This window comes from Lepidochelys kempii, chromosome 12 (assembly GCF_965140285.1).
Source record: "Lepidochelys kempii isolate rLepKem1 chromosome 12, rLepKem1.hap1, whole genome shotgun sequence".
Taxonomy (NCBI): Eukaryota; Metazoa; Chordata; order Testudines; family Cheloniidae; genus Lepidochelys; species Lepidochelys kempii.
The window spans coordinates 33,089,365-33,201,310 of NC_136391.1; the positions used below are offsets into that span (position 1 = coordinate 33,089,365).

A 111,946-nucleotide genomic window follows, 5' to 3' on the forward strand; every position below is an offset into this window, starting at 1 on the left:
AGCATGCAAGGAATTGTATTAAAGATAGCCAAACAAGAGTTTGTTCATTTAGATTGACTGGGCAGCTCGTCAGAAAATCCTGGGACTTGGTGCTTTCTAATGGCTGGAGAACTTTCTTGGGAATGGTCGGGAACATTCCAGGGAACACTGCTGTACAGAACAGAAGCCAGATCTTGCTTCCATTGATGTAAATGGTTAATTCCTAGATTTCAACAGGAGCAGGATTATATCCTAGATCTAGCTTTAGACCCACTCTGTGATTAACCATTTTTTTCTAATGGTCCCATAACGCTCTGAGTAAAAATGACTGTTTTTTAGTAGGACACTCACAGATTTGGTGAAGCATTGAATGAAAATATATATAAAAAAATAATCCTTTTAAGGAATTAGACACTGTGAAAAAAATCAGTTTATGCTGACAGATCTAACACCAGTCATCTCTCCCCCTGCCTCCATTTTGGTCAAATCAGCGCTTTATGAAGCTTAATTCACTAAGACAAGCATACCTAAGTTTCTCAGAAAGATGGCATGGAGAAATCTGGCTTATTGGCTGTTGACTCAATTTCCAGACAAGCCCACAGAATCAGTCAGACCTGTATAAAGGTTACATATTCCAAGGCACAGCTTTCAACATGATACCTACAGTATTTCCGTGCTCTAATAGCATGATGTACTTGCACAATGACATGTCTAGTCTGTCCAGAAATAGGAATTTGAGCTAGTCTTCCAAAGGAAGTGTTGGGTTCTCTGAAATCATATAATAACCTAGACAAGGCAATGGACATATTGTATTGGCAGCAGGATAATCTGGACAGTTTAATGGGTCCTTCCCATCTCTAAATCTTATATAATACTAGACTTTAGTATCCTAATGTATCCTAAATAAATAAATACAAATAAATACAAAAACAAACAAATAAATCTGGACAATTTAATGGGTCCTTCCCATCTCTAAATCTTATATAATACTAGACTTTAGTATCCTAATGTATATACACTTTGGCTATAAACTGCTGTTAGTAATTTGTTTTTAGTGTTTTCTAAATGTAATAGACACCCCTATAACAGAACACTTGAGATGTCATATTCACAAAACATGGTAGTGTGTTTCTTCCCAATTATGGAAAGCGGGTAAGAGAAGGGAAACGTATCTCAGAATATATTCCCTTTGTGTTAGTAAATCCTGATTAGCCATATATTTCAGAATTACTTTATTCTGTCCTTCCTCTCTGCGCTCAATTTTTATGGAAGTTAAAGCCTTGTGTTAGAACAGTGTTTCCCAAACTTAGAAGGCCTCTTGTTCAGGGAAAGCCCCTGGTGGGCGGGCCGGTTTGTTTACTTGCCGCGTCCACAGGTTAGGCCGATCGCGGCTCCCACTGGCCGCGATTTGCAGCTCCAGGCTAATGGGGGCTGTGGGAAGTGGCGGCTGGTACCTCCCTCGGTCCACGCTGCTTCCTGCAGCAGCAAACCACAGCCAGTGGGAGGCACGATCAGCCAAACCTGCGGACGCAGCATGCAAACAAACCGGCCCAGCCCGCCAGGGGCTTTCCCTGAACAAGCGGTGTCCCAGGTTTGGGAAACACTACATTAGTACATGGGTTATGACTGTTGTGGATTTGGGTTAACAATGAGGTAGGCCTACTGAGACCCAGTTGTTATACTTTGTATTTGCATAATGGGTTTTTCATTTTTAAAGCACTCTGACAGCATTTGTTACTTATCCTCACAATACCCTTGTGTGTGTAGTTCCATTTTAGAAATGGTGAGACTGAAGCCTAAATATTAAATGAATTACACAAGGTGTCACAGTCAGCCAAGGAGCTAGGATTAAAATATAGACTGCTTTAGTCCCAGATAGGTGATCAAGCCACTAGATGACATCTCTGTGACTGCAGTTCATGCTGAAAGGAAAGTCAAGATGCTCTAAAAATCCCAGGTAAACAAAGATTGAACGATGAAATAATAGTTTGCCAGCTAGAACCTCTTTCATGAATAGTTACATGGAAGCAGGACACTGATTGTGTAATTTCCATATATTCCTGGAAATGACTCATTTCAGAGCAATTGGCTTTAGTGGCATTCTCTCTCACTTGTACTACTCAAAAGCTTAAAACAAATAGTTCCTAAAAAGTAGGTTTTAGGCAGTCCTAAGTTCATGTACATGTTGATAGTGTTGTCTATCACAGTGTTACTATTTCAAAGGCATGATTCTTGGACAGAATTTTCTATAAAGTCATTACAGATCTACAAGAAAGACAGCAACAGTCCTTATAAGATGCAGTTTGAGGTATGAAAACATACAGATTGGGGATTCTTTCTCTGGCTGTAATAGAATCCCTATTCTTGACAAACTTCTTGATTTTATACTAAGATGTACTGAAGATGATATAGTCAAGAATCAGGAAGTTTGCTTTTTGGTATCTGGATCACCTAAAAAGGTTTTAAGTACGGAATTTTAGATCCAGCCTCCTAGGACAGTCCTTATAATACAGGGCTAAAAGTTTGAGAGAGTCAGACACAAGACAATTGTCTAATGAAAGATGTCACTACCAGCGCCATCCATGAGGGAGCAATGAAGTATGAACAGAAAGACTGATTACATAGTGAAAGAATTTCCCTGCAGAACTCCAGGAACAAGAGCAGTAGTACACCCAAGCAAGACCCCTTCACAATAATACACCCAGGATATTCTGACATGGCAAATTAAAACTTGTAGGGAACATACTATGTTTCACAGCCTACTTATATTAGGCTCAGGCTGCACAACTCTTGTCATTCTCGGCCACCTTGCAGTACTGGCTATAACAAGTGGTACTCCTGCAGTTGAATACATTTTAAACTGTTACTAATTCCCTTTATGATGGCACTCCCTACCCACTTTCCAAAAGCTTGACATTTGTGTAGTGAAGAAAAGCCACTTGGATACAGAAGAGGATGTCACACATGATCCTGAACATTCACATATGATCACAGCAACCATTTCCCAATTGGGTCACATTCAAGAATGGGTAGAACCCGCTGTTTCCTAACCATCAGTTGATAGCATTTACTTCTATTAAAAATCATGTTAAAGTTCAGTTTCTTTCTGCACAAGGGTTAGAGAAAAAACAATGAAATCCTAACAGCTCTAGAACTCATATGAAGAGCGACATATACAGGTAATGTCCTTCAATCAAATTGTGCTTGTATCCTTTTCTCACCTCCCAGATTAAACGTTTCAACAGGAGACTACCATTCATTCCCATCACTTCCATTTATCCCATCCCCCTTGCAATCCTAAAGCAGGCTTTTTTTTTTTTTTTTTTTAAGTACATTGGACTTATCCTTCAGTTTGTATACATAATATACAGCTGGCCTCTCACTGAAACTTCAGGTCCTCTTCACCCATCAATGAACCGATCAAAGTTTTGCCTGAGAAGGGCATAAGATTGTGTTAAAGCATTAGAGAGGGCTGTCCTATCACGTATGTGTCACAATGAGATATTAGTCATTCTAGCACGCAAATGCATAGTTAGAATATACAGATCCAGAGCCTTTGAAGGGTTACATGTATTTTGAGTCCCAAGTTGTGCAAGTGGTAGGTTAATCTTGCAAGTTCCAAACGGGATAACCAACTTTATATAAAATATGTAAAACGGGTTATGGTACAAAACAACAGCAAACATAAATGGTAAAGTCATTTTTTTTTTTTAATTTTCTGTTATCTAGTCTTCTGCAAGGCTGTAGCCTTATCTGTAGAAAATCTTAACTAAAACTAAACTTTTTAAAGATTATATTGTTATGCACACTTGAAACCTGATGCAGCTTTTCTATCACAACACCCTGTTAGCCATGTAAATGTATTTGGACAGCTAACTACAGTGCTGAAAAAAGCAACACAGTTACCATGCTGCTGTTAAGACTGTTGCATATTGCAATGCTACGCTTTAAGTGTGTATTTTTACAAACTAAATTTATTTTACTCTAGATGACATTCCAAACTTTGAAAATTACATAATTAAGTTTAGTAGGCTAAAAAAAATCACTAGCAAAAGGGAGCAAATGTTAAGCATTTTCTTTTTCCTATCTGCAATCTCTTATTGTCACAGGATTGATCTTTAGTACAACACGATTCAGAGGCAGCATATTTGTCTTGAAATGTTATCCAAAATTCCTGGAATATGCAATTTTTTCAAGCTGCCCACTGTCAAACCTTCTGTACACCACTAATCTATGAAACTACGCTGAAGTGTTTTATAGTGGTTTATTTTAGTATTCCAGGTCAGTCCTCAATGGATTTTATAAATTTCTCATACGCGTCCTCATTCATCAGTTCATTAAGTTCTGAAGGGTTGTCCACAGTCATCTTGATAAGCCAACCTGTAAGAAAGAAATTAAATTACATTTTAAAAAAAATGAATTAGACCTATTAAAATAAAGGCATCTAAATCCAAACATTAAGGAAATAATTTTTTAAATTCACCCCCATGTACCTACAGCTCTTTAAAACTGTAGTGGACTCAAGGGCTTGGTCGTCTAGTATGGGCAAAACAATTTTCAGATGCTTTTAAGTTCTGTTAAATTTAGAGGAGGAAATATAACCACTCTAAATATGTTCTTCCTTCGCTATTTAAAAGGAGGTTTAAACTCAACCACAGTATATTTAGCTCTGAAGATTTCTGGAAGCTGTAAGCAACATGTCAATTTCCTAGTGAAGACAGGACTAAAATGTTTAACAATTTCATACTATGGGGTTTATTGAAACTGGAGATATTCAGAGACATGAGGCATGTCTATACTACAAACTTAAGTAGACCTATGTTAGGTGGACTTACAGCCACTGCAGTAGTTACTGCGATTGTTTATGTCCACACTACCCTCCTTCGGTCAGTGGTGTGCGTCCTCACCAGAAGCATTTCTGCTGACTTAAGAAGGGCAGTGTGGGGGGCTCAGAGCCCGGGATCTCAGCTCTGAGCAGAACTCTCCTCTGGGAGCCCAGCTACTGCCCAGGCTCTCAGCTCTGCTCCCTGCAGGGAGCCCAGGGCTCTCAACTCCCCACCCCCTGCCGGAAGCCAGGCTGCCACCCAGACTCTCAGCTCCGTGCGGGTAGTGGGCTCAGCTCAGGAGCCCGCTGCCCCCCTGGCTCACCACTCTCCTGGGGGGAGTCCTAGGTTGCTGCCCGGCTCGGAGCAGGGGGGAGGGGAGCCCAGGCTCTAGCTGGAGACCTCCACCCGCCCTGGGGCAACAGCCTAATCCGGGCATAGGGTTCACAGTAGGGAGCTTTCCAGCCTCTCTGGTCGATTTCACGACCCCAGCAGGAAGCTGTGAAATTGACAAGAATGATAGCCAACAACTGATGTAAGTAAGTACATAGACATTGTGTCGCCCTAACTACACCAACATAAGCCTCTCATGGAGGTGGAGTTATGTCAGTGTAGTAAGGCACTTACATCAAGCGGGAGCAAAGCATGAGAGTAGACACTGACATAATTAGGTCGACATAAGCTGCCTTATGTTGATTTAACTCTGTAGTGTGGACCAGGCCATGTTCCCTCCATGTCGTTTTTAGCTTCCAAATAATTAATTTGAGACATGGACAACAAAAGATCCGCTTGTGATAGAAACACCATCTGGATCTTAATCAGAGAAGTGCCATTTACTCCTTGAACGTGAAACAATAGCTTCTTACCATCTTCATAACAAGATTTATTGACAAGTCCTGGATTATCTGCAAGGGTGGTGTTAATTTCAGTCACTTCTCCCGTGAGAGGAGAATAGAGTTCACTAGCAGCCTTCACACTTTCCAGAGCACCAAACTCATCTGAAATACAGGATTGTGTTCATTTAAAAAAGAAAAAAAAAAAGACATTGATGATTTACTTTTGTAAATAAAGGTTTTAAAGATGACCCAGCCCCAATAAGTCTCTGGAAACGAAACAAGGAAGAAAGGATGAGACTTTCAGACAGGCTGAAGTTAAGGTCCTGGTTTCATTACAACGACTAGAGGCTTCAAGTTTGAAATTTCTTTTTGCACTATGTACTCTGGATGAAACAGCAGTCGAGGGATAACACTACCTGCTACTGCACAAAGGATGGGAATTTGTCACTTAGCTCATCCTGCGGGCTGGTGCCTTGCTTACAATTAGGCTTGGAAGAATTCAATTTTTATCAGTAAATGTCAGTAAATATTGATTTCATTGCACACAAACAAAAAATATTTTCGTCGATAACTGAAAGGTACAGATAGGCCAGGTAAGACCAATGCTGCTTGAGAGCTTATTAGAATTTGATTTAAGGATATCTACTGTCATTAAATAGCTACCTCTGACCCACCACCCATAATTTTCTGCAATTGTACATTTAAATTGATATAACATAAACCTTCAAACCCAGAATTTTGTGTAATTGTGCAAAACTGAATAGATCAAAATAAGAAAGTGTTTAAACATCAATATTATCTGTCAAATATAAAAAAAAAATTTGAATTCTGCCAAGCCTACTTCCAATGCTTTACAGCAAAACTTCTGACCAGCAAAGAGGGGCTAGGCACCAGGAGCCACATCTAGCCCTTTGCTGCAGAGTATATATATCCATTCTGAGTAGCTGCTAACTAGCCTTTACCTCAATAAATCTGCCTGTGAAACAGTCAAAGCACTAGTCTCCTGAACTCTGATTTCTCACCATGCTGAGGCCTTGTCTACACTACAAAGTTTGGTTGGCAAAAGCTGCCTTTTGCCAACAAAACAGGTGAGGTGTTCACACACACAGCTACTTTTGGTGGCAAAACTCTGCTGTTTTGCAGACAAAACCAAATCACCTCAATGAGAGGCATAAAGCTTTTTGCAGAAAAGTTAAAGTGACAAAGCCTCAGTGTAGACACTACTATTTGTTTTGTCCACAGAACCAGCTTCCACCAGTATCCCACAATGCTGTGACCGCTCTACTCACTGTGTCGATCTCTGCTGCCCTGCAGACAGGTGCCCCTCCCCTTTCAAAGCTCTGGGTATCTGACAGCTGAGCGTGCTGCTCTGGGAAGGGAGAGCAGATCATTGGAGAGCAGATCATTACCGTGGAATGCTCCTGTTCTGTCCTGCAGTAGGAACACAGGGGCCTGCTGTGGGGAGCAGGCAGGGGGACTGCTGTGCTGCTTTGACATTTCTCAGCACATTTCTCACAGAGTTGCTCAGGATGCTGCTCCCAGCAGCTGAAATGGCTGCGAGAAGGGAATCTCAGAACCATAGGCAGGCAGAGCGGGCTGCTTGGGGGGAAACTGCTGTGCCGAGCAGAGCCAGGTGCTGACGTGGGGGTCATCTCCTTCTCCCTGCCTCAGGATAAGTTGGTCAGTCTGCTGTCTCCCCATCCCAGACACACCACTCTCCTCAACACTTCAGTTGAAAAAGCAGCTGATAATCTACTAGGATGCCCCTGGAACCATGGGATTGAGAAACCTGCATCATGTGACACTGTCCCTGCCCCATGAGGCATTGCAAACCATTCCCAAAGCACCCTGCGGTCACTTGCAGAGTAAATAGCTACCACAGTGCACTGCTCTCTGTATCGATGCAAGAGCTGCTACGCTACTGTGGATGCATTCTGCCGACACAAGGAGTAGTGCTGATATGCAACAGCAGTTTTAATTAAGGCAGCATAACTTTTGCTGACAAAACTTGGTAGTGTAGACAAGGCCTAAGAGTGCACCTGGTGTTTTCAGAAACACCATCAGGAGCTAATGTACATGCATGGGAGAAGAACAAATGCCTTAGTATTCAGAATCAGGAAGTGGGACCATTGAATTGCTCACCCCCTTCTCCTTATTTTTTATACAGTTATTAAAATGGCAGATGGGACAATGCTATTGAAAGCAGCCATAAACTGTAATGAAATGAGAAACAGTCTGGAGAAACATGGAATTGTCAGAACAGCAGGTTGGTATGAGCACAGAATGAAATGGGTCCGGGAATTTGGAATTAGATGTGCACGGTGCAGAATCAGCATTAGAAGTGGTGAAGCAGATAGGAACTAGGAGGAATGAATTTTCTCACTATAAAGTAAAACAAAAATTTTGAGTTTGTTAATTAGAACCCAAAAGCAAAGGGCCTTTCTCCAACATTTACCATTCAAGCCTTGTGTAGACGATGTGGCTAAATAATCTGCTGGGGACATTTTACACTACAAGGATTTCAGAATAGAGGTCCTGCTGCTTTACATATTTTGTCATCTTGTTTTGCAATTTCCTGCATCTGTAGTCCAGGTGGATTATTTATGTCTCTAAGCAAGAATGATTTCTGGAACATGTACCAGAACATCAGCACTCCTCATGAAAACAAAGGAAAAGCCTCCTTCTGCTTGCTAACACTCACTCTTTTGTAGTGATTTACAAGTTATTACACTCTTAATAATTTAATACATAATTAAATTACTGACAAGTAGCATGAGCCAAGCATGGAACTGGAAGCTGGAAACTATCAAATTCTAATTCCAGCTCTGGTTACTTGCCATCGGGGTCAAGGTTTGTACAAAGCTTTGAATTTGTAAAGCACCACATCAGCTGCTGTGTAACTACACCGGAAACCTACTGACCGCTATTCTTACCTACATGCCTCCAGCTTCCATCCTACACACCACACGATCCATCGTCTACAGCCAAGCTCTAAGATACAACCGCATTTGCTCCAATTCCTCAGACAGAGACAAACACCTACAAGATCTCTATCAAGCATTCTTAAAACTACAATACCCTGCTGAAGTGAAAAAACAGATTGACAGAGCCAGAAGAGTACCCAGAAGTCACCTACTACAGGACAGGCCCAACAAAGAAAATAACAGAACGCCACTAGCTGTCACCTTCAGACCCCAACTAAAACCTCTCCAGCGCATCATCAAAGATCTACTACCTATCCTGAAAAATGATCCCTCGCTCTCACAGATCTTGGGAGACGGACCAGTCCTTGCTTACAGACAGCCCCCCAACCTGAAGCAAATACTCTCCAGCAACCACACACCACACAACAAAAACACTAACCCAGGAACCTATCCTTGCAACAAAGCCCAATGCCAACTCTGTCCACGTATTTATTCAAGTGACACCATCATAAGACCTAATCACATTAGCCACACCACCAAGGGCTCGTTCACCTGCACATCTACCAATGTGATATATGCCATCATGTGCCAGCAATGCCCCTCTGCCATGTACATTGGCCAAACCAGACAGTCGCTACACAAGAATAAATGGACACAAATCTGACATCAGGAATCATAACATTCAAAAACCGGTAGGAGAACACTTCATCCTCTCTGGTCACTCAGTAAAAGAATTAAGAGTGGCAATTCTGCAACACAAAAGTTTCAAAAACAGATTCCAACAAGAAACTGCTGAGCTTGAATTAATATGCAAACTAGATACCATTAACTTGGGTTTGAATAGAGACTGGGAGTGGCTGGGTCATTACACATATTGAATCTATTTCCCCATGTTAAGTATCCTCACACCTTGTCAACTGTCTAAATTGGCCGTCTTGATTATCACGATAAAAGTTTTTTTTCTCCTAGTGATAATAGCTCATCTTAATTAATTAGTTGCTTACAGTTTGTATGGCAACTTACACATACAGAGAAGGTGGATCTCTTCTTACTCTATGTTCCATTCTATGCATCCGATGAAGTGGGCTGTAGCCCACGAAAGCTTATGCTCTAATAAATTTGTTAGTCTCTGAGATGCCACAAGTACTCCTGTTCTTTTTGTGGATACAGACAAACGGCTGCTACTCTGAAACTTGCAAAACAGCAACAAATAAGCCATCTAGAAGTACTAGCAGGTTGTCAAATCAGAGTATGGAAAATTGTACAGTTTTAAAAGTTTATTGTAGCAATGCTATTTAAATTTGTATAATTAAAGATTTAAGCAAACATTTAAATTAAACAACTGGTTTTAAGGTTTCAGAGTAGCAGCCATGTTAGTCTGTATCCGCAAAAAGAACACAAGTACTCCTGTTCTTTTAACTGGTTTTAAGTGTCTCTTTACAATTTTAAAGGCAGGTTCTCCCATTAAGCAAGATCTGAGAACTATTTGCTCTGTTCTAACATTCAGAGTTTAGAAATAAGGCCTTTAGCCCTCTTAAAAATGTGAGCAATCCATATTTTACATCTAACAAGTATGCAACCATATAAATGAAATTAAATTTTACAGGATCCGAGGGTAACATCAAACAAACAATGTTCAACTATATGAAAAACAACAAGAATTGAGGAAGTGGCATAACGTTAGTTTATATTAAAACCTAAGACAATCGTTATAGCAATAGTTTAACAGCTTAAAATAAAAATACTTACCCTGTTTGTTCAACTTTGTCCCAATTTCCGGAAGACTACAATAAACGATGTCTCCTAATGCTTCCTAAAAACAAACCAAATGCATCAGGAATATATACTAGTAAAGGCTAAGTGAGCATGTGGGGGAGGGATTTAAGGTTGTAACTACACAACTGATTAGACTAAAATTATATTCCTCTGCTTAATGTTGGTGCCCATCCCACTCAAAGTCTGCACGCTTTTAACAGGAATCATGTTTTCTGATAAACAACTTGCAAACTACTTAGCTTCTCATGCCCTCTAAATTGCAAGATGTGTTCATATATTAGGGTTTAAATAAGCTTAAGGCTCTGTTGTGAGTCCATGAGAAAGAAATCATTCCTCCAGGCACAATGTGACAGAACTCTTACTGATCTTTATAGAACCAAAATGGGTCCTCACAGCAAAACTCCCAGTGATGTCAGGGAACTAAGGTTTGACCCTCAAAGCATGAAACATTTACTGTTTGTGTCATTTGAAAGACCATGCAATATCTGACTCCTAATCTTTCCAATGCAGAAAATTTACATATTGAGTACTATGTACTAGGCATCAGCTGTCTGGTTTTGGGCCATTTCAGTGACTGGGATTTATGCCATTAAGTTCAACAAGAGCAGGGTCAAGCCCTTTAAGGCCCAAATTTAACTCTACCCCACATAAACCTTGGGATCTTTTATTATAATAATATATGTTATTTACACATTCAGAAAGCTGAAATTACCAAAAGGCTATTTATCCTAAAGAACAATAATCCCACTACAGTCAAAGCTTCTGACATTGTCCTGTATATTGTACATCAATGTCCCATGTTTGGTTGTTAGCAGGTTTAGGCATGTGTCTTTGGATTTTTTGTTTCGTTTTTAATGCACATCTTTAACTAGCATCCTATTAGCCAGTCATAATAGGGACTGAAGTTAGAAAAATATCCTTGACCAAGGATTTGAAAGCTAATAGTCCAATCTCTTTGGTAAGCATCACAGATGAGGATGCTAATGACTATCACACACATTACAGATGCGCTCTGCACCAAATTCTATTCCTATTCACAACTCCACTTAAATCAAAGGGGTAAAAATCAGAGCAGAATTTGACCTAAACATGCACAATGCAATAGTTTCCTTATGCAGTCTAGTGTTCCTATAAAGAAAGTAAAAAACAAGATTAAAACAGTAAGAGTAATAAATCTGATTTGCTATTGTTCTGATTTAACAACTAAGAAGTTCATCAAGTCTAAGTCAATCCAATGGAGAACTAACATGATCAAAAAATTATCCACAAATGTTGATATGGCATAATGTGCTTTAGAAACAGTTTGAGATCTAAATCCATAATATGCTTCAGTGTACAGTATATGCAACAATAATAAAAGGACACAGTAACAACTCAAAGATCAAAGACAAGAGCAGGAATGTACAAGTAAATATTGAAGGACACCCCCCTCCCCCAAAATCAATACCTGTGCAAAATTGCTGATTCCTACTGTCCCAATACCATTTTCAACTGATATCCACTCGTGCTTGTCTGTGAATTTGCGGGCTAAAATGAAACAGACTTGATATTTCAGAAAAAATTGACATTTTACTTTTATAAATACTCTAATATACTGGAAGTCCTAAACACTTTTCTCTTGAGTTTGGCTTTGAACAGTATTGTTCAACTATGGTGTGGATGTGTGGGGCGCTTTTTGAAGGTACTGGTATTATGCTTTATATTAACACAGACCACATGTGAGGTGTTGAAATGTGCATCAGAATCCCATCATTTACCTGTAGATGCCAAAATATATAAATAGCAAGTGTGAATTGCTAAAGCATTAACATTTAGATCCATTTAAAGAAAAAAAAAAAGACTGCCTGATTTACACAGTAGGGGGCTGATAACAGATGGCAAAATCTGGCCCTGAATAATCTAAATATGCCATAGGAAACCACATTTAAAGCTACCAAATCAAAGCGTGCAGCATGAACCACCACCCGATGGGATTTAGTTGAAAAAAAGATTGATTGTATTATTAATTAAAATGACAGTTTAAGAATTTTATTGTTATGTGTGTCTAATACAACTTTTAAAAGGTTTTCCCCTCAAATTCAGAATTGTTTAATTAAGCCAATTCTCCACATTATTCCCACTAAAGCCAGCCCTAATGACATTTCTGTAACACTGGAACTTTCAGAGTGCCTCATGCAATGCACTATATTTTAACTTTCTTAGATGACATGGAGATGTCATGCTATCCCTTTGCAGAAAAACTATTTCAGCTTGCAGAAACTCAACCATAATGGTTTTTAAGTACATTTATTTTTCACTTATTCATTATTGCAATAATTCACACTTTGTTTTAAAAAATGGAAATAAGATCACTGAATCCCCAAAACTGTCCATATTTTACTGAATGCATTTTATTCTGCAAATCCAGATAAGAGGCCTGATTTTGCACCCTATGCTCATTACAGTTAATCAGACTACTCATGCAAGTACGGATTACCCACAGGAATAAAGGTTGCAGGATCAATTTCTGGGACATTTATATAATTGTTGTGCAACTACTGCCAGATCACCAGAGAATTGTATTCTTAAGAGACAATTATATATAAGACCCAGTTAAAGTTTGATCACTTCACAGCAATTCTCACTCATACTTCTGCACGTATTCTAGTCACATTTCTACAAATACTACTGTGATTCTCTCCAGAGTGCGCCATTTTCCATGCTGATGTTCCAGATGCCCTACCTCCTCATACTTAATTCTCCCTCTTTGAATCCCATTTGAAGACATCTCTTCTCCATGACCTTTAATCCCTAACCTCTTCTTAACAAACAGGTCCACAATCCTATTCCTTCAACTTCCAGTCTGCTCCTTTTCCCCTCTACTCCTCCGTTCCCAGCCAATAGGAGCTGTGGGGGGCGGTGCCTGGAGGCACAGCCAGGGCAACACACAGACCCCTGTGGCCGCCCCTACACCCGCCCGCCTGCCACCAGGTTCCGGCCGCTTCCTGGAGTGGCGCGGGGGCAGGGTAGGCAGGCGGGGAGCCTGCCCTGACCCTGGTGCGCGTCAGGCCGGAGCCCGCCTCCCAAACCTCTCCTGCAGCCCAACCCCCTGCCACACCCCACACCCGTCCTGCACCCTGACCCCCTGCCCTGAGGGGGGACAGCAGGGGAGGGGCCCGGGGCTAGCCTCCCTGGCTGGGAGCTCAAGGGCCGGGCAGGACATTTGCCCACCTCTGCCTTAAACTATAAGCCTGCTTCTGATTAAGAACTTCATGGGTAATATACGCTGTTTGCCAGAAATCTTTTTTAGCATGGTAAATCAAGTCAAAAGGAGAAACATATCCCACTGTTTTGTCTTACAGGATAAAGTACCTATCCTACATTAGGCACAAGTGGAGTAAGTCAGACTGCTGCAGGCCCAGTTTTGCACCAGTGCAGCACATCTATACGAGGCGTTCATATCAGTGTATAGCATAGCTACATCAGTATAGTTACATTGGTCCAAGTTCCCTAATGTAGACAGGGTTCAGGGTCCTGATCCTGCAAGTAGCTCTATGAAAGTGGACTCCTGTGCCCTTGTGAATGTGCCTGCATAAAGCTCATTCAGTCCTAAATTCATATAGTCCATTGAGAGGCAAGCTGAGTGATTCATTCACCTTAAACTTGTAATCACACTGGCTGGTGCGTCATCAAAACTTCACCTGTTGACACCTGCTAGATGACTAAGGATCTACACTGAATAAGAGTTGCAGGATCAGCACCTAATCTGTCATCTTTACCTATACGACGGCTATCAGTGAATATGTAACAATGTTCAATTCCTGTGTCTACAAAAAAGCCTGCCAATGCCTTCTTTTAGATCTGGTAAACATTTAAACTTCTATTGTATCACACTATGCATAGTGAAGTAAAACCACCTAAGGCACATTAGCAAACTTCTTACCCGCTAACGTCAACGGGAAGCACCACATGGTCACTTGGGTAGCAATGCTAACGAGTGGTCGGATTATGCCATAGTGATGAAAATGGCTGCACCACGTCTACCTAATGCTTACACCTGTAGTAGCCCCCCTGAAGCGTTACTTATTGATAAAAACAGGTGAGACGTTTGGTATTGCAGAGAAGGCATCTGTGACCAAAATAATGGGTCACTGTCCATTTTGCAAAAGGTGATGTGTTGTTTTTAAACCAGGCTATATACAGTGGAACATGATTTACTAACTTGACTCCAAGCCCACTTTGTGCGTCACTAAAAATTACGTCTTTAAAAATGTGTGATTTTTAGGCATAAATCCCCTTCTCCGCAGATTAATGACTCAGGCAGATTTATAGCTTTCAGAGGGTGGGAATGAGAGTCCGGCGTTCTGGATTAGACGGCCCGCTTTGCAAGTGATCTGCTATGCCATTTAGAACAAGACCCTTCCCCTTTCCTCGAAGCCACGGCTGTCAACCGGGGGTCCACGGACTATGCCGGAGACTTCCAAACGGGTCCGCACCTCCATCTGAAAACTTCCCAGGGGTTCACAAAGGAAAAAAGGTTGAAAACCACTGCGGTCACCGGGAAGCCTTGCTCTCCCGAGAGGTCAAACACTACTGTAGGACACAGCTTGCTGCCCACGCACTAACGGGTCCATGCACCCCACACTCCACGCAGCAGCCCCCACTCCCGCGTGCACCAAGCCCCGCGCCCCAACACCAGCCCCGCAACTCGCACGCACCAGCCCCGCCCAGGCACGCGGAGGCCCCCCCCCCGCGCCTGCCCCAACACGCACCCCCGACTAGCAGGCCCCCGTGCACTCGCCCCGGGGCCCCCCAGGCAGCCCGCGTGCACCGGGGCCCCGGCCCGGCCTCCCGCCCTGTGGGCCTGGCCGCAGCTCGCCCTCGCTGCTCCCAACCCCGGCTGCCCGTGGCCCGACTCACCCGAGCCCAGCAGCGCGCTGGTGCCCAGGCTCCGGGCAGGGGCTGCTTGCGGCCAGCCCGCCCGGGGCGCGATGACGGGGCCGGGGCAGCGCGGAGCCAGGCTGGCGCCAAGCCTCCGCAGCGCTCGCAACGCCGCCATTGCCGCCCGGAGCCGCGGCGCCCGCCAGCCCCGCAGAGTCCCGAGACGCGCTGAGCCTGACCCGGCGGGCGGAGCCGAGGCCGGGACTAACCGACGCGATCCGCCCTGGGGGTACGTCTGGGGAAGGGCGGGGCGTGTTGGAGGGAGGGGTGGGGCTGGGGGCGGGGGCGGGACAGAACTGGGCAGTGGGTGTGAGAGGGGTGGGGGGCTGTGATAGGAGAGGGCTGTGGGGGGCTCTGGGAGAAAGACAGAACTGGGGAGTGGGTGTGAGGGGGCTGTAGGAGAGGGCTGTGGGTGGGGGCCTCTGGGAGAAAGACAGAACTGGGGAGAGGGTGTGAGGGGGCTGTGAGAGGGGGGTTAGGGGAGGGGGCTGTGAGAGAGAGAGGAAGGGTGTGGGAGGAGGACAGAACTGGGGAGTGGGTGTGAGGGGGCTGTGAGGGGGGTTAGGGGAGGGGGCTGTGAGAGAGAGAGAGAGAGGAAGGGTGTGGGAGGAGGACAGAACTGGGGAGTGGGTGTGAGGGGGCTGTGAGGGGGGTTAGGGGAGGGGAGCTGTGAGAGAGAGAGGGAGGGTGTGGGGGGAGGACAGAACTGGGGAGTGGGTGTGAGGGGGGGTTAGGGGAGGGGGGCTGTGAGAGAGGGACGGTGTGGGGGGAGGACAGAACTGGGGAGTGGGTGTGAGGGGGGCAGGGGGCTGTGATGGGAGAAGGGTGTGGGGGGCTGTGGGAGAAGAACAGACTGGGGAGTGGGTGAGAGGGGGCTGTGGGAGGGTGGCTGTGGGAGAAGGACAGAACTGGGGAGTGGGTGTGAAAGGGGGCTAGGGGATGGGGGCTATGAGAGGGAGGGTGTGGGGGGGAAGGACAGAACTGGGGGGTGAGGATGGGGCTGGGAGGGGCCTGGGGGGAAGGGGAAGGTATGTAGGCAGGAGAGTGTGAGGCGGGGAGGTGTGTGGGGTAAGAGAAGCTGGGAGGGGAGGTTGCTTGTTGTTGTGGGAGGGTGTGTGAGATGGTGCTGAGGCTGCAGGGTGGAAGCAGGGTCACTGGGGGACCCTGCTGTCTACACACACTCAATTGGAGCAAACATTCTGTGCTCCTGCCCCCGTCCCCACCCAGTAGCTGGGCAGATAAGATGGCTCTGGGTTGCACAGACACATCAGGCACTACTCTACTTTAGGCACCAGTGCAGTCTTGGAGCGGAGACCTTGGGGGAGGGGGCTAAGGGCCCAGTGTTCTCCAGATTCCTTTTGGGAAGTGGTTTTCAACATTTTTTCATTTGCACGCCCCTAAATAATTTTGAATGGAGGTGTGGACCCCTTTGGAAATCTTAGACATAGTCTGCGGACCCCCAGGAGTTTGCGGACCACTGCTTTAGGGTCAGTGGGATTGAATGTAGAAAAATTCCCAAAAACTGATATGGGGGAGGTATGTGGAATCAAACCAAGTGTAACTTTGTGATATCTGACAGATTTGCAGCCCTTCTGGTGAGGGGCCTTGCAGGAGTGGGGGGAAAGGGCAGGGAGCCCTGCTCCTGTCTATGTTATGCCTTCTACATGGAAGTGTCTGTGTAACAGAGCCTAAATGTTATGATTATGGGTACTTTGGAATTACCTGTCAGAATAGTTGTAATGGCTTCAGTGTGGTACAAAACCAAACAAGATAACAGGTGAAAAATATAAATAGGGATGCTTGTCTCTTTTGAAATACAAAGACAAGGAGGGACAGAGTGGAAAGATAGTCTGTCCGTAACCAGAAACTGCATCTCCTAAATAGAGAGTTGGTTTCCTTAGAAAAATTGTTCCAATAGTTAATTACCCTCATTTATTTGTGCCTTATTTCTGGTCTGAATTTGTCTACTTTCAGCTTCCCTCCATTGGCTCTTATGTTTTTTTCTGCTGTCTGCTATCATAAATCTCTTCCCATATTTGTAGGCCGTGACCCAGTATGTGAAAAGATGTGTGAGGACAGCTGAGATCCCCAGTAGAGTCCAGCAGATAACATACTATCAGAGGAGATGTGCTCAGGCAGAAATTGTGCTCTATGTAGGTGCAGAGAACCATCTGCATGGTTCTCATTGTGGAACCTTAGAGAGCTAAATAATAACAACAAAAATTATGGGCATCACCAATACAGTAACGACTAGATATCCAGAGGGGCTGATCCCCTGCAGAACCTACTGGTCTCTAGTGGTTTTTTTTTCTCTGTTCTAGTGATATAATTTTCTGTTTTCTTCACCGTTTGAAGAAAGTGCTTGGCTAGAATCCCCCTCAGTAGTGCGGGAGGATCAGACGACTGGTATTTCCTCCCATGCACCTTCCAAGTCTGTCCCTCAGCAACTTGCACCAGTGGAGGCACTTGTCATAATTGTCTCTTCTCTTGTGGTCTCTCTCTCCCCCTTCCCCCCCCCCATCTCTTTGTTTTATTCATCTGTAATCTCTTGTTTTATACTTAGATTGCAAGGTCTCCGGGGCTGCTACTCTTATGTATATTTGTGTTCAGCACCTCATGCAGTTGGGCCATGATCTCTTAGTGGGGCCTCTGGACACTATCACAATGACATGCTAATAATGAGACGAGATTGCCACTTACTGAGTAGACAAACTTTTATTTAAAATCCTGTGTAACCACTTTAGCATGGCACTGAATATTTTCATTTCATTGGCTGTATGTTTTGGACTGTGAGTGTCCATTGTACTATGTTCAGAATCAACCTATAGAAGGAAAGCTGGTGGTAACTTCTTACTTGCTTAGTTTGTGAACAAAATCAATCAGAGAATATGACTCATATGCAATAACTGTATCAATAAAATAATGTAAGGTAGCTAGTAATGACTTTTTCAGAGTTTAAGAGATGCAAAGATGTGTATAAATTGGTTAGTCTCTAAGGTGCCACAAGTACTCCTTTTCTTTTTAAAGATGTGTATATCACACTAACAACACTGTGATTTTATTATTATAATAGAGAGCTAGAAAAGGGGCAGGACTGAGGAAGCAAGTGGATTAGGCAACTAAGGTTCCTGCCCACATAATTTATTTTTGTTATTCTGAAGACAACCTTTTCAAAGGGCCTATTTGGAAGCATGTCATTTGCACATGTGAATCAGGTAACTGTGTCCCTGTGGGTTGTTAGGTGTGCACTTATCTAAAACGGATTTGCTTGCAAATTTGGTGAGAATAATTCAGGAAGTTTTCTGGAAATTTGCCTCTAAAAGTTAGCTATACCATTTTTGGAGTGGACTAATTCACTAGAAGCTCAGGTGATGTAAACCAAAGGCTTGCCTACATTTAAAATGCTGCAGCTGTGCCGCTGTAGTGCTTCAGGGCATGGCTACACTGGAAACTTCAAAGCCCTGTCGTGGGAGCGCTCCAGCAGCAGTGCTTTGAAGTGCGAGTTTGGTCGTGTGCGAGCACTGGGAGAGAGCTCTCCCAGCGCTTCTGGTAATCCACCTCCTCGAGGGGATTAGCTCTGAGCGCTGGGAGCCTGTTTACACTAGCCCTTTAAAGCTGATTTGCTGCGCTCGGGGTGGGGGGGTGATTTTTCACAACCCTGAGCCAGCGAGTTAGAGCACTATAAAGCGTAAGTGTTGCCAAGCCCCCAGTGAAGACTCTTTCTATGCCAACGGGAGGGATTCTCCTGTTCGTGTAGGTAATCCACCTTCCCAAGAGGCAGTAGCTAGGTCGATGGGTGAATTCTCCCATCGACCTAGCATTGTCTACACCAGAAGTTAGGTTGGTTTAACTGCCTCGCTCAAGGCTGTGGATTTTTCACACCCCTGAGCAACAAAGTTATACTGACCTAATTTCCTAGTGTAAACCAGGCCTAACTGCTCTTCTCAGGAGCTGGCCTTTGTGCTTCCCTGTACACCTGAGGTGTGTGGTTAACTCATAGCAACTGTACCCCATGTCAAGTGCTATTCCTTACTTACCATACTTTTGCAGACTCTGATGTTACTTGTTACTCATAACATATAAGGGGGAGAGGGTGTGTTTCTGCGATGTGACGTGGGCAGAGCCGAGGGGTGGTAACTTTATCGCCGGGAGCGCAACTCCTGGCAATAAAGTGCTTTCTAAAGCGCGGCTCATGGCGCTTTTCAGTGCTAAAACTTTTGTCGCTCAGGGGTGTGTTTTTTCACAGTGGCAGTGTAAACATAGCCTTAGTCAGTGGGGATACAGTGATACTTGGTAAGATAATGACTCAGGCTGAAGCTATTGTCCACAAGTTGTAAGGCCGTTAAGTCTGATGATCCTTAAGTACACCACTTCCCAAGAAAAACAAAGATCTGTGTTGTATGCAGTGTTGTAGTAGTCCTGTTGGTCCCAGGATATTAGAGAGACAAGGTGGGAAGTTATATCTTTTACTGGATCAACAGATACTTATCCAATAAACGATATTACCTCACCCACCTTGTCTCTCGAAAGATCTCTTTTGGTCCCCAAGCTATAATGGCTCCAGGGAAGGAGACCTTAGTACTGCCCTGGATGACCTGGTTGTTGTGATGATATGGCCCATGTTGAATATGCAAAGAGAGATGCTGAATTTTAAATGCATATTCCTTCTAAGACATTTAAATCACAGACTGGAAAAGTGGGACACTATCACTTGGTGATTTTATGATCAAATAATTTAGATAAACTTTGCAGTGAACACTTAGCATTTATTAAATACATGACAGTAAATTTACAGAAATAATAAGACAATAAACATAATTGGACACATTATTTGTTTACTACTAGTTCACAGATAATATCCCATAACATAATACAACACAAGATTTTATTATTGAACATATTCCTGCTTATGTCACAGCTCTGCAGACGACACCACTTTACACATAGGAGCCATAATATCTAAGTCCAGCCACAGCAGCTGTAGTTTAAAATGGATAGAGAGAAAGACTTTACCCAAAGCAATTGGTCATTATAGTTGTCAGGTGCTAGCAGCTTCTTTCAGTTGCTCAACATTGGTCGGTTTCTCTTCCTTTTTGAATTTAATCCCAAGGAAACTGAAAATTTTCATCAGCATTAGATCAACAATCTCTTCCTCTTCTGAAGCCTAAAAAAATGACAAAAATGAAGCCCCATGCTGCTGCAGCTGTGCATGGATTGTTAGTTTAAACAAATGGAGTAAAGTCCTGGCTCCATTGATGTAAATGGCAAACTACCATTGGCTTCAACTGAGCCAAGATTACACATAGAGAATGTAAATATTGTAGGTAGAACAGACATGGATTCAGGTGGATGAGGCAGAATATCACCATCACTTCAGAAAAAAAAACAAAAAAACAATACCTCAGTGTGTTGCAACATGCTGGGTGAAAATCTGGCTCCACTCAAAGTCTATGGGAGTTTTGCCATTGACTTCAGTGGGGTCAGAAATGCATCAGCTAGCTGTGCACCAGACAGTTCCCACAGATACATGCCTATAACTCCTAGTAAAATGAGTGGATGTTGCATACTTGCATCTAGTGCTTACATTAACAATCTGTTCTGTTTTCCATTTCCTTGGTTTTATATACAATACAACAGATTCATCAAGGGCTTCATGTATAGTATCAAAGAGGATTTCATATCACAGTATCAATATCTTAATAGGAAGCTTTGCCATGGACTTCAGTGAATTTCAACCTTTATGCTGGATTTGGTGTGGGTGCATACGATAGAAATTACAGATAAAACTAAGATTAATGCACAAAAAGTAGGTAGTTAGATGCTTACCTGACTTGTGTGCACAAGTTGTTTTGAGAGTGTATATATTTCTATTAATAAAATTTAGGCTGACTTAGAAAATTTAGTTCTGTGAGTTGAAAAGAGCAGTGTAACTTTATAAAAGCTAAAATGTGTTTAATTGGAGTAGATTGTGAGCTCTTAAAAGCAGGGACTATGTCCTCATCAGTGTTTGTACAGGGCCTAGTACAGTAGGATATCCAAATCCAGATTAAGGCCTCTGTGTGCTACTGCAATGTAAATATTAAATAATAAAACAGTTTAGATGAACATACCTGATAATGTTTCTGTTCCTCACTAAAAGCAACCAGAATCACTGAAATGAACAGATTGAGCACCACAAATGTCATGAAAATGATACAGGATCCAATTAAAAAGGAGCCCAAAATTGGATTATAGTCCAAGACCTGGAGAATAAATAAAATAAGGCATTATGTTTTTTATTATAGCAGAAAAAGGTTGGAAGTAGGGTCAACTTAAAACCCTGAAGAGGGCATCCAAGTTGTTGATAGAGTATGCAATATGTATTTTCTCTCTCCAGGAGTGATTTTCATGCCATGATGCACTATACATCAGAGTTGATAGAACACACTTTTATGCATGTGATGCATCCATATGTATTATGGGTCATGCTTTCTTTTATTTTTTAAATGTTTGTGTGCGAATTTAGTGATCATGAAGGTGTCAGTTTGACAGACCTGGAGACCAAAGGCTTCTGCTTATCCCTAGAACAGTGGTTCCCAAACTTGTTCCGCCGCTTGTGCAGGGAAAGCCCCTGGTGGGCCGGGCCAGTTTGTTTACTGGCAGTGTCTGCAGGTTCGGCCGATTGTGGCTGCCAGTGGCCACGGTTCGCTGCTCCAGGCCAATGGGGGCTGCTGGAAGCGGCGGCCAGTATATCCCTCGGCCCGCACCGCTTCCGCAGCTCCCCTTGGCCTGGAGCAGCGAACTGCGGCCCCTGGGAGCCACAATCTGCCAAACCTGCGGACGCAGCAGGTAAACAAGCTGGGCCGGCCGGCCCGGCCCGGCAGGGACTTTCCCTGCACGAGCGGCGGAACAAGTTTGGGAAACACTGCCCTAGCACAAACTAGCAGAGGCAGTGCAATCTTCACCATGCATTCCTGAGTCTGCTCCTGCAGTGAAAGGACAGGTCAGCCCCCATATGTATTCAGTCATGGGCCTCTTTGCTGAGGTTAACTATGGTGATGTGGACACTTGCCAAACCGAGCTTGTAGCGAGAGCCACCAAACTCATTTAATCAGAACTACAAAATAGGAGTCAGCTAGCAACAATTTTTCATATGTAGCAACTTGGGTGGGATTTGAACCTAGGACCAAGATGTGAAACACCTTTCTAGCCCATTGCCAGTCCTCTGAACCATCCAGTCTCCTGCTGGACTAGTTTTTCAAATAGTCCACAAAAATGCACAAGAAAAGCATGGGCTTTTGCATGTATTGTTATAAATTACTGTATCCACAAGTTTAACTCCTTTTGAGAGTGTGCTTCCTTATGTGAAAGAGACTTGTTTTTTTCCTTTTAGGCTGAGGGACATCTGCAAACACTTACTACTGGGATTCATGCTTACAATTCTTCAATGAGATTTCTCACAGTGGCAAATAGAACACATGGTAGTAACTGTTTGCAGGCTTGCGCAAATATTTATTGATTGACAAATGTTTCATACAAGGACAGGATGGTGTGCACAAGATAACTATATCAAAGGTGAAGAGTCACAGAGATTAGCAGCACACAAACAAGTTTTAAAGCTATAATATGACTACAAGGTAACCTTCAGTACCCAATGAAGAGAAGCCCACGTGTGATGAAAGATGACAAAGAGGAACTAATTTAATCCACAAAAGAATTGGCTTAAAAAAACTGTAACATGGAAGAATTTTTCTTGGGAAGTCAGGAATAAATAAAACGTTATTAAAAATCCAGACATTACATTTGCCCCTTATTCTGCAAACACAACTCCCCTTGGAGAGCAGAAGGTGTATGTATGTAGCTTCCCCAAGAGGACGGTTGGTCTGTGTTTCAGGGGTGCATATAGACTATTGATAGTAATGTCTGTTGCATAGATGAACCATACAATAATTTTGTATTGGCTAGCAGGGAAGGTGGCTATTTAAAACCTGAGTACATTTCTTAGTGAAGGGTTCAAGAGGGTTTAAATGAAATGGAGAATAGGGTATGAAATATATTGCACCCTAGTCTCTCTTTCGTGGCTTGATGAGAAAATGCTCTCAGATATAAAGCAGGCAGTTGAGCTTTTAAAATCAGACTCATGTCTAACACTAATCTAAAGTCTCCCTGTTTGCTTAGAGCATTAAGCTCTTCTCCCTTTACAGCATCAAATATTAAATGTTTTCTTAAAAATGAAGAAGTGTTATCTATAATACTCGGATTTGAGTTCAGCAGGACAGAACTCGAGATTGTCATGAGCAATGTTCTTTCTTTGAGTTTCTTCTAGAAAGGGAAAACATTCAAATACAGCTGTGTTAATTTCTCAAAATAGTTTCATCGTGCCCCACTGAGTTATTTATCTGCTTTTCTGCAGTTGTGAATACATTTCAGAGCTGGCACTTTTTCTTCGCAAATGAGATCATCTGTTGTTTATAAGAAACCCCACTGCTGCTGAAATTTCTACAGGAAATTAGCTACATAAGACATTCACTTAGTCATTAAAAAATCATGAGTCCCACTCTCTTGAATCCACTCAACTGTGTACTGCTTTCACAGAGTAACTGTGTATTCTTATTGCTATTTCCCCATCCTGCTCCAGCTCCTCACTATTGTCTTGTTTTCTCCTTGTTTGGTCGTGCCTCAGCTATTTTGTAATCTCTGTTGGACAGGGATAAGCACCTACCACCACACATTTTGGTGGGGATAGAAATAATAGTAATCATGGGTGCTGCTCTAAGATTCTGATCTGGCTTTTTGTACCCTTACTTCCTCAAATTCTGGGACTGCTCAGGTCTGATTTGGGTTCAGATCTACTTTTATGAATTTGTATTAAAATTAATATTTAAAGTGTTTTTTTTTAAATACAACCTTTTAGGAGGTTAGGTTTTTCTGTTTTTACACCTGTACATTTCTAGAAGTCTGCTGTCTGCAGTGGCTGCTGTCATTTTGCGGAGCAGAGCAAATGTAGCATGTTACAGACAAAACACACACTGTGCTCTCCCTCCTGGAGCCTTTACTGTACTTTTTTTCTTTCATGTTTCATTTTCTTTAATTTAAAATAAATCACTCTGAAACCACATGGCTGCTCTTTATAGTCCTGATCCACCTCCCATTCAACTCAATGGAGAGACTCTCGTTGACTTGAATTGGAGCTGGATTGAGCCCTAAGTATAGAAAACCATAACGTGATTTTGTGGTTCGGTTTTTCATTTTATTTGTCTGCAAATAAAAACAACTTAGTTAGACTGACAGCTCTGTGGGACAGGAACTATATTTTTTTGTGCTGTGTTTGTACAAAAGATGGTCATCTCCTAGGTCAGTGATGGGCAACCTGCGGCCCACAGGCTGCATGTGGCCTGTCAGGATAATCCGCTGGCGGGCCGCCAGACAGTTTGTTTACATTTGCACAGCTACCCACAGCTCCCAGTGGGAGCCGCGGTAAGCAGCGCGGGCCACAGGAACGTGCAGGCCGCAGGTTGCCCACCACTGTCCTAGGTGCTACCACAATACAAGTAATTAATAATAAGTCTCTGAAGGGTAGATCTGGTACCTCCTCATAGTTGAAGATTCCCAGCTGAAGGCTGACCATTGTCTCTGCTGAATCAAAGAGGGTTTTGTAAGAGTTCAGCTTCCAGCCAAATATCAAATTTGTCTGCAAAGGAAAGAAGGCAGATCTTGCGTCATAATCACACCGGTTTGTTGTCCATTTAGTTCACAACTTTTATGTTCACAGAAAGTTGTCCTGGTCTGACATCAAAGTTACATGGAGCAAGCAAGAACCTAGGATCTGAGAGTTACTTCTCCTTCATGACAGGGACTTGGGTCATGATGCACATGCAAACTAATGGGCCCATCAGACAAGTCATCTTACTCAGTTCCTGACTTTCTCTATGTCAATAACAGGAGTGTTTGCAAGGGAGACGATGTGGGAACCAGCTGTTGGGGTTTAGTTCAGCAGCAAGGAAGCACGTGGTGGATGGCCATAACCGCAATAAAATATCTTGCATCCATACATAACCTGATTTATCAGTGATGCTGAGCACCTGCAGCTCCTGTTAGCTTCAAGTGGCCTTGTGAGTGCTCAGCACTTCTCAATATCAGATCAATGGTGCCTTTCTTCTTGGAAGATCTCAAAGTATTCTACAAACTATATACATAAATCACTTCACCTATCACTGAAATGCAGTCACCTCTGTGGTGTTTAATACAGAGCAATACTAAAGAGCACTGTAGGGAAGGAAGTGAATAATACTGTTTAGTTATGTCTCTCCGATTAATTTATTTGTTAATGAACAAAGATTGCAAACTCTTCAGGGATAAGGACCACATCTTCCTCTGCCTGTACAGTACCGAATGCATTTTGGATGCTACCTTAATATAAATAGAAAATAATGTAAGGGAAGATGCAAATAGTGGTTTGGGTTGCAGGAGATTTATTTATTTTACAATAGTACCCAACCAACACTGGGCCCTACCGCGCTGCGTGTTCACACACTTAGTAAAAGGGGGTCTCAGTTTGAAGAATTTACCGTGTAAGTAGACAAGAGTGAGAAACTGGACCTGTTATCTCTAGTCTACAGATGAGGAACTGAGGCACAGAGGGATTAGCTAACTTGGCCAAGGCCACACAGGAAGTCTGTGACAGAGCTGGGAATTGAACCCTGGTCCGAGTTCCAGTTCAGTGCTTTATCCTTCTTTGAGATTACTGTTTTGATCTGATTTATTGCTATTTTGGAAAAGTTCTAATTACTACCTAAACTTTTCAGTGACAGATTGAACATATTTGTTCTATATCCCACCTGCTCACTACATGGTAATGTAAATACAGTGTTTCAAATAAAACAATAAATACACATAAATAGTTACAGTGCTGTAATTAATTAACCTGACTGAATAAACTAGTATATTTACACAATAATGAACTTTATTCCTGTATAACCAGCAATGGGCAGAAACCCAAAAAATCTTCCCTATGTTTATTTTACATGTTCCAGACCATATCATATCTGGTGCTGTCAGTCAATCATTCTCCCCTGTTTGGTTGTCCTGTAAGATCTTTGCCCACTAAGTATATTTTTGTACTCTGCTCTTTGACACATATACACCATGCACAGGAAATCTCTATTTTTTTTATCATCTTGTTTGTTTATTGAACTTCATTTCAGTTTGCAAAAGGGCAGACAAGTGGATATTTTAACTTGCCACTCATATATGCTGGAGAGTGGATCCTTCTGCAGCATATTGCAGCCATCAAACTGCTCACCTAAGATCTAGGTGGACAGCTTTATTTCATTTTACATTTCAGAGCCACATTGTTTTCACTATTCAGAAATTATTCATTTTATCTGCAGCTAGCAGATTGCAAACAGGAACCACAAAGATACTCACAGCAATGGAATAGGCAAGGAACATGATTAAAATAACAGTGATGAATCCAGAGATGTCACCCCAAGCTCTCCTCAAGGTGGAGGTGATCATGTTTAGTTTAGGGTTGAGCCTCAAGAGATGCCACAATTTCACAGTAGAGAGAAGCACCAGGAAAGCAATTAGGTAGCCAAGAGCTGCATCAGCTGTTGCTGTTTCATTGAAACTTACACACCTATGAGAAAAGAAGATTAATAAACAATGCATGAAAAACTTTCAGAACATTTCTGTGCACTGTGATTAATGAGCATGCTGGTAGCACTGGTCGGTCAGGGTTTGTCTTCACTGCAAAGTTAATTCAGGTTCTTACTAACATGTTGCTCCTAACTCCCCTCCCATCCCATCCTCACACAAGAGTCTCTTGTGCATGGTGATGCTTTACATCTGAGTTGGCTGGCCTATCTGCAGTATAGACTAAAGCCTGAGTACTTCTAATACTCAGTCAGGCTAGATACTCACCAAATCCTGGAGTAACAGGCACCTAATGCAAATGCTTAGAGTTTACTGTTGGGTAGTGTAATGGGGTGCATAGACCCTTTCTGGAGATTGACTGGGATGGCATTTACTATCTTGCTCTGAAAAGGACCCCAGTTTCCTCCTAGGTCTGCAGGATAGCAGGGCTGGGCCAGCTGTGGAGAAATAACCAATGCCCTGTAAATTCTATAAGAAGAATGTGCTGCAGGAAGTTGGGTAATAAAAATCTAACAGTGAAAGGGGGAGGGGTTTCTAGCAATAGGGCTGGAGCAGGATGGGTGAGGGGGGCATTCTTGGCTGAAGTAAGCCATCCTTCAAAAGCTTGGCTTTGAGAGAAGCCACTTATGTTTGTGTTTTGCTGCTTAAAGGGGCTGCACATTCGTTATGTTTGTTACTCTGTTTTGCAACAGAGCATACCACAAAGGTGTCTAAAATCTGCATGGGCCTGTTGAATTCTTCTCTGTTGTGACTGGTTTGTTATTAATTTCTGTCCTAGGATATTGCTGAGTCTGGCTTTGCTCTGAGCTCTTAAACAGTAGCCATGTACCTACCCAGGGTGGCTGCAGTGAGATGAGGGAAAGGCAGATGATACTAATATACGGCCTGCACCAGCAAGGCCCATCAGTTCCATATACACCATGTTAGGGGAGGTGGTGCTAATGCCTGCTGTCCTTCAGCGTTTCCCCAGGTGAGGTAGCTTTAATTTCTGTCACTGACATAAATCCAAGTCCTAAAATCCTTACACGGATTACATAATACAGCCATACAGATTCACTTCATCTACCAGTGAAATGTAGCTACCTCTGGAGAGCATATATCTCAGGCAGCAGAGGTGCTGGGAACACAAGGGAGGTACAAGCTAAAGCAGAGAAAGGCAGAGTCATGGAACATTTACTCATCCTTGTGATGCTGATAGTAGCTGATATCGCGTGCTCCCAGGATTGTCCTCTTCACAAACACTGATAGGGTGCTCCAGCTAATCAGTATAATGGCCAGCTCTAGCAGGTTCCACTTGCTGTGGAAATACCTCCATTTCAGAGCCCTCATGAGCTTTCCCTGTGAAAACAGGAGTTTCAGTTCCAACAGCCCTTGGCTAGAATCTCGGCAATATGACTGTATAAGTGAGCAGAGTAAATCAAATATATCACTGCCATGTTACTCTAACAAACTTTGATTCCATTCATTTCTGCTAAGGCTGCTGATCCAGCCCCCAGCTCTGCCTGGAGCTACAGACAGTTCAGTCCAACATTTGGGATTCAGATGGTCCCCTCTGCACAAGAAGAGATCCCTGCACATCTGCTCAACCAGTTCTTGTGCTGTTCTCTAGTTACCACCTTCTCAGCATGCACTCCAGTCAAGTGAAATCCCCCCTTTCCTTTATTTATTAAAGGTACAGGATCTGATTCAGACCTCACATTGGCAGGGGTGCTGGAACAATTTGTATAGTGGGAGTGCTGAGAGCCATTCAGCCAAACTGTAAACCCTGTATATAATGGAAACCACGTCAAGCCAGGGGGTACTGCTGCACCCCCAGCATGCCTACTTCCAGCACCTATGTCAGGAGCAACACCAATGAAGTGGTTTGAATTACACTGATGTAAAACCCTTGTTGTTGAGATCAGAATCGGATCTAGTGACACATGGCAACTGAAGCTTCTGCTCGGTTTTACCTGTGCTACCATGTAGTAGATGACAAATAGGAAATAAATCACTTCTGCTGCAACAACAAAGATGTGCAGACCATCTGTGTAGGGGTAGAGCCGGATGCTCTGCAGTTCTGCATGCGTGAAGAAGGCCCCTGAAAAAATAAAGCTGTGTTCAGCTCTCAGCTCTTTTGAAAATTCCTCCCTGAGTCTGTTCCTTGTTGTATACTGCAGTGCAAGAGCTGAAAGTGCTAGAATTGAAAGTGGGCTCTTACCTAATGCGTTTGTTTCAAACATCAGGCTTATAATACAGAACAGGTTCACATTGGCATTGTAGACTGTAAATTCAACAAATACTGCTCTTGTGAAGGTGTCCAGCCAGACGTTGTTGAAGAGATATTGGAGAATTCTGCCAAAGAGTGCACAAAAGAGAGAGTGACTAATCACTTTTGACTCATATTAGAGGTGTGTGGTGTTACATGAGGAGTAGAAGTGTTTGGAAACTACATACAGAAAGTGGGAACAAGAGGCAGGGACTTTCAAAGGACACCTGAAGTGTAAGTCCAAACAGGGAGGAATTTCTCTGTCCCTCTATGGACTACACTACACAATTAGTCTAGTGCTTTTACTCTCCTATGAAGCTTCAGGTGTTGGCTAGTACTGAAGCCAAGATACAGGCTGGATCAGTCACCCAGCCTGGCAAGGCAAAAGCTAAGTTCCTATGCAGCTATCTCCAACAACATCTAATTTACCTGTAGGCAAATAGGTACACGTGGGTTTCCAACACTGGTGGACACTATTTCCTGTTGGTAATACACAGGGCCCTTATCTGCCAACTTGTCTCCAAGCCTTGGGTCCCAAGGCCTCCATTTTCTGTTATTTCATTCCTAGAAGCAATCTCTGTTGTTATTCACAAACACAGTACTGTAGATTGTTTCCTGTAATGGACAATTCACTCCATCTCTAACTATGGCTAGAGGGTGGATATAATGATTGTATAATGACGCAAGGAGCTTGGCTTGTTTAGCCTAACTTAAAGAAGGTTGAGGGGAGATATGATTGCTCTCTATAAAAATATCAGAGAGATAAATAGCGGAGAGGGAGAGGAATTATTTAAGCTCAGTACCAATGTGGACACAAGAACAAATGGATATAAACTGGCCACCAGGAAGTTTAGACTTGAAATTAGATGAAGGTTTCTAACCATCAGAGGAATGAAGTTTTGGAATAGCCTTCCAAGGGAAGCAGTGGGGGCAAAAGATCTATCTAGCTTTAAGATTAAACTCGATAAGTTTATGGAGGAGATGGTATGATGGGATAACATGATTTTGGTAATTAATTGATCTTTAAATATTCATGGTAAATAGGCCTAATGGCCTGTGATGGGATGTTAGATGGGGTGGGATCTGAGTTACCCAGGAAAGAATTTTCTGTAGTATCTGGCTGGTGAATCTTGCCCATATGCTCAGGGTTTAGCTGATCGCCATATTTGGGGTCGGGAAGGAATTTTCCTCCAGGGCAGATTGGAAGAGGCCCTGGAGTTTTTTGCCTTCCTTTGTTGCATGGGGCACAGGTCACTTGCTGGAGGATTCTCTGCTCCTTGAAGTCTTTAAACCACGATTTGAGGACTTCAATAGCTCAGACATAGGTGAGGTTTTTCGCAGGAGTGGGTGGGTGAGATTCTGTGGCCTGCGTTGTGCAGGAGGTCAGACTAGATGATCATAATGGTCCCTTCTGACCTTAGTATCTGTGACTCTATGAATCTATGAAGAGCATAAACACTGAGGAGGGAAATGAAAAGCATAGGGTTGACCAAGAAGATCTTACTAAGACGAACATGAGCAGGGGAAGATTAGGCTGAAAGATTAGGCTGAAATATTTCCTAACAATGGCATCCAGTTAAACTATGCAATGATCTGTCAACAGAAGAGGTAGAAAACCTATTGCTTTAAACATTGAAAAGTAGACTAAACCAAATGCTGGAGTGTGCGGAAGAGGGAGTAATGTTGCACTGAGTGGGAGGAAGTACTAGGTCTTTTCCAGCTCTAATTTTTTTGATTGTTTAGTAATTGCTTGTGTAAATCTGGAATCCATGTGCATGCACATAGTTCTAATCTTAGAAAATCAGGTTATAATCCTGAATTAGATTTTGGTTAATACATGATCTAACACATGGTGACAATAGACATAAAACATGAATCAAATCAAAATCACAACAGTAGCAAAACCCAAATACAATAAAAATGCTACCTGGTTGCATTCTTTGGATCAGTTCCCAAGTGAACCACATATCCTCCTCCCCTATAGATGGCAAGTTTGCCCCACACTGGATGCCCTCTAAGTTTGGACTGGCTCTGATATTTCCATGCAGAAGTCAAGGCAGAGGAGTTATCGAAGGCTGAGATATTCCAGTGTTCCCCATAGTCTGACGTGTCTTCCGCTTGGGGAGAATACGTAGCATGGCATTCTTGGACTGAGCCTTGCAGTTTGGGAGCTATCGGGCAGGTGTTCCCCTTCACTCTCACTTGACGAATTCGGGCACTGCCTACCAACTTGGAGTTGCCATCTGTAATGAAGCCTAAAAGAGTTATGTAGAAGAGTCAGTGTTGACATTATGGCAGGCTCAATAATCACCATAGTCTCAACTCCCATTTATTCCTCACTGAAAGATTGTTTTTTGTCTTGTTTATTATTTGATTCTGTTTCTTAAATAAAACAAAACCAATGTGAATTTAATCCTCAAGAAAACAAAGAAAACTTGGTTTGAGTCAGGCATAATGTAATAATAAGAGCTAATTCTTATTTAGAGCTTTTCATCCATAGATGTCAAAGTATTTCACAAGCAGTCAGTATCATTATCCCCATTATAGAGCTGAGGAAGCTGAGGGTCAGAGAGGGGAAGCAACTTGTCTAAGGTCACCACCTAGGCAAGAGCCAGGAATAGAACCTAGAACTCATGAGTCTTGGTCTATTGTATCAAAGTTACCCTACACACAACTCTGCCAACGCACTTCAATAGCACAGAGACACTTTGGAGCACCAAAAATGGGCTGAATGTATGTTCTGGGATTTGCCCTGATGGGGAGCAGGACGAGAACCCCAATACTTGTATTCATTGGTGACCTAAGCCACGAGCACAGATCTGGGGGAAAAGCTGGTAGTATCACTCCTGCCATCTAGCTCTTTGGCCTTGTTTTAAATGACAGAAGCTCATGGAAAAACCATCAGACATATATTTTAGTACAACACTAGACACAGATTATGTAACGTTACAATAAGACACAGATCTTGTACATTACATAAAAAAGTTAATTAAAGTATCAGGACAAAATCAACTTGAGGCCATTCTACTGACTTCCATGGAGTTACACCAGAGATGAATTTGGCCCATTGTGTTTAAATGCACAGTCTGAGTTGTATCCATTCAGCTATGCAGATATTGATCAGCTGATAGGGTAATGTACTGGATGACACTAACTTGTGTAAATTATCAGGACACCAGACTTGGACCCTAATGTCCCTCCCCAGAAGCCCAATACACATGGACAAGTTGGGGGCATGCACAAAAGTCAGAGTTTTGAATGCCAAGTCAAACAATGTGAAATCCAGTCAGAACTCTGCACCTTGATATGAGCCATATAACTTGTTGACTAAGGTAGTTCTTGCCCATGTGAAGAAGTCCTGATAAGAGTAGATATCCCGAAACCCATCCGTAAAGCTGCTTTCAATGTGTTTGTTCAGGTAGTAGGAATTGGGATCTCTTTGTCCATAGGCAACCAACAGTAGCATCCATAAAAATCCCAGGTAGGCTGGAAAGAACAGCAAATATGCTTTTAGGTTAGAATTGATATCGTTCGTCAAGTACAGAACAACATGACAATTATTGCTATCACTTAGTATTAGGCTAAGAAGATGTCTAGAAAAATTTCTTTCTCTGGACTATATCAGATCAGTGTTGAATTTACATGGGTTGGCTTAGACTGTTGTGTCTTTCCCACATCACATCAGTCAGAATCTGAGTAGGGTTCAAGAAAAGAACAGACAAATGGATAGGACACCAGCAGTAACTCAGGTTATAAAAAGGACCTGAGGCTCAAAGATGCTCTCAGTGAAATCAAGGCAATTTTTTTTTCTTTGCCTTCAGAGGGAGGAAGAATGGCGCCTAGGATAGTAACTATGAGTAATTCTTGCTCACAGGAAGGAGCAAACCCATCTTCTCCCAGCTACTAACTTCCTTCATCCTCTCCCTTGGCCTTCTTCATAAACTCTCACACTCCTCTGGCCTGTTCTCTTAAAATACAAGCAAGCTGTGTTCACCCCTTCCTCAGAAAACCCACCTTTAACCCCACTGGCATCGCCAGCTATTACCCCATTATCGCTTTCACCCTCTGAATGCACTATTTACAATCCATATATCCAATAGGTATGCCTGTGTAAAGCTCTCCCTTCCCCACCCAAGGAGTCCAGCAGGATAATATTAGCACTGATTTGCAAACACATGAAAGAGCTTTGTCACTAAAACAAGAAGATCATCTGTGGGCAGATTGCAGACCCAGTATTTCTCTGATTAAGGCAAACGCTTTCTGCTCCTTGATGTGATTGTTCTTCATTCTCTGAATGTCTGTGGCAGGGGGTGGCTGGTAGATGTTGCTTCTGCTATCCCTTCGAGCTCCAAATAGAGGGTTTGAGTCGCCTGTGTGCAAGAGCGATAAAAGCCAACATGTCAGTAGCTCCTCCAAGTCCTACTTTTTATTTTTAGGGAACCCCAGCCATTTCAGGGAAACATTTTTAGTTATACAGGGTTTCTCATCCGGGGTGGGGGAGACTAACCCTGGGCTGGGGCAACAGGCTAGTTCAAAGGACAATGGAGGTGAAGGGCTGAGGAAAGGATCAGTGCTGGGGGAAAACTACCAGATCCACATGCTGCTACTTCTTCAGGTAAAGTGACCAGTCTGAAAGTTGCTGACTTTCCATTCACGCTCCCACTGTGTCCCTTATGTAGATAGCTGTGTGGGCAGCTTATAAACACGGGGCTGCAGGCTCAGGCCACAACCCAACAGTCCAGGCTTCTCTTCTCTGCTCCCACGGCTCTCAGCCCAGCCTGGGGTGGCTCCAAAGGATGCCCCACCCCAACAGATCCAATGCCCAACAGCATGAAGCCTTCTGCTGAGTGAGAAAAGTCAGCAAAAAACATGCAGAAGAGCAAAAAAGAAAAAAATAGATAAAAATAAGAAATGACAAATAGGAACAAAGGGAGGGGGGAGAGAGAAGGGCCAGAAAGGAAATGGCTCTGTCTACCAGCCTACGCCAGCCCACAGAGGTAGGGGGTAGGCAGCATGTCCCCAGTCTTTGTGTCCTGTGCAGTTAGTACAATGGGGCCGGGGTTAGCAGCACAGGCTTCAAAGACAGCTGGGAAGGTCGGGGCCTTGGTCCCAGCCCCTTTCAGCACAGGGCAGCAGATTCTGCCATTCCAGTCCCTGTGTGCACTCCCGCAGTGCCTCTGCGAACTGCCAGGAGAGCGTGTCCCCCAGCACCCATCTCACACAGCAGTAAATGGTAAAGCCATGGGAGAGACCCTCAGCCAGTGTAAATTGTCATAGTCCCATCAGAGTTCACTGAGCCAAGACAATTTCCACCCACTGAGGTTCTGCCCCACACTCTGGCCCAGAGCGTATGTACATACGGTACATACATGCAGACACTTACACGGTATATTTATACATGTATAACTAAGCCTAGCAGCAAAGGCTGAACATCCAGAAAATGAAAAATAATGGAAACTTACCGACTAGCTAGGACAAGGAACCGAGGATTTTAGCTCAAACAGGCTACAAATATCAAGTACCATAAATGATTTAACACCCATCTGGGTTGTAAGAAGGGGAAAAAGAAGATTCAGATGAAGAGAAAGATAAAAATAGATCCCAACACAATGGGGAATGACCTGCGCACAGCTTGCAGGGCTGATCACAGGCAGCAGGATTTACACTTCAGAAAGATACAGGGAAGCCTGGCAGACGTCCAGTCCAGTGCCGGAAATTGTAAGAGGGTTGGTGCATTTGCTACAGCAAAAGGCAATTTTCCAGGTGAAAACTGCTTCCTCTACCCACTGAACCCCCCTTCCCCACCTGGTGAATAAATTAAAGCAGGCCTAGAACTTGCTGGCCTCTTAAGATCCGGCTGAAAGAAAATAGCAAATCAAACACAAAGCCCCTCTCTCTGGGGAATAGCACCATTTCCTTCATTCTACCAGTTTGGGAGGTCCACGACTCCTTACTGGGATGTCTTTCTTGTGATATATTGGGGAGGGAGTGTGATGGGGTATATAAACCCTGCTCAGTGATGGAAGGGGTTTAAGAGTTGCCTTGGGGAAGGCTGGCTTTGCCCCTCGGCCCTGTCAGTCATGTCAAGGGTGGAATAAGGTCTTAAAAATGGGAAGTTCCCAGCAGTAGCAGAACAGCTCTAGGAGAGAGTCCAGGGTGGTTCTACGCTCGCAGAGGAGACTCCTGGAAGCTTTTGGGGGGATCTGCCCTTGGGAAGGTCATTTACCAGCTCCCCTCTGCCCCCGCCCCATGCTTATAAGGAGACAGCAACCCCGGGTGTACTGGCTGGGTAAGATAGGTCCAGCAAGCCCCAAGCCCTTGTCCCCTTTTGAGATTAGAGAATCTGAGAGTAGCCAAAGGGACTAGGGGAGTGAGAGTTAAGAGCCCCGTCCTCATCAACACAAAGAGACTATGTAACCCAATTTGTCTCATTGGGCCTCCTACTTAGGCAAACGGAGGTGTCCTAAGGACTCTTCAGGATCTGCTCAGTAGGAGGTGCCTATCAGAAGCCTGAGAACTGTGGTAACGAGTTCTAGTATTAAGGCAGTACTCTGCACACTGGACAATGGAGCTCCCCACTAACTACAATACATTTTATTTATACACACTATTTAAATAAAGTGTAGTAAGGCCACATGAGCCACCAGTTGCATTATGAGAAATGTAGCACATTAGTTCCATCTTGGGTAGAACAACAGTTGAGAAGTGAAACCAGTAGTAAACTAAGGAGTTACATATAATGGCAAGGAAGAACATGTAGGGAACTTGTCTAAGATAGAAGCTGGGTTTTATTGATATTTTTGCAGGCCCGGGTTTACAAAATCTAGTGAAAAGTGCAGCATATCACCCTGTGCATTTTCATTAAGTTGTGGAGTTGTTGTGGAGTTTGTTGCAAAACAACCCATGATATAAACATTGGGAAGTTAGCACAGCACTAATGTAAATTGCATTGTGTTCAGGAATGGAAAGCTGTGTGCATTCTTTCTTCCATATGCAATTTTGTTTTTTATATTTTGGATAAGAGCTGAATCATTTAAATTGGTTTCTTCATATATGCATCTCTCTGAAATCCTACTCCATTATTTTAGTTCTTAAGTTTTCAGCTAGTCTGCTAAATATTATTCCCTTCTTTTGAATTCTGTTACTTGGATATTGAAACTGTAACTGAAGTTTGCAGCATGCAGGTGAGAGTGCGGGAGGCAATAGCAGTCAGCCATAGCAACAGGACCCATTCACGGTTCTTGGTCTACTACTACTAAGAATGAGAACATTGTTCATTCCCACTTCTGAGAGGGGACAGAGCAAGTGATGGTGGGGAGGAAGGGTCTGACATCAGAGTCCTGAAAGTAGACGAGTCCCAAATAATAGGATTAAACCCATCCAGTTACAAGGGCAATCTCACAACAGTGCTAGGTCAAAGGGGTGTGAATTGAGATATAGAAGAAAGACCCATGGGGATAGACAGTTCTTTTTGATCCAAGATTTTTCCTTTTCTGGTTCTGTGGCCCTCCTGTTATGTGCTATGTAGAGTTTCTTCCTAAGAAAACGTATGATCAGGTTTTATGCTCTCCTTTTCATTGTGCCTACAGCAGCTTTTCTGTACTCCAATAGATTTTTATGCTCTAAACATTCAAAAGGGCCCTAAAGCTGCCCTCACGGGGCACCTGAGAATTCCTCAAGCAAGGGGAAATCCCTAACTAACAGAACCAATGTAGCTGCTTACCCCTCCTCCCCCCAATCTAGAGGGCATGTTGGAGACATGCTCAGGGGAAATTATGGAGCTAGATCCGCTGGGCACTCCAGGGGTCCCTGGCCTGTGTTGTTATTAGCTGGTGTAAATTAGAGCAGCTGGTCTAGGGATCAGGAGCAGACAAAGGTTATAGGCGGTTGGTCACATTTGTCCATCTTGACCATATGCATGAATAAAGCACTTCAAAGTCTCAGATAAGACATTTCACATTAATTAATTAGTCCCCACATGTTTTACATCTGACACACAATTACCTGGTGCAGACAGAGGTCCAGCAATAGCAGTGTTTTCCTCGTCTTCATGCTCCACCTTCTTCAGAACCAGAGCGAAGAAAGCAGCAAATCCCAACACCTGGAAGACATTAGCTATTTGTTCAGAGTCTGCACATTCTGCATGAGGAGAGGTCTAGACCTTGCCTTAAATGCTTGTCTCTGATCCATGCACTGCAGATTGGGGAGGAGAATTTTGCCTTTTAATTTGCTCTATAAACACAGGCTAATTCCATGAACAAGAAATCAGAAAGAGAGTGGACCCCAAGATGCTGTGTGAATCCCACTAAATGTGATTGGTTTTTGCCTCTGGCCATACCTTTCCCACTGGAAACTTTTGTCAGCCGATGAAGTGAGCTGTAGCTCACGAAAGCTTATGCTCAAATAAATTGGTTAGTCTCTAAGATGCCACAAGTATTCCTTTTCTTTTTGCAAAATAAGAATGAAATGAAGCTAACGGGAACAAGATTCCTGCCAAGACAAATCAACACGACATTATAACTCAATTGTAACAAAACCCCTAACTTACAGGAAGGATCTCTTGCTTAAGAGCTCTGTCCTGCAGTCCTTTTGAATGTAAAACTCAAGTTCACTTCAATGGGAGTGATGTGCCTGAGAGGGCTGCAGGATCAACCCTTCCCTAGCCAGTGTTTTGTATTGATAGTGACCTTACTTTTAAGGGCTGTGTGATGAATAGACTTTCAAAGAAGGAGATGGCCACGGAGATCAGCCACTTGATGGAGTTCTCCTTGCCATAATGTAGCCCGTAAAGCATGGTGAAGAATCCGGACACACCACTGGTGGCAGCTATGAGAAACCAGCCAATGAAAACAAACCACCAGGGCAAGCCTTTGAAAGAGGAACCTTTCTTGCCATCCCCAGAGAAACTTGGAGTGGGGGAGCACCTGGAGAGTCAACCATCGTGAGAAAGTCATTTTACCGGTGAGACAGAAGCAAACCACAAATAAGACAAAATAAAGTGCAAACTCTGGACTTAACAGGGATAAGAAACACCTTATGTGAAAGTCAGATTTTAAAAACTATTAACTATTTTCAAATAATTTTGACAGATACAATGATATAAATAGTATTCAGAAAGTGGCAAAAACAGGTACACAAATCACAGGTATACAGATACAAACAGGCATATAGATATAAGATCAAAGCACATTTTATGGGCTTTATTTCTAAAACCCCAGAATAATAGGATTTCTAATGTAAATGCTGACAGACCCACCACTACATTGTGGCTGTTGGATGCCCCTATAAAAAAGGGCTTAGAGACCATGAAGAGTAGCATCACTAAATTGTTGAATACTTCCTACTTAAAAATCAGATTTTTCTGACCCATTTCTGTCTCTGTTGTTTGTTAACAGGTTTCCACACATCCATTATTTTACAGACCCTTGAGCACTTTGGAGCTCAGAGCTTGTCCTCAGCTCTTTACTATAATGTTTTACTACATTGGAACATTTAGTTTTGGAGGTATAAATGTATAAACCAGTGGTTCCCAAACTAGGGGTGCTGCTTGTTCAGGGAAAGCCCCTGGCGGTCCGGGCCGGTTTGTTTACCTGCCGCATCTGCAGGTTTGGCTGATCGCAGCTCCCAGTGGCCGCGGTTTGCTGTTCTCGGCCAATGGGAGCTGCAGGAAGCAGCTTGGGAACCACTGGTATAAACAAAAGAGTGATGAGTTGCCCCTACATCTCTAGTATGCAGTAATCATTCAATTGAAATTCCCTTGCTGCTCCTCCAAGAGTGTTTATACAATTATCAAGGAGTCATCAGATGGTAATGACTTTCAATCACCACCAGCTTGGGCTGGATTTGAACCAGTGACCTGCATCTACGTATACCAATGATGAGAGTGATTGTTACCTCTCACTGATGGATCCTGAAGAGCAGAGGTGGCTTTCCAGGAGGCTTTTCATGTGCTGGACCTGCCTAACAGCTTGGACGTAACTCTGAGTCTTCTGGAATTTATGAGGTCCCAGTAATTCCAACTCCATCTCCACGTGCTGGAGTTGCATGTACAAGTAGCGGTTGTAGTCACTGTGTTTCAGCCTTTCACCCATTCCTTTCTCTGGAGTTGGGCTTCTTGTTTTTTCTCCAGGAAGTGGGGGAGGGCGGGAAAAGGGAAATAAATGAGGTTGCTCATGGAATAAAGTGTGAATAAGAGTGGCAGAATCAGGGCCTAGGATTTTCAGGGCGGGGAATTACACTGAAGGTGATGCACATCTATGGTGACTGCTAATACTAATAATCTAGCTTTCATAACTTATACAACCATGTAGCAGTAGCATTCTCCTCACATCTGGCAAACAATATTTTATGACAATAACCTCAGATCCTCAACAGATGAGTCCAAGACCAAACATCCTTGTTCATAGGCTACCTGTGCAGTCTGTAACTGCATAAATCTATTGAAAAAGCCAATGGCAAACTGGGATTGCAATCATTGGGGCAATTTACAGACTAAGTTAATAATCAACGTGAGCCCTGGTGGCAGAATCAAGCCCTGAGTTGGAACTGGAGGGGACAACAGCACAGAGAGAGGAAGGATGAGGGAAAGGACAACATGATTATGGAATCACTGAGACATGAGGCTCTTGATGCTACATGGACACTGACTCGTCATAAACACCGAAAAGCCTGCATTGGTTTTAAAAGCAGGACAGCTGAGAGCCACCATTCACTCTACCGCAAAGGAAACAAAGTATTTACACTGAACTGTCCTTAACTCAAAATGAAGTAAGAGAGTGGTCCTCATATCTAGCGATTGCGGTGGCTTCACTTACAGGCATTTCTGTGAGGCTTTTCTTAGCTTGCGATTTACCTTGTATATCTACAGACCCTAGTGTGATGATAATAGGATCATCCTTCTTTTTACTCTCATCATAAAACTCTTGCCCAGCTCTGTTCTGCTGGCAGATGATATCCTCAACCAAGGCCAAGAGTGTGTTGATGTCAGTAGATTTTCCAGGGTCTGTTTCTGAGGAGGGTAGCGGAGTCTTCAGGGTTTTAAACAGTGAATTGGCAATTCTCCTGATATCCTGGAAGATGCAGCAACAGCATGGCAGTCACCTAGTGGCTCTGGTTACTTGCACTGATGTAGTTTAAAACCATGGTAAGCTTCACTGGTGGGTGTACCACATCTACAATGGGGGTTTGCACTGATTCTGTAGCTACAGTGCTGCCCCCGTGTGGATAAGGCCTTAGACTCTCACAGGCTTAGACAGTCCCATGGGACAGCCCTGATCTGACAGGTTTAAGTCCAACAATATAAGCTTGCAGGATGTGAAAATACACACAATTCACCAGGGCTGGGGAGTCTATTCTATTCTATATAGGTTCTTATACCATGCTCATCATGACAGGAGTGGAGTGCCTTTCAGTTGTGCATTAAGCAACATGACTACACATATGTCTCATGTTGTTAGTTGTATCATGGGAACAAATGTTATCCATTTCTTTGATGTTAGACTGTGACCACACAACACAGTGATATTAGTCCCTCAGTACATACCCATAAGGCTCCATATCTGCCTAGGGAGGTACATGAAATCAGCGAGAGTCCCCTACATGGAGAATTTGACCCTGACAATGGTAATCCTAGCTAAGTACCCCTCATTCTTTAATCCCATCCTTCAGAGTCAAGAGGACCTCTAACAAAGAGACACCCCCTCAGTGAATGTTTTGCTTATTACTTAAGGAATTATGAAGCACATCTGGTACAGGACAAAATAGTGCTTTCTTGCCACACATAAAGAAAAGGAGTACTGGTGGCACCTTAGAGACTAACCAATTTATTTGAGCATAAGCTTTCGTGAGCTACAGCTCACTTCATCGGATGCTGTAGCTCACGAAAGCTTATGCTCAAATAAATTGGTTAGTCTCTAAGGTGCCACAAGTACTCCTTTTCTTTTCGCGAATACAGACTAACACGGCTGTTACTCTGAAACTTGCCACATATAGTAAACAGTGAGTTCATGCTGGTGCACACAGCCACCAGCAGGGGGCAGTGCACTGTATTTTATACACCGTTGGGGCAGATCAGTACTCTCAACCATTTCCCTGTAACAGTCCATGCGCAGAGGGACTTGCCTTTATCACAGCCTCAGGGGTGAGTGTGATGCTCTGGATTGCCTGAGGGGGAGGGGGCAGATTTGGAGACACTCGGCCACTTTTCCCTGGTTTCTTCTCCTTCTGCTCCTTGGTCACCCGGGATCGGATGTTCCTGAAGATCTGCACGATGAGCAGGTTGATGGGGAACATGAGGAGGGAGCTCTCGAAGCCGATCATCACCTCCTGCCATGTGAACTCGATCTTACCTGCCATCGTCAGGCAGAGAGGAAGGGTAAAAATAGTCCCAGAGCAAAGTGAAAATGCCAGACTTAGAGCCCCTCCCCTTTGGAAAAACCTTGTTGCTGAGTGATCCCCCAATGAAACTGCTTCCTGGCTCTGTGTCTCCCCTTCCCCCCTGCCCAGCCCGAGCAGTCACTCAGCCTTACCTAAGTCCATTTTCTGCTCAGCTGGGTCCTTCGGCACCCCCCAGAACATGATACTGGTCAGCATGGTGCAGAGCAGCAGGGAGAAGCAGCACGACACTCTCTGAGCTCGCGTGAAGGTGCTTCGTGGGGAGCGGTTGAAAATCGAATACCAGATATGCCCGTCCTGGAAACCCTTGGAAGTCTTCATGAAAAACAGGTTACTGGGAAGAAGGAGGGGGATGCAAGGAAGTGCTTAGAAAGGAGAGGGGGAAAGAGAGATCAGTTTGGGTCCCCACCCTGGCTGACACCTCTAAGTGCTCCCACAATACAGATTTTAAATAACAATGAGATGACACTCAACAGGATTCTCATTGTTTGGGTTGTGTGAGATGGTCGTGTTAGCACTGGATATAGCCAAGTCCCCCAAAATCCACGAGACCAATGCCTTTTGCAGAGGCCTAAAAGGTAGCTCCTGTCCCTGTAATTGTAGGGTGAGGACCAAATACATCAAAAGCAATTTCTGTTAGTCTGTCAGGGAAAAAACATAGTAAAGCGGATTTGGCGCTGGGGTTTGTACTGGGTACTTCCAACTGTCTTTCTCCCCTCTCCTCAGTGTTTGCAGAGCAGTAATACCACACTTTAACAGTCAGACGCAGCTAAGCAGTCCTCACTCTGGCTCTGGTCCAAAGTCCATTGAAGTCAAGGCTGAGACCTCATTGACGTTAAAGGGCTTTGGGTTAGGCCCTCTTTGCATCCCTTCTTTTTTCAAATGGATTGCTGCCAATAACCAAACTCAAGGCAGAAGTTACCTGAACTGCTTCATGTCCTGCTCAGTAGCAACTGGGAACACTTTGTCTAGGACACACTCTCCAACATCAATGGCCAGCCAAGAGTTACAGAGGAAATACCATTTCTGATCCTGAGCCAGATCATGGACCAGCACGCGATTCACATACCTGTGCCATAAAAATAAAGAACTAACTCATGTGGGGAAGACGCTATGGAATTCAGGTCACTGGAAGTGCAATTCACTGAGAGTTTGGGTGTCAGACTCTGACCCTTTGCCTGTCTGTGACTGAGCTTCTCCATCTGCAAAATGGAGATAACTCATTCCAACTTCCTAGGGTGGGGAGAGGATAAATACATGAATGTTTGACAAGTGCAACAGAAGGGCAAAGTGTTATCAGAAAGGATAATCTTCTGTCTCCTCATAGCCTCTCCCCTTGCTTACCAGGATGGACTGTCTCCTGAATTATCATGCCACAGTCGGATATGCTGCAGTTCCCCAAGAGGAAACAGGGTACAGAGCAGGAAAACATCCACTCCTCCACGCTCAAAGACTAGTGTGTCAGGGTCAGTCAGGTGGTGGGGTTCACTCTCTCCTTCGAGGCCGTAAAGCGTGAGAGTCACCTGAAAGACATACCGGATGAGTGTATTGATAATTGACAGCAAGGCACCATTTGTTTGCATTCATGGCTTGGACGTGGATACTTTGTATTGACATGGGTTCCAATCCTGAACTCCTTACTGAGCCTCTGTTCTGGCAAATTCCAACTGAAGCCAAGCTGCCCCCCAAAGGGACTTAGTGAAAACTGAGTCAGGAGCTCAGGCGTTGGCCTACAGTTGGCAGGATGCCACGACAGCCTTGCCATATCCTGTGAACTGAGTGTAATGGAAGCTGTCGCAGCTGCTGAGTAGCATAAGAGCAACTGCTCTTACGTCGTTGTGCATGTAGGGAGAGCTTCACTCATTCGGCCTGTTTTGCAGCAGAGTGAGTGAGGCTGCAGATCTAATCGTGCCCAGTGAATCCTCTGGACTTCCCCATTCCTCCTCCAGAGCCAGGCACTGCCTACTGCTGCTGTTACCTCTGCCGCCAGATCCAGAGGTCCCCTTCCCAGGCCTAGGGAGGGGAAGAGAAAACGCTTCATTACTTGCTTTTTCCCTTGGAGGAGCCAAAGCTCTCTTTGGTAGCCTGCTGGCTCCCTTACACGCTAGGTTTAAATATGACATGGTCAATTTCCTGATGAGACAAATGTTTCTGAAGCTGGAGCTCTATATGTTCACGGTCTATTAAACATTCAGAAGATACCTACAGATCTGTAATTCCATCAGTACCTTGGAGGTTGTGGCTGCCCCACGACGGTGCCCTGTAAAAACTGTCACAAGATAACGATACTGCGCAAAGGGGTCGTTATCCTCCAACACTGTGATCTTCACCTGGAAAGAGAGACAACACCACCAGGAGAATCCTATGAATGGTAAAATAGTAACAGTGCCTGGAGCAGGGCTTTCTCCAGGCTCCTGGATGGGAAATGTGACACGGTGCCATCTTGTGAACACTGAATATACCTAGCAGGAAGTGTGGAGGCAAGGGGAATAGGTAGGGCTGGTAGAAAATTTTTCGTCAAAATTGTTTTTTGATACAAAACTAGGTTTATGATGTAATTAATTTTTTTTTAAAAAGTCCACTTTCCATGGGAAATTTTGATTTTTGTTGTTGAAAAGCTGAATGTTTGAAAGCTGAGATATACTGGCCAAACCCCCAAATTTTTCAGTATTCAAATTTCTGCAGAAAGCCAAAATTTTCCATGAAATATTTAGACAAAAACTCTTTTGTTTTTGTCAGTATTTTCCACAGGACTTCCCCTCCATTTTTTGGCTATGTCTAGAAGTAGGCTAGAGAGAGACATAGAAATGAACAGCATTTGGGGACACCCTGAGTGATAAACTCAGTCTTGTGTTATATTCTTGATGTAAAAGTTTAATGAAAACAAACCACTAAAACTTTAGACTCCCTCCTTCTTCATGTATACTGTCGGGAACACACTGAAGATGACAGAGAAAGACATTACACAAAAATTACACAATCCAATGCTAGCTCTTTAATCACTCCTGGATCACAATCCCTTTAGGGAGAATTAGTGGCATCAGCTCCAAAGGGAGCTGACTGCTCGCTCTGTCCTAAGTGACTGCATTAATGTGACCACAGCAGAGCAGGCCAGACAGAGGGGAAATACTTCCTATCACATTATCTATTAGCACAATGCTTACTTTGGCATCATCCTGAATGTCTTTCCTTCTAGCCCAAATAGCCACCAGCACATACACAAGAAAGATACAGCCCACAGTTGTCACTACCACGGGGTTGTCCACAAATGTGCCAAAAAGCTCCGCTGTTTTGCTGACATCAATGGTGTTGGGCGTGACAAAGAAGGTGCTGCCAAAGAAGGTCAGGTGGTTGCAGAGACACTGGGTGCTGCTGGGGGTTGTTTTTGGACCTACCTGAAAGCCAAAGAATGATCATGTTCAAAACATTCTCAACTTTTGGCTTCAAAGTGTACAGCTTACTTACCTACCAAGCTAAAGAAACAGGAAAGCTAGCTGAGATAGGTGTGAAGCATTGTTATATGTAAGCAGATCCTACAAAATCCAGTAGAGGACAGTGATTCTAAGACCTAAGCGGAAGTGGGTATTATAGTACTAAACATAATCCATTCAAAATGCTTCAACCACTTCTCACTTAGAAGCACATCCTAGAGAAAACGTGTCTAAGTTCCCCTTTATATTGGACTAACCTGAGCTTCATGACCTTCTCCCATCCCAAATTGGTCTTGTTTCATGGTGCTATCAAGAGTTCAAAGAAACATGTTCACTCGTTTTAACAAATGTTATTGTTATCTAGGCTGGCTTTGAAATGTATTGAGGAAAGATCCATGACAACATTCTTCTGCTTCTCTCTACTTACATGGCACCCGTAGCTATTCCAGTTGCCCCGTAGCTCATCCCAGAACACACACTGTGATACAAAGGAAGTGACAGCTATGGTTAGATCACGGTTGGTTGTAGAATCCATTTCCATGTCTTGTTCCATCATGAGATAGTAAGTCCCTTCTCCGAAAATGAGTTCTTCTGGGCTAAGAACCCATGTGTTTGACTTATCTTGAACAGAAATATTTAGTTGCAGGCTATGTAAGAAAGCATTTGTTTCAGCAATGTACAGATATATTGTATACATGCCAATAAATAAATTAAATAGAATAACAGAACAGTTATCAGAACAACTGTCAGTATAGGTTATTATTCTGGTTAATTTATTAGGTTAATTATTCAAAGCACCTGTTCTTTGCTTCTGTTTGTGCATAGTGTTTACTAGAGATGGCCTGAACCAGGACACAGATTGGAACTCTTTCAGTCTTTGAGGCGGTTCATTGCCATTTACACATCCAAACTTCTGAGCTTGAGCTCATCTCTACAATTTATATTTGTTCTTATCTGTCAAAAATGTGGATGACAGCACTATATGTGAGAATTAAGGCCCAGATCCACAACGGTGTTTAGGATCCTAATTTCCATTTGAATCAGTGGAAGTTAGGAGCTTAAGTACCTCTGTGGATCTGGGCCTAAGAGCTCATATTGAGTGTGCTAAGCTTCTATTGGAAAGTGTGAGTTAAGGGTGCTCATGTAGTTTGCAGATGAGCCTAGAGTGCCCAGAATCAAATGTCCTCGGTAAATGATCTTACCTCCAGTGTTTTTCTTAAGGGGCAGATGAGCTTTCATATCATAGTTAGTCTCATTTGGATGGTAGCCATATCCCAAGTACAGTATTAGTGGAATATCCTGTTCAGTTTCCAGGTGGATCACTAGAGATGTATTTTCTGAGGTGACATTGACTTGGAGAGCACTAAAATTGCCCAGATTCAACAGGCTTCTGTCTTCCTGAGGTGCTGAAAGTCTTGGCAGCATTATCTATATTTGAACACAGAAATTCATTCCTAAAAATGTATGACAGTGCCTGGATCCTATTACATAGTAACACGATGTGGCTACATGCTAAGATCAAAGCACATTTTATGGGATTTATTTCTAAAAACCGTTTAATTTCTTCTTTCAAAACATACTGTGGGGAAAGCATTCCCAAGCAAATCCATCCTGGTGGACAGCTATCGTAAATAAGACTTCCCTATTGCATGCCTGCTCAAATGCAATTTGCTTGATACTTAGAACAAGCTTCTGAAAAGTCCATATGAACTCTACATTGGTTCATTTCAAAGCTCTTTTTGCTGAGTGCATACATGGGTTAGAGAGGAATGTGGGCAGGCTTGAAGTACATTTGCAAGTGTTCCATATGTGAGTTTTTAGGAAATGAATGGCATGCTACTCATCAAAACGATTCCAGACTGTGTCTTCCAGATGAGTAACAATACAGATACCTGCTAAATCTAAAGAGTTGAGATTATGGTCATCCTGAAACACAAATTGATATGTAAATGCATTGTTGAATGATTTAGGCATTAGTTTAATGATTTTACACACGGGCTAGGAGGCCTAGGAAATAGTAATATGGGCATGCAATATTGGGATGATAGAATCAAAGAAATGTAGGGCTGGAAGGGGCCTTAAGAGGTCATTAAGTCCATTGCCCTACCCCGAGGCAGGATTATGATGGTTTTATTATTTAGACATCACAGTGTGTTTCAGGCTGACCATAGCCAGCAGCCATCTTCCTTAGCCAGTAGGATTCTCATGTTTCTCCTTGTTCATCCACATGATGAAGGAGAAGGAAAGGCTGAATCACTTGTACAAGTAAGATGCACTTTAGGGTCCCACACATAGACCTCATGAAAGGGATGCTTATTGTGTTCACCCTGCAAACCACATGTAGTCCTTCCTAGCATGTGCATACACCATGCTCTCTCTTTGTGTGTTGGCAGTAAACACAACATTACCATTTCTCTACTGAGCTTGCTACTTGGAGAGATGATGATGATGATAACACAACTGACATTTATAGAGCACGTGCCACCCACGGATCTAATTAGACTCCAGTTCACACTGAAAGAGAGGATTGGATTTACCTCAATGTTTTCAGTAAGGTCATTAACTGGTATGACCAATCCATCCACACTAGTAAGACTTAGGCCTCCCACGGTTCCACTGATCTCAAAACTGGTGTCACTTAAAGAAAAGGGATTCACTGAAAAGCTCACCATCTACAAGGAGACATGAATGACAAGCAGCATTTGAGTTGTACAAGATACTTTATTATAGTCACAATTTTTAGATTTCCATGTAGATTGGAGATGAAGTCAGAACCAAACCCAAGAGCCAAACAACCCTGGACTTCAGGGAAGTTCAGATCCAGATCCAAGTTTGAAGCTGGCCCATATCTCAATAATGGACCAATCCCAGACCTTACATTGTGGGAAAGTTTGGATTGTGATCTGCATATCAATATTGCAGCTCAGACCCATCTCTAATGTATCTCTAGCATGCAGCAATCACTTTCCATTCATATGTAATCCTCTTCATGGGTCATTTAGATCAGTGGCTCTCAACCTTTCCAGACTATTGTACCCCTTTCAGGAGTCTGATTTGTCTTGCGTTCCCACAAGTTTTACCTCACCTAAAATCTACTTGCTCACAAAATCAGACATAAAAATACAAATGTGTGACAGCACGCTATTACTGAAAAATTGCTTACTTTCTCATTTTTACCATATAATTTTAAAATGTCAATTTGAATATAAATGTACTTACATTTCAGTGTATAGTATATAGAGCAGTATAAACAAGTCATTTTCTGTATGAAATTTTAGTTTGTACTGACTTCGCTAGTGCTTTTTATGTAGCCTGTTGTAAAACTAGCCAAATATCTAGATGAGTTGATGTACACCCTAGAAGACCTCTGCTTTTCCCCAGGGGTATGTGTACCCCTGGTTGAGAACCATTGATTTAGATATTTGGGGCCAAATTCAGTCACACCAGTGTTAATCCAGAGTTATTCCATCAAAGTCAAATTGCTGTGCCTCTCCTGAAATTACTGGAGTTGACAACATATATAAATCTACTGCCTGGGGTGCATATCAGAGTATGTTAGAGTCATGAGTACAGAGATGCAGGGGGAAAAAGGAGGGACATCCAAAGCCTGTGAAGATAATGGGAGTGTTTCCACTGATGTAAGTAAGTTTTGGGTCATGACGTAACAGAGCTGAAATAGAGAGGGGGAATTGGAAGGAGACACTTAGCCTGCAGCAGTATATAGGATTTCACCAGGCTGATTGTTTTGAATCAGCCTGGGAGACCCTTAGAAAGAGGAATATAAAAATATCATAACAACACAAAAATGTACTAGGGAATAGCGTGTGTCCTAGATCAGACAATGGAAGACACCCAACTGGCAGGAAACCTGGGCCCCTATTGTCCCCTATAAGATCTGAGTAGCTCCAACTGACTCATATGCCGCTTGGGGAAAGCAGTGTTTCAGCCTTGCTGGTTAAATAATGGTATAGACACTGTGATCAGCTGACTCCTCATGACAGTGAATGCAACCAAATGGTGAATGGGTTAGAGTTATCAATTGAGTCCATTGCTGTGGGCAGCCGAGAGAGCAGTGAATCAGGCAGGGGCTGTGATGGGAGGTGCCTTTCCAGTCGGCTCCCAGGTCCCTTCAACTACCTGCACCAAATCCCATGCAATAAGAAAATGGAAAAGGCTACTCAAGCCTGATAAATTCCAAGTGAATTTGCTGACATAATTGGAAGGCCAAGAACCAGGACACCACATGTGCCAGTGTGATCAGTGTGAAAGGAGAAAAGGCTCCAAACTCATCAGAACAAGAGAATGAATGTGTTCATCGAATACATCAAGTCAGAGTAACAGTCACTTACCCTTATATCCACAGTCTCATCACTGTCTCCTGAGACACTGAGAGAGGAGGCAGAGGGGAGAGTAAAGCTGGCCGAGCTAGAATTGGAGATGTTAATGGATGTGCTGTCCATACTGTCTGTTTGTAACCTGTCCAGAATTGGGGTCAGATGCAAGTAGAGAAAATAAGAACAGATGGAGACAAAGACAGAGAAGTATTAATAGCCCAGTGCAGGGTTGCTAAGCATAGTTGATGTTACATCCAGAAAGGCTTCCTGGCTGAGTGAGTGTAACTGTGCTGGAGAACCATTTCTAACTCCAGTGGCAAATACTTCAGGTCTTGTCTCTGCTTGCTGTAACGCTCTGCATGCCACTGGTAATGAATGATTAAAGGGCATGATTTTTTAAAAATGTCCACCTGCAATTGCGCACTTAATTTGGGCTTGCAGTTATACTCATATTGTGAATTGGGAGAGAAGTGCATCTAAATATCCATTTACATGAGCAAATACTTGATTTCTATGCACTATTGTTGCATCTGCACAAATTAGATGAGCAATTGAATGTCAAGTGTGATCTGCATAGTTGAAAATCATGCTCTAAGTAAACAGATTTGGGGATGATTTTATGACCTGAGAACTCACATTTTCTTCTGCCCAAACCTGTGACAATTTTTTACCTAGAGCAGCATCAGTAAGAAAGAAAAATTAGCCTTTTACAACAAGTGTTTTCCACATACCTACAAATTTAAGTGGGTGATGCTTGACCTATGTAATCCCAGAGAATCGTTCTCTGGCTACAGATCATATATGAGAATTTTCAGTCTAGTCTTACTGAAATTAGTTGGAGTTAAAACTGTTTTTACAATGGATAACCAGTTACAACATCACAGCACCTATGGATTTCTTATCACCTGTATAATATTTGGTTGGGTGACTCCATTTAATGAGAAAATGATAGATATTTTCCTTGAGAACGATTGGAGATTGTCAGGTGTGTAGACGCACAGGCCATAACTGAAATGTGCTGACTGTTACCTGTTTATGTACATTGCAACAGAGGGAGCGATCAGTACCATTGGTTCATCATCTGGCAGCTTCCCAATCAGGAGTGTGCTTTGCAGGTTTTCAACTGTGTCCAACAGCTGGTGTGAGACCAAACTCTGGAAAGGACAAGGGTGTCTCCTGATATGCACTTGTTATTTGAAAAGAGCAGGGAACGCATTCTTTTTATTAATTTCCATTTGTGATCTGTCTGAATTTATAACCATACTTCCCTAATTCCAATTTTCAGTGTTTCTTTTTAAGGCAGCAGACTGGGTAATAATCTTGGTAACCTCTGATAAAGTTATTATAAACAATAAAATGACTCCAATAAATAATTAACATGCCTTAGTGTTAATTGGAAAATTGGAGAAAATTGGAGAAATTGGAAAAGTACTGTTTGTGAATGAAAGAGTGAAGTATCAGGTGCTCAGATACCAAAGTGATGGAATAGTGCAAAATGATAGATAGATTAGATTAGATGTTTTAAAGGTCAGTCTATTATGAAAGCATGCAAAGGGTATCTTGGTGTAGTCCATATCCATAATTCTCATGAGAGCAATGCATACAGTGAATAAATTAAATATTATAATAGTAATTATAATCTTATAATGTACTACTCTATCCAAAGATCTCAAAGCACCACAAACTTTATGGCTGTGATTCAGAAGAAGTTACTTATGCCAAAGTATGTGAATAGTTCCTTTTGTACATGACTTCAAAGGGAGTATTCTGTGCTTAATGCACATGCTTATATACTTTGTTGAATCAGGGCCCAATTGCTTACCCTTCACACTACCCCGGCCTGGGGAGTATTATCATCCCTAATTTACAAATGGAAAAACTGCAGCATAGAGAGTTTAAGTGAAATTGTCTGGAGATCACACAGTAGACCAGTGTCAGAGCTGGGATTAGAATGTAGATCTTTTGACTGCTAAGCCTGTGCTCTAGCCGCTAGCGAACTCTACCCCTTAAGTTGGTCATCAGATCACTTTGTCTCCCTTCTGTCAAAATTAGTATCTTCAGCCTCCCATTAATGTATTAATGTTCTATACTGAATACCCTGTGCTGTCCCTATAAAGTATTCATATCCTCACTTCTCAGGTTAGATTAATATCACACCCTACTCACAGTGATGGAATTAAAATGCTTGTTCCCCATAAGAAGCATACAAAGGCATTTGAAATAATTCACGTAGAAGTATGAAAAACCCGTACCACATAAATCTGAATAGAAAATCAGGTGGAAGCTTTTCAGAAGGTTCAAGTAAGGTAACTGATTTCAGTTTAGTCCCTTGATGAAATCAGTGGAGCTAAAGCCTCAGAGGTGCTGAGCACATGTAACTTCCTAGGATTTGGTTCAGTAGGGAAGGATAGAATCAGAGATGGAAAAATCCTATTACAGTAGGTGATCTAATTTATCCACAAAGGGAAGTATTACTCCTTACAGTATATTCTGGAATATACTACTCTGGCCAGTCTGTTTTCATATATCTCAAGTAATGTTTTAAGAGGCTGCTATCACTTCCCTTAAGGGACTATTCCATAGTCTAACAGATCTCACCATCCTATTTACCTTGATGTTCAGCCTAACCCCTTTGCACTGAGTAGCTCCCCCGTGCACTCTAAGCAATGCCACTTTCAAACATGTCCAAGTCAGAAGGGCTTTTTTTATCTTCTACGCCAGGCAGACACACACGCACTGTACATTAGAAACTGAACCACGTGAAAACAACCTGTCCAGCCTCTGACGGTGAAGCGTCCTCCGTCCCATTTTGTATGGAAGCTGTGAGCACATTGCTCACTGCGTTGAACAGGTAGCCAGCTGCATCCTTTCGCTTCTGATAATCCTCACTGTCCTCTGTGCTTACAGTGAGTAAGAACTCACTGACATCTTTGAGAGAGTTACTGGCTTCCACCTGAACAGGAGATATGGGAAAATGGTTGTGTGTGTGTATTAAAAATAATACGCATTAAAATAAGCCACTGTTCTTGCTATATGGTCCCTTACAGCAGTGTTTCCCAAACTAGGGACGCCGCTTGTTCAGGGAAAGCCCCTGGCAGGCCGGGCCAGTTTGTTTACTTGCCGCGTCCAGAGGTTCGGCTGATGCAGCTCCCAGTGGCCGTGGTTCGCTGTGCCCAGCCAATGGGGGCTGCGGGAAGCGGTGCGGGCCAAGGGACATATTGGCTGCCGCTTCCCGCAGCCCCCATTGGCCGGGCACAGTGAACCGCGGCAAGTGGGAGCCACGATCGGCTGAACCTGCGGACACGGCAGGTAAACAAACTGGCCCGACCCACCAGGGGCTTTCCCTGAACAAACGGCGTCCCAAGTTTGGGAAACACTGCCAAACAACATGAATAGTCCAATGGGGCTGTTTGCAGAGAAAAGTATTTTTACTGTTATTATGTATTTGTATTGCCATCATTATGTATTTGTATTACCATCATGCCTAAGCCCTGGTCATGGACATCGACCCCCACTGTGCTAGGTGCTGTACAAACACAGAACAATCAGGTGTTCCCTGCCCCACACAGTTTACAACCTAAGTAATGGCTCAGTGTGAGAGAGCATATCACAACCTGGCCCAATGGCAGAGTCTAGTCACAGGAGCACACGTGAGTGCCACAAGATGGGTTCTGGTGGTACTTGCATTCAGCGAGGAGGAAGAAGAGTTGAAAACTTCAGCCCTGAGGTCAGGGTGAAGAGAAACGGGCTACAGGGGAAAAGGCCCAGGGAACAGCAGCAGCAAACTGAAGGAAGCCATACAGGGCTGCTCTGAGTAAGATCCCTGGGTGAGCACACATAAGAATGGGCAGGCCTGGGTCCCCTCCACTGGCCCTCCAGCAAAGTGGCCTAAGACCCAAGAAGGGGACAAGGCTGTGCTGGGAAGCCCAAGTGCAAGGCAGGATTTAAAGGGGCCCTGAGACAGGGTTGAAGACACTGGTGAGGGCAGACAGTGTGTTGAACTCTTTGCTACCATAAGGGGTCCATTCACTGTTGGACTGTGACTTGGCTGGAGGGCTGAGCCACTGAAGACCCACCCAGTGAGGTGAACAACCTACAGGGGGTGCCAAGAGCACGGGAGAAAAGGGATTGCAGCATCCCACCCAGGTGACAGGAGGCACCCACGAGAGATGAGTGTCCCTGTCACGGTACCCAAGAAATGCTACTATATTGTTAAGTGTATGTAGTTAACGTATTTCAATTTTTTTCTCCATGAAAACTGTCAGTTTATCAACAAATATTACCTCTCTCCATGCCCTGTGCTCCATGCTGAAGATAGAAGGGTGTTGTGCATTCCCATTTATGCCTAAGTATAGACACTGAGTATTTTGTGATCATGAAACCAAGGTAATAATTACCCGGGCAGGAGCCTGGCCCAGAGTGGTCAAGGGGCTGTGCAAATTTTACTACACAGTGCAGCTGCTGCCTGTCCCTCAGATCTGCTACCCCAGCAACTTCAATCTTAAGCTTCTGCTCATGAATCTGACTGAACTACATTGTCTTGACTATGGTTCCTGGCCACTGCTGAAATATTCCATCATCATTTGCTGGCTGCATTTGAAACAATCTCAGAAATCAGGAGAAACTGCTTTTTTATTGCTAATGTGCTGTGAATAAATTGTGTGCTGGGAAAACACAGCCTGCAAAAAAGAATTATTCTGTCCCTTCCCCATTGACTCACTTCCCTAACAGCACAGCACAAAAAACACTGGGATGAAAATTGAAACAAATAGCACCATCCACTGACTATATAATGACAGGTTTCAGAGTAGCAGCCATGTTAGTCTGTATTCGCAAAAAGAAAGGGAGTACTTGTGGCACCTTAGAGACTAACACATTTATTTGAGCATAAGATTTCGTGAGTTACAGCTACAGCATGCATCCGATGAAGTGAGCTGTAGGTCACGAAAGCTTATGCTCAAATAAATTTGTTTGACTATATAATGTTGTTCAAGTAACATTCAGGGATTCCTATGGTAAAGCTGAACAGCTATGCCCAGGTACTGCTGCTGTGAAACTCCTCTTGTGGAAAGTTGCTTGTAACATGTAGTTCAGTGAGAGCATGTACATGACAGTGAGGCAAATGCCAGGAAGTTACAAGCATGAAGTCAAATGGATTTTGGAATAACTCAGCTTTGCACATTTATAGCAATACCTTTCATCCTAAGATCTCAAAGTGTCTTATAGGCATGAATGAATTACCCCACCTGTGAAACAGCTAAGTATTATTATACCTATTTTATAGCTTTGTCACTAAGTTTAACCCAAATGGCCATTCACTGTTGGTGAGGTAGTGGCAGAGCAGGAATAGAACCCATGAGTCCTGATTCCCTGTCTCCCACTCTAGACAATACTGTCTCCTGATATGATCCCTGGTCTCTGAAACATTAAATAAAGAACAGGCTACTGCAAGTAGTGATGCTCTCCCAGGGCCAGGGGCCAGGAGGTGTGGTTCAGTGGGTGAAGATGTGTATCAAAGCTCTGCTTACCTGTGCTGAGGAAGAGAGCTCTTCACTCCTGTAAGTGGTTTCTTTCAGTACCTCTGACATCGTAAGAGCAGTTTGTATTGATGTTACATTAACAGCAGACAGAGTTGTCAGCATCAGCTCTCTCAGCTTGGGATGAAAGGAGATAATTAGAGACAGGAACAAAGATGTTAATTAAGACTGTAAATGTAAATAGTGCTGAATATTGACAGTCTAGTTTGCTATAGATCTAATGGCAGAAACAAGCTCCCCAGGATGGATAATTCAAGCTAGTATTAGCTCTACTTACAAATTGCCACTTTCTGTAGCTATTGACTGTATAATCACAGGGATATTTTGTCACTCTGAGACACAGGGGATTTACACATATAACATCCATTAACAGTAATGAAAGCAACTTGTGTGAATTCCTACCCGTTGGGATGAATGTATAGGCCTTAGTGTACAAATACCACCTCCACTGAAAGCAGAATTGCAGACAATTGGTTCAGAAGAACAACGAATCATAGCTGATGAATTCAGGATATGTTGTACTTCTCTAGCCTCTTTCCCCCCTGAGGAGCTCAAGGCAGTGGAAACATTTAATTGAGCCTCATACCACACCTGAATGGAGCCTTATCCCACTGCTGCGAGGTGTGTAATACACACAGGCAAACAGGTCCAGTGTGGTTGTGCTTTGCTGCCCAAGACCACACAAATAGTGGCCAAGCTGGGAATAGGATGCAGGAGTCCTGACTCCCAGTGCCCTGCTCCAGCCATACTCTCACCCTTGAGAGATCCCCACTACATTCAACATGAATGATGTTTTTCGTGTGCAGTTTACTTAGGGATTGCAGAAGCAAGGCAGATGTTGGGACTCTATTACCTCAGCCCAGGGGGAGAGGGTTTGGAGAATCACAGAGGGAATCTCTTATTTCTAAGGGGCCTGGGGTAGGGAAGGGAAGAGATTTCACCCCTTTTGAGCATCCCCCACTGGCTGCTGGTGGGCTAGTGCCCTAGCTTTAGTAGGGATTGGCTGCCCGCAGTCAGTCTCTGGGTAAGTGCAATGTCATGAGCAGCACTCAGGGAGGTGGTGCTGGGATAGCCAAGAGGGAGAATGTTGACATGGAAGGGATGAAAAGTCAATGACTCAAAAGGGCCAGTGGTGAAAAATGAACAGCTGCTTCTTGTTAGCTGAAACCTATGGCAAATGCTGGCCCAAATCCTGAGAGATACTGAGAACCTACAACTCCCATTGACTTCGGAAGGAGGTATGTAAGCCCTTGGTGCTACTCAAGAAATGGTCCAGTGTCTTTACAGAAAATGGAAACTGCATCATTGTAGTGTAAGAAAATAAACCAGCTGGCTGACCTCCCTTCGGGTGTCAGTCTGCAGAGATGTATTAAAGGTGTCTCCCTGGCTCTCCTGATTAAGGACTGAAGACACTGACTTATACAGCTGGAACAGGGACATGCTGTTGTTTCCTTCTTTTAGGATAGCATTAGCTTTCTCAGCCAGAGTGGCCTGCAGGGTCTGGTTCCCAGTGTTCATATCTTCACGTCGAACCTGATGATGCAATTAGACATGCTCAGAGCATTGTTACTGCTGCCTGCTGGTATTATTACCCTTTCACAACCTCCGTTATCATCCTAACAATGTTCATAATGAGAGCTGATAAAGAAACTGAGTTTGTTCCATCTTTTTCCAAGGATCTTTTTTTTCCAATGAAATTTTCCAACCGTCTTTAGAACCACCCAGGAAAAAGAAAAGAACATTTGCAGAAGCATTTGCTTAAAAAAAATCTCTGTTTTCATCTGAAAAAATGTTTTGATCAAAAGTTTCCAACTCTTAACTTACAAAACAGTTACAGTCTCTTCTGGAGATGCCTCTGGTTTGGTCCACCTGACTGACTGAAGAAAGATACTGATAGGTAGTAGTATCCTTCATGTTAGAGAAGAGAGAGAGCGGGCCTAATTCACCTCTGCAGTACTTCAGTCTGACTCCAGTATGATGCCATTGTAATCAGCGTAGTGATGAGTAACTCCATTGAATAACACTAATGAAGCAATGGTGCACATTCTTTTAATTAGTATGAAGATTTATTTTTGGGCCCCCTGGAGACAGGTTCCAGTATTTCTCTGGTTTTTTTAACTCCAAGACTAACTAAACATAGCCTGTGCTGTTCACTGTCTCCCTAAATTCTGGCCTGAACAAACTGTGATGGAAGAAACTGCTGGCTGCACATGGGATTCTACAAGGAAGCTTGTCTAGTCCTCCTTGGTCAGAAGGATGGTGGCTGTGGATCGCAGGAGAGTAATGGGTATAAAATGGGGAGAGGAAGCTCTGGAAGGTGGCCCAACCCTCAGAATCACAGGTTTAGCTTTTGGCAGTCAGAACGCTAGAAGGGAAAAGATTTTTCCATGTACCTTGACAGTAGCATCAGTCTGAACCGTGTCACCAAACTTATTGCTGACAGTAATTGTAATGTGTAAAACAAAGTTATTTTCCTCTTCTCCAAGAGGAAGATAAACTGACAGGAGTTCAGGATGTGGGCCACAGTTCAGGAGGGAACCTGAAAGAGGAAAGACAGTGTTACCCGTCATACACTTCAAACCCTACTGAGCAGCTCAGCATCCTCCAAAGAGGCACTCAGCACCGCACAGGATTGGGCCTATAGTTATCACTATGGAATCATGTCGCTTTGCTTTGATTTGCTAAATTAAAATAGCTCCTCTGGGGAAAAATAGATAATGACCCTTAAATTCAGATTCCTTGCCTAAGGTGATTCCACAGTCCTTAAAGGGATTCTTTAAAAATCTCCTGCAGTTTCTAAAGGGAAACTATTGTAAAGTTCATGGCCCTCTTATGCATATATGCCCTGTTTGTACATGTTTTTTCTTTCTGCTGTCATAGGGCCAGGTTGAGCAAGGGCTGCATCTTACTCCACAAGTTTAAAGTGAACAACCCTATGTGCAGAACAAGGGGCTACTCTGTCTGAGTTGAGGGTATGAGAATCTGTCCAGTTATTATCTGGCCAGCAGTGGAAGTGGGTTAAGCCTTTGCTCGTTAGTGGTGGAAGTACAAGGCTGGGTGCACACACAGGGAAGCTGCCAGTCAAACAAACCAGCCCCAGAATTTACCTGATTTCAGGTAGAAGCAGTACGTGAGCAGACTGCTGTGTGCAGGGGGGCAGGAGTCCTCTGAGCAGGCAGTACTGCAGGAGATTGTGAAGCTGGTGCACACCGATCCCTCCTCTGGGAATATAGCACAGACTGGGACCACTGGTGAGGGCACCATGCTGACAACGTAGGTTTCATCGCCATATTCATGCTGAGTCATTGCTGGAAAGTTCAGAGGGAAAACATCAGTGATGATCATCTGATGACTTTCACCAGCACTGAGCATCATACACTAGTAATGATGCAGTTTGTTCAGGCTCTGGGAATGGCATGTTGTCTAACCAGAGCTGAGATACCTTTATAGGCTAATCTATAGCATAGACAACACTATGCAAACACAGATTTATTTCCCTTGTAAAGAGAACCTGGATTATAAAATTGAATATTCATCATAGGGCTATTTCCAGATGTGTCTAAATCAGATGATTAACATAATCTTGGATTAGGGTTGTTGAATCAGGGCTTGTCTTTTCGAACACTTTGTGGCAAGCTAGAGTGTAAATCTACCCCACACTAGCCTGCCATGCACTAAGTGTCTGTAACGACCCTGTGGCTGGGCACTACACTTCTTTGAAATGGGAGTAGGCTAAAGTGCACTAGGGTACTTTTAGCACATGGCAACAGGGTCCACATAGACCCCTGATGCACAGCATGCCATTGTGGGGTAGATTTCCCCCTCCCGCTGCATTTTGCCACAAACTAAGTGTTCATATAGACAAGCCTTCACTCACCTCAAATTACTGCTATACAGGTGACAAAAGGGTTAAAGTGGCCTGAGAGGCCAATTAACTTACCAGGCTGCACCTGAAGGCACCCCCTAGCTTGAAGTGGTTTCCATCATATACAGAGATTACAGTTTGGCTCAATGGTTCTCAGCATCCCCACTATGCAAATTGTTCCAGCATCCCTGCCTGAAGGGGGATCTGGCCTAATTGGAGGTCAAACACAGCTAGGGTTGCTGAGTCTTCATAAAGGAAGAAAAAAGGTATGCCAGAGGAGGGGCCAGGGAGGAATGGTAGCTGAGAGCTTTCTCTTGAGGGCTGAGAGAAGCCTGGGTGGCTGAGCCCTGAGCTGGAAGTCTGACTGGAAATAGGGGCTGATCAGGGACTGCAGCTTGCCTGAAACCGTGGGTGGAGGGAGAGTGCGACCTGACCACCTTCAGTGGTAACAGTCAAATCCAGGACCTGGGGCTGGTGTTGGAATGGTTTGAAAAGAAGGCGACCAGTCGAGCCCAGCTGGGCTGAAGACTCAGTTGTTTTGCTGCATTCTGGTGGACGTTAAATGAAGTACTCTGAGGCCCTGAGAAGGGTTGGATTCTGTTACCTGGCTTAGCAGGAAGGCCAGAACACACCAATGGCTGAAATCAGCCATAGAAGGCACGGGACAAACTGAGGCACAGCTGTTGCAATACCACATATAGCCACTAGGGACGTGTTTCAGTAGCAGCTTTGCCATACCTCTACTCTATGCTTTTGTGTGTGTGTGTGAGTGTGTGAGTACCATACTATACATCATATTCTGGCAAAATAAAGAAAAGGTTACTGTAAACATTGCACTCAGTGTATCAAATTATTTAACAGTATATTTGTCCTTTACAGTGTTTCTTCTCCTACTATGTACGAGTAGGAGGAAAAGGCCTGGGTAGAGACCGTAGAATCGTGGAAGTCAGCGAATGGCTACGCAGGTGGTGTCGGAGAGAAGGCTTTGGATTCTTTGACCATGGCATGGTGTTCCAAGAAGGAGTGTTAGGCAGAGACGGGCTCCACCTAACGAAGAGAGGGAAGAGCATCTTCGCAAGCAGGCTGGCTAACCTAGTGAGGAGGGCTTTAAACTAGGTTCACAGGGGGAAGGAGACCAAAGCCCTGAGGTAAGTGGGGAAGTGGGATACCGGGAGGAGGCACGAGCAGGAGCGTGTGAGAGGGGAGGGCTCCTGCCTCATACTGAGAAAGAGGGGCGATCAGCAGGTTACCTCAAGTGCCTGTATACAAATGCACGAAGCTTGGGAAACAAGCAGGGAGAACTGGAAGTCCTGGCACAGTCAAGGAATTATGATGTGATTGGAATAACAGAGACTTGGTGAGATAACTCACATGACTGGAGTACTGTCATGGATGGATATAAGCTGTTCAGGAAGGACAGGAAGGGCAGAAAAGGTGGGGGAGTTGCACTGTATGTAAGAGAGCAGTATGACTGCTCAGAGCTCAAGTATGAAACTGCAGAAAAACCTGAGAGTCTCTGGATTAAGTTTAGAAGTGTGAGCAACAAGGGTGATGTCGTGGTGGGAGTCTACTATAGATCACCAGACCGGGGGGATGAGGTGAACGAGGCTTTCTTCCGGCAACTTGCAGAAGTTACTAGATCGCAGGCCCTGGTTCTCATGGGAGACTTCAATCACCCTGATATCTGCTGGGAGAGCAATACAGCGGTGCACAGGCAATCCAGGAAGTTTTTGGAAAATGTAGGGGACAATTTCCTGGTGCAAGTGCTGGAGGAACCAACTAGGGGCAGAGCTCTTCTTGACTTGCTGCTCACAAACTGGGAAGAATTAGCAGGGGAAGCAAAAGTGGATGGGAACCTAGGAGGCAGTGACCATGAGATGGTCGAGTTCAGAATCCTGACACGGAAGAAAGGAGAGCAGCAGAATATGGACCCTGGACTTCAGAAAAGCAGATTTTGACAACCTCAGGGAACTGATGGGCAGGATCCCCTGGGAGAATAACATGAGGAGGAAAGAAGTCCAGGAGAGCTGGCTGTATTTTAAAGAATCCTTATTGAGGTTACAGGGACAAACCATCCTGATGTATAGAAAGAATAATAAATATGGCAGGCGACTAGCTTGGCTTAACAGCGAAATCCTTGCTGATCTTAAACACAAAAAAGAAGCTTACAAGAAGTGGAAGATTGGACAAATGACCAGGGAAGAGTATAAAAATATTGCTCGGGCATGCAGGAGTGAAATCAGGAAGGCCAAATCACACCTGGAGTTGCAGCTAGCAAGAGATGTTAAGAGTAAAAAGAAGGGTTTCTTCAGGTACGTTAGCAACAAGAAGAAAGTAAAAGAAAGTGTGGGCCCCTTACTGAATGAGGGAGGCAACCTAGTGACAGAGGATATGGAAAAAGCTAATGTACTCAGTGCTTTTTTTGCCTCTGTCTTCACGAACAAGGTCAGCTCCCAGACTGCTGCACTGGGCAGCACAGCATGGGGAGGAGGTGACCAGCCCTCTGTGAAGAAAGAAGTGGTTCGGAACTATTTAGAAAAGCTGGACGAGCACAAGTCCCTGGGGCCGGATGCGCTGCATCCAAGAGTGCTAAAGGAGTTGGTGGATGTGATTGTAGAGCCATTGGCCAATATCTTTGAAAATTCATGGCGATCGGGGGAGGTCCCAGACAACTGGAAAAACGCTAATGTAGTGCCCATCTTTAAAAAAGGGAAGAAGGAGGATCCTGGGAACTACAGGGCAGTCAGCCTCACCTCAGTCCCTGGAAAAATCATGGAGCAGGTCCTCAAGGAATCAATTCTGAAGCACTTAGAGGAGAGAAAAGTGATCAGGAACAGTCAGCATGGATTCACCAAGGGCAAGTCATGCCTGAGTAATCTAATTGCCTTCTATGACGAGATAACTGGCTCCGTGGATGAGGGGAAAGCAGTGGACGTGTTGTTCCTTGACTTTAGCAAAGCTTTTGACACAGTCTCCCACAGTATTCTTGCCAGCAAGTTAAAGAAGTATGGGCTGGATGAATGGACGATAAGGTGGATAGAAAGCTGGCTAGATTGTCGGGCTCAATGGGTAGTGATCAATGCTCCATGTCTAGTTGGCAGCCGGTATCAAGTGGAGTGCCCCAAGGGTCGGTCCTCGGGCGGTTTTGTTCAATATCTTCATTAATTATCTGGAGGATGGTGTGGTTGCACCCTCAGCAAGTTTGCAGATGACACTAAACTGGGAGGAGAGGTAGATATGCTGGAGGGTAGGGATAGGATACAGAGGGACCTAGACAAATCAGAGGATTTGGCCAAAAGAAATCTGATGAAGTTCAACAAGGACAAGTGCAGAGTCCTGCACTTAGGACAGAAGAATCCAATGCACCGCTACAGACTAGGGACCGAATGGCTAGGCAGCACTTCTGCAGAAAAGGACCGAGGGGTTCCAGTGGAGGAGAAGCTGGATATGAGTCAACAGTGTGCCTTTGTTGCCAAGAAGGCCAATGGCATTTTGGGATGTATAAGTAGGGGCATTGCCAGCAGATCGAGGGATGTGATCGTTCCCCTGTATTCGACATTGGTGAGGCCTCATCTGGAGTACTGTGTCCAGTTTGGGGCCCCACACTACAAGAAGGATGTGCAAAAATCAAAAAGAATGGAGGGCAACAAAAATGATTAGGGCGCTGGAACACATGACTTATGAGGAGAGGCTGAGGGAACTGGGATTGCTTAGTCTGCGGAAGAGAAGAATGAGGGGGGATTTGATAGCTGCTTTTAACTACCTGAAAGGGAGTTCCAAAGAGGATGGATCTAGACTGTTCTCAGTGGTAGCAGATGACAGAACGAGGGGTAATTGTCTCAAGTTGCAGTGGGGGAGGTTTAGGTTGGATATTAGGAAAAACTTTTTCACTAGGAAGGTGGTGAAACACTGGAATGCGTTACCTAGGGAAGTGGTGGAATCTCCTACCCTAGAAGTTTTTAAGGTCAGGCTTGACAAAGCCCTGGCTGGGATGATTTAGTTGGGGATTGGTCCTGCTTTGAGCAGGGGGTTGGACTAGATGACCTCCTGAGGTCCCTTCCAACCCTGATATTCTATGATTCTATGATTCTATGATGTCTCCAGATTGCAAAGAGATTGTATCTTGGTGGAGTTTTCAAAACTCTGGCTTTCCCCACCTGTTACTTTAATCCGAAATGCTTCTCCGTGTGTCTGCAGAAAGGAGCTGTTCAATACCAATGTAGATCTGTTGCTCTGAAGCAAAGTCAAGGAGCTCTGTCGGAAACCCTTCAGACTGCAGACTGAAGGGAGGGAGGGAGGCTGGAAAACCCAACAGGAAAATTAACAAAGCAGAAGAGGCTGTTTACTGCGATTTCCATCCAGAGAGTTCGGTGTGCTACATTATTTATAGACCCAGACCTGAAGCCTTTATTCAAAAAACGTACCTGTTGACATCAGAAGGAGATTTTCCCAACTATGATACATGGGAGTACGGTGCACTAATAGTGACAAAGAATGAATTATATTTGGTGAAATATTCATCCACCTGAATACACATGATAAGGCTGGAAATCTGTCTGAAAAATGCATGTGCAACTGTGTGCCTGCTTTTACACATGCAATTACCATGATTATCTCTACTGGCAGCAAATGCCTTAAAGGTACCTAGGGAGACATCCCCTCCCCTACCTCAAAGGGCTTCCTTTCAATCTGGGTGTTTATTTTTTGAGGGTGCAGCATTCCTGACCAACCCACTCATCTCACCTTTGACTGGAATGTGTTGTCTAAATACCAGTTATACTGTACGGCCTGGGAGCCTTCCTGCACAGTGGCTCTCAAAGCAACTTCTGTAGTGACATTCACTAGCTTGCAGTTTGTCTCACACCTAAAAGGAAGGCAAGACAATAGTTATGAACCAATAGATGACAGTAATCCCAGCTAAAAGCCCACCCTATTTTTTCCGTCTTTTGGACGGAATCTGCCAAACTCATGGGTTATGAGGCAGGTGGTACACAGAAGTCACAAACAGCAACATTTTCAAAAACTCCCAAGTGACTTTGAAGCCTATGTCCTGTTTTCAAAAGGAACAGAGGTACTGAGGATGTGTCTACAGTAGGGCTGTCAATTCATCACAGTTAACTCACGCAATTAACTCCAAAAAATTAATCGTGATTTAAAAAATTAATCACGATTAATCGCACTTATAACAATAGAATACCAGCTGAAATGTATTTAATATTTTTGGATCTTTTTCTACATTTTCAATATTGATTTCAATTACAACACAGAATAGAAAGTGCACACTGCTCACTTTATATTATTATTTTGATACAAATATTTGCACTGTAAAAATGATAAACAAAAGAAGTCATATTTTTCAATTCACCTCATACAAGTACTGAAGTGCAATCTTTTTATCGTGAAAGTGTAACTTACAAATGTAGATTTTTTTTGGTTACATAACTGCACTCAAAAACAAAACAGTGTAAAACTTCAGAGCCTACAAGTCCACTCAGTTCTACATCTTATTCTGCCAATTGCTAAGACAAACAAGTTTATTTACATTGACAAGAGATACTGCTGCCTGCTTCTTATTTACAATGTCACCTGAAAGTGAGGACAGGCGTTTGCATGGCACTTTTGTAGCCGGCATTGGAAGATATTTACATGCCAGATATGCTAAACATTCGTATGCCCCTTCCATTCTTTGGCCGCCATTCCAGAGGACATGCTTCCATGCTGATGATGCTCGTTAAAAAAATTATGCGTCAATTAATTTTGTGACTGAACTCCTTGGGGGGAGAATTGTATGTCTCCTGCTCTGTTTTACCCGCATTCTGCATATGTTTCATGGTATAGCAGTCTGGGATGATGACCCAGCACATGTTCGTTTTAAGAACAGAAAGAAAAGGAGGACTTGTGGCACCTTAGAGACTAACAAATTTATTTGAGCATAAGCTTTCGTGAGCTACCGCTCACTTAACACTTTCACAGCAGATTTGACAAAACGTAAAGAAGGTACCAATGTGAGATTTCTAAAAATACCTACAGCATTTGACCCAAGGTTTAAGAAATCTGAAGTGCCGTCCAAAATCTGAGAGGGAAAGGTGTGGAGCATGCTTTTAGACGTCTTAAAAGAGCAATATTCTGATGTGGAAACTTCAGAACTCAGATCACCAAAAAAGAAAATGAACCTTCTGCTGGTGGCATCTGACTCAGATGATGAAAATGAACATGCGTCAGTCCACAGTGCTTTGGATCATTATCAAGCAGAACCCATCATCAACATGGAAGCATGTCCTCTGGAACGGTGGTTGAAGTATGAAGGGATATATAAAGTGAGCACTGTAGACTTTGTATTCTAGGTTGTAATTGAAATTAATATATTTGAAAATGTAGTAAACATCCAAAAATATTTAAAATAAATGGTATTCTATTGTTGTTTAACAGTGCGATTAATCGCGATTAATTTTTTTAATCGCTTCACAGCCCTAGTTTACACTACACATGCTACAGTGGCACAGCTGTAGTGTAGACACTTGCTACAGTGACAGAAGAGGGTTTTCTGTTGTTGTACTAAATCCACCCTCTGAAGAGGTGGTCACTAGGTCAGTGAAAGAATTCTTCCCTCAACCTAGCAGTGTCTACACTGGGGCTTTTGTTGGCTTAAATTCACATCTCTGACCAATGTAGCTCAGTCGACCTAAGTTTTAGGTGTCGACCAGGCTTTTGAAGACTAAGGGCAAGTCTACACAACAAAATTACATCAACCTAAGTTACAACGATACACAGCCCCTGCAGTAACTGAATTGGTTTTACATGTCCACACTACGCTCCTGGTCAGCGGTGCACGTCCTCACCAGGAGCGCTTGCACCAATTTAACTGCTAGTGTGTGGCATTGTGGGACGGTTTCTGAAAGGCAGCAACAGTCTATGTAAACAATGCAGTGTTTACACTGTCACTGTGTTGACCTAACTACATCGATCTAAGTGCTATGCCTCTTGCAGAGGTGGAGTTATTAAGTTGGTGTAGTGGGCGAGTTACATTGGTGGGAGCTGCATTTTAGTGTAGATGCTAACAGTGAGGTCGACATGAAGCAGATTACATTAACCTAAGTCTGTAGTGTAGACCAGGCCTAAGTCTCATGAAACTTGGGCTCCTAAGGGCCATATTTGCAAAGGTATTTAGGTGCCTAAAGATGCAGATAGACCCCTTGGTGCTTTTGAAAATCGGCACATTACTCTCATTGATTTCAATGGTTGCAAGAGGAAATGTAGCAATAATAATGGGGAATAAGTACTACGGTTCCAAGGCAGACCTGATTTCTGGGTGCAGTTCTTGTCTGGCAGTCACGTACAGACATTGCTCGTCCTGCTTCTCTTCTTTTCCATGGTTTCTGACTATCACTTGCAGGGTCACCGCTGAGTTTGGTGGGGGCAGGCAGGAAGGCGGGATCTGTGCCATGCTGTGGTCAGTGGGGATTACTTGCTGCTGCACACATTCCTGCCACCCAGGCCAGCAAGACCCTGCACAAACATTTCCTTTTTAATGTTGGTAATAATATCTGGCTCTTCTGTAGCGATTTTCAGCCGTAGATCTCAAAATGCCTCACAAGGGAGGCAAGCTTCTTTATCCCTATTTCACAGATGGGGAAACTGAGGCACAAAGAGGTGAAGTGACTTAACCAGAGTGGCCCACCTGCCCAGTGGCAGAGGAAAGAACCCAGATCTCCTGAGTCCCGGTCCAATTTTAAACCTTGATGCTTTTTCATTGCTGCAGAAAAACCGAAGCCTCCCCCAGCTTCAGATGCAGCAGGCCTGCTTCTCCTCAGTGTAAAAAGGGGATATCATACTCCGGCAGCACTGACCCTCTGCTGTCAGGTGTTGGAACTCTGCTGGGATCTGCCAGTTAATTTTTGCGGGCTCATAAGACTCTGAATATGGGTCAGGTGGAAGTAGATCCACGGCTGAGGAGGCTCAGGGCTGGGGATACACATCTTGAGAGATGGAGCTCAAGGAGCAACCATCCCTAGGGAGAAGATTAGACTGGGGTCCATGTAGTAGTATTGTGGAATTAGCATGAAGGTTTATATTTTGACTGTACAACGAGCATGTAGCTTTTGTTTAAAGCCAGGTGGGTTCTATACCCTCTTACAGTCAGACTGGCACAGCACAAACAGTATGATGGTGAGTTTACCATTAGGCAGCTGGCTAATGGGAGGAAAAAGTCAAAACATGCACTGCACATACCACATGCCCAGGTGAAGGTAGAATTATCATTGTCATCTGGCCAGTCAAGGGTAACTGTTGTGAATGGATCCACATGGCGACTAGGTTTAATGTATATTTTATTTTTCCTTTTGTCATCCTAAACAAGAAGTGAAAGTACCAATTAGAGCAGCAATGTGTGTTAACAGCTGTCTAACCTTTCATTATTTTATAATGAATAAGAAAAAGGGATTTGCAGTATGCTATTAGCAGAGAGAGCCAGGGCTAAAAAATTAGGCCCCAATCAGCTTAAATAATGGTTTGTCCACGATCATACAGAAAGTCTATAGGAGATCTGAGACTAGAACCCAGATGTCACAACTTCTAGTCTTGTGCTTGTAACCACCAGACAATCCTTCCTCTTACAATAGGTCACACATGAATAATGATGTGGTTTTTCTTTTTCTCAGCGTTCTGACACATAATGGCTCTAGTCATAAAGACGAGTAATGTCTCCTGTTCTTCTGACATAGTTTCTGTTTTGAGTGAAATCTGTTTTTAAGGGATACTGTTGTCATGAAAATCATGTCCGTGTGAAATTCTGTACTTGCTATCGTTACAAGTAACCCTTAAGATTATTACACTGCAAAGAAAACAAAACCATTATTTTTAATTAGTTTTTACAGTTCATTTAATGTTGTGAATTTGACTGCACTTAGGGTATCATCAATTTCATCCTTTACTCTCAGTAGACTGTTAGCTTCTCCTTTGCTGAAAAGATCCTTATAAATATCAACAGGGGAGCAGAAAAACCTTCAGAAACAATGTAAAAAGGCATTAAAATAAATTTGGGACATTTTATTTAATGAATACCTTCTCAGAAGCTGGATTTAAAAAAAAAAATTTAGTTGACTTTTTAAAAAACTGTAAGAGGGTTTCAGTCCAAGCATGATCAGTCATTGGGAGAAATGAGTTTTCTAGTCTGTTTATTTTTATTGGCCTGCTTTTACTAAGAGCTTTAGAACAGATCTAAAGACTGTATTTGCCTCAAAGATATGCAGTGTGGGTTCTATGTTAATCTAACATTCTAGGTAGCAATGCCTCAGATTTAGAGGGCCCAGTCATGTGATGTGCTAAGCTTCTCAACTGAAATTATAGTAAAGCACAAAAGAACAAAATTGTCAGACACATTGATGAACATAATTTATTGGGGAATAGTCAACATGGTTTTTGTAAAGGGAAATCATGCCTCACCAATCTACTAGAATTCTTTGAGGGGGTCAACAAGCATGTGGACAAGGGGGATCCAGTGGATATAGTATATTTAGATTTTCAGAAAGTCTTTGACAAGGTCCCTCACCAGAGGCTCTTAAGCAAAGTAGGCAGTCATGGGATAAGAGGGAAGGTTCTCTCATGGATTTGTAACTGGTTAAAAGATTGGAAACAAAGGGTAGGAATAAATTGTCAGTTTTCAGAATGGAGAGAGGTAAATAGTGATGTCCCCCAGGGGTCTGTAATGCGCCCAGTCCTATTTAACATATTCATAAATTATCTAGTAAAAGGGGTAAACAGTGAGGTGGCAAAATTTGCAGATGATACAAAACTACTGAATATAGTTAAGTCCCAGGCAGACTGCAAAGAGCTACAAAAGGATCTCTCAGAACTGGGTGACTGGGCAACAAAATGGCAGATGAAATTCAGTGTTGATAAATGCAAAGTAATGCACACTGGAAAACATAATCCCAACTATACATATAAAATGATGGGGTCTAAATTAGCTGTTACCACTCAAGAACGGGATCTTGGAGTTATTGTGGATAGTTCCCTGAAAACATCCACTCAATGTGCAGTGGCAGTCAAAAAAGCAAACAGAATGTTAGGAATCATTAAGAAAGGGATAGATAATAAGATAGAAAATATCATATTGCCTCTATGTAAATCCATGGTATGCCCACTTCTTGAATACTGCATGCAGATGTGGTTGCCACATCTCAAAAAAGATATATTGGAATTAGAAAAGGTTCCGAAAAGGGCAACAAAAATAGCTAGGGGTATGAAATGGCTGCTGTATAAGGAGACAGTAATAAGATTGGGATATGATAGAGGTCTATAAAATCATGACTGGTGTGGAGAAAGTAAATAAGGAAGTGTTATTTACTCCTTCTCATAACACAAGCACTAGGGGCCACCAAATTAAATTAATAGGCAGCAAGTTTAAAACTAAAAAAGGAAGTATTTTTTCACACAACACACAGACAACCTGTGGAACTCCTTGCCAGAGGATGTTGAGAAGGGCAAGACTATAACAGGGTTAAAAAAAGAACTAGATAAATTAATGGAGGATAGGTCCATCAATGGCTATTCGTCAGGATGGGCAGGGATGGTGTCCCTAGCCTCTGTTTGCCAGAAGCTGGGAATGGGCGACAGGGGATGGATCACTTGATAATTACCTGTTCTGTTCATTCCCTCTGGGGCACCTGGCATTGGCCATTGTCAGAAGACAGGATACTGGGCTAGATGGACCTTTGCTCTGACCCAGTATGGCCAGTCTTATGTTCTTAACCCCAATAAGTCAACAGGAGTTGATAGTACTCAGCAACACGAAAAATCGGATTCATAATTATGTGCGTGGCAAATGTTCTTCAGGAAGTACTTTAACAATGAAGAGGTATTTCTTAGCATTTCCACCTAAGGTTATACCTTTTGAACAATACTCACATTTGTCTTTCGGCTGTTTGCTTTGGATTTGCCTTTGTTCTGAGACAAATCTGTTAAAAATAAAAAAGATAACAGAATGTTTTACTGCCATTTGTGAGGCTGCCAGACAGCAGTGACTGAGCATTATGACTTAAATAAATCATGATTTGCCTGCAATCTGTCTGAAAGTCAGGGTTACAGGAATCAAACTCCCTGGTTATGATAAGCAGAAATGTTGCAATGGACAAAATAATAACAACAAGCAACTAATATAAAGAGGAGGATCCTGATTCTCCTCTCACTTACAGTGGGGCAAATCAGGAGTAAATTCATTGAAGTTGATGGAGTTAAACTGGTGCAAGTGAAATAAAAATCAGAACTCTATTTGTATTATTATGATCCACAGGAGCCCTAATGATGAACTGGGATCCCATTGTGCTAAGTAAAAACATTGAGCAAGGAGAGAGTCTCTGCCCCAAAGAGCTTACAGCCTAAGTGGGGGTGCAAAGACAATTTGAGAAAGAACAGTGGAAATTAAGGGCTCAGTGTTATTACAATAGCCCATTTTTCATGGGATCGAATGTATCACTATCTTTACACTAGTAGGAATGTAGCTGTGACTTGAACTATCTAGCAGCATGTTATTTGTCAACAGCAGTTCACGTTATGCTGAGATTCAGGTATTACACAACATCTGGAGGTATTTCACAGGCCACATCTATAGCTAATTCTTTCTAGCACAAACAGCACATGTGCAATGTGTAACCTTATGTGGAGAGACCCCAAGCTGGGACCACTTCAAAGCCAGGGTAGCTCTCTTCATTAGGCAGAAGTAATAAGAAGCTACTGGCCTTTTTTTTTTTTTTTAAGGATTTTTAGACTTGAGAAGGTTATACATTCTTGTATCTCTCACTTTATTTTTAAAGTGAATTGAGAGCTGGTAAGAGGTGCAAAATGGACAGTCCTTGGAAGTCCATTTTCTCACATAGGGCCTGATCCTGCTCTACTGAAGTCAGTGGCAAAACTTCCAATGGTTCTGTAGTGCAACTGGGGCTGAATGAGACAATAACAGAATGAGTAGTGTCGGCTTCCTTGTATTGCGTAGCCAACATGCCTTCTCCCCTATATAAGGGGACACCTGAACTGGGTGAGGAGCATGTTTTTACTTCTCCATGCCTAGTCAGTCTCTTGCCTCTCTACGGAGATTAGTATATATGTAGTATATATGTAGTATATAATTAGTATATATGTAGGCTCTGGTTTCTTTCCCCAGAGTGTCCAAGAGGATTATCAGCACTGGCTCTGGAGGGAAGCAATTATTAGAGTCGTATGTGCAGACCATGCAAACACTCAGTGCAGTGAACTGATTTATTGTAAAGGGTCACAGAATATGACTGCAGACAGCAGTGTTAGGTAAGCATTCTTACCTTCTTTAAGAGAATTGTTGGCCAATACGGTGATGCTCCCAATCTCCAGACTCATGTTCGAGAAGGCATTCAAAGCTAGCACCTTGACCACAAACGTACCTAGGAAGGACAGGGTGCCAAACGTAGATTGGGCATTAGCAGCAGCAGTGCACTAGACCTACATGTTTGAGTCATAATATCCAACTTTGTGTTCCAGGCCTTCACGAAGAAATCCTCTTCCTCCCTTGTGAATTACTAGGCAATACTGGAATAAACTACCTCTTTAAAATAAGTTATTTAGGGGTTATTTGATCATTGAGCTCTTGGGATTTTACAAGAATTACAATTATTGGCCCATAAAATTCAGTCAAATTAGCTCCAGAGGAAAGAACTCTTTCTTCTGTCCCTCTTCTGAGCCTCCAACTACAGTCTTATTTACACCAATTTCAAATCCAGAAAACAGCTCAGCACCTACTATCCCAGGGTATTGTTAACAAATCCAGGAACAATGTAACCTGCCTGCTTCCAAACTGAACTTCACTGGATCCCAAACTCCACCAGGTTCTAGAAAGAAAAGGAGTACTTGTGGCAGCTTAGAGACTAACCAATTTATTTGTCTCTAAGGTGCCACAAGTACTCCTTTTCTTTTTGCGAATACAGACTAACACGGCTGCTACTCTGAACCCAGATTCTAGGGTTCTGTTAACACCTTGCCTCTGGGTGAGTAAGCAGCAGTGGGAATTGAACCTGTGACCTCTGAATCTAAAAAGCATAAGCTTCTCCTGCCTGAGCTAAAAGGCAAAATTTACTGTTCACCAAGCTGTGGCAGACTTATCAACCTCTATGCGTGGCCCAGCCACCACTAGAGGGGGAGAGAGCACTACAGTGAGTGGGTGAGTGTTACACTTGCAGCTTTTTACAATACCCCCACGAGGGAGACAGAATAGCTGGAGTCAGGGCCAACAACAACCCTTCCAGTGTGATTGTCAGTCCAAGACGACTCACATCAGAGCAAACTCCATCCAGACAATGTGGCTTCTGCCTCAAGTCTCACTCCGAGTCTGTTAGGACTGTCCCCTCACTCTCCCAGAGAAATGTGCTTGCACAGTGTGTGCCCCTCATTTGCCTTGCAGATACTGTGGGGCCCCCTCCAAACTCCAGGTACCAGGCAGAACACTTTAACTGCACTGACTCACATCAAGAGTTTGAAAGTTGTGCTACCACTGTCATGATACGAAGCCTGGTGTACAATGGCTTGCAATGCCAGAAAGCCCAGCTCTGGTCATTACCAGGCACTCATGCTCATGGGCAGACACAGCTGCTAAGTGTTGGATCTTGTATCTGTTAGAAAAATAAAAGACTGAAGGCCCAGTTCTCCACTTTGTTACACCAAGTTTGCATTGACCTGACACCAGTCAAATCATTGGAGTCACACTGGTAAAGAACTGGCCCTGAGCCTTTAGGCTGCACAAAAATAACTGCTTGTATCAAAGAAGTGAAAACAGAAAATATGTAACTGCACAGCAGCCACACAGAGAGCGCAACAAGCTGCATGTCCCACTCTACTTACAGACACACAATAAACCTCTTGTCAAACTGAGACTTGACAGTAACTATTGATTTGCCTTCTTAAAGAATTATAAAGAAATATTAAAGGAGAGAAAAAATACAGTATCTGCTATGTGGCCTATATAGCTCTGAAACGGCGATGCTCGTGTTTTCTATGTAGGACACCTTTCCGTCTATCTGAACTTAGTCTGTGTGCAGAGACAGCCGCTATTTTGTTCTCAGAACTGCTGCAGCCTGTTGCAAAGGAGATACAGACACTGCTCTTTCGCATGGAGCTTTGACTTTTGTTCTTTCTTGCTTTCCTAAATCTAAAGTAAAAAAAAAAATTCAAACTCTTTGTGTATGGGAAAAAGTAACATGCTAGTGAGCTGTACCTTCAGAATGAACAGGAATACTGTATATTCTAGGTTCTCCTTTAGGGCTGTCTTTCTGGTGAGAGTAAGTTTCATTAGACCCGACCACCTCAAACTTCAGCTTATCTGGTGCACCATGAGCCACAGAGACATTTATTTCCAGGTCTTTCCCCATTTCCAGTGTGTGAGAGGCTAATGCAGCCTGAAGACTGGATATAGGTTCAACTAAATGAACAACAATGCTTTCAGAAATCTCGGACGTTGTTGTGTTGCTGGTTGCCAGAATTTCCAGTTGATGCACCCCTGGGCCAATCAGCTGCTGAGAGGTACCATCAAGCGTCAGATTGTGAGGGACAATTCCTTCCTTTGCGCTGGAGTCAATCAGAGTTGTGTTGTCAGCTGTTACAGTGTAGGTCACTCCAGTACCTGGAAAGTAGGATTTCAGAACTTAGTCCCAGATCATCCAACTCTACCTGTTCCGTGTCACATTCAGGGGCATAAATAACCAAGCTGGGCAACTATTGCAACAGTGTTCTGCAAACATTCATCTCAGTTTTTCAATTCATTCACTTCATCTGTTTTTGTGCTCCTTTTGTGGTTGCTTTTTGTGATTATTCTAACAAATGAAGGAAGAAATGTAAGGTGAAACAACAAAATTCAAGCATATAATATTGAATTCTTAATCACGAGCATGTAGACTAGAAGCCTTATTCTAAGAGGTCTGAACACCCAGTTAAGGACTAGAGACGTGCCATGGGGCATGATCCTGCAAGATGCTGAGCACTTTGGCCCTGATTCAGCAAAGCACTTAAGCACATGCTTAACTTTAAGGCTCTGAGTATTCCTGTTGACTTCAGTGGGACTTGTGCTTAAAGTTAAGCACATGCTTATGTGCCTTGCTGGATTGGAGCCAGAGTGTTCACCCGGCTCCCTGGCAGGATCAAGCACTATGTGTCCAGTCAAAACAGCATAAATATTGATTATTGAAAATGTTCAACACAAGCTGCAGACCAAGAACCATTTATAGAAATTATTCCATAAATAATTTTGAATAACAAACACATGATTTAGTTGGGGATTGGTCTTGCTTTGAGTAGGGGGTTGGACTAGATGACCTCCTGAGGTCCCTTCCAACCCTGATAGACTGTGATTCTATGATTTGAGAAAAATCGGTCTTTTTGTGACAAATTCATCTAATAAGTGATTTGTAATGAATTATTCACCCAGCTCTAATATATAATAATTATCATCCTTTGCAGTTATTTAGCAGCTTTCCCCAAGGTTCTCAGAATGCTTTACAAATATGAATTAATCCTAACAACCTCCATCGGAGGTAGGTCAATATTGCTATATTTTTTATGCAGATGGGCAGTTGAGGCACAGCCAGGTGATGTGACTTGCTCAAGGCCACATGAGTCTGTGCAGAGCCAGAAACCAAGGAATGGGACTCCCAGTGCCCCTGCTCTAACTATTAAACACAGTGCCAATAAGAGCAGGGTATATTCTTTAGGCCTGTGTGCTCCTTGATTGTCAGACATATCCAGAAGAGAAAAAGGTTTGTGCTCACATCTGAAATGTTGCAGAAGCTATAACATAGACTCCATAGCACGGGGATGCAGTGAAGTTAGTTTGAAAAAGTTAACATTTAGTGAAAGCTTTCATTTAAAGAAATACAGATTTGCTTAGTGGAGATTCTGCTTGTACCCACTGAACCTGCCACTTAACTGTGCAAACTGATTACTCTCACCTCCATTAAGTTCAACTTGGATCCATAACATCTCCCCATACAGGGTCCTGCAGTGAGAACTGTTTCCTGATTCATACTTGCTGTAGCACCCAGTAATGCTGAGCTGGTCCATCTTATCCTGAACTGTCACCAGTTTTTGTGCTGTGACGTGCCATTCACTGGTTGTGCATTCCACGAAGACAGTAAACTCTCCAGGAGAGGTATACTGGTGTGTCACATTGCTGGACAAACTTAAAATGCAAAGGGGACATCCAATTGTCATGAAAGGTTGCATTGAGAGGTTTATAGCTGTCTGATCTGAAAGCAATGGCCACCATTCCTGAATTATGGCTCTAAGGGAGATTGTTATCTCCTGCAACCACAGCAATTCCTATTTTGCTTGCATATTATTCCAAGGTTAAGTTTGTCTCTCTGTCCCCAGCTCATATGTTGTAACACGGTATGTCGAGGATGGTCACACTACATTTCTTCCCTCCCAATTTTTCATCCCCATATTTAACCTACTGCTAAAGTCAGTGGGAGCTGAGGATACTCAGCATCTTGCAAGATCATCCCAGTGCTGGCCTATTTTTCTCTCCCTAAGCATGGTCTTATCTATGCTTGTGTCGGGGAATGCGGGTCTCGAAGCCCAGTCCACAGGCACCAGTAACTTCCAACCTGCCACCCAGTGACTTGCTAACAAGTTCTCAGAACTAAAAGCTGAACTCCAACAGACGACTCCAATGCTGCCATCTGACTGGTGGAACGCTGGGGGTCCTGATTGGTTCCCTGTTTCTATTTAAACCAGGAATAGGAAGTTGTCCATTCAAGTGAGTGCCCCCTCCCCTTCCCAGGACTGCTTCCCTGGTGCTACGTACTCCTACTGCCTGACTCTGATCTCCTGGTAACCTGACCCTGCCCGTCTCCTGACTGTCAGTCTGCCCTGGAATCTGATCTCCTGATATCTGCCCTGAGCTTGCTCCCAACTCCTGCTCCAGCCACTAGCTCAGACTGCCCATGCCCTGCTCATGACAGTTTGGATTTGTTGGCAAAAATGTCTCCTCATTGCTAACACTGTTGCAGCTCTACTAGCAGCATCATTGGTAGGCACACTATTATAGTAAAGGCTCCTGTAGCCACTGGGGTTTGTAATAACACAGGGGAGAGCCTCCAAAGCACCTAAGGGGTTTAGGATCACAAGTCCCAATTACTTCCCTTAAGGGCTTCTGAAAATCTCTCCCCATGCTGTCTAGCCCAGCTCAAAGCCCACAGCAGAATAAGAAGGTGAGATAAACCATGGAATGCAAATAAATGCAGAAAATAAATATCCCTGGGACCATTATTTATGAACTATTTATTTATTACAGTACCACCTAGGAAGCTCAGTCAAAGGTCAGGGCCAAGTTATGTTAGGCATTGTATAGACATGTAATAAAGGTCTTATCTTGACTATGAAAAAGGTTGAGTTTAGATAAGGTTTAGCTAACATGCATTAGCTGAGGTGGGTTAAGCACAATCTCAGCTGGACCACTTTTTCTGAGTAATACATGGCCTTAGGAGACAATCCCTGCCCTATAGCGCACCCAGTCTAGATGTCAAACAAGACACAACGGGTGGCAGAAACAGACAAACCAGGTTAGTGGGGGAGTGAGGGAATGAGGTAACAATAAAAAATGTTCACTTGCTGAGACACGGTCAAGCTAAAAATAATACTATGTTTTTTTATAAAGCTCTTTACCTGTGTCATTAATAACACCATAAGCTATTAACACTGAAAGAATATTGAACAGCCACTTTACTTTTTGCCCTTTCTGCTCTTTGTTTTTTTCATTTTGCTCATCTTGGATTTGTGAGTAGATGGATGAGTTTTTAGGCTGTTTCTCTCTCTGGATTTCCCTGCACTAGAACAATGCAGCAAGGTGTGATTTTCAAATACTGCAGAAAAATATTTGGTTGTTAAAAGAAAAAGTTCATAGATTCCAAAGCCAGAAGGGACCACTGTGACCCTCTAGTCTAACCTCCTGTGTAATCCCAGCCATTGAAGTTCCCCAAAATAATTCCTAGAGGATAGCTTTTAGAAAAACATCCAGTCTTGATTTAAAATTGTCAGCAATGAAGAATCCAGGTTTTCATGGAATTAGAAAAAAAATAAAGAAAAATAAAGCACCATGGGACCATTTTCAATAATATGGCAAAATACTCTTTGGAAAAAAACCAACAAAATATTAGCCTTAAGCTCCTTGCCAGTTTCTCCTTAGAAGGGCAACAGGTTTCTCAGTAATTGTGTGTGTACTGAATCTACATTAAAGCTCACTTTAGGAAGGAAAAGGAATTAACTCATACTGAGCAGATGAAAGATCATGCCTGGCAGCTTTGCAGAATAGGCATTGCTGCTTTTAACAATTTCAAAGCAAGTTACAGCACAATCCACCCATCTTGCCTGCATGTCCTGTCACTGCTTTATTTGCAGCGTCTCATTTTAAGTGACTTGAAACACAAAATACCCCCAAAACCTCTAAAACTAAAAAATCCTTAGCCTTTCTGTAAAATCATGTACAAAATCTTCATCTTACGTTAGAGGGTAATAGGGATCAATAGTGTGTCCATCTCCAGTGCTAATGATACAGGAGAGGTTGCCAGAATAGGGAGAGAGTAGCCATTTCAGAGAAACTGTAATATTTTCAAAGATAAAGCACGTATCAGTCACGGCCAGCTGCAAACCTGTAAAACATAATGCACAGAGCACAGCATCATCACCTGCTCGTGGTTTTGCTTGTCATGATTCTTGTTGAAACATAATTATACTCTTGAGTGTTTTGTACATACTTGAAATTCCTAGTCATATGTATTTATTCAAAGCCCTATACAGCTGTCATCTGACGTGACCTTTCTTGTTAAGCATACTCTTCTTATGCAATTAATCTGTATTTAGCCATATCCTTATTCCAGCCTAGCCTTCCTTGAGAATATGGAGCTGAAGGAAGAAAAAATTGGGGGACTGTGTAGCTCAGGGCACTGGTAGTAGGCTATAGATTCACCTCTGGATCACTGGTCCTACTCCAGTCCAGTTCAAGACTATCTGAGGGCTGTTTGGTGGCCTCATTTCAGTTCTGGGGGGACAAGTGTCTGTGTCACACTAACTGATAACTTCTTAGCAGAGAGGCCAAGGATTGAATGGGCATGGAAATTTAGGAGTAGCCCTTCTTTGTCACAGCTGAGCCACTTTGTTGAGGCAGTTTTGAGGATACTTGTACTATTTACTGCCTCAGCTACACCTATTCTCTGTGTAAGCCCTGTGGCTTGATACCTACCAGAGATGGGAGGTAACTGAGTGAGCTCTCTGATGGCATCTGCTGGAGAGCAAGGAGAGTTTAAATGAGGCAGTACCTCATTTAACTATCAACTCTGTTCTCTGCTGTCATCAACTGGACAGCCAGGGGAGTCAACTGTGCGAGGCAGTATCTTATTTACATATTAACTGCAAGTAGTTTGGGGACACTGGGATATATAATTTGACTAAGTTTTGTACTTAGGGCCCATATTTTTGAGATTACCCTGTTGGGAGCCTCCCTGGGCAAAGCCTGGACAATGACTGGGTATGAGGTCATCCTGATGAAAGTGATGTTTGCTGAGGTGGGGGTATAAGTTGGCCAACCCTCCAGGATTGGCCTGGAGTCTCCTGGAATTGGTATCCATCTCCTCGTGACTAGTGAAAGCAATCCAGAAGATTTTAATAGGATATTTTAAGAAAATGACATTACATCATGCTGGGGGGAAAAAATCTTCCAGAATAGCTTCAGTCAGAGTTGGCAACCCTAGTCCAGTAAGAGGCCCTGGACAAAGCCAGAGAGAAAGGGCAGAGAGAATGCATTGTTCCTGAGTGGTAGGGATTCTGAGGGGTTCATAACACCACTGGTCCCCTTATATCTAGAAGAGCTGAGCTAAGAGCTGTAATTGCTTTAGGGGAGCAGAGATCACCAGAGGTTCCAGTTGTCTACCCAGTGGCAAGCAGAGGTCAGAACCCTGCAGCAGTTTTGGTCACGTGAGCAGCAGACAGAGCAAAGTAGTAGTTGCATTCCCCCGTAGGTCACAACAGAGTGAGAGTAGTTGAATGCACTACAGCGGGAACAGAGGAATTCATAGTAACAATCTGTCAGCCTAGTGACTCTGGTGAGGTCTCCCTGTCCTAGCTGCTGAAATCAGAGAGCTACCTACAAAATAGGGACCCTGATTGTCCTCCTGGACTCTTGGAATCACAAACTATGAGTGAGGAAGTTGGGGACCCACAAAGTGAGATGGGAGGCAGAACAAACTGCATCAACCATTCAGGGTCTAATTATTTGGGACTCTGATTTATACACCCTGAGGTAAATGATGGTGGAAGGTATTGAACTGGAAATATTTGTCCTAGTTCAACCTGGACTTTCCTTTTCTCTCCCCCGGCCCCAATAAAATTAATTTGTTTAAACCTCTGTACTTGAGCGTGGGTACAGATTTGCCTAGCAAAGGCCCCAGAGTGGTTTAGGTTCCCAGATTACTGGATGGGGGTTTGAACCAAGAATTAAGGAATTATTGAAAATCTCCTAAAATAAGAATCTGGCCCTTGTTGGTGCTGATGCCATTGGCAGAAGGGTTACATGTGGATATATTAAAATATCCACTGCTAACATGCCAGCATCTTTCACAAGTACTGAGTTCACTCACACACATATAATTAAATTATAAAAGAAAGCAAATGTCTGCCTTTAAAGTTGGACCTGAATTTGGAACAGCACCATTGGAACCCCTGGGATTTGGGGGAAATTTTGGTCTGGACCTGAACTTCTCCACTTGGGGCTTTCTCTGTGTGATGGATCCCAACCTGAATGCTGGATCTGAACCTCCTCAGACACTGGGGAATTTCAGATCCATGACTGATATTCTTGGTTCAGACCTGTCTCTAACTTCTAAAGCTATTTTAAGGAGATATGTCACCAGTCACAATGTTAAAACATTGTACATGGGCACTATGGCTACAACTTTAATACTTACCTTCCATGCAGTGATATTGAACAGACAAGTAGCTCCCCAATGTAGGACAAGGATCTCCAAAGAAGGTCCCGTCTGATGCCACCTGGCACGCCTGGAGTCCGTGGCACTGCCCTGGAAGGCATCACAGTTTCATGTGCACTGGCATTTGATATATTAAAGTACGAAACTTTAAACTTCACAACAACTCAAAGAAAAGGTAGGTATTGAAGTAAAAAAGGGGCATTTTCATGCCATCGGTTTCTGAGCAAAGTCCCATTTTACTTTTTACTTCATTATGTAGTTAACTGGCTGCTTTTCAAAAGCACTGAAGTGCTTAACAAACAAAAAACAAAGTTAAGAAGGATAGAACTAGTTTTGATTTTGTCTGGCCCAGAATCTCAGCAACAGCCCAACATTTAGAATTGGCAACTAGTAAAAATATAGCTATATGGACCAACAAGGGACTCAGTGGAGAGTCTGTCTAATACATATTCAGAAACCAGTTTACACAGATAATATGTAAATCCGGAGAGAAGGACTTTAAATGCCTGAGACAGAACCTTACACTCATGTTGTGGAAGTGGTGAAAGGAAATGACCAAACGTAGTTCTGTAATGGAAAAATGGGGAAAAGAGGGGCAGAAAAGGACCTAGGGGTTACAGTGGACGAGAAGCTGGATGTGAGTCAACAGTGTGCCGTTGTTGCCAAGAAGGCCAATGGCATTTTGGGATGTATAAGTAGGGCATTGCCAGCAGATCGAGGGATGTGATCGTTCCCCTGTATTCGACACTGGTGAGGCCTCATCTGGAGTACTGTGTCCAGTTTTGGGCCCCACACTACAAGAAGGATGTACAAAAATTGGAAAACATCCAGTGGAGGGCAACAAAAATGATTACGGGACTGGAACACATGACTTATGAGGAGAGGCTGAGGGAACTGAGATTGTTTAGTCTGTGGAAGAGAAGAATGAGGGGGGGATTTGATAGCTGCTTTCAACTATCTGAAAGGGGGTTCCAAAGAGGATGGATCTAGACTATTCTCAGTAGTAGCAGATGACAGAACGAGGAGTAATGGTCTCAAGGTGCAGTGGGGGAGGTTTAGGTTGGATATTAGGGAAAAAAAATTCACTAAGAGGGTGGTGAAACACTGGAATGCGTTACCTAGGGAGGTGGTGGAATCTCCTTCCTTAGAAGTTTTTAAGGTCAGGCTTGACAAAGCCCTGGCTGGGATGATTTAGTGGGGATTGGTCCTGCTTTGAGCAGGGGGTTGGACTAGATGACCTCCTGAGGTCCCTTCCAACCCTGATATTCTATGATTCTATAAGGAACAGATGATCAGACAAGCTGCATGATTTTTGAATCAGTCATGCTTTGGATGGAGACCAGCAAAAAAAACCTTATTACTATTACAAAAGTGGAAGGAACTAGGATGTGCATTGGATTTATAGTTGTGTCAATTATAAAGTAGAACCCAATTTTTAGGTATTTAGTAGATGAAATTGACATCCTAAATAGGATGGAAAGATAAACATAAAGATGTAATAATGAATTAGAGTCAATGATATTGTGCAGGTTCCATGCCAGAGAGACAAGAGAAATGTGGGAAGAAATTGACTTTAATGGGATTTGTGCAAAGGAAACAATGGATGAATAAAGTCCCAAGTGAATAGAAGACTTTGTAGCCTAAAATCTGGTGGATAAATACCAGTCTTTTTCATCTACATACATGTACTTTTCTTCCATGAGGTTTCACTTCAACTGCCACTGGGCTCTGCCTTAGAAATAAACAATTAAATGTGTTCCATAAAATCTTAGTCTGATAGAAAGAAGGAACAAGGCATGAACCTAAATTCTGCTGAGAAAACTGCAATGAAATGACAGTGAAAGCTTTTGATCATGCTGTGAAAAAACGAGTAAAGCTAAAAACATAAGAAGTGCACAGCTGAATCGTAATAACACCTGGCTTCTGTATAGAGGTTTTTCATCAGTACAGCATCAGGTCTTCACAATGTTTAATGTATTTATCCTCACAACACCTCTGTGAGGCAGAAAAGTACCATTACAAATGTGAAACTGAAGCACAGAGAGGTCAAGAGACTTGCCCAAGGTCACACAGGAAGCCTCTGGCAGAATAGGGACATGAATCCAGATCTCCCAAATCCTAGATTAGTGGCTGAAACCACTGGACAATGGGCTATATAGGAGAAGGCAGCTAGAATCAAGCTTGCGTATATGTAGTTTTTATTTGCCACTAATAGGCCAAATTCTGCTGTCACTAACACTAATATAAAACTCAACTCTGGCCTTGCACTGGTGTTACTGTGAGCAGAATTTGACCCATGAACATCCATTGAAATAAAGCAAGGTAAGTTGTTTTAGGTACCACATTGTAGTGTTTACTGTAGAACTCTGACAAATGCTGCAATGAGATATTTACCTGCTACTTCATCCTTGACACTGGTCCAGCTACAATCCTCTTCCATGTCAAACTGGAGGGGAGTCTCCAATATACAGTAGTGAGGGGTCTTCCGCCCATAGAAACTGTCAGCAATCTGAATGACTTCTCCTGATCCACATTGCATGGTGGCATTGAAATTATCACAAGCAATGCTGTGGCCAGATTCTGATGGAAAAGGAAGAGCAGATGTCATCTCAGACAAAGATATACAGTGCAGGCTCTGCCCTATTTTCATCCTCTGCCACAGGGACTAGGAACAGCTTCTCCGCTACCAGGAATCTGTGTTGTCTTATCCTGCCCAGGAAATGAGACCCCCCAAGGTGAATCCTGAAGGTGGGTCTCAACTAAAGTTATTTTGAAGTGGGGTTGGTTTTTTTTGAATTTTGAAATGTTGACAAAATTGCAACATTTTTTAAAAAGGGGAGGAATGCAGATGGAATTTTCATGAAACTTTCTCCATTTTTGAACAACTACAGAGCTGGTTGAAATGTTTAAGAACTGTGAATTTCTGAAAAAATGGGGGCGGGGGGCTGGGGGAAACTGCAGTTCCCTCCCCCTCCCCCTTTTTTGATCAGCTCTTGCTCTAGTCTCAACTGTTAGCATGCTGGCTCCTCAATGCCTCTTAGAATGAGCAAAAAGCTGTATTTGCAATATGAAGGAAGTGAGGGATGGAAGGCTCTGCAGAGTGTGTGTATTAAAAAAAACAAGTTTAAGTGACACTGGGATGGAAAACAAAAAGGTAAAGTTGGCTGTAATTTTTCATCAAGTTTTTTTAATGAATAATGCCTTTTGTTTTGAGTTCATTTTATTGAAATGTCTGGGTTTTTTTGACAAAAAAAGTAAACCAAAAATTTTCAGTTTTTGTTGTTTTCCCCCTTTCTCTCCCTTTTTTCTTCTCACCCAGTAGAACAATGACAACAACTAAGAAAAACAAGAAGAAAATGGGGAAATGAGAGGAAAAGGGGAGGGGGCAAAGAACAAAAACCATCATTTTTTTTGGTTTTGATAACCAAAAAAAGAACATTTTTACAGACTTCATTTCTTAAAAAATTAAAAGTGAATTAAAAATGAAGAACGTTGAAAAAAAATTCATTCAAAAATTTTTCATTTAAAAGTTAAAGGTTTCAGGCTACTTATAAGATCAGAAACAGCCCCGAGGTGATGTGTGATCTGCTTTAGGCTCAGGAAGCTGCCCAGGAGAAAAGCCTACTTATTGAATAGCGGGCTTGACTGCAGCCTACTCATGGGAGCACCCCTTACTCACATGTGAAGTCCCATTGACTTCAGTGGGACTGTGTGGGTGAGTAAACATAGCAAGATCATGCCCCTAAACACACATACCTTATTCTTTGAGGGGCAAGATGATAACTGTCTAGGATTCTTCCAGTGACCTGAATTATTTAAGAAAGAAGATGCCTGAAAACCCTTGGTGTCACTTATGGGAGCCACAGAAGAACATTGTTTCAATTGCCCCAGATTTAAGTACATCGTTCTCCAATGGAACTGTGACCATTCCTCTTGAAAGCCTTAATTAGCAGTGCCAGTGTGTGCACACTGTGGTAATTGTATGCTTTCCTTATTTAATGGCTAAATCTAAGCCTAGCTGTATCTATAGCAACATGACCAGATTACAGATTAGAGCTGTCTAAATAAGCTTGTAACATAATTTGCTGTCAAATTCTAATTGGGGTTATTATCTAGTGCTTTTTTTTTTCCTTCCACAAAGAATGTTGTCATTATAGTTGCTCCCTCAGCAACTTTTGCATGGCATTTATGCTTTAAAAAAGTAGGATTAATTCATAGAATCCTAGAATATCAGGGTTGGAAGGGACCTCAGGAGGTCATCTAGTCCAACCCCCTGCTCAAAGCAGGACCAGTCCCCAACTAAATCATCCCAGCCAGGGCTTTGTCAAGCCTGACCTTTAAAACCTCAAAGGAAGGAGATTCCACCACCTCCCCAGGTAACGCATTGACTAACACTATCCATTCAAAACCTGTTTAGAAATGTGTATTTTGACTACAGTATGGTGCTATGGTTTATTATGCATCTAACAGCGAAATGGAAAGAATAAATTCCACAAGGTCTGTGAAGCTCTAACTGCAGACAGAGAAGCATGAAAAGTTCTGGGAAGAACGACAGAAGGGAGGAAAGCTTAGTTACAAGTCCATCTATCTATCTGTGCTTTTATACTGCACTTGCCAACATTGTATCTGAACATCTAGTCACAGGATCACTTATACTAGATTGTTAGACCTTAGAGACATTCACGCTGAGGATTCAAGCATATTAGAAGTATTATTCAACCCGTACAATAGCCCTGTGGGGGGGTACTAAATACTGTGATTCCCGTTTTACACCTGGGCAAACTGACGTACAATGCGGTTATGTGAGCGGCTAAAGATCACATAGGGCTCAAGCCAACACCCAGTGTAGCCAATGAAAAGACTGCCATTGACCTCCGTGGACATAGGACCAGACTCAGAGCATGCAGAACTGGTAAAAGAACATAGTTCTCTCTCCCACTCCCCTGCTCTAACTATTAGTGAAGTTTATTTGTGCCTTGGTGGATATGGACTGGAGATATTGAAAACAAGTCAGTGATTTGGATCAGTCTCTGAAATGGTTGATTGATGCCAGGAGTTTCTATGCTTCAAATAATGTAAGGGAACCCATTGTTATTAATCCGTTTTGAACCCTAATATTGCTCATTAAAGGCCTGATCTAAACCCCATTGCAGCGAAATCAATAGAAAGAGTCCCTTTGACTTTAAAGGGCTTTGGATTAGGCCCTGTGGTAATGAACACTGACTTCCTTCCAAAGAGAGAGGTGATAATTCTGGTTGTAAATAAAAATTCCTGTTTTAATTTTAAATACATAAAATACTGTACTTGACAGTGGAGCAGGGAAGGAGCATTGCTAGAACTTGTTGCAGCCTCTGCCTGGATACTGGATTCAGAGACTGTGTATATTAGTCAACCTGCAGCCAGGCTCTGCTGCAAAAGAGCTGCCGGGCTGGGTCAGACCATCTTGTCCAATATCTTTTCTGTGACAGTAGCCCAGAGCTTCAGGGGGAGTATACTGAACAGGGCACTTCTGAAGTGATCCACCCCTGTCTTCCACTCCCAGCCTCTGATAGTTAGAGGTTTAGGGTTGCCCTAAGTGTAGGGTTGCATCCCTGACCATCTCGGCTATTCGCCGTCGATGGACCTATCCTTCATGAACGTATCCAGTTCTTTTTAAAATTGAGTCATGCTTTTGGCCACCACAACATTCCATGGCAATGAGTTCCACAGGTTAGTTGTGCGTTGTGTGAAAAAATGCTTCCTTTTGTTTGTATTAAACCTGCTGCCTATTAATTTCCTCGGGTGACCCTACATTTTTGTAGCGTGGGAAAGGGTAAATAACACTTCTCTATTAATTTTCTCCACACCATTCATGATTTTATAGGCCTGTATCATAATCCACCCCCCCTTAGTTGTCTCTTTTATTAAGTAGAACAGCCCTAATCCTTTTTAGTCTCTCCTTTATGGCCGTTCCATAACCTTGATCATCATTGTTGCACTTCTCTGAACTTTTCCCAGTTTCATTAAATCCTTTGGAGATGGGCAACCAGAACTGGACACAGTATTCAAAAGCAGTGTGGGTGCACCATGGATTTATATAATGGCATTCTGATATTTTCTGTCTTATTTTCTGTCCCATTCCTAATAGTTCCTAACATTGTTAGCCTTTTTGACCACTGCTGTGCACTGAGCAGAAATATTCAGAGAACTATCCACAGGGACTCCAAGAACTCTTTCTTGGGTGCTAACAGCTAATTTAGAACCCATCATTATATGTGTATAGTTGGGATTATTTTTTCCAATATCATTACTTTGCATTTATCATCAATGAATTTTAATCTGTCATTTTGTTGCCCAGTCATCCAGTTTTGTGAGATCCCCCCCTAACTCCTCGCAGTCTGCTTTGGACTTAACTATCTTGAATAATACTAAGATCCTGTGACCTTAGCTCTAGTTTATGCAAATGAGCAGCTTAAAATGCCTCATTCACATGAAACCGATGAGAAGCACAAATTCTCCTTATATGTGGGTGTGTATATTGGATGAACTAGTATAGTCAGCACTCCATTCCAGGGCTGCTGGATCCAAGCCAGGATTTACCTGGGTGGTAATATTAGGCACCATAGGCTGCATTTGTTTGGTCTCCTGCTGGAGAGCCAGAGGGAACTATTGGGTCTAGTCCCTCTCCTTACCTTAGGGGAAATTGCAGGCTGCAGTGCTGTACAGGAGATGTGGTATGAGAGAAGACAAAAGGAACATGCTCAGATAATGATTTCCAGTTACTACTATGAGTTTAGAGACCAAATTAACCAGTCACTAGTTGCCTAGTGAGCGAATGCAGTGGCCTTTCATCTCTGGAACCTGCTTCTATTCTTCGCTTTGGGCACATGTGGAAATGACTTGGGTAGTCCCATCCTTGCCCCTCGTTGCAATCAAGATCCATATCATACAACAACCACTTCCTTTGTCAGGATTAGAACCTGTACCATTGAAGTGCTGAGTACCCACAACTCCCATTGACTCTGGTGCTCAACCCCTCTCTGGATCTTTCCCTCTGCCAGCAGATAGGCAAAGGGGACAGCTGCCTGGGTTTTATGTTTTTTTTTAAATAAGCTTGATATTTATTTACTGAATGATGACTTTTAATGAATCCTGGCTGAATTAAACATTGCCTGAAATGCAGCATGCTAAGTTCTAGCACCATCTGCTGTGCACCTTACCAAATTCACAAATGAAGTCAAACTCCTGACTGCAGTTTTCTGTCATGCCCCATTCGTAGCCAGCATTCTTCAGGATGTACCCACAATTGGCTAAGAGAGACGGCTGATCCTCGTGCCAGTTGCTGTAGCTTATATTTGAAGTGTCCAACCAAATCAATGATCCTGTGAACAAAGTAAACCACATCAAAAATGTCTGTAACCATCACTTGGAATTAGCCAGCTCCTGGAACTCTGGACTGAGCTTCCAGAGTCTAGACTACAACAATTAAGACTACTAGAGTCTGGATTTGGGACAGAATGGACTAGAAACTCCTGCTTAGGTCAGTAGAGAGGTGATAGGGTCAAGCAGTCAGGGATGCTCATCTGCTCTGGGAGAGGACGGCCTGACTCAGAGATATAAAGGCATGTTTTTGTTTCAATTTGGAGTTTGGGAGCAGCTCAGAGAGAAGCAGAACAGTTCAGAATCAGTCTCTGAGTAACTCCCCTTCCCCACAAAGAGAGTCTTTGAACTTCTGTGGGATCTAGGGCATGGGTCAGGCAGTTCCAGCCCTGCAGAGACCAGCATTGAGTGGCAGAGACCTGACTCGGCTACCGAGAGCCAGCTGAGTAAGTTGAGCACCATCCCTTATTTTCAGGGACCATCCCGTATTTCATTGGTTTGTCCCTTTGAGGGTGACCACCTGTCACTGATTTTAAGATTTATTGATATGTATTATAAGTACCATTTTAAACATTAAATTGAAGCATGATAATTTCATTATATCATACTGAGGGCAGTAGAAATGTACACTTGAGAGAAAAATCTGTGATATGCTAAGGGAAATGGTGTTTCCCTAAAATATCCCTTAAAATAAAGCACTGTGCCTTATTTTTCTTGTCGTTTTCCTCCATCTAACAAAGGTGGTCACAAGACTGCAGCCCAGGGAGCCAGGAGAGGCCTTTGCTCCAACTGGAGGCAAAGACACTGTAAGAGGATCCTTTTTTTGTTTAAACCAGCCAACATTCTCAGTGCTGCAGCAACCCCTCAGAGTACCATCTGCCTGGAAAGGTGCCATGCGGGCAGCTGGGGGTTGGGAAGAGGTGGGAGGTGAGAAATTTGGTGATGTTTTTAGTACTTGTTAATTAATCCTAACACTTTCCTTCCCCAGATCCTAATTTCCTGCTCCCAGGAACGTTCACCTTTGTTATACTGTTGGTTTTGGTGGCATTTTTTGCTGGGGTTTGTATTGATGTACTTTGTTGTTTCCTGTATACTGGGTTTTATACTCCTTGCCAACAGTGGCAACTTATTCAGTTTCCCAAGGGACAGCACCCTTTTATATCTCAGCACAATGAGGAAGTCACCTTGGAGGGAGAAACCAAGTATCACAAAAAAGAACCCAGAACCCAAACCATAAGAGGAGAGGGGAACAGCCACTCCAAGTAGTGAGTTCCAACGAAGAGGCTCAAGCCACACCTCGTGGAAGATATGGGCTATTGTCAGTAAGAAGCACAGCTGTAATGCAAGTCCTGCAGTCCTTACTCTGACAAATCTCCCACTGAAGCCAAAGGCAGTTTTTCCTGAGTTGCGGTGCTAGGATCAAGCTCAATGTCACCAACATTGTATATCCTCTCAAATGCTTATGCTGGAGTAATGTAGGCATGTTGTTCTGACAGAGATTCAGGTTTTCCTCCTGAGCAGGTATTGAGTCCATGGAAATTCAAGCCACTGCAAGATGTGTCTGAATTGTCCTTGGATTAGAGTTATAATAATATTAACAGTGAGGTGCTTCCAACATTTTAACATAGGACACCCACAAAAATGCACCGCTCAACCTGTGCCAATCCCTATGTCTCAGGGGTCCATGGACACACAAGGTGGACTGGGGGTTCTAGTCTATTATATCGCCATTTAAATAAGAATGCATTCTCATAAACATGACTGAGGGGAGAAACACCAGTATTGGTCAGACAAACTTATATAAAGCTGCATTTTGATGGAAATGCTCATATGCAGTTCCTGAATAGGGTGATTGGATGTCCTGATTTTATTGGGACAGTCCCAATATTTAGGGCTTTTTCTTATATAGGTGCCTATTACCTGCTACCCCCATCCCAATTTTTCACACTTGCTATCTGGTCGTCCTATTCCTGAAAAGCCTATGGAATTTATTGTTAGTACATTACAGAGCTCAGCTTGTGCCATTGGAAGAGGTGGGGGATGAAGACCTGGAAAGAGACTCTGGTTGTATTCTTTTAAAATTGTATTTTTAAATGCTTAGCACCTTTCACAACAGAGTCTTCCAAGTCTCAGTGATTTTCACTGAGAAAATGTTTCCTTTTGCATCGCATTTAGGTACTGGATCATGCCTCAGTCTTTAATAAGACTAAAGAGGATCTTAGGGATAATGGTAGCATGATAAATGGGAATGAGGATATGGAGGTAGACATCACCATATCTGAGGTAGAAGCGAAACTCAAACAGCTTAATGGGACTAAATCGGGGGGCCCAGATAATCTTCATCCAAGAATATTAAAAGAATTGGCACAAGAAATTGCAAGCCCATTAGCAAGAATTTTTAATGAATCTGTAAACTCAGGGGTTGTACCGTATGATTGGAGAATTGCTAACATAGTTCCTATTTTTAAGAAAGGGAAAAAAAGTGATCCAAGTAATTATAGGCCTGTTAGTTTGACATCTGTAGTATGCAAGGTCTTGGAAAAAATTTTGAAGGAGAAGGTAGTTAAGGACATTGAAGTCAATGGTAAATGGGACAAAATACAACATGGTTTTACAAAAGGTAGATCGTGCCAAACCAACCTGATCTCCTTCTTTGAGAGAGTAACAGATTTTTTAGATAAAGGAAACGCAGTGGATCTAATTTACTTAGATTTTAGTAAGGCGTTTGATACTGTGCCACATGGGGAATTATTAGTTAAATTGGATAAGATGGGCATCAATAGGAAAATTGAAAGGTGGATAGGGAATTGGTTAAAGGGGAGACTACAACGGGTCCTACTGAAAGGTGAACTGTCAAGTTGGAGGGAGGTTACCAGTGGAGTTCCTCAAGGATCAGTTTTGGGACCAATCTTATTTAATCTTTTTATTACTGACCTGGGCACAAAAAGTGGGAGTGTGCTAATAAAGTTTGCAGATGATACAAAGCTGGGAGGTATTGCTAATGTAGAGAAGGACAGGGATACCCTACAGGAGGATCTGGATGACCTTGTAAACTGGAGTAATAGGAATAGGATGAAATTTAATAGTGAGAAGTGTAAGGTCATGCATTTAGGGATTAATAACAAGAATTTTAGTTATAAGCTAGGGACGCATCAACTAGAAGTAACGGAGGAGGAAAAGGACCTTGGAGTATTGGTTGATCATAGGATGACTATGAGCTGCCAATGTGATATGGCTGTGAAAAAAGCTAATGTTGTCTTGGGATGCATCAGGAGAGGTATTTCCAGTAGGGATAAGGAGGTTTTAGTACCGTTATATAAGGCACTGGTGAGACCTCACCTGGAATACTGTGTGCAGTTCTGGTCTCCCATGTTTAAGAAGGATGAATTCAAACTGGAACAGGTACAGAGAAGGGCTACTAGGATGATCCGAGGAATGGAAAACTTGTCTTATGAAAGGAGACTCAGGGAGCTTGGCTTGTTTAGCCTAACTAAAAGAAGGTTGAGGGGAGATATGATTGCTCTCTATAAATATATCAGAGGGATAAATACCAGAGAGGGAGAGGAATTATTTAAACTCAGTACCAATGTGGACACAAGAACAAATGGATATAAACTGGCCACTAGGAAATTTAGATTAGAAATTAGACGAAGGTTTCTAACCATCAGAGGAGTGAAGTTTTGGAATAGCCTTCCGAGGGAAGTAGTGGGGGCAAAAGATCTATCTTGCTTTAAGATTAAACTCGATAAGTTTATGGAGGAGATGGTATGATGGGATAACATGGTTTTGGTAATTAAATATTCATGGTAAATAGGCCCAATGGCCTGTGATGGGTTTTTAGATGGGGTAAGATCCAAGTTACCCGGGAAAGAATTTTCTGTAGTATCTGGCTGATGAATCTTGCCCATATGCTCAGGGTTTAGCTGATCGCCATATTTGGGGTCGGGAAGGAATTTTCCTCCAGGGCAGAGTGGAAGGCCCTGGAGGTTTTTCGCCTTCCTCTGTAGCATGGGGCACGGGTCACTTGCTGGAGGATTCTCTGCTCCTTGAGGTCTTCAAACTACAATTTGAGGACTTCAATAGCACAGATATAGGTGTGAGGTCTTTTTTAGGAGTGGTGGGTGAAATTCTGTGGCCTGCATTGTGCAGGAGGTCAGACTAGATGATCATAATGGTCCCTTCTGACCTAAATATCTATGAATCTATGAATCTATATTCATTCATAAATTCATTGAGTTTAAGGCCAGAAGGGACCATTTGATCATCTAATTTGATTCCCTGCACATCACAGGCCCTTAAATTTCACTCAAATTTACCTTGTTTGTGTGTGTATATGTATATATTATGTGTATATATATTGATAAAAAAGGGCAAAATTCTGCTCTGCTATACCAGTGAAAATCTGGACTAATTCCATTCTCTAACTTTATAGTATAGAGCAAGTCTACAATGGATTTACACTGGAGTTACGGAGAGCAGGATTTAGCCCATTATTACAACTGATGAACAACCCTTCAGTCATTTGAAATGAGTTAAGCAGAAAGCAAGCATGACATTGGGGTTTTTTTTCTGTTACAAGCATAACATTCCTATAGCTTTTGGGACAGTAGATATTAAATATTGTTTCTATCCCCAATATATAGATGGGAAAACTAAGGCAGAGAGAGATAAAATGATTTTACCCCTGGTCACACAGAAAATCAGTAACAGAGCTATGAATAAAACTCAGGTTTCCTTGCTTACAGTTTCCTGCCCTAGCCATTAAATTAGGTCCTGGCTTGTGTTTGAGATGGTCTTTCTTGTCTACATGAGTGTGGATATGTGAGTGTGTTTAAAATGGGCCATCAGCTTGAATAGGACCTCAGTAAGGTCTTCCAAATAGGGTCCATATAACAATAGTAGTTATATGTATTGCAATGTGACAGGTTTCAGAGTAGCAGCGGTGTTAGTCTGTATTCACAAAAAGAAAAGGAGGACTTGTGGCGCCTTAGAGACTAACAAATTTATTTGAGCATAAGCTTTCATGAGCTACAGCTCACTTCATTGGATGCATTCAGTGGAAAATACAGTGGGGAGATTTATATACATAGAGAACATGAAACAATGGGTGTTACCATACATGGGTGTCCCCATCATAGGGCCTAATCACATCAGCCACACTATCAGAGGCTCATTCACCTGCACATCTACCAATGTGATATATGCCATCATGTGCCAGCAATGCCCCTCTGCCATGTACATTGGTCAAACTGGACAGTCTCTACATAAAAGAATAAATGGACACAAATCAGACGTCAAGAATTATAACATTCAAAAACCAGTTGGAGAACACTTCAATCTCTCTGGTCACTCGATCACAGACCTAAAAGTGGCAATGCTTCAAAAAAAAAGACTTCAGAAACAGACTCCAACGAGAGACTGCTGAATTGGAATTCATTTGCAAACTGGATAGAATTAACTTAGGCTTGAATAAAGACTGGGAGTGGATGGGTCATTACACAAAGTAAAACTATTTCCCCATGTTTATTCCCCCCACATGCACACTGTTCCTCAGACATTCTTGTCAACTGCTGGAAATGGCCCACCTTGATTATCACTACAAAAGATCCCCCCGGCCCCCACCCCCGCTCTCCTGCTGGTAATAGCTCACCTTAAGTGAGCACTCTGGTTACAGTGTGTATGGTAACACCCATTGTTTCATGTTCTCTATGTATATAAATCTCCCCACTGTATTTTCCACTGAATGCATCCGATGAAGTGACCTGTAGCTCACGAAAGCTTATTTTCAAATAAATTTGTTAGTCTCTAAGGTGCCACAAGTACTCCTTTTCTTTTTATGTATTGCAATAGTATCTACTGGCCCCAGCCAAAGATCTGGGTCTTACTGGGCTACTCACTTTACAAATACATCTTAGAAGACAGTCTCTGCCCCAAGGATTTTACTGTCAAAACACACAAGGCAGGCAAAGAGTGGGAGGGGGACAAGAAGTGCAAAGAGGTGAAGTGACTTGTCCAAGGTCAGTAGCAGAGGTGGGAATAGAACCCAGACGCCCAGACTCCTGGTCCAGAGGGTCATGATGCCTCTCATAATAGAAGCAGCTCTGTAATACATTGGTATATGCCCCTAGATGTCCTCTGATGATAGTAGAACAAAAGAGTGACTCATCAGCAGAACCCTACAGTAGGGTTTCCTTGCATTACTACAGTGAGGTACTATCTCTTTCAAGTTGCAACCCAACTTAAAAGAAGGCACTATTTCTCTTTTGAGATCACCTACCTTCTGTAGTTTCATTCTGAAGGGAACTTGAGGTCAGTCCTATCCACCACTCCCTGTCCTCGGAGAGATGTTTCTGCAAGAACTGTTGAGTTTCCTCATTTTCAATAAAAATGAGGTGCCCCCCTCCTCTCTCGCACCAGCTCTGGGCACTCGTGAAAGTGCGCTGGAGTCTCACAAACTCGTAGCACGAAAGGTTGAAAGCCACCTGGTACTTTGAACAAGGTATCCCCTCTTCAAGAGCAATTTTCTCCAAAGCCAAGCAGAGAACAAGAGAGGAGAGAACAGTGATTAGAAGCCACATCTTAACTTAGTGATTGGAGCCCTCCATAGCACTGGTTTTTTGCACCACATCACCACCCTTTTTGTCCCTCTCTCTTCAAAGGCTTGGGCTGTCATCCTGTTACACCATTAATCTTTCTTTTTCCTCCTTGCTGTTTGTCACATAATACCAGCAATAGCATGGGGAACAGATTGCTCCTAATAAATAAAGGTTATTGCGTCTGGGGCTACATGCAGTAAGTGTTGATGCTAAGTCACTGCAATGGGCGATATGAGAACCATTGTGTAAACGTCCCATTCCAAATCAAGCCGGTTTGCATAGTGGTCATTAGACTTTTCACCTCATCCATGAGTGGAAAAGATAAAGTTGATATATGTTGTCATTGGGCATATGGTATGCTAAGATAATGCCTCGCCGTCAAAGGATTCATTGTACTGAACATTTGTGGGTGAGTGCTTCGCAACAACAAAAAGAGCTGTAATCAGTAGGAATGAATGAAGAAGGAGAAAAATCAGAATTTAGGAGGACAGGGAATTATAGAGATGGGAAAGAGCCAAGCTGCTCATCTAGATTCTCTAATTGTCTTGAGTTTCTCTTATTATTATTTCAGATTTGGGATGCTAGTGTAAGATATATATAATTATCATATGATATTCACTCTGCTCTTGTTTTAACACACAGCCAGGAGACTCTCAGCTGTTCCAGTTAAGTTTCACTTTGGGATTTTTAATGCATTCCATTCAAAACAAGTAAACAACCCAGGTGAATTCCATATCTGGTGACAAAAAAGAAAATGCTTGCATGATCCCCTGTGAAGCTAAACAGAACTCCATTATTTATACTATCATTGCTGCCTTGTGGCTTTAAGAGAAAGTAGATGAGAGAGTTAATGTTAAAACAAACTTGTTTTTCAAATTAAAATATTTCCTTGGTTATCAGAATGTCTTGGGGACCTTAAGTTTACATTTGTAAGCCTGTGGATCTGACACTCTAATAAGAAGTAGTGGGATGGCCTTTGGGAAGCTAGACCGCAGTCTTTATGAGCTAAATTGCATACGTGCTTTTGAGCTTTCATTCAAAGGATGTCCTCCAAGTTTCCCAAAGTCTGCTGGCTCTGCATACCCAATAGGATTAGAGCTCTTTTTACCCTAGAGTCTCCAGGTCTGATTTTCCTCTTGCACTGGGTATTACATGGTGTAACTCCACTGAATTCAGTGTGGTTGCTCAATTTACACTAGTGTAAGTGCAAGGAGATTCAGGCTCTGATGTTTGATGATAAATCATGTCTTACAAAAATGTGACACTTTTAAGTCTTATGCTTCAAGCCTTTCTTACCAAGAAAACCATATGCACTGAAGCCCATGAGCACTTACAGTATGAGTGTCAATTCAAAGACTTCAGAGGGGTAGCCATGTTAGTCTGTATAAGCAAAAACAATGAGGAGTCCATGTGGCACCTTAGAGACTAACACATTTATTTGGGCATAAACTTTCATGGGCTATAACCCACTTCATGAGATGCATGGAGTGAAAATACAGCAGGCAGGTATAAATATACAGCACATGAAAAGATGGGAGTTGCCTTACCAAGTTGGGGGGGGGGTCAGTGCTAACGAGACCAATTCAGTTAGGGTGGATGTGGCCAATTTCCAACAGTTGACAAGAAGGGGTGAATATCAACAGAGGGAAAATTACTTTTTGTGGTGCTAACGAAGCCAATTCAATCATGATGGATGTGGCCCATTCCCAGCAGCTGACAAAAAGGTGTGAGTATCAACAGAGGGAAAATTATTTTTTGTAGTGACCCATCCACTCCCAGTCTTTATTCAGGCCTAATTTGATGGTGTCCAGTTTGCAAATTAATTCCAGTTCTGCAGTTTCTCGCTGAAGTCTGTTTTTGAAGTTTTTTTGTTGAAGAATGGCCACTTTTAAGTCTGTTATTGAGTGTCCCGAGAGACTGAAGTGCTCTCCTACTGGTTTTTGAATGTTACAATTCTTGATGTCTGATTTGTGTCCATTTATTCTTATGCATAGAGACTGTCCAGTATGGCTAATGTACATGGCAGAAGGGCATTGCTGGCACATGATGGCATTTATCACATTGGTAGATGTGCAGGTGAATGAGCCCCTGATGGTGTGGCTGATGAGGTTAGGTGCTATGATGGTGTCCCTTGAATAGATATGTGGACAGAGTTGGCAACGGGGTTTGTTGCAGGTGGAGGGAATGGGCCACATCCACCCTAATTGAATTGGCCTTATTAGCACTGACCCCCAACTTGGTAAGGCCACTACCATCTTTTCATGTGCTATATATTTATACCTGCTTACTGTATTTTTCACTCCATGCATCTGATGAAGTGGGTTAAAGCCCACAAAAGCTTATGCCCAAATAAATTTGTTAGACTCTAAGGTGCCTCAAGGACTCCTCGTTGTTGTTTTTCTAATTCAAAGACTGTCCTGCAACTCCCCTTCCCAGCCACTCAACTAGCTCAGCAGGGCACAGAAGAACTAAGGTATTTTAAGGTCAAATCATGCACTATAAAGTTTGTCATGAGGCGCAGAGCTGAATGTGTGCATTGTTTACTTGGTTCAATACTGTATATTTTAATTACATTTCTCTGAAAGGGCCTTAATCCTCCCATACCCTGTTGATCTGGCTGGCCTTGAGGAAGCTGGACTTGATTTAAGTCCGTGGAACAGATGCTGTTTCTGAGAGCACAGGTTTCAGAGAGGAGGCCCAGATACAGAAGGCTGTGCTTTATTACATGAGTCTGACTCAGTGATATGGGAATATGCAGTTCCTCCAAATGATACACAGTGCCATATTTGTGAGATATGGATCTATCCTTTCATATCTTTTGATCCTTTCTCTGCAGCTGAGAATCTAGTTTCATGCAGATCCTGTTAGAAATGCCAGAATTAGAGATGCCACAGGAAGAACTGATGGGGCAGATCCAAAGTCCACTGCCGTCAAGGGAAGTCTTTTCTTTGGCTATAGTGGACCTTGGATCAGGCCTGTAAGAGCACAGTGGTGAGTAGAACTGCCTAAAGAATAAAGCAGGTTCTCCAGATGAATCCCCAGCTAACAGTTTCTGCAGCTGCGTGATTTTTTTTTAAATCTATTGTTGCCACGAGTAACCCGTCAAACGCCTATAAGTGAAAGAGATTAGAGAAGTTTGCTGACTTTGTGCATTTCACTGTCTCGTGAACAGTCAGTTACTTTTCTGGTATTTGTGTGGGTCTTTCACACAGTAACAGAGGAGAGAAAAACATTTAAAGACAGCAAAATATCTCTGTAAAGTAACCAAAATCAGCAGGGATTTTTTTCAGGGGCAGATGCAGTACCTGAAACTCCTTTAAACTAATTTTTGGAAACTGACTAGATTTCAAGTGGAAAGTGCCCCTTGAATTTAATGCTTTGTAAAAAACATGATTTTTTACATTTTTCTTACCATATAAACTCATCTTCATTTAAGATAGTTTCCTCAAGATAGAAGTTAGTATTGAGGCTTCATTGAACCGAGATACAATAGTTTGTTGTTCTCCTGGACTGTATGAAATGGGGATACATAGGGGTAACAAAAGTAGTTCAAATAGCCATGTGCTTCTGATATATACAAAAGATCATGTTGGTGCATATGAGTGCTTGATCTGCATTTGTATATTTTGATGTGGAGACATAAAAATGCTTAATTAAATCTCTCCCTCATTGTCCCAGGTAGGTTGTTGGATGTGCAGTTGATCACCACTAGATGTTGAAAGCACTGTACAGCACTCTGGTTTCAGCAGGAAAGTATTAGCCGTAATGGAGCATTTCAGATGTCTGGATTTTTTGTATGCCTAAAGCCATTCACTCTGTTTTTTGTTTGCCTTTTGCAAAGCACTGAGGCATTCTGACAAACTCTCTAAAAAATGTAAAAGAAAGGGCAGAACATGTTAATCCTTGTTGTGTAATGTATCTGCTGTCTCAGACCAGCCAGTCCTATAGCATGTGTTCTGTCCCAATGACTTGCTAATTTAAAGCACATTAATCCAAATGAAATGGACTTTGCAAAGTGATTGTGTCTTGTAGCTTTAACTATAACAGTGACAAAGCTTTCCCATATTTTCAAACCGTCACTCCAAGATGCCATATAATAACTACTTCATTTGTGAACTCCCTTGCTCCTATTGGAATAAGTCCATCATCTTTCTGAGAATTGTGTCTAGGGGTCCTCCTAGGAGTCTTAACCTGTCCTATAGCTCATACAAGATGGTGGCCATCAAGTGAAGTCTTCTGGGGGAAATCACTGTGCTGTCTGAAACATCAGAAAAGACCTTGGTACAAACCACAATGAAATAAGACCTGATTGTCAAAAGCACCCTGCAAAACGTTTCCCCTTTTTTACCTTTGCAGGTGGTAATTGTTGAATTGAAAGACAACTGCTAGACTGTTTGGAAGTGTGATGTGGTGTTTACACCACACTGGCCCAAAAAAGGTTAACTGGAGGTGAGGTCTCAATTAAGGTACCTGGTTTCACCTGAAGGATTGATTAGCCCCAATTACTGATGAATCTCAGCTGGGAGAGGAGCTGGGGTTACTATAAAGAAAGGAAGTGTGGCTCACAAAGGAGTTTTACAGTCTCTCTCTGGGATCAGAGGTAGAAAGTACCTTGGAGGTGCTCTACTGAGGGCTAAAAGAGGGATGCAAAGTCAAGCCTGAGGAGGGCAGAATGGGGGTTATGTTAATACTCTTATTCTGGGATTTATTGAGGGATTTGAGAGGAGAGCCCTGTGAATCCAAGCCCCTGCAGGAAGGGTAAGTTTGAAGAAGCTGTGGGAGAGCCCTGTTCGCAGGCTTGATTGGAAGAAGTCTAGGAAGGTAGCAGCAAGGTGCTGGAGGGATTGAACCTTGACTGTCTGTCTTAAGGTCCCTGACTGGATTCCAGTGTTCAGGGTGAACCTGCGCTCTTCTGTCTGCCATGGGTGAGGTGGCATAAGCCCTTGGGAAGGGATGACAGGAAGCCCTGAGGAAGGGGCATATGACCCACTGGGCCTAGATCAAGGGCTGTGGGCTGGATGGAGAGACTGGACACTTATCTGTTGGACTTCTTGTTATTCTGAAAGGGGTGCAACTAAATGCTGACCTGGATGAGTTATTGGAAGAGGGACCATGGCAGGGCTGGTGTGGCTGTTGGGTGCTACATGTAGAATGAGCCTGCTCTGCTGTACCCAGCCAAGAGAGAGTGTACCAGCAGTGGGAGAAGTCTTTGACATTCTCTAGAGATCAGAAGCTATGACCAAGACTCTCAAAAGTGAGTTTGGGTGCCAAGCTTGTGATGTTTTAAAGGGCCCTTTCTTTCAGAGGGCTTCTGTGCTTTCTGAAAATCAGGCCCCTTTCAGGTGTCTTAAATTCAGTTGCCAAAAACTGAGGCACCCAGAATCACTTGTTGTGTTTGAAAATCTTGGCCTTTTCCCCTAAATGATGGTGGTTGTTAATCTGGCCCGTATTTGGCTAGTCTTAATTTCTACAACTCAGACTCAACTCTCCTGGCAATGGCTTTATATGTTGTCAATAGGCCAGGTCAGGTGACGTGAGAATAGAATCTCTGATGTGCAGCAGCCGTAGCAAATCCCTGCCGATGCCATCCCTTTGAAACTTGTCACAGTCCAGGATTTGTGACATCACCGGGAAAACCAGGTAGAAGGATGAGTCCAGTTCAGCAGCAGAAAAATGCTGGACTAGTCAGCACAAAGTTTTTGAGGGATACTGTGTTAAAATGTTGACAGCAAAATGTTGACAGCAAATTGCTGTCCTGAAATGTCTGGGTATATCTACACTACTTCTGGGAGGGAGCCATCCTCCCTGAGTAGACAGACTCACACTAGCGGGACTCAAACTAGTGTGCTAAAATTAATGGGGTGGATGTTATGTTGTGTTTTGAAGGCCACCCAGCCCCCTAGTCTTGAGGTCCCAAGCTACAGCCTGAGCTGCAATGTCCACACTGCTATTTTTAGTATGCTAGCTTGAGTCTGCATGAGTCTGTCTATCTGGACAGGGGCTGCATGACTCTTCCGGGCCCCAAAGGGGTTCTACGTAGTCACCACACCTTTGCCCCAATTTTCGTAATGAAGGGACACAACACTGGCCTAGACAGGCTCCAGGAGCAGCTAGGCCTCAGGAGAGTTTCCAGGGAGCTGAGATGAGACAAGGGGATCCCTCTGGAGCCCAGGTAGCTGTGTTTTATGCCTAATGAGGCCTATCTATGGAGGGCAACGTCCTAGGCAAAGAAAGCCGCTTCCCATTTCTTCAAGAGTGTGGGGAATATCAGTGTGTAGATCCTGGAAAACCGGCTTAGGTGCAGGGTGGCATTTTATTTTTCTGTGTATGTTGGCTTATCTGAGAAGCCATCCCAGAGGCAGAGATGGGGCATTTCAGGAAAGTAAATGATGGTTTTCTAAGAAGGAATGATTTTCTTGGGCTTCAAATAAGCCCCAGCTGACCTTTGATGCAGGGGCTGGAACTGGGGCCTGACCACAGGCTGATGCAATAAACACGTAGAAACAAAAAACTAATACATGGGAGACTGCAAAGGTAATGTGGTTTAGTGGTTAGAGTATTGACTGGGGATCAGCACTTTTGAGTTCTGTTCCCCACTTTGCCCTTGATTTTCTATGTGAGATTTTGCTTGAGTCAGGCCTTGGTTTCCAGAAACCGTCAATCATTATAGACAGACCAGAGGTGCCTGCTCTCACAATTTTATCACAAGTTTTGTTTTATTTGGTGTTTTACTTAAATCCCCAGTTCCTAGAGTCGGGGCATTTTGAGAACATCACAATTTACTTTTCATTCTCTCCCCCCCCACCCCCCCCGCCGCCCTGGCCAAAAAAAAAGTTTCTAGCCCTCGTGGTTCTGGAGCACAGCTTGAACATATGACACACACAAATAACCCAACATTTAGTTTTAAAATCTCATTATACTTAAGCCAACCTCTTGATACTTTGTGGCTTGACTCCTTATTTTTGCATGCTTGGGGCTGGTTAATGCATGTTGGTTTTTGGAACCTCAGCTTGACATTGAGCCTGATAATTCAGAGGTACTGAGCATCCACAACTCCTATTTACTTCAGTGGGTGCTCGGCCCCATGAAAATCGGGCCCTAGGGTCTCAAGTTGAGCAACCACAACTGGAAGTCACAGTTTGAAAATGTAAGCCTTACTCCTCTTCAGAATAGATGTGCTGCCCTCGAGCCACAGCACAGGGTTACGTTCAAACAACTGCAGAGCTCCGTTCTATTACAAAACTTTCCTGTAAGGAAAGCTTGACTCATCCAAGCATTTACAGTTCTCTAAGGTTCATATTTTTGAACTTTGGTCTCCTAGTTGTGCTGAAAACAGTTCCAAAGTCTTACAGGGGAGTTGATCTCTGTGCTACATGGACCAAGAGGAGCGGAAATATGCTTCCATTAACCCAGGATGGGTTGGTTTGCCCCCAGTGTGGGTTAGAGCAGCCATGATGTTCTACTATGGGTAGGGCCCTACCAAATTCATGGTTCATTTTGGTTAATTTCACAGTCATAGGATTTTAAAAATTGTAAATTTCATGATTTCAGCTTTTTAAATCTGAAATTTCACGGTATTTTAGGGGTCCTGACCTTCTGTAGGGCTCCTGACCCAAAAGGAGGAGTTGGGGGTCACAAAGCTGTTGTAGGGGGGGTTGCGGTACTGCTACTCTTACTTCTGCGCTGATGCTGGCAGTGGTGCTGCCTTCAGAGCTGGGCGCCCGGCCCACAACCACCGCTCTCTGGCTACCCAGCTCTGAAGGCAGCACAGAATCAAGGGTGGCAATACTGTGACCCCCTTAAAATAACCTTGCGACCCCCTCCTCCCCGCAACTCCCTTTTGGTCAGAACCTCCAGTCTGAGAAATGTTGGTTTCACCCTGCCTTGTGAAATCTGTATAGCATAGGGTAAAAGCACACAAGACCAGATTTCACAGGGGGGAGACCAAATTTCACAGTCCGTGATGCATGTTTCATTGCCATGAATTTGGTAGGGCCCTAACTATGGATTATTGCAGCACTGGAGAATGGTTGGGTTGTAAGCAATTGCCTGATGTGGCTTGGAATGCATTCTACACTAAGGCCTATGTAGGTGAAAAGGGGCTGTAGAGAAGAGATTAGTGTCCATGTTATCTTAGCTACATCACCACGGAGGCAGAAAGAATTAAATAAAGTTCAGTGCTAACCTGAAAGAGGTGTCCTCTTTGTTCCCATGACCCAGTATGGGACTAAGTCTATTCAAGAATAGCTTTGTGTTTTAATTATTTGTGTTATTGTAGCATCTGTGAGTCCCAGTCATGGACCAGGACCACAAGGTGCTAGGGGCTGTACAAACACAGAACAAAAACAGTCCCATTAAAATAAATTGAATTGGATTCGAGGCCCTGCTATATCCACTTTACTCTGCTTCAGTGTCGTGAAGGGGCTGCAGCAATCCTCTGGGGAACACCTCCAGTGGAGCAGGGGCAACATAGACATGCTGCCCTTAGGCACAGGCTGGGAGTGAGATCGGAATACGTTGAAAGCAAGAGGGGGCTACAGAACAGCTCACAGGGAACCAGGTAAGGCTGCCCTAAATGAGAGTAATATCTAGGGCTGCTTTAATTTGTGCAAAGGCCATGCAGCCCAGAGAGCAGCCTAATATTAGGAAGTAGCAACACCATTTTGCAGCCACCTTCCCTCCACCTGCTCCTTTGCTTCTCTGCACCTCCTGAGAGGCACAGCACAGAATCTGACTGGGTCCCTGGCTGACAGTTGTGGGGTTATTTTGTTTTTTTTAAACAAGTCAAAAGCTGTAGGCCCCTTTGCCATAAATGAAAATTATGTATTTGGTGGAAAAAGTTCAAACAGCAAATCTATTTGCTCATGGACAATTTGCAGACTGAAAGAGGTGCAATGCATTCGATACATCATTTGTTGGGAATTATTCACCCATCTCTACAAGTGAGTGATAAACCATCACAGACAGGTGAATAAAACAGGCCTGTGTGGGGTGAGCATAAATGTGAGTGCCAAATGAGAGACTAGATGCAGGAGAGAATATCTTTTATTGGACCAGCTGCTATTGGTGAGAGAGACAAGTGTTGCAGTTTCACAGAGCTGCTCTTCACAGATAAAGGATAAAAGATATTACCTCACCCACCTTGTGGCTACAACACTGCATAGTGCTAAATGAGTGCTCTTGTAACAAGGGGCAGTTTGGAGAATACGGCCTGGTTGCTCTCTGGGGCAGACTGGCCTCCTGGTCTTCCATTCAGCCCTTGGCATATTGTTAGAGGAAATTTAAAAATTGTCTCGGGTCTAGTAATACAAGTTTCTTCAACTACAGTCTTCTACTCCCTCCCCAGCTGAGACTCCTGCATCTCTTGCCCCTTCCTACACTTGATTGCTGCCAAGGTCACTGGGAGAAACCTGTGCAAAGAGTGTCTCATGATCATGCTGGTCAGATGTCCCCTGCACTGAGCATCTGGGTTAGTCTTGAACTCAGATAGCATGTGGAAGGGCTGTATGACATACCTGCTGATATGTCCTGACAGCTCCCTAATGGTACAGTTGGATGGTATCTTAATTAGAGACCTGGGCTGCGATTTTATCATTCTAAACCTCCTTGGGTAAAGCATTAACTATCTTTTCAGTGTTGGACAAGAATAGTTGGACACAAAGTTGTCCATAGCATGGACAGAACTGCAAAAAAGTTGGGTTGATTCAGAACGTCCAGCCATTGCAACTCCTAGTTCTCACAAGTGTAAGTGAGAGCAGAACCAGACCTGTTGTTTCTGATGTTTAAACTGGTGCTTAGTTTTTCTTCTGCTTATTGAGCTGCTGCTGAGCTTAGAGGAGAAAAGCAACTGACATGAGGCCAGGAAGTCAGTTGCTACAGGAGAAAAGGATTACAACAGGTGGGATTCATTAATAATAATATAATAAAGCTCTTCTACAGTATGTTTCATCAGTAGATAGCAACTTTGCAAAGTAGATAAATATCATTATTTTCATTATACAGATGGGGAAACTGAGGCACAGAGCCCAAAGTCATACAACAGACCCATGACCAAGAACAGAGGAGAACCCAAACCTCCTGAGTCCTAGTCCACTGTTCTAGCCACTTGGCCACACTGGGTTAGGCAGCAGGGTTCCTGAAAACAGCTGCAGATTAGTCTGAGTGAAAAACTAAAAATGCACAGAAGGAAAAAAACACTTTAGGCTTTTAAAATTCACCAAACAACGTAAACCAGAAGATAATAGGAAATATAGTGGAATCCCATTGATCTCTCCTACTGTAGATCCCTTTATACCTCCACCATCCACAATCTCACTCAACATAGCCTAACTCCAGCCTCCGTGAGATTTAGATATATTCTCCATGCTCATACAGACAGAAACATCTCGGTAAATTCTAGAACATGCTGGTTGAACATTAGAACACGTAAATGGCCTGACGTTGTTGGAGGTTGTCGTTACGATTACGTGGCTGAGTGTGATGGTGAGTAAGTGAAAGTGTGGATCGTACTTGGTTACACACTGGAATGGAGGAGGAGGAGGCTGTTGTGGAATCAGCAGTCATTGAATGTTAGGGTGTTTTGATGACTGAAGGAGTTGAGGTTGGTGTGGATATTAATGTTGGCTCAATTGGTAATTCCCTTGATAGGAAACCACTTGAGCATCCTTAACTCTCAGTATGTCTATGCTGCAAATAACTTGAGTTACAATAGCAGTGAAAACACCGCTACCTGGCCTTTAACTCAGGTTAGCAGTGTGAGTTCAACCCCAACTCCCTGTAAGAGTTAGCTTGAGCTGCTAATCTGAGTTAAAAGCAGAGGTGCTGTATCTTCACTGTTTTAACCCAGGTTAGCTAAGGCTGCTTAGCTAATCAGAGTTAAGAATAAACCTTTTATTTGCTGTGTCGACATATCCTTAATTAACAGTTTTGTGTCGTATTTACTTAAATGATGAATTTAATATTGCTGATAACATCTTCTGTCTTTAGAATGAATGAAGATGAATGTAGGAAAAGACAAGTCTCATCATTTTTTACAAAGTTTTCCTTATAGAAACAATTATTTTGGTCAAAACAGTGGTAAACAAGTAAATTATTATAATTTAGCTATTGATATTATAGCTAAGGATTTTATCAGTAGATGTCAATAATTGTTTATAAGTATTATTCATAGATGATAAATCTGACTTTTTTTTAAAAAGATCAAGTTCACAAGGCAATCGTTAACAAAGATTAAAAAAATACAGCTTACATCTCCTGGCACAGCGAGATATCAGTCAATATAATTTCAGTAAGATAACAGTCCATACCTGGTAAAATAATAATAGATGGGAAAATGTAGTCAGGGTACTATAGAAACTGAATCCAACAATTTGTACCTTCGCTTACAAGCATTGATGATAATTTCACTTTAATTTCAAGGTCCTTCAGTAGTAAAGGTCATTTTGATAAGTACTTGTGTTTGAAAATACATATAAGCAATAATATCATTGCCCATCTGCTTAGCAAGGTATTAATCTACTTCTTGAGTAGACAAACTACAAGTTGTTACGAATTATACCTGATAGGACATGCACACAAAGTCCAAGGATAAACAGATTGCTTCATTATGTTTTTATTATCATGCAGCTATACGGAGAACTGTGTGAAACATTCACTACTGTTTTTCCATACACAAAAGCAAACGTGCTTACAGTCTGACTTTTATATTTATTTTATAATAAAGGAACAAGACTAGGCCTTGTTTGGCTGGAAAATTTTGTTTCCATTGGTCAGCAGTGGTACTATTTTTAGTAACAGTGTCATTGCTAGTCTTGACAGGAGACAGGCACAAAATGTCCCGAGTTCTGTCAGTGCTGTATCTTTCACTGTTATTAGCAGCAGTGCTAGAAAAGAAGTGCACCACTGTCTAATATAGATGTATGTTATTTGTCTGGCTCCTCTCGGCAACAGTCTGCACTGAACTGAGTATTAAATGTCTGCTAAACTCTATTCCCAAGAAAAGTGCTCAGAAATATAAAGCCTCCCTTTGGCTGGGAGGGATCTGACTGAGTGGTTTCCACCTGGCTCCCAAATATTGTTTACATTTGGAGAGCTCTCGGCTGCATTTCTATGGCTATAGCTTGCTCTAGGCAGTCCTACAGGACTAGCCTTAAAGATTCCCCCTTGAGTGTAGCTCCCAGCTGTCCATGGCCACAGAGATACGGTGAGTGCAGTGCCAGGCAGTGTGATGTGTAGTGCATCGCTCTAGCCATCATGTAGTGCATCGCTCTTTGACTGTGTAGTTTGGGACTGTGCTGTAGGTGGGAGAGACGCTCAGGGGTGGGAAGAGGCAGAGTGGGGGGTGGGGGGGAGGGAGAGAGTGTGTTGGAGGGGAATCTTGAAGTGGGGGCTCTAGATGATGTGGGCAAGGAATTTAAAAGGGGGATGTGGAGGAAACTTGACAGGAGCCAGTGTGGGGTGGTGAGTTGGGAAATCCAGGGAGAAGGGAAGGAGCAGAAACTTGAGGGGGAGGATGGATTTGGCAAGGGGTGGGAGATGAGGAAGTGAAGAATTTGTGAGGATAACTTTTGTAAATGAGGTAATGTATATATTCAAATTAGGACATGGAGGTTTTATGCAAATTATACAAACTTTCTGTACCCACAGGCCTGGGAGAGACAGTGAACAGAAAACACAAAGCAATAGTGTTATCAATGCAGCCACCAAAGCACCACCCCTGAGACCTGCTGGGCTCAGCCTGCTTTCAGGCTCTTTTGTTGAACCTGTGCACATCAGCTCAAGCATTCAGTAGTATGGGCCTCTTTCCACTCCACTCAAGGAACAGCAAAATGGCTGCTCACGCTGCCAGTGGCAGGCTGTACTGAGGTATGGCTGATATGTAACCACTGGCCTGATTCATTATTTTATCTTGAAGTTAAAAAACCCCTCTATTTCCTCACTTTCTCCTCCTGTGGACCTCCTCCATACCCATTAGTTATCTCTGTTCCCTGCATTGTGAACTGTCCACTTACATCTTCAAAGAAGGTGACTTAAAATGGATGCTGTAGAACGTGGTCTACCCAGGTGCAACATAGTGATAACTTGATTGCCTTGGCTTACAAAGTCTGCTGAGGCTGACAACTATAGTCCTGTGTACTGATCTCATGTCACTTCAGTGCCCTCGCCTGCCTCTGACAAACCAAGATATGAGAGCTGCGGGGTGTCCCTACCACAGAGCCAGGCAAGGGTGTAGTCCTGTGGTATGTTCTTTGTCTTCCATTTTACAAAGAGAGTTTGATCCAAAACCAGAGTACAGCAGTGTAAACGCTTCCAGGGCAAGCTCCCAGCGGAACTCTGAGCATGCACCGTTTTGTGCTGACAAACAGCCTTAGATCTCAGGGAGGATCTTATTGGTAAAATTGTATACTCTTCTCTTTGAATTTCAAAATAAATCAAGAGAAACTGAAATCACACCCTGCCATGCTCTGACTGCCTGCCACCATCCATATTTGGCCAAGAAACTATTTGCTGTAGAAAACTATCAACCAAGAAATAATCTACTGTCTACACCTGTTTAGAAAGCACTTGCTGTAGGGTAAATAAACTCCCAAAGCAGAGGACTCGGTCTACCAGAGAGGTAGAAATTCTATTAAGTGATGGGGAAATCAGAAATTTGATCCAATTCCCACCTTCTTCCTTTGCTAACTGAGTATTATTTTAAAATAAATGTAATAATACTGTATGTAATATTACTGGCTGAACATAAAGGGAGGAAAAATACAGTTCTGTAAAAATACCATGAAAATTCACCACCCCAAATTCAAATGCCATCATTAGCATGATGATGAAGTCTTAATACAGAAGGGCAACCCAAGGTTATGTTGCACCCACATGCCTTGAAATGTCTCTGAGAGACACGATCCTAGTGAGCGAGAAGCAGAACTCCTTTCCCACCTCCTTCATTTTCCCAACCCCCATGTCAGTCTGTTGTTGCTGCTCAGAAGTTGGGGTCATCTGTACATGTACATCATTTCAGACAGCGATATGCTGATATAACTGGGAAGTTGAATCCAATGCAGTGTAAGGGGATTGCTCACTGTTTTCAGGAAGGAGTTCCCCATTTCCCCATGTATAGCATGGCACTACTATCGGGTATAGTGTGAAGTTAGTGGGTTTTCTTTCCTCTGGAGCGTCAGGTACCAGGAAAAGGTATTGAAATATTTGACTTATATGCTACTCCAGTATAGCAAACCCCAAAAAGCTGGCTAACTTAAGATACTTTTCAAATGGCTAATTTGATGGGGCAGGATGACAGGGGGACAGATAGCTCAGTGGTTTGAGCATTGGCCTGCTAAACCCAGGGTTGTGAGTTCAGCCCTTGAGGGGGCCATTTAGGGATCTGGGGCAAAAATTGGGGATTGGTCCTACTTTGAGCAGGGGTTTGGACTAGATGACCTCGTGAGGTCCCTTCCAACCCTGATATTCTATGATCTATGAAGGCAAACTAAAAACACTTAGCTTGCCATGGAAAAATTTACTTACCCCAGGCAAGTGGTAGAATAGACCCTTGTAAGGCTGAAAATACTGTATTAGCTAAGTGCTATAATACACTTGCCAAAACTTTGAAACATGGCTTTTTAAAGTTTAACTATCAAAACCTAAATCTAAGCAGCAAAATACACATGTGGGTTGATTTTTCAGAGGGTCTGAGCACCTGCAGCTGCACGGTCTTCTGTTCAAACTACTCTCATCAAGTTTTCTCATGAGCTCTTCCTAGACAAATCTCAAGGCCTGTACCCCATCCACATCATCCTAGGTCTTTCCAGTGGCAGCGGTAATTGGTTCCAGGGGGTGACTGCTCCCTGGCAGCCTTTAGTGTATGTATGGCACCTTTTGGAGGCTGGAGAGTGAACCCTGTCCTGCAGGCTGGGCCTGGCTCCGGCTCTCTGCTTTGGGCATTGCACCGTGGTGCATGAGGTCACTTTGGCCTGGCCACCCCTCAGTCATAATGAAGGGGCAGCGAGGCCAAACCTGAGAGGTGCTGTGACCTCATGTGCCAGGTTTCAACATGTGGAGAGGGGAGCTGGGCCCAGCCCTGTGATGCATTGGAGCCCTGCATGCTGGGTGAGTGTGGGGTCGGCTTGCTCTCCAGCCCAATGACCCATTGCAAAACCTAGCTCCGCCCCTGGATCTCTATGCTGATTTTACATTGTCACTTGTAGAAATATAGGCCTGGAAGGGACCCTGAGAGGGCATCTAGTCCATCATCCCCTTGGGCTGAAGCGGTGCCAAGTGAAAGTAAGTCATTCCTGACAGGTGTTTTTCCAGCCTGTTCTTAAAATTCAAACTTTCCTCAGTATGTTGTCCTCTCCTTTGACCTTCATGACTCTTCTCTCTTGGCTCTCCTCTTGCCTCTCTGCCTTCAGCATTTCTTTAAGTGGGTCCTCTTCTTTCCCACAGTTTGAGATTCCCATGTGGCTCTGTCCTTGGCAGCCTCCTTTTCCTCCTTTACACCTTTTCTCTGGTTTATTCTCATTATTGCCACTGCCAACTGCATGCTGGTGATTTGCAAATCTTCATATACATCACAGGCTGTCCTAGGGTGACCAGATGTCCTGATTTTATAGGGACAGTCCCATATTTGGGGCTTTTTCTTATATAGGCGCCTATTCCCTCACCTCCATCCCCGATTTTTCACACTTGCTGTTTGGTCAACCTAGTGCTGTCACATCATGAGCTTAACTGCAACACAGTCAGGGTACATCTACAGTATGAAATTATTTCAAAATTATTCTATTCGAATTTTCGGAAGTGATTTTATACATTCGGATTTGTGTCCCCCCCTAAGCACATGAATTCGGCGGAGTGCGTCCACATCTAGCATCTAACGTCGGAGCGGTGCACTGTGGGTAGCTATCCTGCAGTCCCCGCTGCCCATTGTAATTCTGGGATAAGCTCCCAGTGCATGATGGGACAAAACCATTCTCACGGGTGTTTCTGGGTGTGTGTCATCAGTCGCTCCTCCCTCCATGAAAGCTATGGCAGACAATCGTTTCTTGCCTTTTTGGTATGCAGATGCCATACTGCTTTCAGCAGACAGTGCAGTATGGTGCACCGCAGCTCTCCTGCTACTGTGAATCCACCTCGCATTTCCTCTCCTCTTCCTATGTGATCTCTATAATATCTACTCTTTCTCTTCAACTGCTTCTGCTGCCAACTCTGCTCATCCATCATGAACCAAGCAGCACAGCTTCCGCCGCCAACTCTGCTCTCCTGCTCTTGCTGCGCAACCGAGCCTCTCCATGTTGTCTGCCCTGGGCTCCCGCCTCCTTGGAAGCTACAGAAGACAACCTTTTCCTGCCTTTTTTTGGCTATCATGAATCGAACAGCACCTCTTCCGCTGCCACTCTGCTCTCCTAGGTTTTGCGCCCTTTTTCCAGGATTACCCATGCAGGTGCCATAGCGCAGCAAGCATAGAGCCCGCTCAGGTGTCCGCTGCAGTTTTCACCATTGTAAATACCTTGCGCATTATCCAGCAGTACGTGCAGTTCCTGCAAAACCGGGCGAGGAAGCGACAACAGTGCAATTACGATACTGATGACGACATGGACACAGGTGTTCCTAGAAGCACGGCATGTGGCAATTGGGAGATCATGGTGGTGTTGGGCCAGGTTCATGCCATGGAACGCCGATTCTGGGCCCGGGAAACAAGCACAGACTGGTGGGACTACATAGCGTGGCAGGTATGGGATGATTCCCAGTGGCTGCGAAACTTTCATATGCGTAGGGCCACTTTCATGGAACTTTGACTTGCTGTCCCCTGCCCTGAAGTGCAAAGACACCAAAATGAGAGCAGCCCTCACAATTGAGAAGCAAGTGGCCATAGCCCTGGGGAAGCTTGCAATGCCCAACAGCTACCAGTCAGTCATGAATTAGTTTGGAGTGGGCAAATCTACTGTGGGGGATGCTGTGCTGCAAGTAGCCAACGCAATCCTTGACCAGCTGCTATCAAGGGTAGTAATTATGGGGAAATGTGCAGACCACTGTGGATGGCTTTAATGCGCTGGGTTCCCTAACTGCAGCGGGGTAACAGACGGAAAGCATATCCCTATCTTGGCCCCAGCACACCAGGGCAGCCTCTACGTAAACTGCAAGGAGTACTTTTCTATGGTGCTGCAAGCACTGGTGGATCACAAGGGACATTTCACTGACATCACTGTGGGATGGCTGGGAAAGGTGCATGATGCTCACATCTTCAGGAACTCTGGTCTGTTTGAGCAGCTGCAGGAAGGGACTTGCTTCCAAGACCAGAAAATTACTGTTGGGGATGTTGAAATGCCTATAGTTATCCTCGGGGTGCAGCCTACCCCTTAATGCCGTGGCTCATGAAGCTGTACACAGGCACCCTGGACGGGAGTAAGGAGCAGTTCAACTATAGGCTGAGCAAGTGCAGAATGGTCATAGAATGTGCTTTTGGGTGTCTGAAAGTGCGCTGGCGCAGTTTACTGACTCAGTTAGATCTCAGCACAACGAATATTCCAATTGTAATTGCTGCTTGTTGTGTGCTCCACAATATCTGTGAGAGTAAGGGGGAGACATTTATGGTGGGGTAGGAGGTTGAGGCAACTTGCTTAACAGCCAGTTTCACACAGCCAGACAACAGGGCGATTAAAAGAGCGCAGCAGGGTGCGCTGCGCATCAGAGAAGCTGTGAAAGTAAGTTTTATGACTGGTCAGGGTACAGTGTGATAGTTGTTTTTCTCTTGAAGTTAGCCGCCCCCTATATCTATATAGCTAGATACATGAAAGGAAATAAAGTCACAATAGTTTAAAAACCGTTCTTTATTATTTGTTGCACAACACATTGAGAGAAATGAGAAGGTAGAGCGGGGGCGGGATTTGGTTAGAGGGGTGGAGGAGGAGGGAAGGGCAAGTCCAGAAACCAAATAAAAATTTAGGATTTGCCAGCCTTCTGGTGCTTTGTACAATCCTCTGGGGTTGAGTGTGTGGGTCGCCGTAGCCTTCCCCACCCCTGTGTTCTTGGGCGTCTGGGTGAGGATGCTATGGAACTTGGGGAGGAGGGAGGGCGGTTATACAGGGTTGCAGTAGCGGTCTGTGGTCTTGCTGCCTTTCCTGCATTAGATCCACCATACAGCGGAGCATGTCAGTTTGCTCCCCTATGAGCTTGACCATAGCATCCTACCTGCTCTCATCGCGTGCGTCCCTCCTCTCTTCATGTTCATGTAATGCTGTACAGGACTCTGCAATTGTTTGCCTCCACGCATTCAGCTGGGCCCTATCATTGCTGGGGGACTGCAAGAGCT

The 111,946-nt window shown here is 43.2% G+C and overlaps 2 protein-coding genes across 2 annotated transcripts; both read right to left on the reverse strand.

The window, feature by feature from the left end:
* Positions 1-3,671: 3,671 nt before the first annotated feature.
* GCSH (glycine cleavage system protein H) lies at positions 3,672-15,499 on the reverse strand. The gene is made up of 5 exons (XM_073308039.1): positions 15,238-15,499; positions 11,786-11,865; positions 10,312-10,375; positions 5,669-5,800; positions 3,672-4,359 (listed from the first exon to the last, which is right to left on the reverse strand). Exons 1-5 carry the CDS (start codon positions 15,374-15,376, stop codon positions 4,262-4,264), a joined length of 513 nt encoding a protein of 170 aa, XP_073164140.1. The 5' UTR covers positions 15,377-15,499; the 3' UTR covers positions 3,672-4,261.
* A 4,548-nt stretch (positions 15,500-20,047) lies between these two features.
* Positions 20,048-93,627, reverse strand: PKD1L3 (polycystin 1 like 3, transient receptor potential channel interacting). The gene is made up of 44 exons (XM_078848162.1): positions 93,327-93,627; positions 86,890-87,051; positions 82,085-82,270; positions 79,670-79,780; positions 77,212-77,359; positions 74,660-74,880; positions 72,934-73,338; positions 71,012-71,110; positions 69,588-69,655; positions 66,930-67,047; positions 65,999-66,206; positions 63,444-63,564; positions 62,858-62,999; positions 57,943-58,143; positions 57,229-57,374; positions 56,174-56,368; positions 54,827-54,952; positions 52,066-52,251; positions 50,328-50,452; positions 49,314-49,440; positions 47,502-47,636; positions 46,167-46,392; positions 45,392-45,585; positions 44,698-44,928; positions 43,762-43,863; positions 42,878-43,056; positions 42,456-42,602; positions 41,668-41,867; positions 41,270-41,487; positions 39,993-40,209; positions 39,097-39,263; positions 38,119-38,147; positions 37,833-38,064; positions 37,145-37,241; positions 33,370-33,510; positions 32,441-32,626; positions 31,068-31,395; positions 29,093-29,226; positions 28,845-28,972; positions 28,070-28,230; positions 26,665-26,875; positions 24,827-24,928; positions 21,369-21,500; positions 20,048-20,422 (listed from the first exon to the last, which is right to left on the reverse strand). Exons 1-44 carry the CDS (start codon positions 93,625-93,627, stop codon positions 20,297-20,299), a joined length of 7,419 nt encoding a protein of 2,472 aa, XP_078704288.1. The 3' UTR covers positions 20,048-20,296.
* Positions 93,628-111,946: the final 18,319 nt, after the last annotated feature.

What these genes read in the sequence shown, in the direction of transcription:
- GCSH (XM_073308039.1), bottom strand. Translation starts at nt 15,376, where the DNA reads ATGGCGGCGTTGCGAGCGCTGCGGAGGCTTGGCGCCAGCCTGGCTCCG. An exon ending in GAATCAGCAATTTTGCACAG is followed by an intron (nt 10,376 to 11,785) that starts GTATTGATTTTG and finishes GTTTGTTTTTAG; the next exon opens with GAAGCATTAGGAGACATCGT. An exon ending in GACAAAGTTGAACAAACAGG is followed by an intron (nt 5,801 to 10,311) that starts GTAAGTATTTTT and finishes CCTGTATTTCAG; the next exon opens with ATGAGTTTGGTGCTCTGGAA.
- PKD1L3 (XM_078848162.1), bottom strand. Translation starts at nt 93,627, where the DNA reads ATGTGGCTTCTAATCACTGTTCTCTCCTCTCTTGTTCTCTGCTTGGCT. An exon ending in ATGAGACTGTGGATATAAGG is followed by an intron (nt 47,637 to 49,313) that starts GTAAGTGACTGT and finishes GTCTCCTTGTAG; the next exon opens with ATGGTGAGCTTTTCAGTGAA. An exon ending in ACATTCAGGATGATGCCAAA is followed by an intron (nt 43,864 to 44,697) that starts GTAAGCATTGTG and finishes CTCTCTTTCCAG; the next exon opens with GTGAAGATCACAGTGTTGGA.